General features: G+C 38.5%; 1 protein-coding gene across 1 annotated transcript; it reads right to left on the bottom strand.

Annotated features, from left to right (window-relative positions):
• Window positions 1-64,406: 64,406 nt before the first annotated feature.
• Window positions 64,407-114,909, bottom strand: RAD54B (RAD54 homolog B). The gene is made up of 14 exons (XM_088023116.1): window positions 114,536-114,909; window positions 110,663-110,766; window positions 99,975-100,172; window positions 97,952-98,233; window positions 94,654-94,816; window positions 88,983-89,208; window positions 88,512-88,719; window positions 85,910-86,049; window positions 83,422-83,712; window positions 77,870-78,045; window positions 70,754-71,015; window positions 69,174-69,240; window positions 68,788-68,979; window positions 64,407-64,649 (listed from the first exon to the last, which is right to left on the bottom strand). The coding sequence occupies exons 1-14, from the start codon at window positions 114,907-114,909 to the stop codon at window positions 64,432-64,434; spliced, it is 2,901 nt and encodes a 966-aa protein (XP_087879242.1). The 3' UTR covers window positions 64,407-64,431.
• Between the last annotated feature and the right edge of the window lie 29,270 nt (window positions 114,910-144,179).

Genomic DNA, 144,179 nt, shown 5'->3' with positions numbered 1-144,179 from the left:
TTGAGGTAAATATTTTGCTAAGTGATTTACACATATCATCTCGCTTACTTTTCCCAACATCCCTATCCCCATTTTACAAATCAGGAAACTGAGGCCTAGAGAGATTAAGTAACTTGCCCAGGATCACACAGCCCAGTGATGGAGCTATGATTTGTAGCAACTTGACATCAGAGCCAGAGCTCTCGCTCTTGGGAAGGGACATGACAGACACTGTCACAGAGCACGTGTGCAGAATCCTGGGACAGCAAGATGGAGGTGATAAACTATCCGGTGGGTCAGAGAACACCTCACAGGGAAAACTTCAAGTCTGAGTTTTAAAGTATGTGGGGGAAGTTGGCAGGGTGGAGTATGTATGTGTTCACATGCATGCTCTGCGCATGTGCACACTCCACTAAGTAAATGGGGGACAGAAACAGGAAGCATTCCAGATTTAAAAAAAAAATAGCAGATGCACAGGCTCAGAAGTATGGGCATTTGGGGGACCACAAGTAATTTGGGGTGACTGGAGAACGTGGAAAGTGTGGGAGGGATGAGAGATAGGGCCAGAAAGGGGTCAGGGGGTCCTCTGCAAATTCTGAGCTATGGAGGGACAACCCCAGTGCTCTGTTTAGTGCAACCTGAGGAGCCAAACTTTCAGCAGGAGCTCAGGTGATGAGAGGCAGAGAGAAAGCTCTCAAAGTACAGGAACAGACAAGGAGTGGCCAGCACTGTCGGCTTCAAAGGCCAATGGGTACGAAAGCCACAGCATGTCGGCGCACGTCCACCTTTTCCCATACAAGAGGCAAGAGGCACCCACCATTTTTGTGAGGGAGCAGCTCCATAAAATGGAGCTAAGAGGCTCACGAGGCCCATTGACTGTGCTCACAGAGGAAGGAGGGTGGCCTGGGATCCACTGGGACCACCCACAACACCCGGGGGGGGGGGGACAGGTCAACACACAGCACCACCCACTGGGACAGGCAAGGGCTTCCTGCCCAAACACCCACCTTCTCCTCCCCACTCCCTTCTTCACTCCTCCCCACCTCTTTGTCCTTGGTCTACGTGATTTTTCTGAGGATCCGGTAAACAGCAAATACAGTACGTACTCAGCCAGATTCTCATCTATACCCAATGCGAACATCACGGTTGGATGGGCAACAGATGTTTCCACCCATTAAAATTTGTATGAAAACTATAAACGTTCCTCTGACAAGCAAAATAAGTAGAAGCCTCCAAGACACTGTGAAGCCTTCCCCCTGGGGAATTCAGCAGGAGTGATGCATGACTTGGTGGCAACTGGGCTTGTGATTTTTCTTCCAAATTAAAGCACAGTCTGGGGTTGAGAAAAGCAAGCTCCTTGCAAATGACACATAGACCCAATATTCTTATCAATGTTTCCATAGTAGGGAATTCACACCTTGAGGTTAAGAAATTGCATAGCGAAGGTACCATCATCATAATTAATACCTTAAAGAATTTTATTAGGCATCAATCCATTTGTATGCTCAGGTATATAATTTAATGAGTGGCTTGGTTTCAAATTTTATATTCTGTTTTTTGTATCTTCAGATTGCCACTGATAAAAATGATTTATTTAGTCTTTCACTCAATAAATTTTGATGAAGGTCCTATTAGGTATTGGGCCAAGTGCTAGGCTCCAGGGTACACAAATGAAAGCAACACAATCCTTGTCCTCGATAAAGTCACAATCATTGAGCCCACATTTAATACTGAGGCTGCTGTTCACCAAGAATCCCAAACCCTGTCAGAACAGATGGGCAGGATCATAGGAAGACTTCAAATGGGGAGTCCCTGAACCTGAGAAATTCGGCATGGGTCCCCCCCTTCTTACTGCACTGAGATAGTCTCTGCCCTCCCCAAACAAACATATATAAAGTAAGGGGTAACGAGAAGAGAAAATTGCAGAAATATTCTCAAACAGAAATTGATATTTGGTGTTTGAAGATCTAACTCCATTTAGTTCCACACCCCATTCTTACATCAGATTCTCCAGGTATGCTTGTTAGTCCCCTCTAGCGTGCAAGAAGATGAGATACTTTGCTGGTTGCTTACAGGAAGAGACACAAGAAACCATCTTGACAGATGCCCTGCTGGGCTTCAGAGAGAACATAAATTTCATACAAGTTACCACACCGGCTCTATGTTCTCATGGAGACTGTTCATTGACAGCACTGGACACTACCTCAAACCACCTTAATGAAAAAAAAAATGGTGGTACACATTGTAAAGATACAAGGATCTTGAGGCCCTAAGGGACTTCTTTGCGGGATCAGAACCAGGAAATGGAAAGCTAGCAGAAGCCAAAACTCCCGTACTGTCTCCCTCCCTCTCTCCACGTGGCCTCTCCATATCTGCTTCTCACTACACATCTGTTTCTCTCTTTCCTCTCCACATACCAGCTTCGTCTTCTCATGCCATAGCTCTATGTCCCCTTGCTCCAGCCACAGGCTGAGACAGACGGTCGATCTCTTGAGTCCCAATTCTGCAGTGCCAGGAAAGACCGTTTGATTGGTTCAGCTTGGATGACACTGTCACCCGTGGCCCAATCCAGTGAGGCCTGGAAGGCAGGGCTAAGGAGCACGAGCCTGACTGCCACAGGAGAGGGGTAAGAGTGTCAAAGAAGGACATTCTCAAACGAAAGGGGCTGCTGCGAACTGCGCGATACTACAGAAAGTGTCTATAATCCTCTACTAGTCCCTGGCTATCCTGTCATCTCTCCACAAGAGACTTCTCTTGTGCCTTGTCCTGGGGCACGGGTTTATAGTGACCCAGGCTGATAATGTCTACATTCACTAAGTTTCTCCCCTCCCTTATTTTCTACCTCATGGCTTCTGCTCACCTCTAGCTACTACTGTTCTGTGTCTTCTCCTGACTGCCTGTCTCCATGTCTCTTGGCTTCTGTCCCACTTTACTGCCATCATCTCTCTGAGTGAATGGGATTTGCCCTCCCTGAAAGTATACTGGATTGGATCTCAACTGACATGTAGCTCTCTTTGGGTCAGTCGTCAACCCATCAGTCCATCAATCCCTGGTCCCATCAGAGTGGCCAGGGTAGTAGGGTTACAGGCTATAGAACAGAAACCAAAAATAAAGAACTGTCTGCTTCTGCTTTTCCCAGAAAGGAGCTCTGGGCCTGGCAGTTCTCCTCAAAAAATGTCACGAACTTCTAGCACTGAAATCATGAAAGACCTATCCTGTCTCCGAATACTCTCTGGACATAAAATGAGCTCCTTTGGCATTTCTTAGATATTTAATAAAATCAATCTTCTATTCAGTGTACTATTGTATCCTCAACTGGTATTTTAATAAGACTTCTCCTCAGATACCTACTTCTGAGAACCTAAAAGTGAAATAGGGTAAGTAATTGTTAGATTAAAGCAAAAAACTCTCACTGCAAAATCATGTAAGACTGCTACATAACTTCTCGGTGACTAAGGCCTCATGATCTTGGTGGTAAGATTGCAATTCTTCTTGTAAAATCCTCTGTAAACTGCTTATTTAAACAAGTACAGACAAGCAGTATTTCTCTCTCCTGCCCTGTACTGAGCAATATGAGCCAATTAATATTAAATGTTACAATGCCTCAATTCTTGTCATAAATTAGGGGGAAATACAACATGCAAACATGAAGTAAGAGGAAAGAATATATCACTGAGAACCAATTGGAAATTAAGAAAAAGACCCGTCATGTTGCATAAATGATCCTAAATATTTTGATCTCCTAGATACAAGCCCAGCTTCCAATTCATTTATAACCTAAAGCATCTAGTCACTGATGAGCGCATCTCTATACCAAAGAAGGGATGCCCTACCAACAGGAAGTTCTCTTATCTACCACTAGAGACAAATTCACATGCCAGCCCAGATGGGGCTTCTTACTAGGGAAAACTCCCTTAGGGTATGGTGAGTTTTAGTGACTGACAACCACAGCAGAGCAATCTCTCCTCTATGTCGGGTAAGCTTAAGATCTGCTTGGGGTGGAGGACGCCTGGGTGGTTCAGTCTGTTAAGTGTCTGCCTTCAGCTCAGGTCATGATCCCAGGGTCCTGGGATCGAGCCCCGCATCAGGCTCCTTGCTCAGCGGGGAGCCTGCTTTTCCCTCTCCCTCTCCCTCTCCCCCTGCTTGTGTTCCCTCTCTCGCTGTGTCTCTCTCTCCCTGTCAAATAAATAAAATTTTTAAAATCTTAAAAAAAAAAAAAAAGATTTGCTTGGGGTGGGGGGAGCTCATTTGCATCCCTGAAATGTAAAATACGATTTTAAATGGTAGCAGAGCACAAAATCAAGATCCAGCTTCATACACTCTTTCCATAAGGAGATCAGAATTACTCTCATGCTCAAGCCCTGAGGAAGGACTCGAGAATACTCAGACTCAGAAGGCAAGAGAAGTGACTTATCCAAGAACTACAGTCCTGTTTCTTGCAATGAACCCAAATCCAGTTTAGATATTCCCTCCCTGACATAGTTCCCTTCCTCTTGGTTGAGTATAAAACATCTTTTGCCGAGGAGTCCAATGTAATTTCCCTTAAGACAGTGGATCCAAAATTGAATAAATCCTCATTAACAAAATCCAAATGTAGCACATGATAGCCAGACAATCTGGACTAAAGGACAAAAAGACAAAATATAATATGTGAACGTAAGAAACCCAATGAGTGGAATTACCACAAACCTAAATATAGATTTCCTAGATAAATCCTTTAGAATGAAAAAAACCATTGGAAATACACTCATTAGACAGTGAGCCCCTCAATGGCAGTTATATATTGTGGTGTTAGAAACCACCTCAAAACTCTAGTGGCTTAAAACAACTATAATTTATAGCTCACTATACTTTGGGTCTTCAGCATGGGCTAGACTCAGATGGGTGATTCTTTTCTTGGCCTCATTTGGGCTTACTCATGTCACAACTATCAGCTGGCAATTCAGCCAGGACTAGATGATCCAAAATGGCCTCCCTCATATGACTGGAAGTTAGCGTTAGCTCTCAGCTGGGCTAATCTCTGTCCCCATGTGGTATGTCACTACCAAGGAGGCTGGCGCTGGCTTCTTCCCATAGCAGGAGCACAATTCCAAGAAAGCAAGACCAGAGGCTGCAAGACCTGGAATTCTCATAGCTGAGAACTCCCACAAATGTCTCTCTTGCCACATTCCACTGGAGAAAGTGAGGAACAAGATCAAGCCACATTCAAAATGGTGGAAAATAGAAATAAAGAAAGGAGAGGCAAAGTCACCTTGCCAAGGGAAGAGGACACAGAGATGGGAGGAATTTGTAGCTATTTATTACAGTTTGCACAAGAGGGACATATCTTGTGAGCTCTAGCCTCCCCAGCACCTAGTATAAAGTTTGGCATACATAGAAGATATTTCAAGTCTGCTGTTCGGTGAATACACAAGCCTTTGGGAATACAGCCCATCAGTTGCCAGCTAGGTGAAAGACAAATTTCAAAATGAAAACTGCCAGTACTTTTTTAAAAACTATGGTACTAACATCTTGATCAACTCTATTCTTAAGCTGTTATATTTCCCTTTTTTCTACTTCCATTGGCGTGAAAACTTGTTTCCTGCAAATAATTAAGCTTGGATAAGGCTAACTTTGACATCTCCTTGAAAAAAATGTGCTCGTTCTCCATATACCAGTTTCTAGCACCATCAGAATAACACGAATCCTTCTAGATATGATTATATAAACTGCTGGTAAATATAACTGATGTTCTGTTTCACAACATCTGGAAGCACGTATGAGCACAATCCATTACCAAAAGAATGCAGGCGTACTTGTAGCCCTTCACACTCGAAGTCTGTCTAGGAAAGGAACTCACAGACCCTTCTTCATCTACATGCCCTTCCCTTTTCTTGAAAGGCAATCCATGTTTACAGTTGAGTAGTTTTGTTTTTTGTTTTGTTTTGTTTTAGAGAGGGAGATAGAGTAGGGGAGGGGCAGAGGGAGAGGAAGAGGGAGAATCCCAAGCCGGCTCCATGCCCAGCAGGGAGCCCCATACGGGGCGCAGTCTCACCACCCTGAGATCATCTCCTGAGTTGAAACCAAGAGTCGATGCTTAACTGAGTCACCCAGGCACCCCTGCAGCTGAGTGGTTTTATCAGCCTGTTTCCCACCTCTAGGATCTTGGGGGTCCAACAGCCTTTTTTTTAAAGATTTTATTTATTTATTTGACAGAGAGAGAGACACAGCGAGAGAGGGAACACAAGCAGGGGGAGTGGGAGAGGGAGAAGCAGGCCTCCCGCTGAGCGGGGAGCCCGATGCGGGGCTTGATCCCAGGACCCCGGGACCATGACCTGAGCCGAAGGCAGACGCCTAACGACTGAGCCACCCAGGCGCCCCATCCAACAGCCTTTTCTTATTTCCATTCTGTCCCTTTCAGTCTGAGCCAACAGTACCTCTACAGGCATAAAATTATCAAGAACATTGTGAGTCTCCTGTATGTGTCACTGGGATTCACTCTGTTAGGCAAGAGGCTCATCCACAGATCTTTGCTAGATAATCCCATCTCTGTTTTTGCTTTCACTGAAATGGCTGAGGGACATTCCTCTTAAGCCTTTCGTGTGACTGAATACTCTGACTTTTTGATCTTTCTGAGGTATGAATAAAGGGTCATATAGCCACACCCTCAGCTTGTTCTTAAGAGCATGCTCTCCAAACAATCAATCTCTCAATCTTAGAACGCATTTGCAATCTGAATAGGATGAAAGTTTCCCTTTTAAAACATCTAGTCTTGGGGCTTTTCTGTTTAACCATTATCACTCTCTTCTTGCATTTTACTATCAGCAGCAAAAAGAAACTAGGCTGCACCTTCAACACTCTGCAGAAAAATCTCCTCAGCTAAATATCCAAGTTCATCATTTATAAGTTCTGCTTTCCACAGAAATGCAGGTCACGGGGGCGCCTGGGTGGCTCAGTCGTTAAGCGTCTGCCTTCGGCTCAGGTCATGGTCCCGGGGTCCTGGAATCGAGCCCCGCATCGGGCTCCCTGCTCAGCGGGAGGCCTGCTTCTCCCTCTCCCACTCCCTCTGCTTGTGTTCTCTCTCTCGCTGTGTCTCTCTCTGTCAAATCAATAAATAAAATCTTAAAAAAAAAAAAGAAAGAAAGAAATGCAGGTCACGGTCCTGCTAACCTCCCTGCTACTAGATAACAGGGATCCGCTTTCCTCCAGTTTCCAACAACGTGTTTTTCAGCCTCCCTCTGAATCCTCACCAGAAGTTTCTTTTAAGTCCAGATTACCATTAGCAGTCTGTTTACGACCATGCAGGTATTCTCTAAGATGATTCTTCTGAGCCCTCATCAGCAGAAACTTTAGCATCCATATTCCTACCATCAGTACGTCTAAGGCAATCCAGCCTCCTCAAAATTCTTCCCGCCTCTGCCCTCTGCTCAATTCCAAAGCTATTTCCACATTTTTAGGTATTGGTTCTAGCAGCACCAAAATCTTTACTAGTGTCCTCCTGCCGCTGTAATATTAACACAAATTAAGTGGCTTAAGACAACACAAGTTTATTATCTTCAGGTTCTATGGGTCAGATTTGGGGCACGGGTCTCAGGGGCTAAAGCTTAAATGCTCACAGGCCTTGTTCCTTCCTGGACATTCGTGGGGAGAATCTGTTTTCTTGCCCTTTGCAACTTCTGGAGGCTGCCCTGTTCCTCGGCCTGTGGTCCCCTTCTATTTTCAAAGCCGGCAACAGCAGCAGGTCGATTCTTTCTCGGAACCATCTCTCCAACACTCTTTCACCACTGTCTACCACAAAAACTTCCCTCTTGTCAAAGCCACTGTTACTTGGCCTTTGCCACAGCAACCAAACTAGTCCCCTAACTGATAACAATCTTCCTGCCAGTTTCAAGGTTTTGAGTAGTTATTTCCTGCCTTTTTCCAAGTGTTGCCCGGAAGGCAGAACAAGGTAACAGTCCACGGAGAAGAAATAATGAACAATGCCCTGTGTGATCGAAACGTACCTCACTTTATGTAAGAGTTAGCTGAAATCTTATTTATGGTTGTTATAAACTGAATCATGTTTTTGTTTTTTCTTTTAAAGATTTCATTTGTTTATTTGACAGAGACACAGCGAGAGCAGGAACACAAGCAGGGGGAGTGGGAGAAGGAGAAGCAGGCTCCTGGCTGAGCAGGGAGCCCGATGCGGGGCTCGATCCCGGGATCCTGGGATCATGAACTGAGCCGAAGGCAGACACTTAACGAAATGAGCCACCCAGGTACCCCTGAATCATGTTGTTGTTTTTTTTTTTTAAAGATTTTATTTATTTATTTGACGGAGAGAGACACAGTGAGAGAAGGAACACAAGCAGGGAGAGTGGCAGAGGGAGAAGCAGGCTTCCCGCCGAGCAAGGAGCCCGATGTGGGGCTCGATCCCAGGACCCTGGGATCATGACCTGAGCCGAAGGCAGACGCTTAACGACTGAGCCACCCAGGCGCCCCTGAATCATGTTTTAAATACACTAAGAGAACTTACTATAGAGAATCATTTATAAAGTGAAATGTTCTGTAAAGAGATTAAGCATTACCTAATACCTTGGGAAGCCAGATTTTTACATATTTTGTTTGGTTAAAGTGATGAAGGCTAGCTGAAGACAAAGCATCAGCTGACACCCTGCAACCTCCATCCCACCCCCCACCTACCACCCCTGAGTGGGACACGTGTGACCTTCTTCCAGGAATCTCCCAACTAAATGTTAATGCCTCGCTAGAGGGGAAAACAACCTTAACTTGACAATGGCAAGACCCCTGGTATCTTGTAGGTACCTTGTAGGCCGGGCCTCTTCAGCACATGAAAGTTCTTTTGAAACCTGCCTTTTCCTTACTTCCCTACCCACCGCTCCTGAAGACCCTGGGGCAGCAGCTCTTTCTGCCCGTGGGTCCTGTCCCACCCTGTGCTTTAATAAACTTCCATTTTGTACCAAAGATGTCTCAAGAATTCTTTCTTGGTTGTGGGCTCCGGACCTCACCCCACCGGACGTCACCTGTATTCCAAAACCACATCAAAAGTAGGACATACCATACCTACTTATAAGATATAAACATGTTGGGGGCACCTGGGTGGTTCAGTTGGTTAAATGTCCATCTGCCTCTTGACTTTGGCTCAGGTCATGATCTCAGAGTCGTGAGGTTGGGCTCTGCCCTGGGCGTGGAGCCTGCTTAAGATTCTCTCTTTCCCTCTCCCTCCGCCCCTCCACTCCACCCGCACTCTCTTTTTTTAAAAAAAAAAAATTATAAACATGTTACATAGCTACTCTTTCTTTTTGGATGCCTTATAAGGACACAGAGAAGATGCTTAGTGAATATTCACTGAACAAATAAATGCACCTTAAAGCCAACACTCCCTATAGCACAGAGCGTACCTTATCACTAAAATGTAGTTTCTGTCCCAGAATCAGTTTTTCTAGAGGCCACAGGCTTAAGGCCATTTTAAATTTTGTTTCAACAGTACTGACCCTTCTGAATCATAGCTTTCATTTATATGATTGTGTACGAAGTACTTTTTTAATATTTTATGACTGGAGCTGAAGAAAGCAAAGCAGTGTTCCTAGCCCCATTTTTCAGATGCTGAAACTAAGGCTCAAAGACCTCCTGGAGGTCACACACTAGTAAGTGACAAGGCTGGGGCTAAAATTTCAGGTCTCCTCACTTCTATATTAATATATATAAAGTTATTATTAAGTTATTACTAGGTTATTATATTATTATTATTCTAAGTCCCATCCCTTTCCTAAAGCTAAAATGTCACTCAGTGGCAGGTTACCAGAATAGAGGGAACCTCAGCCTTTGAGAATTTAACAGATTCTTATTTGTTTCTTTGGGTAGATGAGGGAAGGAAGTTTTCCTTAAAATTTAGCATCCAAGCAAACATAAAAGTCAAGGGAGAAGATGAACGTGGAGAGCTCTGTCAGCCATGAGCTCAGCCCAGTTGGCAGGGACAGCTAGGGTACCATGGCCCCTTGTGCCTGGATCAATAGAATGTCAGCTGATAAAATCTGAACATAGCATTACATAAATAGTAAATCTTTCCATCTTGAGAAAAGAAAAGGCTGGGGGCTTGCCATCTAATGTTCAACAAATGTGGGTTATTTGCCAAGAACAAGGAAGCCCTTAAAATCAACCATCCATGGAAATAGTCAAAAAAACCAAGAGATTAATCTATCCACCAAAACGTGTGATACAAGACGGCAGACTGAATGCCTTTACTGCCCCTCTTCCTAAAATCACATTGACATGACAGTGAAGAAGAAGAAAAGGGAATATATCACATAAAGGAAGCCTGTAGGTCAGAAATTTGATAGGTTTCTGAGCATAAAGGGCACAGATGAGATTGTACTAGCTGATAAAAGAGAGGAAGCAGCGACAGGCCAGAAGGCAAAGAAAGCTGTAGCTAAGGTTGGAGCCATTCTGGGGGCGCTCTGAGTTCAAGATCAGCAGGAATAGAGAATGGGAGTGGGGACTAGAACAGAAATCAGAATGATGAACTGAAGGCCTGTCCCTGGAATGACTGAGCGTAAGGTACACTCCCACCTTTACATTTGGAGAACAATGGTCAGCTGAGAAATTACTTCTTGGGGAAAAAAACAAAACAAACAAACAAAAAAAAAAAAAACAAGACACACTTAATAAAGACCGTGAATGATTTTTTAGGTAGGAACAAGCTTACTGGTTCTTTGTGGATGGTTCATGTGCTAGAACCTGCAATGGGCATGAATCATTTGCCTGTCCTGCATTTATTCCTCTTTCTTTTAGAACCCAGGTTTTGCTTCGGGGAACCACTCATCTTGCATTGCTGATAGTCAGTTGGCTCCTAGACCTTGGTTTTTGCCTACAGGAAAATCCCTGGAAGTGTTCTGGTTCCTGTGGGTGCCCGCTCCTGTCCTGCCCTGATCCTGGTTCTTTCCAGTTACCCTAGACTTTATACGCTACCCCATATCTTTCCTGTCGGTTTCCCTTGCATCCAAAGAACCGTGACTAATATATAAACCCAGAATCAAGCCCTTCTCAATTAGCATTTGCCTCCTCACCCACCCACCCTATAAGCAAGGCTGCCAGTCCACACACACTCGGCCAGACTGACCATGACACCTTCCGGTTAAGGGAGCGGCAGACCTCCACAACAGAGAAAAGCCAACAGCGCAAAATAGAAGGACACACCTAGAGGATCCAGTGTCTGACCCCAAAGAAACAGCTAACTAAGTGACAAGAAGACAACCTAAAACTGATTTTCATCAGTATACCCAGAGAGATTTAAGACAACTATGCCTAGAAAACCCAGAGCAGGGGCGCCTGGGTGGCTCCGTTGGTTAAGCTGTCCAACTCTTGGTTTCTGATCAGGTTGGGATCCCAGGGTTGTGATCTCAGGGTCATGAGACTGAGCGCCATGAGGGCTCCACACTCAGCACAGAGTGTCCTTGAGATTCTTTCTCTCTCTCTCTCCCTTGCCCCCCCACCGACTTTCGCAAATAAAGCGCGCGCTCTCTCTCTCAAATAAATCTTTAAAAAACAAATAACTTAGAGCAGACTTCTGTAATAAAGGAACAATAAAAAAATAACTAAATATTTTTAAGTTACTAGAGAGGCTACAAGAAAGAGTCACAGAGAGCTGGAATATAGAGCAAAAGTCAAAGAAATGGAAAATACAAGCAGAATGTTAAGCATCATATAGGGGACTTGTGCAGAGTTTCAGAAAGAGAACATAGTGTAAATACAGGAGAGGAAAATAAGAAATAAAAAACAGAAGAAAATTTCTCAGAGCTGAAGAAAGATATATGGCTTCAGATTACAATGGCTCAGCAAGTACAGAAGAGAGAAATAAAAAAGGCCCACACAAGGGTACATCACTGTGAAATTTCTGAACACTGAGGACAAAGAGAAGATCCTTTTGTCCTGAGACAAAAACAAATGAAGGCTAACTATAAAAGAATGAGAACCAGACCGGTGTCACATGCATCAGCAACAATAGATGGTAGAAAATAGTTCTCAAAGTTCTAAGGGAAATATTATTTTGAACCTAATATTCTGTACATAGCCAAACTCCCAATGAAATGTGAGGTAAAAATAATGACATTGTTTCCCATACAAGAACTCCAAAAAAAAAAAAAATGACCTCCCACACCAACTTTTTGGAAAATAAATTCTCTTCAAAGTAACCAGCAAATAAAGAAAAACAACAACAACAAAAGGAATCCAAGAGAAAAGGAAAACATGGGACACAGTAAATAGAGGACCCAACACAGTAGCTCATTAAAAAAAGAAAAGGTAACAGTTGTCAGTTGTGCAGCGGTAATCAGTCCCAGTTAAAATAAGAAATCAGAGAGCTCTGAGAATAAGCCTTCAAAAAGGAATGAATTCACATAAATATTCTGATTAAGCAGCCGGACAGTCTTGGTGATAACGTGAAGGTATGTGCTTCTTTTGTCCTCAGGAAAAAAAGACAAACAGAAATTCGGGGGCGGAGGGGGGAGCATGAAAGCAAGAAAGTCACAACCCACACATGAAGCTAACTAAACTGCAGCACGATTTTGAGTCGTTTTGAAGGTGAAAAGACAATCCATGTGATGCTGTTTGGAACAGTCTACTTTGTGAAGCTCGGTTTTGGGGACATATGATTCCATTTCCTCCCAATTGCGTGTCAATGTTCTACATGAAATAATATCTACATGAAGCATAATATTATAAACACCTTTTACTAGTGCCCCATTTTTATTGAAAAATAAAATAAAGATACAGGAAACCCACAAAACAACAGGAGAGCTTAACAAATTACCATGAGGAGAACATTCATCTAACCATCACCGGCTCAAGGAACAGAACTTTGTCACCCACCCCAGAAACTCCCCTATTCTTACCATCCCAATCTCAACCCTCCCTGCCATGATACATAATCATTTCCTTGGCTACTGATCATTTTATCACCAAACATGCATCCCTAAACGTTATACAGTTGATCTTGAACAATGCAGGGGTTAGTGGGGGCTGACCCTGTACAGGTGAAAATCCAAGTATAACTTTTTAAAAATATTTTATTTATTTGTGAGAGAGAGGAGCACAGGGAAAGAGACAAGCAGACTCTGTACCCAGCACAGAGCCCAACACGGGGCCCAATCCCACAACCCCAAGATTATGACCTTAGCTGAAACCAAGAGTTGGATACCCAACCAACTGAGCCACCCAGGTGCCCCAGAAAATCCAAATATAACTTTTGACTCCTCAAAAATATAATGACTAACACATACTTTCTATGTTATATGTATTATCTACTGTAATCTTACAATAAAGTAAGCTAGAGAAAAGTAAATGTTGTAAAGAAAGTAATAAGGGGGAGCCTGGGTGGCTGAGTTGGTTAAGCATCCGACTCTTGATTTCGGCTCAGGTCATGATCTCGGGGTTGTGGGATGGAGCCCCATCTCAGGCTCCACGCTCCATGGGGAGTCTGCTGGAGATTCTCTCTCTCTCCCTCTCCCTCTGCCCCTCCCCACCTCAAATGAATAAATAAATCTTAAAAAAAAAGTCATAAGGAAGAAGAATTACATTTACAGTATTATACTGTATTTATCCAAAAAAAAAAAAAATCTGCATATAGGTGGACCCGCAGAGTTCAAACCTGTGTTGTTCAAGGGTCCACTGTACAAGGCAGCAGCTGAAACTTCAGGCTCTGAGGCCAGAAAAATAAAGGTTTGAGTCCTGGCTGTGTGACCTAGGTCAGTGCCTGCAACCTCTGTTCCCAGCTTTCCCATCCGTAAAGTGGGCACAATAAGACGACTGCTTCCCAGGGTCATTGTGAGAAGGAAATTAATGCATGTAAAATGCTCAGTACATCTCCTGGAACACCATAAGCTACCTGCTATTATCCTCATTACATGGAGGGCAAGGCCCTCACATTACATTTCATGTCCCTGCAAAGGGCCTGGTAGTCACTCCTGGTAAAATCTTCATGAGCTGAATGAGCAGTAGCTTCTGGAGAGAAGAAAAAGGCAGGAGGCTGAGGAGGACCTAAGTAAAAACAGTCAACATGTTGCAAGGGAAGCAATTACGGAAAATAGCCCCAGCTAATATGAACCAGCTATGAAGACGTGCAATGTACCTACAGATTTCCTAACAATTAATCCCTTATGAAAGGTTTGGTTTGTTAAAGATACAGAAAAGGAGGATTCTGAGATTTTATTTAATTACCTTGATTTGGGTCCCAAGTCCTGGCAATATTCTTCTGGCAATCTCTACTCCGTGGGGCTTCAATTCAGGACCGGCAAGTAAAAGCACAGCCCTCGAGGATTTTTGTTCTTTCCCCAAAAGCCCAGCAGTAGCCTCTCCATTGTTAATTATTCTTAGGTTTTTAAAGAAGTGATTGTTTAAGGGATAATCCTCCTTGGCTCTGTAAGCAGTCCTTAGACAGTGGATGCAGAACCTGGCTGGTATCAGGAGCCAGGTCAGGAAGGAATCAGCCCTACAGCTGGGGAGACTCCCAGAAGGACCAACCTTTATGATTGCCTCTGGAAACCCAAAATTTTGACGGGCCCAGAAGAGACCACACAGGGCTTGAATTCCTGGGGACTCAAATTCTGATCCTAATTCAGGCACCCAGAGCATCTTCAGGGAACCTTCCTCCCTCCCTCCTTCCCTTCTTTCCTTCCTTCCTGCCCTCTTCTCTTCCCTCATTATCTGTTGCTCACCGAAAGCAACATGGTAAGTACCGGAAATACAGAGATGAATAAACACAGTTCTTTCTAGATTATATAGATACAGATATTAGAGCTATAGATGACAGCATTCTCCAATATGTGAAAAGCGAATGGTACAAAAGATCTTTTATGCTTTGCACTCAAATGATTAAATGACCCTCAATCAGAGGGAAAGGGAGGAAATCTTTCAGATCCCTTTCAAGCCTTCTGATTATATCAAGGAGAAAGTTTCCATTTGGTGCCAGCCTTAAACAAGCCTCTGCCATTTGCTAATATCCTTTTTTAACTAATGAAGAGCAGGCCTCCAGCTCACAGTTTTCTGCAGATAACAAGAGCTAAAAGTTTTAAATGTTTTATTCTTTATGCTAGCAGAAGACACGAGACTCTTGGCTCAGATACAAAAAACTTTATTACTCACCATGAAGCAAGCAGCCTGAGCATCAGCATATTCTGTGCTGGTTCCCCAAACTCCAGTTCCCCATAGGGCAACACGAAGAGGGCCAGTGAAAACCTGCTCAGAGAGAAGGTTGCACTACAGGATAGGAACCCAATGCTTAGAGAACCGGAATCTTTTCTAATGAGCAGTGAGGATGCCTATCCCTTGTTCTTTTTTTTTTTTTTAATTTTATTAATTTTTTGACAGAGGGATAGACAACATAAGAAGGCAGAGTGGCAGGCAGAGGGAGAGGGAGAAGCAGGCTCTCCGCTGAGCAGGGAGCCCGATGCGGGGCTCGATCTCAGGACCCTGGAACCATGACCTGAGCTGAAGGCAGACGCTTACCGACGGAGCCACCCAGGCGCCCCTACCTATCCCTTGTTCTGAAAGGAGACATCATTGCTATCTTCCAAGGCTGTTTGCTGTGCAAACAACTTTGAAAAGATAATACCAAAGAGGAGCCAGAATCCACTCACAAGACATGCAGAAACACAGAGACAGATGGAGAGTGGTCTCCCAACAGCTACCAGAAGATAAAAATAGAGACTCTGGAGCTAGACACACTTCCATTCAAATCCTAATGCCCCTCTTATTAGTTGTGTGACTTTGGACATGTTTCTTAATTTCTCTAAACTAGTTATAGTGACATTCACCATAAAGTTGTTGAAGATTAATATCTGTATAACACTGAGCAGCAGAGTGCTACTAAGAGCTCACTAAATGGCCAGCATCATTATTATTACTAGTCTCCATCTGTCCAAATTCCGTAAGTCTTTAAAGTCCAGCATGGTGGATTCCTTTGTGGATGCCCTCCAATGAGATTCCAAGTGCATCTCCCTATTCTACCTTCCTATTTCCCATCAACCACAGGAAGCTCAGCCCCCCTTCTCAAGTCACCAGCCTCTCCTCACTTCATTGTGTTCCAATGGGAGATGACTCTTGTTCTGTTGTTTAAGTCTTGTCATTTCACTGTACATATGTACGTCTTATCTTCCCAACTGGATTATTCTACTCCGGAGGGCAGGGATTCTGACTTCTACCTCTCAGTATCCCCCACAGCATACAGCTTGTCCATTATACCTAGTACACACTCTAGAAAACATTGACACGATGATTTTCCAGCCCAAGGAAACTGAGAAATATCACATTCTTGGGCAATTAGGCCCCTCTTCACTACACAGAAGCAGTGTATCTGGAAAAAAAAAAAACAAAAAACAAGACAGAGGCCCTTCTCAGCAGCACAGAGGGTGAAGCCTGGCCTGTCGCCTGAGATCTGCCAGCCCAGTTCTAGCACCACATACCCCCTCTGACTCCCAAACCTGGAACCAGACCCTCTCCGTGACTCATCTCCAGCACTTACAGGAGAGGCCTGTCAGGAACCCTGGGAGGAGTTGTTCCCTTGGCAAAGGGAAAGAAATCCTGGCTACAAGAAGGAATTGTCTGAAAAAAATCAGTTGATTCAAAGTCAAAAAAATGTTATCCCCTGAAAAGCCAACTTCCAGCCAATCTGTGGAATGAAAAACAAACCCCCTCTGATTAAACGCCATGCCCTGGGGTGGCAAAATACATGTACCTCTAACCCAGCTATAAACTGGCAAGCCAAAGTCATCTTCTGGGGGTATTTTAGTATTTAGTAACCACCAGACAGCTGATTAAACCCAGATGTGCACTGCAGTCTTCTCAGTCTGCAAAGAACAAACAGGCCTTCCCAGCCATGCCAACCCCCACTGGGCCAGGCCTCGGAGCTGCCACACTCAACCTACAGTAGGATCTGGGGCTCCGTGTCACGGGCTCTCATCCTGTCCCCTGAAAGCAATCACCACACCTAGCCAGGGGCATTTCTGAGAAGAGATGCCTCACTGCAAAATTCTGACAAATCACCTGTCACCTACCTGGAAAACACCCTCTCTTTTAAAAGTCAAAGTACTGAAAACTAATGGTAATAGATGCTGCAAAATGTATTGATAGGGAGAGCACTGGCCTGTGGTTTCCCACAAGAAGTGCTGCAGAGTTGGAGCATTCACCCTCCTCTCTTCTCTCCCTACAGCTCTGGTGGGTGCAGCAGAAGGAGGGCAGACGGGGAAGGGGAGCATGACACCTCTCCCTCTGCCCCCAAGTCATATACAAGGCCTCTCTACTCCCTTGTGAAACCAGAGTCATACCACTGGCTGTCCTAGTATGTGGGGGGGTGGGGGAGGGATAAAGGGTGCACACAAGCAAAATACAAGCAAATCAAGAGAGACCACATGGTGACCATTCCAACATGGAAGCCACAGATCCACTGTGGGAAGCTGAGGAAGAGGTGGGAGGCTCTGAGAGAGAAGAGCATGGGGCTCACTTCCCACAGCTGTTGGAGGCTCCTCATGGTGGATCAAAAAGCTCTCGAGTCAGACTTAGGGTCCCGTTCTAGCTCTACCACTTATAAGCTGAGTGACCTGGGTCAGGTTGCTTACCTCAGTCGGCTTCAAATCTCCTCCTCACATGAAATGGGAAAGGAATGTTAATATTTACTCACAAGACTGTTGTGAAGATCAAGCGCATGATGAGTGCTCAGTACAGAGCCTGGGACATGGTAATGGCTCAATAGAAGAGAGTGATTTTTAAATCTCCTTCAGCTGACTACACTACCAGATGGCTACCAAGTAAGCTTCTAGTGGCACAGAGTCCCCTTTCCCAGAGGTTATGTGAAAGGCACTATCTCTGCTCATCACCTGGGGCAGGGAGCAGGCACAGGGGATGGTGGTTCACTGGAAATCACAACCTAGCCAAGGACTGCCTGTGCCCATGGCTCTCTCCATCCCAATAAAGTCCTGTCCCTGCCGCCATTCCATACCCTCCACCACCACCTCCACCTAAGGAGCTTGGAACCTAGAATCTGGGGCTTCCCAGGTCTCTGTTGGAATCCCTCCATTTTTCAAAAAGCTTTTCTGTGAATGCTGCAAAAATATATTCTCTCTGGATTTTTTCAACCGGGGTCCTAATGGACCCACTGTCATGGAAGCTATAGGCTACACTGGATATCTTCCCAAAGCATCAATTTCACTGGATGGTATTAATGTAATACATTTTACTCCAAAAAGAAACATGGGCTTGTCATGGAATAGACATGGAAGGATGGGGTTGGTGTGCTGATGTGAGAAGTCTGGGCCAAGGTCACCTGAGTGTTGGTAAGGCAGATGGCACAGATGGCCCACCACACAGCCATGCTCCTACTCCAGAGCTACAGCTGAAGTTTCCAGATACCAACACAGCCTCCCTTGGAGAGAAAGCACTGGCCTGTGACCCAATCCTGGCCAAGGGGTCCTGGAGAAGCCTGCTGGGGGACGTGGGGGTCAAGGGGCTTTAGGGGAAAGTGTTTACTCTCCCCAGAAAAGAGATCCATGGGAAGAAATGCCTCTTCTTCATGCAGGTGACCCTCCACACCTAAAGCCTAAGGCGGCAGCAGCCATCTTCCAACCCAAAAGAGACAAGCTCACAAATGAGCCAATGGCCAAGGACCCCTGAGAAGATGGATGAAAGAGACCAGCTCATGGTTAGCCCCATCAAGCTCTCAATTAACCAGCCCTGGAATCACCAACTCCAGACATCTTGTTGTGTGAGATACTAAATGGCCTTACCATGTAAGCAGTTTTTTGTTGGGTCTTTCAATACTTGTAGCTGAGAGAGTCGGTATGGAAGTAACAATTTTAGATTCATTCTCCATGTCTCTAAGTTCAGGAGTCTTTCCCCAGTCTAGGAGACAGAAAAGCAACACACAGGGTTGCTTTAATGTTGATGCTCACTCCTGTTTATTGAGCTCTTGTATATTGAGCTCTTACTATTTGCCAGACCATGGGTTTCATCTCACTTACTTCTCCTAACAACTCCGTGAGATCAATCAGTGGTGCTATTACCCTCAATAGTTTACAAATGGGGATACTGAAGCACAGAGAGGTTAAGTAATTTGCCCAGGATCATTCAGCCAATTTGTGGCAGAGGCAGGCTTTGCACCCCCGGGGCATAACCCCAGAGCCCACGTTTCCACAACTCCTCTACACTGCCACTCAGCTCCTCAGAGAATTACAAGAGCCCTGGAAGGAAAAGCAGCTCCCCAAACATAAAAGCAGAAAGGAGTCTGTTAAACATTTCCCAGGGGGTTACTTTCCGAGAGTAAGTAAATACTCCTATGCCCTCTCTCGGCTTTAAGGAGGTGTCAGCGTTCCACAAACAGTCAAATTCATTGACCTCCACAGCCCTTGTGTCAAGCCATTGGAAATTCACCAGGTGCTGACAAATGCTATGGGAGTCCCCTGAAATTATACGCAAAATGTTGGGTGGCTTAAGGACATTTTTCTTGGGAGAAAGTCAACAGTTTTCAAAGGGCTCTGGTTATCCAAAAAGATTAAGAATCAGCCTCCTCATACCTGTGTTCATTGCAGCATTATTCACAATAGCCAAGATACAGAAACAACCTAAATGTCCTTCGATGGATGAATAGAAAAAGAAAATGTGATACACACACACAGAGGAATATTATTCAGCCATATAAAAGAAGGACCTCCTGTCATTTGCTACAACATGGATGAACTTGGAGGACATTATGCTAAGTGAAATGAGCCAGATAGAGAGATAAATAGGTTATGATATTACTTATATGTGTAATCCTAAAGAAACAAGCCAATTTCCTTGAAACAGAGAATAGAATGGCAGCTGCCAGGACCTGGAGAGAGGGGGAAATGGTATGATATAGATCAAAGGGTACAAACTTTCAGTTATAAGAAGAGTAAGTTCTGAGGATCTAATGAATGATGGTGACCATAATTCATAATACAGTATCATGTACTTCATAATTGCTGAGAGTAGATCTTAAGCATTCACACTACAAAAAGAGGGGGGAGTGGTTAACTATGCAAGGTGACGGATGTGTTAATTAAATTGACCTGGTAATTATTCCACAGTGTCTATATATATAATATATATATATATAAATATATTATATATATATATAAAATCATCATGTTGCACATTTTAAATATGTACAATTATAGTTGTCAATTACTCCTCAGTTAAAAAATTAAATTTTAAAAGAATCAGTGTCCTAAAGAAACATCAGATGCAGCCAGTCCTCACCAAATGTTTTAGCATTCAAAGGGAACTTAGATACCATCAAGACCAATGTCCTGATTGTACTGAGAAGGAAAACAAGGCCAAGAAGTAAACTGACTTGAGAAAGTCACTTGGTTCATTAGGACCAAGGCTGGGACCGGGACCCAGAGCTCACAGCACTAACCTCTCCAATGGTAGTCTGTTGCATTGCCTGAGATTCCACCATCAGAGTTCCCTTCTGAATTAAGAAGCCCTGATTCCACCTGTAAGCAAACAGAGGCTCCTGCCATATGCTCTGAGGTCCACTGAGCTTCCCCTTTCATACTGTCTTGTTATTGCCTATTTAACTGTCTGTCCTGCCCTAGCAATGGACCCTCTTATGAGCACCATCAGTGTGAAGAACAGGTGTTATTTGCTTGCCATTGTATCCCGGGGATCTAGCACATGGTGGGATCTTAATAAATACTCACGGTTTGAAAAAAATGACTGGATCCATGAATGTACGAATGATAATCACCTCCTTATAGAATGGTCTTCATAAGCCTACACAGGGCTTGGTATCACCAGCCACTTTCCTCCTCAGTGCTAGCCGAGACAAGGCTCACAGAGGAACAAGGATGGTTTGATGAGGAGGGGAGAAAACAAATCCACAATAGCATTTTAAAGAGGGCAGGCTGAGTCAAGAATCCCAATAGATGTGTTATGGTCCAGAAAACCTGACTCAGATCGAGAGATGCAAGTTCAAGGAAATGGAGGAGTCCCTGAGACCCTCACACAAACTGCTTGGCCCTTGATGCCAAGGAGACTCAGCAGTCCTGCCGAACCAGGGCCCAACCGTCCCGAGTAGCAGCAGGTGTTTTGAGCCAGGAACTTTGCAGTCATTGCTTGTGTCCTTCTTCTTCACCAAACACAACTTCTGAGCCATTAATTTTCTTTCAGCGTGCAGAGCTCATGCCAAGAACTTCCTTTAGCTTATGAGTCATGGTCTCTGAGCACAGAACATCTCCCGAGGGAAGCAAGGGTTGCAGAGCCCCAAGCCCCAAGGTGAGCTCTGCCCATGGGTGCACTGCCCCAAAAGCACCCTGGAAAGGCCCCATCAGAGATGCTGGGATAAATCGTTCAGGGTGCCATGGAAACCTCACTGGGTGGCCGGGGCTGAAAGAACTCAGAGCAGACAGGAAACCAGGCACTGACCTGGGCTGGGCAGCCTAATGTTTGTTCTCAGGAGCCCCAGGCTTGACAGGGTTATTGAAGTAACCAAATGAGAAAATGTATGTGATATTGTTCTGCAAGCTTTATGCACTGTTACTACTAGTTGCTATGGTTAAACAAAAATCAGACATCAGACCTACAAGACAGACATAATGTTCCCTGTCTCTCCTTTATGTTCCCTTTGAGTTCCATTCTCCAGGAAAGACTAATAAGGAGGGAGCATTCAGAATGTCTTAATTGTGAAATTGAATTCAACTGGATGTGCTGCAGGTGAAGGTGTCTCTTCACTTATGGGGGGCTTCACAGATCAGTACAAGGGACAGGAGAAGAAAGGGTGACATTCATGACCGGGGTTGGTATCCATAGAGACCTGCAAACCCAATGCAGAAATCGCAGCCTGTTAAATAAGCACATACTTACTGGGGGCGGGGGGGGGGGAATAATAATTAAATTAAATCATTTTAAAAAGCAGCACATACTTAGCAAGGTCGCCTTTATGTGGTGGAGCATGCCTACTTGAATCAATCAACAAATATTTATTGAGCACCTGCTATGTGCCAGAACGGCACTGGACACATGGTTTCCAGAAGCTCTCCAGAATCTTTTTCCCCTTAAAACTCTAACATGTTCCCCACCTAATGCCAGCACTGCACATTAATATGCTCATCACTCCTTTGACCTGGACGATGAGGGCAACCGAGACAGTTTGGGAATTTACTTCCAACTCAAATGCTATTGTTTTCCCAGTTTGCGATATATTTTTCTGCTCTTTACTTTCTATAGAATCTGTTCTCTTTTGCTTCTTCCCTTCCGTTTCTCACACAGCTAGATCACACACAAGGAGCTAAAATGCTGACAACAACTGCAAGATGCTTCTCTCCTGAGGGTCTCAGTTTCCCCACCTGAAAATTGGGTGTGTTGAAGAAGATATACTCGAAGAACCCTTCCAGTTCTATCCTTCTGAGATCCTGAGGTTCCAAGCAGGCAGGTCTTCCTTGTTCAATGAGGAAAGGAAGCTCAAGGCAGGGAGAAGCACCCAGGTCATGGGCAATGTCAAGATCAGGGACACTAAAATTGTTGAGTTGCTAAGTTGCTCTGCTTCATGCCCAGCATGTAACAGCCTGAATTGCAAGAGACACTGTGCACAATTCAGCCATGTCCAGAACAAGAGGGCAACTATTAGATTGGGAGGAAGGAAGGCTATTAAGTGATAAAAGGATTGAAGTTCTTTAGGTCGCTGTTTTTCATTAGGTCTTTACCAAGAAGGTTGACTTTGGCCTGAAACTGGGGCTAAGAGCCCTGGGATGGCAGCAAGGCAAGAAGGATGGCTTCTTATCCCTCTTTTGACTGGACATCAGCCAGGCTGCCAGGCAGGCAGCACGGATGCCTGGCCCCTTGGCAGGCATCTTCCGAAGATAGACTGTGGTAACCCAGAACACAACCCACCTCCAACACTTGTAGAACAGCACAGAAGATATTCCAAACTGGGGCGCCTGGGTGCCTCAGTCAGTAAAGCATCAGATTCTTGGTTTCTGCTCAGGTCGTGATCTCATGGGTCGTGGGATTGACCCTCGTCAGGCTCTGCACTCAGTGGAGAGTCCGCTTGAGATTCTCTCGCTCTGCCCCTCCCCCAACTTGTGCTCTCCCTCTCTCAAAAAAAGAAATAAATCTTTTTTTAAAAAGATTTTTTATTTATTTGATAGAGAGAGACACAGCGAGAGAGGGAACACAAGCAGAGGGAGTGGGAGAGGGAGAAGCAGGTTTCTCACGGAGCAGGGAGCCGGATGTGGGGCTCGATCCCAGGGCCCTGGGATCGTGACCTGAGCCGAAGGCAGACACTTAATGACTGAGCCACCCAGGCACCCCTCAAAAAAAGAAATAAATCTTAAAAAAAAATAAGAAAAAGAAAATATTCCAAACTGGTCATAGCCTTCTCCAACCTCACCAGTCCTTAGAATGCCACTCTGAGAAATGGATAAAGGTATAAAGAGAGAAGGGACAGAATGGCCCAGAATGATGAAGGTGATTTGCATTAAAGGGCAAACACTAAGTACCAAAGAAAATGACTCCTTCTTGGAGGAGGAAGCAGAAGAAAACCCAACCAACACAAGGTGGAGGTAGAGGGAAAAGCCCAAAAGAGAGAAAGAGAGCGCTCGCAAAAAAAAAAAAAAAAAAAAAAAGAGGGCTACCGCAGGAGGGGACAGCTGCTGTACTCGGTGCAATATGGAGATGTGACACTCAAGAAGGATTATTTTGCTGTGTATCATGACGTGTAATGTGTCTCTTCCAGGGATCTCAATAAAGACTCAAAAGGCTTTACAGGATTTTCTTGAAGTTGGAAATGTTTCTCTGAACGCTACCCTTTGCTAAGACTGTTGAAAAGGCATCCGGGTCACATTCTGGTGAACACGCTTTGGAAGAGCACTTTATGCCTGGAGGTGACCTCAGATCTGTTATCTGCTGGGTTCACAGACACTGCAGCAAGAAAAGGACCATGGGTTTGAAGTCAAAAGACACTGGTTTCAATTACTAATTGCATAAAGGAATTGTTTGGCCTCTCTGCTTCCTCATTTTGAAAATTAAAAAGATGATGATTTCTAAACTGATATAGTTTGTAGATGGTGGTCCTCCACCAGGAAGCCATGGAACCACCCTGAGCTTTTTGCAAACACACGTGTCCAAGGAAAGGAACAGAGCACCAACACACGGATGAGCTACAACGCGGATGAACCGCAGAAACATGAGGCTGAGTGAAAGGAGCCAGCCACAGAAGACCACATATTGGGTGATTCTGTCCGTATGAAAGGTCCAGAAAAGGCAAATCCATACAAATAGGGAGTCAACTAGTAGTTGCCTAGAGTTGGGAGGTGAGTGTGGGGAATAACGGGACAGGAATGAGATTTCTTTTTGGGGTGATGGCAAGGATTTAAACTAAGGTTGTGGTGAAGTCTGCACAACTAATACTAATAACCATTGAACTGTACAATTAAGATGGGTGGATTTTATGCCATGTAACTTATGTCTCAATAATGCTTTTTGGGGCGCCTGGGTGGCTCGGTCATTACGCGTCTGCCTTCAGCTCAGGTCAATGTCCCAGGGTCCTGGGATCGAGCCCCGCTTCAGGCTCCCTGCTCGGCGGGAAGCCTGCTTCTCCCTCTCCCACTCCTCCTGCTTGTGTTCCCTCTCGCTGTGTCTCTGTCAAATAAATAAAAACTTTTAAAAAAAATAATGCTTTTTAAAAGCACATATGCCCCTCATCACCCCCACTTCAACAGTCCTTATGGGGGAAAAAGGGAATGTGTATTCTGAAAGAACTTCCTCCAGGTGGTTCTTCTACCTACCTTCCCTACCTCCACATAGCAATCACTGACACAAGCCTTTGCCCCTCCCAGGGCCCGCATCACTGGCCATCCCCTAAGGAGCTGGTTGGAAATTCAGAATCAGAGGCCCCACTGCAGAAGCATGATTGTGGGCTTGAAACTGGTGAACATATTAAAGCCTGAGAAGCAACTGCAGTCCCTGCAAACAATCAGAGTCGTGCCCTTGCAAGGTCTTTTCTCTCGTCATGACTTCATCCTTTATGAATCTGACATTTGCTAAGAAAAGTCCTTTCTCTGAGAACATTCTTGCCTTTCAGAAACCAGGTAATGTGGGGGGTGGGGCGGGCAAAGACTCTTTTCAAATTAATGTAATTCATTATTGGTTATCAACAACACTAACCAATGTTGCCTGCCAGGCTCAAAGCCTTGACCAGCTGTTTGCCTGAGGTTGCCACCAAGAGTGAAATACCAGGCATCTGAGGAATGCAGATCCTCCCTTTCTGGATCTCCCTTTCTGGATGTATGTTAGGGAATCCAAATGCCCATTTGCTGTAGTGGAGAGTCCTTCCCACAATCTGTCGTGTTGGTAAGCTGCCCCACTGGTGTTTCTCTCAGTAATCCCACTTAGCACAAATATCAGATGGCTGGCATTGCGCACTGGAAAACAACCTGAACATGAGCAACATTTCCATATTTTGACGCTGCAAAGTGAATGATACAGCAGGGGCCTGGTTTCTAATTGCTCTGCTTCTGGCCTGGAGGACAAGCAGAAATTGCGTTTTGGAAGCTGCTTTGGGCTCTGTTAGTTGCAGAAGCTAAAGGCTGCCCCACCCCACAAAAGATATTGGCATGGAATGTTAACCTCAAATATCTACATAACAGAGACTTTTCCTTGCAATTTTTACTTTTTAAAAACATGAGAGACATTATTAGTTATGTTAGAGATTTTGACAATAGCTAAACAACAAAACTGTTTAGAAGGCATTCTGTTCTTTAGGCATGATCCTGTCATGTCAGGCAAGGCATTTAAAGAGTCCTGTGTCCTGCTCTGTTACTCAAGGTGGCAATCCAGCCCAAGGTTCACTCCTGCCTTTCTTTGGTCCCATGGGTGTCTTCATTTTGACCAGTTTTTTCCTCATCAACACTACCTCCAAAAGAGGAGTGGGAGACGGGAAAGGTTACCAAAACTGGGTTAGTTAAGTCTCTGTTCTTTTGGAGGTCTGGGGACAACAGTGGACATTTCTATTTTCCCTGTGATGCTCCTCAAGTCAGAGAAGTCAAAAATCACAAGAGAATTCAATATAAGATGACAGAAGAATTTTGAGCCAAATTTCTTAAAATATCAAACACTTTCGAAATTGATACAAAAGTACATTGACACTCTTTCCAATAGTGAGAAGCGTAAAGAATTTTCTAAATTCTGCCAAAGTGCAAAAAGCTTGTTTCATGTACTGCCTTACTTATGATTGATGTGGGAGGAGAAAGAAGAATGCACTCATGGCTTCTGTGGCTCTTGGGCCAAGGATGTAGAGAGGAAAGGTGAGGAGAGGGGGGACACAGTTTAGAGCTGGGGCAGGCTAACCATGTCTGACCATCTGTGGACATCGGATGAGGCTGCTCCAGGGATAGCAGCCAGAGAGCAGCTTGATGATTTAAGACCCCTGTGGTGTCTCCTGCACACCATGAAAAGGACATAGTGTGCCTCTCATGGCCCCAGTTTTACTTCCCAAGATTTGAAGAGATACACAATTGTACGATGATGTTGGATGAGTGAGAGTTCTAGCAGCCCAAACTCCCAGCCCTAAGAGCCATTTATTTTTTATTCTTTTAGCATTTTTATTCTTTTTTTATTTTTCAATTTCAGTGTAGTTAACATACAGTGTAATATTAGTTTCAGTTGTACAAGATAGTGATTCAACAATTCTATACATTACTCAGTGCTTATCATAAGTGTGCTCTTAATCTCCTTCACCTATTTGACCCATCACCTTACTCACCTCCCCTCTGGTAACCACTAGTTTGTTCTCTAAAGAGTCTGTTTATGGTTTGTCTCTTTTTTCTTTGTTTTGTTTCCTAAATTCCATTTATGAGTGAAATCTTATATTTGTCTTTCTCTGACTTATTTCGCTTAGCATTATGCCTTCTAGATTCATCCATGTTGTTGCAAATGGCAAGATTTCATTCTTTTTTATGGTTAATACTCCACATCTATCTAACTATCTATCCCACATCTTCTTTATCCATTCATCTATCAGTGGACACTTGGGCTGCTTCAATAGTTTGACTATTGTAAATAATGCTGCAATAAACATAGGGGTTCGTATATCTTTTTGAATTAGTGTTTTCATATTCTTCGGGTAAATATACAGTAGTGGAATTACTGGATCATATGAAACTCCATTTTTTATTTTTTGAGGAAATTTCATACTGTCTTCCACAGTGGCTGCACCAGTTTGCATTCCCACCAACAGTGCACAAGGGTTCCTTTTTCCCCACATCCTCACCAATACTTGTTGCTTCTTGTATTTTTTATTTTAGCCATTCTAACAGGTGTGAGGTGACATCTCATGGTGGTTTTGATTTAGATTTCTCTGATGATTAGTGATGATGAGCATTTTTTCATTTGTCTATCAGCCATCTGTATGTCTATCTTCTTTGGAGAAATGTCTGTTCATGTCTTCTGTCCTGTTTTTTTTAATTGGATTATTTGATTTTTTGTGTGGAGTTGTATAAGTTCTTTATATATTTTGGGTACTAACCCTGTATTGAATATGTCATTTGCAAATATCTTCTCCCATTCAGTAGGTTGTCTTTTAGTTTTATTGGTCATTTCCTTTGCTGTGCAGAAGCTTTTTATTTTGATGTAGTCCCAATAATTTATTTTTGCTTTTGTTTCCCTTGCCTTAGGAGGCTTATCCACCTAAGAGCCATTTCTAGCTGAGTCTGACTCTACCATCACCTACGTATCATTATGAACACAGTATTAAACCTATCAAAATTGATCCCAGAGGTCACAACAATTACCAAAAATTTAAAAATAACTACATCCAAACCAGGGCAGCCTTGGATAATGAAAAAAAAATGTTTAACTACATACCATCAAAACCACATACCATCATAAACTAGGTTTAGGTGATAGGTCCCACTTTAGGTTTATCTTCTTGTAAGAAAGATGGTACACTACCATCTGTACCTGTTTATTATTATATACTTGATAACTGAAACCCATAACTCTGAAGCAAGACAACAGCTTGGTAATTTATTTGTACATTGTCATTTCTCCAAGGTTAAGTAGGTTTGGTGGCACATAATGCAGCTGAAAAAATCGTGGGGAAACATCTGCTGTATTCTCCATGACGAAGGCAGGGGAAGAGTATATTGATCAGTGACTACACTGTTTGTATTGGAAATTTGATCCTTCCAACTTGGCCCAGAAACAGAGTTCAGATTCCAATTGGTCAGAACCAGACACACCTGAAACCTGGCTCTAACCAGAGGTAATATAGCTAGGGGCCACATCAGCAGCACTTGGCAACTGACAGAGCCTTTGGCAGGTCTTGAGAGCCTCCTCTGAGCAACTCAGAATAGAAATGAAGTATTTAACATATTGGAATGTGGAGAGAGATAATAAATTAAATGTCAGTATGATGGAGTAAGTAAAGGAACCTTACTGGGGAAAGTAGTTACTGATTATAACTAGAGACGTGGGGAGAAAACAAATTGCATTTAGCAGCATGAAGAGAAATGACTATATGTGTCAAGGTTAAAGAAAAATCTGTTTGATGTGGGGACTTGCACTGGAACCTAAAGGGGGGCTACTATCTGGGCAGGAAAGAGAGAAGAACATTATGAACTTAGAGTGGAGCATGAATGATCCCAGCTGAAAAAGAGAGTTAATGTTGGAAATAATGAGAAAGTGGCTATGCAAGTGGGACCAGACTGAGGAGGTTGGCTTTTTATCTTCTGGTTATGATGATATGAAAAATTTTATCTCGCAGGCCAACTTCATTTGATAGGGAACATCTGCCTGGAATGCTAGGTCAAGGATTCTAAGGCAGTGTTTGGGCTTTTGAGAGAGGAGCCATGATCAGGAGGTAGTGTCTGCCCTGGGAGTTGGATGTGATGCACAAGCTTCACATCTGCTGGCTTGGTCCTGTAAGGAGCACCATGAGAGGTTTGAAAGCAAAACTAACTCAATTAAACCAAGAGAGAGTGTTGATATCAACATGCCAATTACAAGAGAAAATTTGCCCCTAAAGTCTTAAATTTCAAACTTTGTGTTGAAAAAAGGATGCAATAATGATTATTATCTTGGATTTAACTTGTTTATTGATTCATTCAATAAGTATCTTTGTGTGCTTACCAGAAGCTTGGCACCAGGAATAAATGATAGGCAAGATGAATGTTTCTCAGATCCAGTAGTTCACAGTCTAGTAAGGGAGATAGACAAGTAAACCGATCTGAACTACAGAGGGGTAAACTGAGGATACCGTGCAATAGGTTGAAAATGGCCACCAAAAGATATCCATAACCCAATCCCTGGAACCTGTGAATGTTAACTTATATGACCAAAAAAAGCAGGGGCGTCTTTGTGGATATAATTAAGTTAAGGATCTTGAGATGGGGAAATTATATGGATTATCTGGGTGGGCCCTAAATGCAATCACACATATCCTTATAAAAGACAGGCAGAGGGAGATTTAACACACAGAGAAGAGGAGAAGACAACATGGCCACAGGGACAGAGACTGGAGTGAGCAGCCACAGGCCATAAGCCATGGGATGATGGCAGCAACCAGAAGCTGGAAGCTGGAAGAGGCAAGGAAGGGATTTTCCCTTTCTGAGGCAGCATGGCCCTGCCAACACTTTGATTTTGGCTCATTGATACTGACTTTGGACTTCTGGCCTCTAGAACTGTGAGAGAATAAATTTCTGTTGTTTTAATCCACAAAATTCATGATAATTTGTCAGGAGAGCCGTAACAAACTAATACAGATACCCTGGGAGCTCATGAGAGAGTGGCTCATCCAGGGTTCCTGGGTCAAGTTTGGGAGCTAATCTGGCTGATTTAGGCAAAGAAAAAGATTCCTTGAAAGGCTGGGGGGGGGGGGGCTTTTTAGGGGACTTATAAGATCTGAAAAGCTGGATGAAGAAGCTCATTAAATGGGAAGTACCTCCAAAGGCTTCAAACACCACATGGGAGGAACAATCCTTCCAAGAAGCAACTATCCCTGCCCCTGGAAATAGGAAATGATTTCTAAACAACTCTTTTGTCTCTGTGTCAGTCAGTCACAATCCAAAATTCCAGAAAATAGGATCTGATTGGATGAGACTTGGACTGCCAGGGGGTAGGAGAGAAATCTGCCCCCATTCAGCTTCCTCCATGAGAAGAGGAAGGGATCCCACAAATACTACACATTCGGGGAACTTTTCCCGAAATTCAGTAGGGGTTTTGGATATTAACAACCAGGAACAACAACAAATATTCATACCCGGAGACACCTAATTCACTCTTGGGAGGCTTTTGGGGAAAAGTGATATTCAAGCTGAAACCTAAAGAACCAGTAGAAGTTAGTCATTATGTTTGTAGAGCTAAATTATTTCTCTCCCCCCCACCACACACACACAGCCCAGATATGTTGATATCTCAGGTAACAGACATACTAAGCACTAAACAGCTCATCAGCACCCTCTCCAATTCTTACTTCTATTTCACTCCTGATTACAAAGGAATTTGGGAAGAAGAAAGGAAAACCTGGGACTCAAACCAAAGGACACCACGTCTGGACCTTCCGGACCTCACTATACCTGTGTCCTCAGGATGTTAGCTTGGATCCCCCATATATCACAGCACTGAGAGCAAACAACACCATTGCTGCTACAATGAAGTGTGTGTTACATTGCTTAGCAACCCCTCACTGTTTGTGTGACGAACTCTTTGCCTGGACACATATGAATAAAAGTTTGGCTCTCTGGAGAATGTAATTGAGTCACAATTCTACTTTTATGAGATCAGGAAAGAATAAAAACATTATTTGCCTACGTGGTTGCGCACAGCACAGCTCTAAGACCTTCAGGTGAGATGACTCAGAAGACCACAGGAAGGATAATGAGAATGAATGTGGATGACAAGTTTTAAGAACAGGCTAGAAATAAATTTGATTAACATCATCCTTCTAAGGAGGCAGAATAAATCCAATAGGGGGTTTCTGTCAGCCAGGCACCAGTGATCTGGGCACCAGGGTGGAGACGGTCAGTAGAGTCAATAAAATTTGTGTCAGACACAATCTCTTGCCATTGTTCTTAAATTGGGCCTTTATACCTAGAAGTTTCCTGGGAAGATGTAATACTCATGACCTATGGGTAAGATTAAAAGCGAATTTACTGAACATTTAGCTAAAGCATGTACAATTACTTACATACATCCTATATTGCTTTTGCTATAAATGAGCCTCTAAGCCAGCAGTTCCCATTTAGAGCACTCCCTTCACACCACAGGCTGCTCCTTGGCTTCTGGGTCTGTCTCAGCCTTGCCCTGGCACCTTGTTCCATCATCAAAAGAAGCAAAATCAAAGAAAGGGGTCAAATGACCATTGTGCCCCTTGGTGGTTGTGCACCATGAGCAGCTCTCCAAACCCCAGATTTCTTACCTATAAACTGGGCAAAATAACAGCAATTCATAGGGTTGTTCTGGCAACTTAATAAGATAATACAAATAAAACACTCATCACTGCCTGAAACAATAAATGGTAACTATCTCAGCTTGGAATCCTAGATATTCTGCTTATCGGCTGTTGACCTTATACAAACTACTTCATCTATTGAGCTTACCATTTCTCCTCTGTAAAATAGTGATAGCAATGCCTATCTTACAGAATCCCCCCCGACAGTATCAAAGGCGATGACATATATAAAAGAGCCGGCACAGAATAGTCAACTAATATTCCTTAATCTGTGGTAATAACTTTTCTGTTTCTACCCATTTGTTCCCTTTCATGTGGATTTAGCTAATGCTTAAATGGTTGGGGTTATCTTGCTCTTTCCTCCAAAAAAGATAAATTTCTCTAAGTTACTAAGACTTTTCTAAGCAACTTAAAGAGAAAGACCATTTCCTCTATAGCTTTGTGTCCCTGATTTCTGACACAAGGTAGATACACAATAAAATTAAAATTAAATTTAAAAAGAATTTTTCCTCTATCCCTGACTTCTTGCCTTACACCACCTCGCAACAGAAAGAACCCCCTATTCCACCTCACTTGTTTCTTGAGATTTTGTTTACTGGTTTTATGAGATCAGGGGTAGGCTCAGAAAGCACAATATTGGTAACAAACATTAAATTCTGAAAATCATAGATCATTTCTTCTCCCATGATTAGGATTAAGAAAAAAAATTTTTTTTATTTTTTTCTTTAAACTAGTTAACTATTTAAACCATTATGTGAAGCTGGTGGGATTGGTGGGGGAGGGGATTCATGTATCCCTAAAATATATAAGTTGATCCGTTAAAGTACGGAAAAAAAAATATAAGAAAGAACTTCAATTAGTACAGTAGTAAATGTATATAGTGAATAAAAAAATAAATTCCATTTAGTGGGGGTGCATACTCAAAAATTTGGTGGAGTTACAACTTACATAATCAAAAATCTTCAGATCATTGCCTTAAACTGTGTGTTTAATGTCATAGTTTGCCATTAATCTTTTATCCAAAACTTACCATGACATTTTAACTTCATTACTTTGGACATGTAATTAAAGTTACCCACATGAAAACTACATATACAGCATTAAAAGTTCCACTATTTTTATTACATTTACGGTGGGGAGAGAGGGAAAGGGAAGGGAAGGGGAAGGGAGGGGAGGGCAGGAGAGGGGAGGGGAGGGGAGGGGAGAGGAAGGGAAGGGGAGGGCAGGGGAGGGAAGGGACCAGAACAGAAAGGAAGGGAAGGGACCAGGGGATTAAAATTTTTTTTTTATCTTAAGAGAATAATTTAAGCACTTCATGCATCCTGCTAGCATTTCTAACTATAACCCAAGGGTTAGCCATTGTAGAACAATATACAAACAAAACCCAAGTTTTGTCAGCCAGGGTAGAACAATACACAAATACTTGGTCCAAACTGAGTCACCAGAGACCAGCTTTCTCCCACAGTAACACAAACCTCAATTGGTCCTGGCCAGATGTCTGATTTGCCACACTCTGCCTGCTGGCCTCTCCTGGACTCTAACCTGTTCATGGTTCTTGGCTCTTGGCTCCTGAAGTTGTTTGTAATGATCTGCCCTGTTGCCCTCTGCTGTCCATTCTTTAAAGTGGTGTTAAATCATGGGTGCCCAAGACTGTCCCAGGCTTATGTTGGACAGGAGGCCATTAATTCAAATTGCCTAAACAGAGCAGTTACATGAAACTCTCTTCTTAAAGGAATGTTTTTTTTGTTCAATATTAAATATTTTTAAAACTTCCTCCATTTCATTATTGAAGCTTCTCATTCCCCTGCCTAGCCATACAGGCACAAATTTCAGTGCAATATCTATTGTCTACAGATACTGCCTAGAGTGTGGTAGACACCCCCCACTCCTGTGGGCAATTCTTGCCCCAACATTCAGGGCTACCCAAGGCCTATTAAGTTGGTTTCTAGGCATACTCATCATCTGGGAAATATTCCTTGTTAGTTGAATAACCATTTATTAATAAAACAGGCCATTAATGAGTCAGCCCTAGTCTTAATTGTTTGGGCAAGTCGTGACTGACTAAGTCACTTCTCAGACTTGTGACCCCAGGGTTCAGTGCCAACATGGAATAATTGCTTTCTCTATTTTGTCACTTCAGGGCCAAAGGCTTAGCCAGCTGGAATATAAAATTAACTAGTAACAGAGACAAAATATAACATCATTTTTCAATATAAATAAAGTTGTTCATTTAAATGAAATTTCAAATTTTATGTTATTGTTCAAATGCTCCTATGACTCTTCAACACTTCACTGAGGCTTTTCTTAAGGATGTTTTTATGTTCCCCTACCCAACCTCTTACACTTGGATTCTCACTCTTCTAGAACATTTCCCCTTTCCTCTGACATCTTGAATCCCGAGACATCTGATCCACTCATCCAAACCTACCCAATCACCAAGGTCTAATTCACATCACACATCCCCCTGAAGCTTTCACTGATGTTTGCAGTACACATTGATCTTCCTATTTGTAACAGTCTCATGCACAGCCTGTCGTTTATGTCACTCAGTGTTGTTCTCCAATGATACAGGGAAATCTTGGAGGAACTGAATAATTATAAGCACATTTGCTTTCATCATACTATAAAACTCAACATTCAGTATCATACTGTTTATGAAGCTACATTCAATCAGCATATTTAAAACTTTGACCTTGAGGTTGCCTGTTTCTGTGATAATTACAGGAGATGTGTTCCTATGCAAAGAGCCTTGGTATGAAGGAAAGACATTGTTCCTAGAAACAAAGCATGCCAGATTATTGGGTTACTAACCTAAATCTCCCTATATATATATATATATATATTTTAAGTTTTTATTTTAATTCAGTTAGTTAATAAACAGTGTTACATTACTTTCAGGTGTACAATATAGTGATTTAACATTTCCATACATCACCCTGTGCTCTCACATTGCCCTCCATAATCCCCATCACTTATTTCACCCATCCCCCACCCACCTCCCCTTTGGTGACCATCAGTGTGTTCTCTATAGTTAAGAGTCTGTTTCTTGATTTGCCTCTGTCTCTCTCTATTTTTCCCTTTGCTTGTTTATTTCTTAAATTTCACATGAATGACACATATATTTGTCTTTGTTATTTCACTTAGCATTATCTCTAGCTCCATCCATGTTGTTGCAAATTGGCAAGATTTCATTTTTTACGACACTGAGTAATATTCCATTATATAGATCTAAATTATATATTACATATATATAATATATATCAGATATATATTATATCACATCTTCTTTATCCACTCATCCACTTGGGCTGCTTCCATATCTTGGCTATTGTAAATAAGGCTGCTATGAACTAAACATAGGGTGCATGTATTCCTTTGAATTAGTGTTCTTGTAATTCCTTGGGTAAATACCCTGTAGTGTGATTGCTGGATTATAAGGTAGTCCTATTTTTAACTTTTTGGGGAACCTCCATACTGTTTTCCACAGTGGCTGCACTAGTTTGCATCCCCTCCAACAGTACACGAGGCTTCCTTTTTCTCCACATTCTCGCCAACACCTGTTGTTTCTTGTATTATGTTTCTAGCCATTCTGACAGGTGTGAGGTGATATCTCATTGTAGTTTTTATTTGCATTTCTCTGATAAGTGATGATGAGAATCTTTTCACGTGTCTGTTGGCCATCTGTATATCTCCTTTGGAGAAATGTCTGTTCGTGTCTTCTGCCCATTTTTTCATTGGATATTTGTTTTTGGGGTGCTGAGTTGTATCAGTTCTTTATAAATTTTGGATACTAACCTTTTATTGGATATGCCATTTGCAAATATCTTATCCCATTCCATAGGTTGCTTTTTAGTTTTATTGTTTCCTTTGCTATGCAGAAGCTTTTTATTTTGATGTAGTCCTAACAGTTTTTGTTTTTGTTTCCCTTGCTTCAAGAGACCTATCTAGAAAAAACTTGCTATGGCCAATGTCAGAGAAATTACTGCCTGTGTTCTCTTCTAGGATTTTTATGGTTTCAGGTCCCACATTTAGGTCTTTAATCTATTTTGAATTTATTTTTGTGTTTGTTGTAAGAAAATGGTCCAGTTTCATTCTTCAGCATGTTGCTATCCAGTTTTCCCGATACCAACTGTTGAGGAGACTGTGTTTTTCCCATTGGATATTCCTTCCTGCTTTGTCAAAGATTAACTGACCATATAGTTGTGGGTTTATTTCTGGATTTTTTATTCCATTGCATTGATCTACATGCCTATTTTTGTGCCAATACCATACTGTTTTGATTATTGCAGCTTTGTAATAAAACTTGAAGTCTGGAATTGTGATGCCTCCAGCTTTGCTTTGCTTTTTCAAGATTGCTTTGGCTATTTAGGATCTTTTGTGGTTCCATACAAATTTTAGGATTGTTTGTTCTAGTTCTGTGAAAAATGCTTTCAGTATTTTGATAGGGATTGCACTAAATGTGTAGATTTGCCTTGGGTAATATAGACATTTTAACTGTATTTGTTCTTCCAACCCATGAGCATGGAATGTCTTTCCATTTCTTTGTGTTGTCTTCAATTTCTTTCATTAGTGTTTTATAATTTTCAGAGTATAGGTCTTTCACCCCTTTGGTTAGATTTATTCCTAGGCATCTTATTATTTTGGGTGCAATTGTAAATGGGACTGTTTTCTTAATTTCTCTTTCTGCTGCTTCATTATTGGTGTATAGAAATGCAACAGATTTCTGTACATTGATTTTTTATCCTGCAATTTACTGAATTCACTAAACCTCCCTAAAAATTAATAATAACCACAGTTTATTGAACTTTTTAGTTTTAAAAAAAAGTATGAAGGGTAATGTTATAATACCTGTCATGTTTATTTCAGACTGAATTTTAGAGAAATACAATGTTATGGGGTACTGGAAATTCTTTTTCTCCCCAGTCCCATTACTCTCCCTTCCAGGCCATTGGCAACTAATATTATAAATTTGCGTGTATCCTGACTACGTTATGTTCATTACACACACACACACACACACACACACACACACACACACACTGTGGTGCTCTGCTACATTAGCTGCCTCCAATGAGCCACACCTCCTAGAATTCACATCATTCAGTAGACACCCTCCCTAGAGGCTGAGCGGGTCTGTGAGTGATGGGCTGGACACTGGGCCAGTCCCATGCCTAAGCTTTAAGAATTCTTGTCTGCTTCTACTTTTGCACTCTGGAAACCCTGACCTGCCATGTAAGAAACACAGTATATGTGAGAGACCATACATAGAGTCCACATGTAAAGGCTACACGGGAATGAGAAGTCCCAAAACTACATGGAGAAAGAGAAAAATCCAGCTGTCCCAAGTGCCACTGACCCCAGCTCTAGATGACTGCCAGCCACTAAGTGACTAGTAAAACCAGCAGAAATGCCCAGCTGAGTTGAGCCCAGATTGCAGAATTTTAGGCCAAAAATACTTTTTCTTGATTTAAGCCATAAGTTTTAGGGTGGTCTGTTATGAAGCAATAGATAATCAAAACATATATATTCTTAAACAATACATGGTAATATTTTATGTGAGTTTTTTTAATTTAACATGAGTGTCATCAGTGTACATAAATAACATGGTATAATTTTTTTCTTAGTCAATACTATGCTTTTAGGTTTATTATTATTAAAACCATAAATCTAGTTCATTCATTTTAATTCCTGTATATTCCATTGTATGAGTAATACAACTTGTTTTAAAAATTGTGTTATTTCCAATTTTTCTCCACTGCAGAGAAGCAATAGACATTCTCATGAAGGTCTCTTGCTTATGTGAGAGAATTTCTCTAATTTAAATACCTTAATGTTATTAAAGATTTTTCATGCACCAATATTATGCCCATTTTACCAATGAGGAACTTGAGGTTCAGAGAATTTAAGTGACTGGCTTAAGGTCACACAGCAAATAAGTCACAGAACTAGGATTTAAATAGGTTTACTTGACTTTAGAGCCCACATATTCAACCTCTATACTGTTCTGTATACAAGTGTCCTACGGACCTATGTCTGCTGATTTTGTTTCTCCACCAAAATTATAAATCCTTTGAGGGTTTATAATTATAATTTATAACAATAAGAGCTTATTGTTATAACTTAATAGCTTAATAACCACTTACTATGCGCCAGATGTTGTACATAACATTTAAAATATTATTTAATTTCATTTAATCCTCACACAACCTGATGATTTCCATTTTATAAACTAGGCAACTGAAGCACAATGAATTTCAATAGCCTACCCAGAGTCATACGGATTGACAATGGCCAAGATAGGAACAAACCCAAGTTTTGCAAGACTTAAAGCTTACCAAGATGGATTAGGGAGGGTCTCAAAGAAATAGAATTCAAATGTACAAATACAAAAGTAGGTATGAAAGTGAATATTCCAAATAAAATAGAGACCACCACTGATTACTTGACTCTTAAGATATGCAAGTCCCTTTCTTCTGAGATAGATTTAGACAATTCCCCTGGAAAGCTTACATAGAAAATGCGTCCTGGTTGCTACTGGCTTTCCCTCACCATCTAGAACACTCTGCAACTCCCTTCACTCACAGGGGCTATGCACGGGAGGGGCTCTGAGGCTGAAGCAACATTAACTCATGGATTAAATCCTAGATCTGCCCTTCTCCAAAGCCCATCTTAGGCACCATTTTGGATTCATGTAGTCCAAAGGGCCTGGCATTGATCCTCAGTATGTATTAGGGAGCCATGCTCTCATATGCTGCCCATCTCAGTCATTCTTCCTCATCTTACACAATTAATTTTCTTCACAGTATCTATTATTACCTGCAATTATCTTACTTGTGTATTTGTGTGTTTATTGTCTGCTTATCCCACTAGAACATACAGCCCATAAGATGAGAGACCTTGTCTATATTTGTTCCACATTGTATCCTCAATATCTACAACAGTGCCTAGGCCTCATTTATAGCATCAATGAACATCTATTGAATAAATGAGTAAACAAATGCTAGCTGAATGAAGAAATTAAAATATTTTTGGATTAAGATAGCTCAAAGCTTAAAGTCATACAGAAAAAAATTTATAACGGAGTTTACAGTATTTGAAACGAGTTCATGTAATCTTCTTAAAAGCAAATTTATATTTTGCACAAATCATGCATTATATTAAGTTCATTTTCTTATGAAAATGTTAAATATGTAAATCCCAGGTACAATCCACGGTTCTTGAGCAAGAGTTATATCTCCTCTATAGTAGTTATAATAAGGTTGCAATAGAAAATAACAATATTCAAGAACTATCTTAATACGGTAATCAAAAAATTCACACCACATATACTGGGAATAAAATCTAAAAGAACTAACAGTAGCAGCTCCTTTTTCCAGTGGAGAAATGCAAATTTTGCCACTTCATGGATGATTTATTTTAACTTGGGAAAATATCAGGAAATCAAAAAAGAGAGAAATGTTTGTTTCTAAACTATGAATCATATAAGAGAATTGCAGCAAGTCTGTGTTTTATACATTTTCACACTGATCTACTTGAAAGACTATTTCATTTTTTAATCCCCATTTCACATCTAACATGATTAAAATTCAAAATAACAACTTTGTTTTCTTAAATTTCATAATTGTTATTGAGGAAAAAGTACAGACTACATAAAGTTATTGTCTGAGATAAATATTTGAGGTTAAGATGTCTTTTGTTTTCTGTTCTTCTATTAAGTATGGCAAAAAATATCCTCAAAATAACCATAATTAATGTTTCATTTGGGAATGGTTCACTTCCTTGTTGCCTTTCCAAACATCCCACAAACCTCTGTTTCTGGTTATTTTGGTTAACAAGATTTCCAAATCTTCTTCCAGTATTCTAATGAGTTTTAAAAGTACATTTTCAGTATCAATTTATTTACATTACTGCCAAATGTATGGGATTAATGGTATTGGGACAACTGACCAACCATCTAGAGAAAAGTAAGTTAGATACCTCACTCCTTGTACCAAAAGAAATGCCAGTGGAATCAGAAACTTAAATAGAAAAAAAAAAAAAGAAAGAAAAAGAAAACAAAAGAGAAACCACAAACATACAAGAAAAAAATATACGGAAGTTCTACTTCTTATAATAATAACTTAAGTAATACAACTGACTACACTGCTGAGAACAACAAGGCAAAATAATTTTAAACACACCCCTACCACAGGACCCAACTATTCCATGCCTAAATATTTGCCCTAGAGAAATAAAAGTATATGTCTACACAAAAGACTTTTACGTAAATATTCATAGCAGTTTTATTTGTAAGAGCCCGAAACTGGAAATAATCCAACGCCCATCAATAGGGGAATGGATAAACAAACTGTGGTTGTGTGTATGTGTGTGTATGTATAATGGAGTAGTGCTCAGTTTTAAAAAGTGAACTATTGATAGATGTAACAACACAGACAAATCTTAAGATAATTATGCTGAGTGAAAGAATCCAGGGAAAAAAAAGTAAATATGTCCATGCTTTCATTTATATAAAGTTCTTAAAAATGCAAACTAGTTTACAGTGACAGAAGGTAGATCAGTGGTTGTCTGAAGATGGGAGCTGGGATGAGGCAGAGGGTACGGAAGGAGGGATTAATAAGGGACACAAGGAAACCTTTGGGCGTGATAAATATGTTTATTATTTTGATTTTGGTAATGGTTTCAAGGTTATATACATATATCAAACTGTACATTTTACATATATGCAGTTTACTGTATATGGATTATACCTCAGTAATTACCTCAGCAGTATTTACAACAACGACTTCAACAATATTACCTCAACAAAGTCAGTCTACTTGAATGGTTTGGAGATAGTAAGGAGGCCATGAAGACTGACACAGCCAAGACCGGAAAAAGGAACTCCAGAAGGCGAGCCTGGTATTTGGGGTCATTTCTTCCATTGGGAAGCCCTATAAACGTTTACCTTAAAAAACAAGAAATACTGAAAATGAATGGACAAAGTATTCAACTTAAACGGTTAGAAAAAGAACAGACCAAGCCCAAAGAAACATAAAGAATAAGAAGTAAAATAAGAACAGAAATTAATGAATCAGAAAACAAGAAGTTAATAGCATAACCAACAAAACCAAATGTTGAGTTTTTTTTGTTTTTTTTTAAGACTAATAAAATAGACAAGGGGCGCCTGGGTGGCTCAGTCAGTTGGACATCCAACTCTTGGTTTCGGCTCAGGTCATGATCTCAGAGTCATGAGACTCCTTCACTTCAGGCTCCATGCTCAGTGGGGAGTCCACTTGAGGATTCTCTCTTTCCTTCTCCCTCTCCCCCTCCCCCTGCTTACATGCTCTCTGTCTCTAAAAGAAATAAATCTTTAAAAAAAAATAGACAGTGGCAAGATTCATTAGGAAAAAAAAGCAAACATACTAGGAATAAAAAAGGGGATACAACTACAGAGGAAGTAGATATTAAAAAGCATAAGAAATATATAACTTCTTTTTTTTTTAAAGATTTTATTCATTTATTTAACAGAGAGAAACACAGCGAGAGAGGAAACACAAGCAGGGGGAGTGGGAGAGGAAGAAGCAGGCCTCCCGCGGAGCAGGGAATCCGATGTGGGACTCGATCCCAGGACACTGGGATCATGATCTGAGCCGAAGGCAGACGCTCAACGACTGAGCCACCCAGGTGCCCCGAAATATATAACTTCTTAAAAAAAAGAAACATATAACTTCTTGCCAATTATTTGAAAATGATATATATTTGAAAATAAATTGTGGAAAAATATTACTTACCAAAAATATTACTGACTGAAGGAGAAATTTTCTAAACCTAAATAAACCAATAACCTTTAAAGAAAGTGTTTCAATGTTTTAAAAAATCTACCCCTCTTAAACACACACATGCACACACACGTGCCAGAAACACCAAACCTGAGTTTCACAGGCAAATTCTAGCAAATACTCAAAGAAGGCAATCTCAATCTTATGTTCCAGAGCATATAAAAGTAAGACAAATTCTACAGTTCATTTAATGAAGCTAATATAACCATTATACCAAAACCAAAGGAAAATTATAGACTAATCTCATTTATGAAGATAAATACAAAAGTCTTAAAAAAATGTCTCTTACAAACTGAGGGTTGTGGAAAGGGAGGGAGATGGGGGAATGGGCATTAAGGAGGGCACTGACTGTTATACACAACTAATGAATCGTTGAACACTACATCAAAAACTAATGTAGTACTATATGCTGGCTAATTGAATTTAAATTTAAAAAAATGTTTCTTAAAATCTGAATATGTACAGGAGCGCCTAGTTGGCTCTGTCGATTAAGTATCCACTCTTGGTTTTGGCTCAGGTTATGATCTCAGGGTGGTAAGATCAAGCCCTGTGTGGGGCTCCATGCTCAGCAGAGTCCACTTGAGATTCTCTCCCTCTCCCTCTGCCCCTCACCCCCCAAATAAATAAAAAATAAAATCTTTAAAATCTGAATATATAAAAAATTCCTCTTGACTAAACTGGGTTTATTCTAGAGATACAAACATGGTATAATATTAGAAAATTTATTAATGTAATTTACCCCATTAACAAAGCAAAGAAAGTTACGTGATTCTCTCAATAGTTGCAGAAAATGCATTTGCTACAACTGAAAATACATTCATCATTTTTTAATCGTATTAATAAGAATAGAAAAGAATGTCCTTAATCTGAGAATGGGAATCAACCAAATACCTACAGCAAATATCTTATTCAATGATAAATATTAGATCCATTCTCTTTAAAGTAGAAAAAGTAAAGGATGCCCACTATCACTGATTCTATCCAACACTGTACTGGAAGACCCTGCTAACAGTGAAAACAAGAAAAAAATGATATAAGAGTTACAAAAGAATAACAAAACTGTCATTACTCATGGATATAACAACACAGATAACCCCAGAGAATTATACACTATTAGAATTCAACAAGTTATTGGGATACAAGATCAATAGGCACCGATCAACTACTTTTCTATGCAACAGTAAAAAAACAAGTAGCAAACAGTAATTTCTTTTTTTTAAAATTGTATTATGTTATGTTAATTACCCATACATTACATCATTAGTTTTTGATGTAGTGTTGCATGATTCATTGTCTGCGTACAACACCCAGTGCTCCATTCAATACGTGCCCTCCTTAATACCTATCACCAGGCTAACCCATCCCCCCATACCCCTCCCCTCTAGAACCCTCAGTCTGTTCCTCAGAGTCCATAGTCTCTCATGGTTCATCTCCCCCTCCGATTTCCCCCCCTTCATTTTTCCCTTCCTACTATTTTTTTTTTAACATATAATGTATTATTTGCTTCAGAGGTACAGTCTGTGATTCATCATCAGTCTTACACAATTCACAGTGCTCACCATAGCACATACCCTCCCCAATGTCTATCACCCAGCCACCACATCCTTCCCACCCCCCACCACTCCAGCAACCCTCAGTTTGTTTCCTGAGATTAAGAATTCCTCATATCAGTGAGATCATATGATACATGTCTTTCTCTGATTGACTTATTTCGCTTACCATAACACCCTCTAGTTCCAACCACGCCGTTGCAAATGGCAAGATTTCGGGGTTTTTGATGGCTGCATAAAATTCCATTGTATATATATACCACTTCTTCTTTATCCATTCATCTGTTGATGGACATCTTGGCTCTTTCCATAGTTTGGCTATTGTGGACATTGCTGCTATAAACATTGGGGTGCACATCCCCCTTCGGATCACTACGTTTGTATCTTTGGGGTAAATACCCAGTAGTGCAATTGCTGGGTCATAGGGTAGCTCAATTTTCAACTTTTTGAGGAACCTCCATACTGTTATCCAGAGTAGTTGCACCAGCTTGCATTCCCACCAACAGTGTAGGAGGGTTCCCCTTTCTCTGCATCCTCGCCAACATCCGTCGTTTCCTCCCTTGTTAATTTTAGCATTCTGACTGGTGTGAGCTGGTATCTCACTGAGGTTTTGATTTGGATTTCCCTGATGCAGAGCGATGTTGAGCACTTTTTCATGTGTCTGTTGGCCATTTGGATGTCTTCTTTGGAAAAATGTCTGTTCATGTCTTCTGCCCATTTCTTGATTGGATTATTTGTTCTTTGGGTGTTGAGTTTGATAAGTTCTTTATAGATTTTGGATACTAGCCCTTTATCCAATATGTCATTTGCAAATATCTTCTCCCTTTCTGTCAGTTGTCTTTTGGTTTTGTTGACTGTTTCCTTTGCTGTGCAAAAGGTTTTTATCTTGATGAAGTCCCAATAGTTCATTTTTGCCCTTGCTTCCCTTGATTTTGGAGATGTTTCTAGGAAGAAGTTGCTGCAGCTGAGGTCGAAGAGGTTGCTGCCTGCGTTCTCCTCTAGGATTTTAATGGACTCCTGTCTCACATTTAGGTCTTTCATCCATTTTGCGTCTATTTTTGTGTGTGGTGTAAGGAAATGGTCCAGTTTCATTCTTCTGCATGTGGCTGTCCAATTTTCCCAACACCATTTGTTGAAGAGACTTTTTTTCCATTGGACATTCTTTCCTGCTTTGTCGAAGATTAGTTGACCACAGAGTTGAGGGTCCATTTCTGGGCGCTCTATTCTGTTCCATTGATCTATGTGTCTGTTTTTGTGCCAGTACCATACTGTCTTGATGATTAGAGCTTTGTAACAGAGCTTGAAGTCCGGAATTGTGATGCCACCAGCTTTGCTTTTCTTTTTCAACATTCCTCTGGCTATTCGGGGTCTTTTCTGGTTTCATACAAATTTTAAGATTATTTGTTCCATTTCTTTGAAAAATGTTGATGCTATTTTGATAGGGATTGCATTAAATGTGTAGATTGCTCTAGGTAGCATTGACATCTTCACAATATTTGTTCTTCCGATCCATGAGCATGGAACATTTTTCCATTTCTTTGTGTCTTCCTCAATTTCTTTCATGAGTATTTTATAGTTTTCTGAGTACAGATTCTTTGCCTCTTTGGTTAGATTTATTCCTAGGTATCTTATGGTTTTGGGTGCAGTTGTAAATGGGATCGACTCCTTAATTCCTCTCTCTTCTGTCTTGTTGTTGGTGTATAGGAATGCCACTGATTTCTGTGCATTGATTTTATATCCTGCCACTTTACTGAACTCCTGTATGAGTTCTAGCAGTTTTGGGGTGGAGTCTTTTGGGTTTTCCACATAAAGTATCATATCATCTGCAAAGAGTGAGAGCTTAACTTCTTCTTTGCCGATTCAGATGCCTTTTATTTCTTTTGCAAACAGTAATTTCTAACATCATGTCTTTCACAAACAATAAATACTACCTGGTGCCAAGGGCTAAATCTATAATTTATGTACAATATTTTTACAGAAGAAAAGTCACAAAGCATTATTGAAGGAGTAAATAAATGGAGAAGTATGTGATGTTTATAGATGGGGAGCCCCAATATCACCAAGACAGCAAGTCTCCCAAAATGAATCCTGAGAAGTTGGTGCAAAGGCAAAATACCAAGAATGTTCTTTGTTGCAACTTCACAATCTAATTCTCAAATTTATATGTAAATGCCAAAAGCCAAAAAATAGCCAATACATTTGGAAGAACACATTTGGACATTAAGCTATAGTGACTAATAACAGCATGGGACTGGAACAGGGATAGCCAAATATATAAATGAGAGGTAACAGAGAGCCTAGGAACAGAAACATAAATATAAAAATTTTATATTTGTCAAAGATAACACTAAAAAATCATGGGAAGAGAATCAACTGTCAATAAATGGTGCTGGAATAAATGGTGATCCATAAAGGAAAAAGGAAAAATCAGATCCCAATGAAACAACATGTATGAAAATAAATTTCAGGTAGATTAAATCCTTAAAAGTAAAAAGGAAAACACTAACATACAGAAAAATGTATTTATGAGTTTAGGGTAGGAAATAATTTTTTAACCAAAATACAAGAAGTAAAACATAAGGGAAGTCTAAATTTAAAAACCTTTGTGGGGCACCTGGGTGGCTCAGACGGTTAAGCGTCTGCCTTCGGCTTGGGTCATGATCCCAGGGTCCTGGGATTGAGTCCCGCATTGGGCTCCCTGCTCGGCGGGGAGTCTGCTTCTCCCTCTCCCTCTGCCTCTCCCCCTGTTTGTGCTCTCTCTGTCTCTCTCGCAAATGAATAAATAAAATCTTTAACAAATATATATTAAAAATAAATAAATAAATAAATAATAAAAATAATAAAAACCTCTGTACATCAAAAGATACTAGTAACAAAGTGAAAATACAAGTCACATGAAAGAAGATATTTGCCATTACAAAAGATTAGTATTCAGAATAAGTAAAGAATTCAGACCAAAAAAATTTTTAAAGGAGAAAGTCCAATCCAATTTTAAGTTTAAAATTTAAGTGGATTTGAAGTTTAAAGTGGATAATTCTCTGAGGAAAAAGTCTGAACAGTCAATAAAAATATAACACACTCAGTTCCACTTGTAGTTAAAGGAATACAAAATTAAATAACAATAAGAACAATTTCGCTCCCATATAGATTGACAAAAACCTCTCTGGAGAGTCATTTAACCATAAAAATGGACATATCTTATGGCTGAGTGATTCCACTTTGAGAGAAAGTCTTGTTAATGTGTACAAGGAGACATGGACAAAAATAAACTTGGGAGCATTGTTTATAATAGCAAGAAAAAAAAATTGGAAACCTAAATGTTCATCAGTAGGAGAAATAATGAATTGCGGTATATTCACACAATTGAATACTACTCAGCAATTAAAATGAAAAACCAGTGCTACTTGTGTCAGCATGTATAACTTTTTTTTAATATGTAGAGTAGAAAGATTAGGTTGATATAAAGTTATATAAAGTTTTATTATAAAACAACACTATAAAAACTTCATGGACAAATACATGTATGGTCAAAATACAAAAATATGTATGGGGATGGTCAGCACCAAATTCAGGATATTAATTCTTTCTGGGAAGAGGAATGAGGTCAGAAGAGGGTTTACCATATTTGTTAGGTTTTATTTCTTAATGAAAAGAGATTTAAACAAACACAGCAAGATGTTATGTCTGTGTAAAGTTGTATGAGATGTACAGACGTAGTTATTACAATGTTGTATTATATAATTTTTTGTATGTTTTAAAGTATTTCACAATTTTATAAAGAAAAAATTGTATACACAGATGCTGAATACTAGAAATAGTATTACATTTAAATCCCATTCTTTGTATTCATGGGAGAGGTCTCTCCAGTCCTAGTACCATCAAAGGTCTTTACACAGGAATCATTCACCAGCTCTGTGAGCTTGGAACCCAAATAAAAAGTCTCTGTTGACCAAGATTTTTGCTCATGGCCACAGGGCATGGCAGTGCTTCTCAAAATGGGGTTGATGGCACAGAACTCTAAAATTTCCAACCTCAGTCAGTGGTGAAGGAACACAATGTGGCAATGCTACAAGAAGGAGAAAATTGGATGCTGTTCTGGCTCCAGTGGAATTCATTCCAAGGGAGACACCAAAATCCTCTCTGAGAGGGAACGCAGCTGAGCCAATCTGATTATCAGAGCACTGAGAGTTCCCAGTAGAAACAAGTGAAGCTGAGTCCCAGCAGAAGAGCTCATCTCCAGCAGAGAACCACCACCCCCCAAATTTGAATTTGGTATTTTTCTAGAAACATCTTGCCAGAACTTGTTTGTTTCCATGTTTCCATGGATTTTATCCACATTATAAAGTACACTCTAAACATCAATTAAAATTGCATTTTTTTATTCACGGGAGGGAGAAGATACTGACACTAACCTGTACAGAAACTCCTAGAACACAAAATGACCCCATCAGCACTTTAAGCAAAGTAGAAGTTTTAAGCTTTTCTCTGGCATTTTATGGTGTGTCCAGCTAGCGGGATTACTAACAGTCAACGAGACAACAGAATTACAGCATCTTAGGGTATGGAAAAACTTACCTTCCTGCCCAGAGGAAATGAGTAAATGTTCATCCTAGATGTTAGGTATCTCAGAACCACTGACATTGTTTCACTCAAGATTTGAGACTTAGGCTAAAAAACACTAGGTGGAAAGATTACGTCATATGTCAACTCAAAAGAATAAAACATCACAACATGGTTTCAACTACTAAGATCTGGAGATGAAGATCAATGTGAGCTATTTTTAGAAAATCTGTATTTAAATAGCTGTAAACTTGGATTATAATTTATAACATGGTGGAGCTGAGCTGTTAGAAGATGTTCAAAGATTGAAGCAGAAAGATGTTCAAAGACTGACTGAAGCAGAAAGAAGGAGCAGGGAGAAGAAACTGTCTCAGCCAAGAAGAGATAACCAGACTTATTATTAAAAAATTAAGATTTAGTATAGAAAACAGAATCCAAGAAAATATACAACCATATAGTGGTTTTCTGGGGTGATAAAATATTCTTTTCAAATTTTTCTTAATACAGTGGTATCACTATTAAAATGGACTAAAGAGAGAATGAGTGACCAAAGAACAATGTCAATATCTCTATAAAGCTTTACAAGCTGAAACTAAAATTCTGAAACTAAAAGAGCAAAATATCAAGAACAAGTCAGTACAAATTTTAAGCCTAACGGGTGAAGTTTTCCCTTCCTATGTCAAGACTTATTACAAACTTACACTAATTAAGAGAATGTAATATTTCTTCAGGGTTAGGCTAACAAACTAATATAAAAGAATACAAAATGCAGAACTTATGCATGCAACTGTGGAAACTTGAACTGTGTGTGGTATTACATTCCAGTTGGAAGGGATGAATTTGTTCATAATTATTGGGACAATTAATTATGCAAGCAGAAAAAATACATACGGATTCCCATTCACATCACTTGCAAAAATAAATTCCAGATGAATTAAAGACTTAAGTAGTGAAACATAAAACTTAAAACTTTTAGAAGAAATTGTAAAACCTCTTTATGACTTCGGGGCAAGAAAGAATTTCTTCAATAAATGAGCAAATAAGCAAACAAAAAAAAATCACATACTCAAAAAGAAAATACACATTTGGCTACATTAAAATTTAAGAATTCTATATATAAAGAAATACAAATTGCTGGAAGAAGATACATTTGTAACTCATACAGCTGACAAAGGATTACTAACCATCTAAAATATTAAATATTATTAAATAAATATTAATTAAATCAGTATCAATAAAAATTAAATTTAATTGTTAATTAAAATAATTAATATTATTTATTAAAACAATTAAATCAATATTAATCAATAATAAATCAGTAAATATTTAAAGTCTTATCTATCAGTAACAGAAAAAAAACCAAGGAAATGGACAACATGACTGAACAGGCAATTTACAGAAGAGGAAATCCAAACATCCTACTTAACACAAGAAAATATACCTATCCTGCCTACACTGTTGGTGGGAATGCAAGCTGGTGCAGCCACTCTGGAAAACAGTATGGAGGTTCCTCAAAAAGTTGAAAATTGAGCTACCCTATGACCCAGCAATTCCATTACTGGGTATTTACCCCAAAGATACCAATGTAGTGACCTGAAGGGGCACGTGCACCCCAGTGTTTATAGCAGCAATGTCCACAGTAGCCAAACTATGGACAAAGCCAAGATGTCCATCAACAGATGAATGGATAAAGAAGATGTGATACACACACACACACACACACACACACACACACACACACACACACACACACACTGGAATATTATACAGCCATCAAAAAAAAAAAAAACACCACACAAAATCTTGCCATTTGCAACGACTGGATGGAACAAGAGGGTATTATGCTAAGCGAAATAAATCAATCAGAGAAAGAAAATAATCATATGATCTCACTGATATGAGGAATTTGAGAAACAAGACAGGATCATAGGAGAAGGGAGGGAAAAATGAAATAAGATGAAACCAGAGAGGGAGACAAACCATAAGAGACTCTTCATCTCAGGAAACAAACTGAGGGTTGCTGGAGTGGAGGTGGGTGGGAGGGATGGGGTGGCTGGGTGATGGACAATGGGGAGGATATGTGCTATGGTGAGTGCTGTGAATTGTGTAAGACTGATGAATCACAGACTTATATCCCTGAAACAAATAATACATTATATGTTAATTAAAAAAAAAAGAAAAAGAAAATATACCTATCCTGATTGGTAATCAGGAAAATTCAAAAATAAGAAAAAGATTTCAGTTAAAACCCATTACACTGGAAACTTCAAAGTCTATGCTATTAACTGAATGTTCATACCCCCAAAATTCATATGTTGAAATCCTAACCCCCATGTTAGGAGGTGGAGCCTTTGAGAGGTGATTAGATCATGAGGGTGGAGCCCTCGTAAATGGGATTAGTGCCCTTATCAAAGAGACCCCAGAGAGTTTTCTGCTCTCCACCCTGTGAGGATACAATGAGAAGTCAGTAGTCCACAACCCCAAAGAGGACATTCAACAGAAACTGACCATGCTGCACCCTGATCTCAGACTTCCAGCCTCCAGAACAGTGAGAAATAAATTTGTTGTTTAGGAGCCATCCAATCTATGGTACCTTGCTATGGCAGCCTGAACAGACTAAGATAGTCTCTCAGCACTAAGTGTTGGCCAGGATGTGGAACAAGAAAAGTTCTCAGACCTTGATGGGGTACACCTACTCCACAGAGCAATTTGGCAACACCTAATAAGATAAAGATACACAGCCAATCCACTTCCAACATATGCTAGTATTTTCAGTGCAGCAATGTATGTAATTGCAGAAGAATTGGCAACAATTCTAAAAGTTCGCCAATAGGAGAACAGATAAACAAATTGTGTTTTATGAACCCAATATTAATATGAAAGAACTAGAGATACATATGTCAGCCTGGGTAAATCCCTAGAACCTAATGCTGAGTGAAAAAAGACAATTTGTAAGCATATATATGCAGACATAGTCACACACATATATACATTTACTGATATTCTTACATACACATTCTCCACGAAATTAAAAAACAAGAGCAAACACACCTGAAACTAATGTAACCATAGTTAGTGTAACTACATTAGTGTGTCAACTATACTTCAATAGAAAATAATAAAGCAAGAGCAAACATTTCTATATAGTGTCGATATTACATAAATATGAAGCAAAAGCACATGAACATTTATTTAAAAAAAAAAACTTTGAATTTTGACTCAAAGAGAGAAGAGGAAGAATAGGATTGGGGATAAATACAAAGCAGCCTTCAACTCTATCTATGTTGTTTTATTTCTTTAAAAACAAATCTGTAACAAATATGGCAAAATGCTAAAATTGGAAAGGGATGGGTGGTGGATACAATTCAGCCAACAAACATTCACACTAGAATGTGTCAGGCAGTGTTGGGAGCTGAAGATACAACAGTGAATAGGACATCCAGTCTCCTCCCACACAAAGCTTACATTCTACCAGGGGAGAAAGATCCTATACAATGTAAAACAAATATTTATGTCAGACAGTAAGTGCTATCAAGAAAAACAAAGAAAAATAAAGAGGTATGGGGAGGGAGGGGGACATGCTACTTAAATAGCAAGGTTAGGAAGGCCTCTCTAAGGAGTGAGGACTGAGGAGAGATATGAACTGCTAAGGGAGCCAACATGTTCAGAGTTTTCTTCCACATAAAGAAAACAACACACTTCCTAAGAACAAAAAAGAAGACATGAATATCTAGAGAGACAGCCCATATTCCTGAACTGTAATACTGTAAGGATATCATTTTCCCCCAAAATCAATTGGCAAAATAATTTTAGCTCATCCAAAAAAATAATTGATATAGAATAATCAATGAAATATTGAGAAAGAAGAGTACTATAGGGAAAGTTGATCTTCTAAATACCAATAAACTTTGTAAATACATAGTAATTAAAAAGAAAATATAAGAAGTCCAGAAATAAACCTACAGGATATGGGTGACATAGCAAATCAATGGAGAAAGAATGGATTATTTAAGTGTTGTCACAACTGGCCAACTATTTGCTAAAACTTAGATTCCACACTCATTCCTCACACCAAAATTACATATGGCAGAACCTACAAAAATAAAAATAAGCATCTCTGAATCTAGGTGTTCAACCAAAAAACCTAGACTATCATAAGTTTTCAAACACTGTATGGAAAATGAATGAATAAATGAATGAAATAAGACATAGAGCACCTTGCTGAAGAAATGAAAGGAGTTCTCTTGTATTATATTATTTGCCTTATTCATTCATTTCTTCACTTCATTCACACATGTTGAGCACTTGCCTGGTGCCATAAACATCTTAGGGTATTGGAATGATTGAAGGCTCAACATGAAATGCCAGGTCGATCACATTTTTCCTGTCAAATGGCTCATTCCAGATCCAATTCATGCAGATCCTTTTTGCCTACAAGGTACTCACATCCTCTAAGCCTCAGTGTGTGTTTCTCCCATCAAAGGAGCCTAGATGTGGTCTACTGACTCAGTACTAATAAAAAGGTGGCTCTTCTAGGACTTCTTCCTCAGCAGCACTAGAATCAGAAACCAGGCTCTGAGATAGGTAAGTTTACAGGACAAAGTCACTCAGAGAGGAAGCAACACCCAGGTGAAAGCTTCGCCATCTGATCATGTGAACCTGGGCATCTGAGGATATTGAAGGGAGACAGCTCCTGCCCTGACCTGAGGCTGGCCTTCATTAAGGCTTAGAAACTTCAAATTTTTCCATTTCTCTTTGTGAGCACTTCTTCAGGCATCAATAGAAAAACCAAAACATTCATTTATCTTCTAGTACTTATGGAACAAACATTAATGTTTCCATGTTTTCAAAGCCATCTGAAAGTTGAAGAATTCCTAAATAATGTTTATGGAGGAAAACTGAAAAATCATTCTTGGAGGTCTCTCAACACACTCTCAACAAAACAACAAGGCTTTCATCCTGTGCGAAAGTCAGTTTATGAAACCTATCTTCATCTTACAACAAATCGTAAGTTAATAACTAAGGTGGTGTTACTGATTTCAATGGTCTATTCCATCAGTTTTTAAAAGGCTTGCTCATTTCTCATTTAATTAATAATTGAATACCACCCCTTCTTACCTCTTCTGCCCGCCCCCTTCTAACCCCTTGGGGGGGGGAATGAATGTAAAACTCTGGTAATACAAAATGTTCTGGAAAATAATCCTGTCAGTCATATTGATAGCTAGAATGATTTGCCAATTTTTATAGCTATCATAACAGCAGCCTGTGATTTGAAATCTTACAAAAAACAGGAAGCTCTGCGCTCTAAAGACGTGCCTGGAATTCCGAACGCAGTAAGGGACAATTGCTGTGATCTGTTGCTGCCACCAGCAGGTCATGCTCACAGAATGATATTTTCCCCTTTGTTTCATTCTCAACTCATCTATAGATATTTCTTGACCACCAAATGCTTTAAGAAGGACAAATAATTAGATAAAATAACAAATCTCGTCATGGATATCCTCAGTAACAATACTTTTTAAAAATCTATGATACATAGCCTTTTTTTTCTTTAGAAATAGCCCTAATCTTTTTCCTTGTCTTCAATTCCTACCTGTATTTTTCTATATAATTCTCGCTTTTTGAGATCATTTTTCTGGTAAATGTATCTTAATCTGAGAATAAGTGATCCTGCATGAAAGGTAGAGGCCCACAGTCCATCACACTGATTACTACAAGATATTCCTTAGATTTTCATTTAGCTTACAAGTTGAAGGCTGGCACATACAAGTGAGTTCTAAGGCCACACTGACCCAGGATGAGATCCAGCTTCTACCACTAACCAGCACCGTGCTCTTGGAAAGTATTTAACTTTTGTAGGACTATGTCCCCCCCCCATAAAATGGGGATAATATATATTCATCTTAGGATTGTCAAGAGGAATAAATAATGTATATAGAGCATTTAGCAAAATTTCTGGCCATAGTAAGCAATCAATAAATGATTTGTTATTATTATTATGAGAGAGTGCAAAAATTAAGTGACGTCCATACCACCAGAAGCCAAATCAATAGGGAACATCTGACTAGAATCTCTAGATTGCTGATTCCCAAGCCAGAGCTCTGACAGTACACTACAATAATACTGACTTAATATTAAGGTTCTAATCCCCTTGGGATAGGCACAAATGTACTGCAAGCATCATTTTTAAAAAGTGAAATCCTTCATAAGCCCAGAATTATACTAGGCGCTAGGTTCACTGGATGTCCCCCTAACACCTGACAACAGCTTTCTTCCCGATGGATGACAGAAGTGGTGTTTCCATGGTAATAGTTCTCATAAGAAGCAATTACACGTGATTTCTCTCTAAGCCCTGAAATTTCCTTCCTTTGTGGAGCTTCAGAGAAAAAAAAGCAGCTGTCCACTATTTGTTTCTCTCAGATGACACTATTAAATATATCTACGGTGGAGTGTAACCATGAGGGTTGTTCCCCAATGCAATTACTGGAAATGGTGTCTAGTCTAGGCCAAGACAGTAACCAAAGCCATTGAGTCTCCTTGCTTAACACTGATTGGAACCGATTCCTTGGATGTCTCGCTGAGGAGCTTCTGTGCAGCACAAGGCAGGACAATATGAATTCTCATCAAGCCTTGCTGCTAAAGATTTGTGAATTCAGGAGCTGGGGAAGGCCAGAAATGCCAAAGAAGGTTTACTCTGCTACGGAGAGAACCAGTGGAGGGTTTGCGCCTCAATGATAAGTCTCATGTAGGTATCTTTAAAACGTTTTCCTATAATTAGATTCTCATTATTTCTCCCTATTTGAAGAGTAACATTCTGGATTCGTTGTCTCATCAAATGTTAAGTTATTCCTATATCTGCAAATACGTTCTTTTTTTAAGATTTTACTTACTTGAGAGAGAGAGAGAGTTAGTGAGCAAGTGGGGGAGGGGCAGAGGAAGAAGGAAAGAGGGACGATCAAGCAGACTCCCTGCTGAGCACACAGCCCAACGCAGGACTCCCATCTCACGACCCATGAGATCATGATCTTGAAATCAAGAGTCGACGCTTAACCAAATGAGCCACCCAGGAGCCCCTGCAAATACTTTCTAACTGCAGATCTCCAAAGGATTTTCCACACTTTGGAGATTAGCTTACTGCATGGAAACTAAATATGGAGGTGAGTGAGTTCAAGGAATAGGGAGCGAATTAACAGGGTTTGCTTCTCAAACTAAGTTCATTAGACTAGAGAGTTTTATAAAGGGTCATGCATCCTTAGCAAGTGGTAGAAAACTCTGGCTATTGACCTCAATCCCGTCTCAGCACACAGGCAACAGAGCCTTCTTGGTTGCTCAGTATGTTTTTTTAAGGTTCTCATTCTCCACAGTTAATAGTAGGTCCTAGAGTATGGGAACAGATGAACATCAATGCTCTTTGGCATCTGGTCAACCCTCAATCATACAGCACTTTCTTAATTACCTTTTAAGAGTATAACCACACCTATGAATTTTATCTCCAGTAACAATGGCAATCTGTGTAAATGACCACAAAAGCCATTTTTCCAGCACCTTCACTACAGAAAGTCTTAGAACTCATCAAATGGCTTTTTCCTGTCCCACATGTCCCCTTGTTTCCATAGAAAATGTTAGTTACCATTGGCCACTCCTTCCTTCAAGCTCCCAACCAGTTGCTGAAAATCTATAGGCCAGACCCCAGGGCACCAGGACAGAAGCATGCTTAGCATTCAAGGAACAGCAAGGGGGACGGTGGGAAGGAAGTGTAGTTGGTGAGTGAGAGATGAGGTCCTAAAGGTAATGGGGCCAGAGTATGTCGGACTATAGGCCACTGTTAGGACTTTGACTTCTATTTTCAGAGAAGAATGATAAGGTTTAGAGAGAAAAGGTATAATTTTTTTTTCCTTTGGTGATAATGATTGAAAATGGATGCTCCAGTATTAACTCCCCATGTCTCCATCACCCTGGGTATTGTCACAGGGACTTCCACAGACACCACCTAGGACCACAGGATTAAGTCAAAGGTTCAGAGAGGCCCAGAGACTGTGCTTATAAATTAGCCTGTAAACTGGAATCTGAACAGGAGCTTTGGCATCAGACATGCTTCACACACCACCTCCTTCTTGCTTTCTTAGACTTGCCCATTCTCCTTCATTCCTTAATCTCATTTCCATGGACTTCTCATCAACTATGACAGGGAGCACAATAGGGGCTGCTCTGCGGGATGAGCAAAATTCCTTAGTCTAGCTGAAATGCCAGAGCCCCAGGCCCCTTCTCACAGCCTATGGACCCTGGTGTCCCTGTGAGCTGTCTTAACCTAACTCTGAGTAGAAGAGAGCATAAAGGTCAGGAAGAAAGAAAAACATGGCACCCACAGCAGCCTTAGCGCTACCTTTCTTGCTAGCGCCTGAATTAGAGACTGATTTCCAAAGTCAATCCAGGAGGAAAGGGTGGATACATCTCCCTCCTGACCATGTTTAATGAGGCTTTATGAAGAAAACACGAAGCTTCTCCTTAATGGTTTCCCCCTATGGTAGAGGATCTGAATGAATAAAGGGAGAAAGATGAAAGCAACTGGTTTCATATAATAAAGCTAGCATATAATAAAGCTAGCAATGTCTGCTTGGGCAGTGATTGAATTTTAAAATATGAACAGGATCCAGAAGATAAAGGTTAATGTGACACCCTATTGTGATGGTTATTGCTAACAGTGGAAAACAGTCGTTACTGTGTTAACATTTCCAAGTGCTGGTACAAGCCACAGGCTATTAGTATTACTGCTGCTCTCGTTATGACAGATTAAATAGCAATCATATAAATAATCACACTCTGTCCAAAACTTGAAAATAAATTCAACAATGCCTAAAAAAAAAAAAAAATCTTAGCTTATATGTACATCAAGATTTTTTTACAAAGTCCTCTTATAAGCTACTTTTCCACACTTTATTGGATACCCCATTTCCCATCCTCCCCAGTTACTTACTGAATGGCTCTACATCTGTTGATGTTCATTAAGATTGTGCAGACTGCCCATGATTAAGGGGCTGTGCTTCTTCCCCATCATTCCAGTGAAGAGAGCCCTATTAATGTATCCCACAGCCTCCCCTTGCCCCTTCACTCACCAGAGCCCTTGGGAGAAGGAGTGACTTATCTGATTGGTACATTTGTCAGGAACAACTCCACCTTGGCACGTGACTAGTTCTAGCCAATGCGACAGAAGTGAAAGTGGGTGTGCAGTTAAGGACAGGCCCTTAAGCAAAGGCTTGCCTATCTCCTTCTTGTCTGCTGAAATGCAGAGAGGATTGCTAGAGCCAGTCTGGACCGCAAGATGGAAGCTGCACAGTAAGAGCAGAGGAGCAGCAAAAAAGCTGGGAGTTTAGGTTGCTGACGACTACAGTTACCACACCAGCTTGGACTGCCAACCCAGACTTTTACTTAAGAAATAAAGCTATGCCAGGGCACTTGGGTGGTTTAGTCAGTTAAGTGTCAGGTGTCAGACTTCTTGTTTCGGCTCGGGTCATGATCTCAGGGTTGTTGAGATCGTGCCCCACACTGGGCTCCATGCTCTTAGCAGAGTCTGCTTGAGATTCTCTCTCTCCCTCTACTTCTGCCCCTCCCCCTGGCTTGGGCTCGATAGATCGATCAATCAATCAATCAATCAGAAAGCAAGCAAGCAAGCTATACCTCATTTCAGCCCCTGCTATTTTGGACTCTCTGACAATCACAACCACAGAATGGCAACGGAGAGTCCAGGAGTGCAGGGACAGAGGGAGGAACAGCCAAAAAAAAGGACACTCTGGACAGATAAGTCCAAATGAAAGACTGAAGTAATTAAAGGTGAACAGAAAGTAGATTAATTAGGGGGGGAACAATCTTACAAGTCTTGATCTATAGTCATACACTAAGATTTGTATTCATGTACTCATATAATGCATCCTCATTAGTAAGCATAAATATATTAAATGAGTTAATATTTGTGAAGCACTTAGAAAAGTCCCTGGCACAGTAAATGTTCTGGAATAAGATAGTGCTGGTGGCAAGCAACACTGTCAATATACTAAATGTCACCGAATTGTTCATTTTAAAGTGATTAATTTTATGTTATGTGAGTTTCACCTCAATAAATTATGTTTTAATAGGAAATGTTATGTGAATTTTGCTTCAATAAAAGAAATGCAAACAAAAAGGGAAATACCTTCACCTTCTTCCTTCTCAGAAGGAGCTTTAAGCCTGCTTATAGAAAGCACAAGCTCTATTCTGTGCCTCCACATCATAAAACTTATCCAGGGAAAGCATTTCCTCATGGGCTAGACAGAGCTCTCAGTATTAAGCCCACTTGGGTAACAGACCTCAAGCCAGTCCCTCAATTATCATCAACAGTGAAAGGGATTTTTGGCCTCCATATCTACTCTTTATTTCCCAACCTTAGCAAGGTATAAAGACTGAAGGACCCCAAAGCTGATGGCTCCCAGTAACTGAGGTTGCCCACACCCCCTTGGTTCCTGTCTCACAAGACCACAGGTATCCCAGGGGCACAGTGACATTTGGAAGCCTTGCCTAAGTCATGAAGTTTCTGCTCTGCTCTTCCAATACATGCTTTCTTGGTACCTGTGCTGTATGGTTTCCCAAAGAGAAATAAACCTAAAAATGGATGCAGCCTTTTACGTCTTACAAATTTGATTGACGGGGCGCCTGTGAAGTTCAGTTGGTTAAACGTCTGCCTTCGGCTCAGGTCACGATCCCAGAGTCCTGGGATGGAGTGGGCTCCTTGCTCAGCAAGGAGCCTGCTTCTCCCTCTGCCTGCAGCTTCCCCTGCTTGTGCTCTCTCTCTCTGTCTCTCTGACAAATAAATAAAATCTTTATAAAGAAATGTGGTTGTTAATCTAAGCAGAATGGGTGGCACAATCAAATCAACTGAAACAATTATATCATTTCTATTGTTCTGAGGCAGTATAAACACCAATATGTACCAAATATTTCTAACCAGATAAAAATGAAGATAACAAACATGAGGGATAACATGCTGAAAAGGGCTTCTACTACCACCCCCTGCTATGTCCCTACTTGTAACATTTTACATATTTAAAACTACTCAGGGGGCGCCTGGGTGACTCACTTGATTTAAGTATCTGACTCTTGATTTTGGTTCAGGTTATGATCTCAGGGTCAGGGAATAGAGCCCTGCATCAGGCTCTGTGCTCAGTGCGGAGCTGGCTCGTCCCTCTCCCTCTGCTCCTCTCCCCACTCTCTCTCTCTCCCCCTCTCTCAAATAAATAAATAAATAAATTAATTAAATAAATAAAATCTTAAAAGAAAACTACTCAGATAATGTCTTCGGTATTTTGCTGACATTTTCTCAAAATAAATAAATAAATAAATAAAAGAATTGTTTGTTTTTGTCTTTGTTGGATTTTCATTTCTTTGTACTCAAAAGGGGATTTACAGGTTTTTTTAGTAATCTAAAAAAAATTTGTTATAAAGATTAAATTACACCTAACACTTCAGGTTTTCAAGTAAGTGTAACAAACTCCAATGAACCATTCTATGTCAGTAAGGATTCTTCTTTCACAGTTTTTTCTTTTTTAACCATGAAAGCTATATTCTGAATTGGTATTGATTTTGTAGACAACAAAGGATCTCAGGGATGGAAGTTTGTAATGGCTTGAAGCAACAGGCCAGCTATAGAAGAATGCCACAGGAAACTAGTCTAAACCAAAAAAACCTGTACCGTACAAGGTAAAAAGAAAATAATATCCCTTTGTTGAGTCCTTCAACAAGAGTAGCCATGTCTACAAACCCCTCTAGGACACAGTATCTTAATTTGGGACCAACTCAGAGAAACAGTGCCATCTGCTGATTATACATACTATTTTCTACAAGTCACAGAATTTCAATCTTGCCAATATATTACAATATTAATTGCCCAGGCAATGTGACGTACCCAGGACTGCCCCATTCAGAGAACGACGGCAGGGTTTTTTGACTTGCTCTATTATCACACACCCTGTTAAATGGACAAACAGGCTGTTGGGAAGTTGAATTCTGCTGATGCGGAGCTGTTTGTATTTTAATTCATCGGCGGTGATTTGATCCTAATGAGAGTGTGATTAAAATGTATTCATATTGTCATTTAAAGCAAGAACATTTTCACATGAAGATGTGTCAAAGGTGTGCCTGTGTAATTAGAAATGACTTAAATATGACTCAAACCATACCCATTGCACAGAGAGCTTTTGTCAGCTCATGCAGCGGTTAGAAATCATGGAAGCAAAAAAAAAAAAAAAAATCATGGAAGCAAAAACAGAAGTCTATTGCTGCCAGAGGGCAAGAAGAACTGCTGGCTCTGCTTTCATCAGGATCCAGCATGGCTCCATGCTCAGCTTAATAAATACCTTGAAACTGAGATCTAAGAGCAAGGAACCTGATCATGGCAGTTAAGGAAGAAAAAGAAGTAAAATATCTCATTCATTCATTCTATTTAAAAGTAGCTGTTTTAGGGGCGTCTGGGTGGCTCAGTCTGTTAAGCATCCTGGGATCAAGTCCTGCATCAGGCTCCCTGCTCAGTGGGGAATCTGCTTCTCTCTCTCCCTCAGTCCCTCCCCCTGCTTGTGTTCTCTCTCAAATAAATAAATAAAATCTTAAAAATAATAATAAAAATAAAAGTAGCTGTTTTGTAAAAAAAAAATACACAAAACAGTAATTTTATGACAGTTCAAAAAATTAGTAAAGTCAGGGATAAGGGAGGTAAGTGTTCCTTTTATAAATAAATAGCAGGGCTTTAAGTTTATATTGCTTTTATTTGTAAATCAATTTGAGTTTGAATATGCAAATTGAAAATACAGGTAGCCCAGAGAGATTACATCCTTGAGTTTTTATCACATAATAAATCACTTCTAAATTCTCCCTAAAAAAAAAAAAAAAAAAGTAGCTGTTTTGTGCCAGAGACCATACAAGGTAATGTGATCCTAGGATGAGTAAAATAAATCCCAAAGAATTCGGCCTAGTGGAAGGAGGAGCCAGGTAAATAATTAACAGACCCTATGTTAAGTGCTCTATCACAGAGCTATGGGCAGGGAGCACAGAGAAGAGGAAAAGAAGGAAATTCTTATAAATTAAGCATCTGCCACAGAAAAGGTACTTTATATATGAAACCCAGATGTTAACTGGGTGCCCCTTAACATCTAAATTAAGTAAGTTGGAACCCCCCACAAACTCTGGCCTGTCAAAGTCCAAAGCCCTCCTCAATTCCCAAGGGCTTACCACCATCCGTGCTTCTCAGGGTCTGGGCTCCCATGTCACACTTGCTGCCTTTGTCCCTAGTCACAAGGATTCACTCACAAAACTGCCTCCTCCCATTTCAGCAAGATTACATGGTGGGAAAGAGATGAAGGGAGGGCTGCTTCCAGCACTCTGTAGCAAACAACTACACGGAAAACAATTGTTATTCAAATATCCTCCAGTTCTGTCCCTGGGAGCTTTTCTTATCTAACCCAGTCCCAGCTTCCCTCTGTATTCTTATTTTCTTTCTCGTCACCCTTCCTCAGATTGCCTTTAAAATTCCACATTTTTCTCCCTCATTACACTTTGATAGCAACCAATTCCCAAGGCTCACTCTCTTTTTTAATAAGTTTTAAGAAGGTGTCTTTCCAAAAAAAGACTAAGAGGAATTCTGACATAAGCAGTCAAGTAATATTTCTCTACCTCTCTAACCATACAGTATTTCACTTAGGTCTAAACAACTACCCTTGGACATACCATTGAACAGATGAGAAAACTCAGCTCATCTAAGATAATACTAACCCTGTCTCATAGGTTGCTAATGCACGCAAAGCTCTTCGCATTTAGAACACAGCAATAAGCACGTAATAAATGCTAGCCATCATTATATTTATCCTTACAATATTTAGTTGCTTTATCTCTTTTCTATCTACACTTACTACCTAAGTAATATCACCCAGTCTCATGACTTTGTTAAATACCATCTATATACTGACAAAAATTCCAAATTTATCATTAGCTTTGACCAATGCTTCTGAACCCAATTCATCTATGAAACTGCTTATTTGGCATCTCCCCTGGCCTATCAAATGTGACATAATCAAAAGGGAACTTCAGATCTTCCCCTATAAATCTCTTAATCTTCCCATCTCAGTAATTGGCAATACCATCCCTCCTTTGGCTCAGGCCAAAAATATTGGGAGTCATTCTTGATTTCTTTTTCTTATACCTTGGATTCAATCCATTCAGAAATCTTGTTGGCTCTGCCTTCAAAAATAGCAAGAACCCAACCATTCCTTCACACTTCACTGCTGCCACCAGGTCTAAATCACCATCTGTCTCTTAACAAGATTATTGCAATAATCTCATAACTCATATCCTTGCTCCCACTCCATGTTCTACCATTTTGTTTCATCACAGCAATTCAGATCATGTCTTTCATCAGCTTAAATCCCAGTGGTTTTCCATCTCCCTCAGAGTCAAAGCTAGAGCTCTCAAGTCCATCTTCTGTGCCCTCTAACATCTGCATTGCCCCACCACTATCACCTCTTTGATCTCATTTCTTACTACTCTTCTCCACAACAGCCTCTGGCTGCTTCTCAAACATGTCACAACACTCCTTCATCTATCTCAAGGCCTATGCCCCTGAGGTTCCTTCTGTCTGGAACATTTTTCCAAGAGAATGTCACGGTTCTCAACCCCTCACTTTTTTCAGGTCTCTGCATAAATCGACCCCATATAAATAGCAATCCACAGACCCACTTTGTTTAATATCTCTCCCTTATTCTACTTACTTTTCTTCACAGCACTTCTCATCATGTGCTGTATTACATGTGTATTGTTCTCTGTGTGTAGGATGAAAGCGCCCGGGCAGAGACTGCCTGTTTTATTCATTGCTGTATGCACAACCTGTAGGACAATGTCCTAGATGTGATAGCTACTCAATAAATATTTGTGGAATGACAAATGAATATAATCCATTTAATCAAAATTAAAGAAGGCAAGAGTTTCAATAAGGAAGTGTTCACCCAGTATCTAATGTGAAAAAAAGCCGAGATACAGACTGAAGAGTTCACTGCATTTATCAATTTGGAAGTCACTGCGATAGAGGCCTTGAGTGCTGGGGGAGGGGGGTCAACAGCTTTGGGTTGACAATGACTGAGAAGAAGGAAAGGAAGACATCAAGAAGAGAACTCTCTTCTGGAAATGGATAGTAGTGATGATTGCACAACACTGTGAATGTACAAGTGGTAATTCTTTCCGCCATGTCTTATTTTTTAAATGTGGCATAAAGCAAAACTTACACTATTTTTTTTTAAGATTTTATTTATTTATTTGACAGAGAGACACAGTGAGAGAGGGAACACAAGGAGGGGGAGTGGGAGAGGGAGAAGCAGGCTTCCTGCCAAGCAGGGAGCAGACGCGGGGCTCGATCCCAGGACCCTGGGATCATGACTTGAGCCGAAGGCACACGCTTAATGACTGAGCCACCCAGGCACCCCAACTTACACTATTTTTTAAACTTTCATATTATCAGCTCATCCAATTAAATGATTATTCAGCCCGCAAGTATTTACAATTGAACGCCACCAACTATTATTATTAAAATGCTTTTCTTCAGTGATACTCCAGGGATACAATCTTAGGTCAGCTTCCCTGGAAAATACTCAGAAGCAGACCTTCTTGCAGGGAATTTGTTGGGAAGTGCTATTTGGAACAACATCTTTGAGAGAATGAGGGAAGCACGACTTAACAGAGAGAACAGCTGCCCCCCAAATAAAGCTGCAGCAAAGGCCTCAGTTGAAGAGCCCTGGAGTTGGGCCTTTCCATCCTGCATCAACAAAGCTCTGGATTCAGCTACTCCGGGGAGGGTGCGAACCTTGGGTGAGGCAGCTCTTTTCAGCTCAGGGCTATACTTAGGTAGGGATTTGGCTAGGAGTGGTGGCAGATAGCCAGGGAAATGAATAATTTGGAAATCCAGACAGCCCGCTCTAGCATCCTCTACAATTTTAGATAAACAATAAAGTTACTAGTCCCTATTATTGTATTTTTTTAAGGATTTCACACCTGAGAATAATACCACAGATACTGAAACAAGTTTTATATGTAAAGCCTCATAGATGAGGCCTATACATAGGGCCAAGAAACACCATTTTTGCTTATTATTAGCTGAGTACTTCCTCACTGACAAATTTGGTCCCAGACTGCGTGTTCATGAGTCCTAGATGTATAACTGCCCAGGTATGGCACTAGAAATCTGAAGAGCTCAGATGTTTTGATATATAATTGAGTCTTTATTCAAGACCTCAAGATAATATTCAGTCTAGAAGAAATTGTCCCAAATGGAAGCAGAAGCTGATTATAGAAGCCCCAACTGGAGACTGAGTAACTTCTTTCTCTTTGTAGGCTTCAGCTTTCTAAAGCTTACTTTGTACATTAAAACTTTCCTTTTATGTCAGAAATTATTACAGACAACCCTTGACATGATGGTAGCCAAAACTTTCCTTATTCAGAGTGCAAACAATGTCTGGTGGACATAGATTTATAGACTCCTTGTCAGTCCCCATGAGTCTGAGGTCCCAGATTACAAACTGGTGTCCCATGTCCCACTGTCCTTCCTCTCCTGCCCCAATCTGCTGATCATTCTCTTACACTGCCCTGCAGCAACCATTACACTCAGCATCTTCAGCCTCTGCAGTCCCAGTCTGATTCCCTTTCTCCCTTGCGCTCTAGTTGAAACTGATCTCACACATCTAGGTCTAATATTCCTCCGTAGATTAGATTTCCCAAAGACAGGGACTAGGTATTTTACCTTTTTATATTCCTTATGAAAATTCCTTAATGGGTATTTAATAAAAGTGCATTAATTATGGAATACTAATAAATAATTATATGATGATAGAATTACGTCTTTAATGTTTCAACATTGAAGAACACATACAAAAAATGAAACTCAAGTTTTGACTGTATCAAAACTATGATACATTTTGCAACAAAACATTATAATTTAAATAATTCTATTAATTTTCAAAAATTACATTTAATTACTATGTTAACTTTTTTAAAGGGGGGCAAGGGAATGTCATGAAGTAATCTTTCCTTATATAGCGGTACTTTGATTGGTTATATTCTGAAAAAAGAATGAGACATTTTCTCTGATTCTTTCAAGAAAAGGATCTGTAAGATTTAAATGATCTCCAGAAAAATGTTTCCATTGCTTCAGCTGTGACATGGAGAGAGGTTTCAGAGAGTTAGACTTCTGGTGATGTGGACCAAGCTGACAATTTCTAGAGTTAGGGAATTTTTCCAGTGAACCACCTGTAATAAGTAAAACAATGAGAAAATCCTTAGGCCAATCAATACCTTACTATAAACAATACTTTTTTTATTTTATCACATAATGAGGTTATATAATTTATTACATTTTGGTCTCTGACTTCAAGGAACTTGTGGTCTAGTGAGAGATACATTAAACAAATAATCATCCACACAGATATATTATGGGTCCACAATCCCTTATCTAAAACCTTTTGGGATGGATATGTTCCCCAATTCAGAATATAATTGGAACAATCTGGGACAGCACTCCATAATCAAACTTATTAATATTCTGCAGCAAATCATATGAATAGTCATGAAATGGGTTTTTTTTTCATGAATACCGATAAATTCACAACGATTTAGGTAAGGTTTTTGTCACCAAATAAATCTGTTGCAAATTTATGAAGAAAAAAACAACTTTCGGTCTTTCAATCTTTCTAGATTTCAAAATTGAAGACAAGGGACTATGAGTTGTATTACAAATATTGGTAAGGGCACAGAATTAAGATACACGGAACTCAGCACATATAACAAGAAAAGCTGACTTGTTTTATTAAGATCTGAAGGATGAGAAGGCAAGAACCAGATGGGGAAAGGAGGTAAAGCATTTCAAGAGAAGGACCTACAAAGGCTATGAAAGTGAAGGGACTCTGGTACGGTCAAGGAACTGACAGGAGCCCAACGCAACTAGAGCTTAGAGAGCAAAGATGAAATTCAGTAATGCAGGCTGAAGTGTGCATTCAAAGGCTGGCTAATGCAAAACACCGTGAGCAAATCACGAATGGCAGAGGCTAGCAGTTATTCACTAAATCCCTATCTCTTTCCTCCAGGGCACTTAACCACATTTCCCAGCCTCCCTTACAGTTAGATGCAACCACTGAGTCTGGTCTATGGAATGTGGATAGACAAGCTCTGTGTCACTTCTGGGTCTGGCCTAGAAAAATCTCCCACACCACATGGTTTTCTACCTTTTCTCTTCTCTCACCTGCTGGCTGGGAGATGCAGGGATCCCAGCAGGGAACTCTAAGGCCTGAGGGGATGGTAGAACCCAAAGTGGAAGAACTCTGGATGACCAAATCACTTTAGAGAAGGCTGTGCACTATGTGACTGTTATGTGCCCTACTACATGAGAAATATACTTCTACTGTGGTAGGCCACTGTGCTTTTTGAGTTTCCTGTTACAGCACTTAACCCTACCTTAACTAACCACTTTAAAGATTTTAGTCTCTATCCTTAAGAGCAATGGAAGCTCTTGAAAGGGTTTTTTGGAACATTTTACTTATGGGAAATTTCAAATATATAAAAGTTAACAAGATAGAAATGAAGAACCTACAGGTTATTATATGCCCCACCTTCAGGAACTATCAACTAATAGCCAATTTTGTTTTATTTAGACTCTGCTTTCTCTACTTCCATATTATTATGAAATAAATATGCAGTACATATCAACTGTACATATTTCACTTTGCATTTCTATAAGATAGACTTCTTTTGAAATTTTATCACACTTAAAAAAACTGTCTTTCCTTAATATCTAAATCATGTCAATGTGCAAAATCATTGATCTTAAGAGATGATATTACTTTAAGAATCTAGAAGATAGTAGGATAATACCTTCAAAGTACTGACAAAACAAAAAATACCCTATTGACTAGAATTGTACGCCTAGCAAAGCCAGCATTTGAGAGAGAGAAAAAGCAAATACACTTTGAAAAATCAAAGATTGAGAGTGAATGACTAGTAGGCCTTTGTTGGAAAAAAACATGAAAAGACAGAAGTGAATCAAAGTATGTCATTAATTACAATAAACGTAAACAGAATAAATGCTCTGGTTAAAACATAAGACTGGAAAAAAGAAAGCCCATCTTTATGCTATTAACAAGAGAAATAACTAAAACATAAGGACACAGACATACTTAAGGCAAAAGAAGGGGAAAAGATACACCAGACAAATACCATAAAGAAAGCCAGTGTAATATATAAAGTTAAGATAAATGAAAGCAAAAGGTATTAAGGATAAAGAAATAACTACCTATTAATAAAATAAACCATAATAAAAAAATTCACAAAGAAAATACAAAATATACAGAGCAAATATTTAGAGATTAACAAGAAACTGATAAATCCACCGTCATATTTTAAGATTTTAACATAAAGGGTTAAAGAAGGGTTTTTACCATATACATTTTATGAATAGTTGAACCACATAAATATATTAGCAATTTATAAGTTAAAATAGTAAATTTTTAAATTTATAAAATAAGAGGGGCGCCAGAGTGGCTCAGTCGTTAAGCATCTGCCTTCGGCTCAGGTCACGATCCCAGGGTCCTGGGATGGTGCCCCGCATCGGGCTCCCTGCTCAGTGGAAGGCCTACTTCTCCTATTTCTCCCTCTCCCACTCCCTCTGCTTGCGTTCCTGCTCTCTCTTTCTTTCTTGCAAATAAATAAATAAAATCTTTTAAAAAATTTATAAAATAAGAAAAAAATGATTTGGTATCAGAAAATTTGACTAATATGGCATAACCTTAAGTAATTGAGAGAATACACATGGTTTTCATGCACAACAGAAACACTTATGGGGTGCCTAGGTGGCTCAGTCAGTTAAACATTTGACTCTTGATTTCAGCTTAGGTCATGATCTCACAGTCGTGAGAGGGCTCCTCTCTCAGCATGGAGTCTCCTTGAGAATCTCTCCCTGTCCCCCTGCCCTTTCTCGCCCCTGCACTCGCTCTCTCTCTCTAAAATAAATAAAATCTTAAAAAAAAAAAAAACATTTACAAGTGACCACATACCATGTCTCTATAGTTACCATATTTCTGACTACTCTGAAGTAGCTAGAACACAATAACAAAAACTAAAATACATTTAAAACATACTTTTAAGTAATGCATGAGTCAAAGAAGAAATCATAATGGAAAATACAAAATATTTAGAACTGCATATCAAAGTTATGAGATTCAACTTAGAGGAAAATGTACAGCCTTAAATACCCACTGTAGAAAAGAAGACTGAAAATCACCAAGCTAAGCATTCAAGTTGAAAAATAAGAAAAAGTACTTTAGAATAAATACAAGGAAAAGTGAAAAGAAAATAAGAGCAATAATTATTAAAATAGAAAAAGCATATGAGAATCAAATGTTGACTTATATAAAATATAAATTCTTCCACATCAGTCTTGTCCAGTCTACCTTCTTAAACCTTTTAAGATTTTATTTATTTATCTGAGAGAGACAGAGAGAGAGCGCATGAGCAGAGAGGAAGAAGCAGACCCCTTGCTGAGCAGGAAGCCTGACACAGAGCTCAATCCCAGAACCCTGGGACCATGACCTGAGCTGAAGGTAGATGCTTAACCCACTGAGTCACCCAGGCACCCCCTTCTTAAACCTTTTCAACGCAATTTACCAAGTGACTTCCAACTACTGGTCACTACTTGCTCAAATCCTCCTCCTGATCCACTTCCTATCTGAACATTATCCACTCTGGAGGGTTGATGTTCTCAGCCTCACTTGACACCAGGAGTTTGTCAAGTACTGAGAAGTTCCATGCTAACTGCCTCAGAAAAGATGATCCCATTATGGATGAGTTCTACACAGAAAAAACACACAGTAGGATTATTCGGTGAAGTGAAATAGAAATAAAGATTAAAAACAATTTTGTAATTCCAAAGTCAATATACCAGGTTTTGAAAGATTTTTTTTTAAGATTTTATTTGTTTATTTGACAGAAAGAGACAACAGCGAGAGAGGTAACACAAGTGGAGGGGCGGGGGAGGGAGAAGCAGGCTTCCCGCTGAGCAGGAAGCCCAATGTGGGGCTCAATCCCAGGATCCTAGGATCATGACCTGAGCCGAAGGCAGACACTTAATGACTGAGCCACCCAGGCGCCCCCTATTGAAAGATTTTCCTAAACAAGTAAAATTGTTCACAACTAATTCAGAAGAAGCTAAATTAAGAGAACTAATAAGGTTCTACTTAATATTTTCTCAAATACCCACCTGGCAGGTGCCCTATGACCTGAGGAAAAAAAATGAACAAATGCAAATGGTAAATTTGTAGTTACTCTGTATTTAAATGTTTCCAATCGCTAAAGAGAAACAAATTAACTTTACCATCATAACAATTATAATTCAACTAACCTTTGTCTCTCGTACATTCACAGTCAAGCAGGTCATGAGTAACACAATGTGAACTTTCATGTAACGTGAACAAATTTTTTAGCTCCTCTACTGAAAACTGGATATGTTCAGATGTCTTGGTTAGGTCTACGACTGCCTCAGAAAGATCTTGCTTACTGATCTGTCTTTGATAAATCTTTTCTTCTATTGTACCTAAAGAGAAAACATTGACTCCATTTCCTTCAGATCTTTAAGTCTGTTATTTTTTTAGGGTAAAACATGTTTATTAGCATACTAGTTAACAAAATAATAATACTCCTGATATCAAAGCACAGAATAAGCAAAAAAAATTTTTTTGATTATTCACAGAGACTAAATTTTTTTTCACACTGAAGGGTTATTATTACCTGTGGTTAGGAGCCTGTAAATATGTACAGGATGTTTCTGACCATCTCTCCATACTCTAGACATTGCCTATAGGAAATAAATGAGAATTCAGAGAATACAGTAGGAACCAATAACCCTGTCCACATAAGCAATATGCATTAATGTGCTTAAGATCAGGAATTCCAGATTTTACTTATAGCTTCAGAAAACAAAGCCCAGGCATACCCAAGCATTCCCCACCTCCTATTTTTTTCCTGGGATAAAGAAAGGGATGGATGAACACTCACTGTCATACTGTAAAATAGTTACAGGGGTGTCACACGACAGTGAGAGGGTCTATCTGCAGCAAAGAATAGGACAGCAAGTTTGGACAGCAAGAATGCAAAGAACCAAGCATAGCGTGGGCATGGAGGGTTTCCTCCCAGGCCAAGGAGCTGATGACTTAATCCTAAGGAATCCTTAGGATACCTAATCAGTTCAAGCTATAGGTAAATTCCTGTGGTTTCACAATTTAATCAGTGATAGTGTAGAGAGCTGGTGTTTAAACCCCACACATTCTAATGAAAAGTCTTACTTTCAACCAGCTCCTGGGAGATAAACTCTAAGCCCCTGTAATATTCTGCCTGATAACAGCATCTTAGTTTACCTGAGGCCTTGGACCACAGAAGATAGTTTTTGCTAACAATGTGATTGAGGTGGGGGGCTTGGGACAGTTTGACCTGTGGAGGGGTTGGAGACTGAGCAACTTAGGTCAGTCACACTGGACTCTGACCTCCAACAAAATCTCCAGACACCAAGACTTGGGCGAACTTCTCCGGATGGTAATACTTCAATAGGTGTTGTCACTCATCAATGCTGGCAGAATTAAGTATTGTCCGTACAACTTCAGTGGATGAGGGCAACTGGAAGCTTGTGCCTTGTCTCTCCTGAACTCTCCATGTGCCTTTTACCTTTAGTGATTTTAGTCAGTATCCTTTCACTGCAATAAACCATAACTATGAGGATAGCTGTTTTTCTTAGTTCTGTGAGTCTTTCTAGTAATCACTGAACCTGAGGGTTGTCTTCGGGTCCCCCAACAGAGACATCAAATGAGGAGCAAATCTGTAGGAAGAAATCTGAAAGTACATGACGACGATGGACTGTATTCTGAAGAAAACGAAAAGCTGTTTCTGAAATATTTTCCTACATCAGCTAACTTAACATCTTTACTATACCCTGCATAAACACTGATAATAGCATCTCCAACACTTTATTGTCTTTCCCTGGTAGTCATGAGCATCCCAAAGGCCCAACTGTGCAGTAAAGTACACACTAGAGATACACAGGTTTGGGTCTAAATCCTGGCTCTGCCTCTTATAAAACTATGTGGCCCACAACAAGCTTCCATCTCCTCATCTGTAAAATAGGGCTAATAAGATCCACACTTTTAGGACTCTGGTAAAGATTAAATAGATGTAAAGCACTTAGCAGAGTGCATAAAAGAAAGTAAGGCCTTACTATGCAGCAGTTATTAGACATCACTTCATCCTCATACCCCCAGCAGGCATAGGATCCCCAGTGTGCATTCTATACTGTTTATTTAATGTATAAATAGTCATACCTGGATATCAGTGGCTGGATTCCAATCAATGTCATAGAGAATTAAGTGAGATCCTCCAATAAGGTTAAGTCCCACACCACCAGCTTTTGAACTTAACAAAAAAATAAAATCAGAAGAGTATTTACTATTGAAGCAATCAACAATTTGCTGTCTTTGAGAGATCGGTGTTTGTCCATCAAGTCTTGTATAAGTATATCCATGACGCTTGCATACTTCTTGTAGAATATTCAAGGTTTGTGTGTAGTTGGATACTAACACCACCCTGGCAATCAAAAAGAAAGTCTTTATATACAATTTTGAAGCAATATTAGATTTTTTTAACTGAAAGAAAATACTACAGTGATACTATCAGTGATGTTTATAGAACATGCAGTGGTGACCTTGTACAATTAAAACACAGGTTCTCCTTCAAATTCAATTTTTAAATCACCATCTAAGAGATTTCCAGCTTTAAGACAGTGGAAGGAATAAGGACCTTTCTGCTTTCTTCACCTCTCTGAAACCACCCTAAAAACAGCAGAACTGAGAAAGAGACATAACTCTGCCTTTGATAAAACAAAGAGATAATTATATGTGAAAACAGAGAGTAATGGAATGGTGACCTGCTTAGGGAGTATAGAAAGTGTAAAACCCAAGGGCCCAAAGAGGAAGACTCTAATAAAAAAACAAGTACAAGTTTATTCAAGTCAGAGAATCATAAGACACATCAGAAGGAAGGAGTTTAGGCTGCCCCTATTATAAGAGCACTGATAAACAGAACCCATACTCTACTCCCATGTAACCAGCTGACTGTTCTTTCTCAACTAGGGTGTTTATAATCTGGAGAAAGTAAACCAAAGAAAACTGAGACCAGGGGACTCTCAAATGAACATCCACATACTGGAGGGTAAGAGCCCAGTTCCCTTTTACTACAAACTCCGAAAACACCCATAGCCTGCCATCCCTCTCACATCCCAACCCCAAAAAGATAGTATTGGAAGATTCATCTCTGGGATGATTTAAATGACCCCAGAGAAAAGGTCCAGCCAGCTCCCTGCCTAATTACCCACTGAGGGCCACCAGTCAACTAGACCTGCCCTGATACACGGAGTGTTCAATTAATGTTTTACTGCATCACTCTTAAATATGAATGGACACCAAGGATCACCACCTGTTTGAGGTAAGGCTCCAAGATGAAAAATAGAAACCAAAACAAATAAACAAAAAAGAAGAAACCTGTATAAAGCAGAGCAATGGAGGAAAGAGGAAACAACTTTAAGAAAATAATTAATATCCTCAAGTAAGAAATGGCATTCACAAGAAGAGGAGGCAATAAAAAAGAACAATCAAGAATAAGAAAATATCTCAGAAATTTTAAATGACAACCAAAATAAAAAAAAAATTAAGATTTTATTTGTTTATTTGACAGAGAGAGACACAGCGAGAGAGGGAACACAAGCAGGGGGAGTGGGAGAGTGAGAAGTAGGCTTCCCGCGGAGTAAGGAGCCTGATGCAGGGCTCGATCCCAGGACCCTGGGACCACAACCAAAGCTGAAGGCAGATGCTTAATGAGTGAGCCACCCAGGCACCTCCCCCACAAAAAAATAAAAATTTAACAGGAGAGCTGGAACATAATAACAAGAGAGTATACCAGGAAATAGATGAAGAAAAGAAAAAGTGATGGGGCACATGGTTGGCTCAGTCAATTACATGTCTGTCTTTGGCTCAGGTCATGATCTCAGAGTCCTGAGACTGAGCACCCTGCTGGACTCCCTGCTCAGCAGAGAGTCTGCTTCTCCCTCCCCTTCTGCTCGTGCTCTCCCTCTCTCTCTCAAATAAATAAATAAAATCTTTAAAAAAAAAAAAGTGATGACCATTAGGAGAGAAAAGATAAAAGAATTAGAGAATCAGTCAATGAGGTTCAATATCTGACTGATAAAAATTCCAAAGAAAACAAAAGAAATTATTTTGAGAGAAAGAGAGAATATTTCCCAGACATGAAGTCTTCAGACTGAAAGGACCTACTAAAGTTCCCAGCTCAATAAATGAAAAATGATCCATATTAAGGCACATCCCCCCCCCCCAACGCCTTTAAAAACTTTCTGCTAATTAAGCTCAGCAGAGCTCTCCTCTACTTTCTTTCTAGATGGGATGCTGCCTGATTCATGAATAAAGCCAATTAGATCTTCAAACTTACTTGTTTGAATTTTGTTTTTTAACAGTAGGTTGGCGTGGGTGCCTGGGAGGCTCAGTCAGTTGAGCATCCAGCTCCTGATCTCAGTTCAAGTCTCGATCTCAGGGTCACGAGTTCAAGTCTCACATTGGGCTCCACATTGAGCAAGGAGCCTACTTTAAAAAAATAAATAATAACAGTAGGTTGGCAATTTAGGCTGGGCTCAGCTAGAAGGTTCCTCTGCTAGTTGTGGCTAGGCTGACTCAGGTATCTGCAGTGAGCTGCCTGGTCAACTGGCGACTGGCTGACCTTCTCACCAGGCTAGCCAAGGCTTATTCACATGGTGACTGAAAGGTTCCAGGAAACCAAGGGAGGACAAGCCCCAATGTACAAAGGAACTTTGCAAGTTCCTTTTTGTGCTACATTTGCCAACACTGCATGGTCCAATGCAAGTCATATGGCTGAGCTCAGAGTCACAGCGGGAAATCACTCAAAATTATCTAGCAAAGGAACATGGATACATGGAGGAAAAGAACTTAGACCATTTTTGCAATCTACCACAACTCCTATACCATTATTTCAATCATTTTTCCTTCCCTTTCTCTTCTATTACTGTTACAGAAGGCAGTTAGTTAGGCTTTAACAGGATGCCTGGAGGCCAGCAAAGGGGTGGGGTGGGGGGATCCATCAAGACCTGTTACCAGGAAAGCCAGTAACCTGGAAGCATTCCACAAAAAAAGCCACAAGAAGCCAGATCAAATTAGACAGGCCCAAGACAAAGAAGGTCCAAGACCCTGACCAGGTAAGGGAGAAAAGGTACAAAACACAATATTCCCAAAGAAATCCCCTCTCCAAATGATAAATGTTCCACCTCTCAGATAACAACTGTCAATAAAAGGTAGAAATCCAAACTTCTCCCTTGAGCTCTCCCACTTTCACATCTCCAGAGTGGACTCTCACTTTAAAAAACTCTTCACCTGAGATAACAGGAGAGGAAGAAAAGGGGAGTATGTCAGAGGGGGAGACGAACCATGAGAGATGATGGACTCTGAAAAACAAACTGAGGGTTCTAGAGGGGAGGGGGGTGGGGGGATGGGTTAGCCTGGTGATGGGTATTGAGGAGGGCACGTTCTGCATGGAGCACTGGGTGTTGTGAACAAACAATGAATCATGGAACACTGCACCAAAAACTTATGATGTAATATATGGTGATTAACATAACAATAAAAAAAACCTCTTCACCTGCACTGTTCAACCACTGTGTCTAGTCTGTCCTTGAATTCTTTTCTTATGACAAGACTGAGAGAGCCTCCAGTCCCAGGGTGGGCAAGATGGAGGTCTCAGGGCCTGGAGGTCTCCCCAGTTCACCTGGCAACAATAGGGATAAATAACACTATCTAAACACAGTTTTTCTGATACATCTTCACTAGGAATCTCAGACAATTCTCTTTTGGAGATCTAGAGCACCCCCCCCCCACATTAGTACATACCACTTTGAAACAAGGCTATTATTTTTATGTTCATTAGACTCTCCCCTAAAGCAACTGAAATCTGTAGTCAAGGCAGTCAGGTAGAGTGCAAGGTGCACCCAGCACGAGTTTCCATCCAAGTGATGCATGGGGGCTGGAATGCAGCATAAACTCTGGTTCGCCAAGCCATGAAGCCTACTGCATGAATGCAACAACCAGAAGGGAAAATAAATGGTTTCAAATTTGAAGTTTCCTTTTTAAAAATTCCATAAAAGGGTAACCTGGTAGACAAGTCAAGAGTTCTCAGATATGCCTCCACCTAGTTCTAAGACATCTTAACCTGCACAAAAACACTGTATGTGCTAGAAAAGTTCTTCCTGAAGACTTAACTGTCTGGTGCAAGTTAATGGTAACACAGCAATTTCAGTAAAGGCTTAATACTATCCCTGAAACCAAACACTGTCACTTTTAGCTACATATCTTTAAAGGCTTAGAATGCTTGTGCATAGGCAACCCAGCCCTGGAAAGCCTGGCCTCTACACCCAATTGGCCATACGAAAAAAGGGCCACAACTCAACACCTAAAAAGCAGCCCAATTAGAAAATGGCAAAGGACTTGAATAAACATTTCTCCAGTGAAAATATACAAATGGCCAGCAAGTAGATGAAAAGATGACCAACATCACTCATCATCAGGGAAATGAAAATTTAAACCATAATAAGATACCATCTCACACCCATTAGGAACATGATAATGTTGGTGAGAATGTGGAGAAATTAGAAACCTTGTGCACCGTTGATGGGAATGTAAAGTGGTGTGGCTGCTATGAAAAGCAGTATGGTGGTTCCTCAAGAAATTTTACAAAGATTGCCAAATAAGCCAACCATTCCACTTCTGGGTATATATCCAAAAGAACTGAAAGCAGGGTCTTTTTTTTTTTTTAAGTAGGCTCTACACCCAGTATGGAGCCCAGCGCAGGGCTCGAACTCATGACCCTGAGATCAAGACCTGAGCTGAGATCAAGAGTCGGATGCTTAACCAACTGAGCCACCCATGAGCCCCTGAAAGCAGGGTCTTGAAGAGATATTTGTACACCCATGTTCATAGCAGCATTATTCACAATAGCCAAAAGGTGGAAGCAACCCAAGTGCCCATCAACAGATGAATGGATAAATAAAATGTGGAAAAGATATACAATGGAAAATTATTCAGCCTTAAAAAGGAAAGAAATTCTGATACATGCTACAACATGGATGAAGCTTGAGGACATTAAGCTAAGTGAAATAAGCCAGTCACAAAAAGACAATATACTGTATGATTCCACTTTTATGAGGTACCTGGAACAGTCAAATTCACAGAGACAGAAAGTAGAAGGGTGGTTGTCAGGAGCTGAGGGGGAGGCAGGAATGGGGGGTTGTTATATACTGGGTACAGTTTGTTTTGCAAGATGAAAAGAGTTCTGGAGATTGGATGCACAACAATGTGAATGAACATACCACTACTGAACAATAGGCTTAGAAATAGTTAAGATGGTAAATTTATGTTCTGTGCATTTTACAATTGTAAAAAGGGTGTTGGGGAGGCAGGGGTGTAGATCTCTTCAAATAATGTAAAGCAACAGAACAAACACCCATCCTATGGCACTGATGGAAGTGCCGCTGCTTCTCTCACCGAACAAGGCAGGATACAGTTTTCCTAGGGACCCACAAGCAGTCAAAATGACCCTATCCCAACTCTAAATTATGCTTTTCCTCATCATTCCTTTCTCCCCACCACAAGAGGGAAACCTTTCCCTACAGCATTTCAAGGATAAATTTTCACACGTTTATATCTTTTCTCATTTCCTCTAAAACTGTTCACTCATAATTCCTTGTCCAATAACCATCACCTATCTCCTTCTCCTCAGAGAAGAGGACCCTGAAGTCATGACCCAAGCCGAAATCAAGAGCCTGCCGCTTAATCAACTGAGCCACCCAGGCGCCCCCACAATCTGCATATACATATTACACATATGAAATATTATCTAATAAAACATTTTAATCAAACTGTATTAAACACTTCATAGAAAGTTTCCTTATTTTAATTCCTTCACTGTTATGAAAAATAATCCTAAAAATATGCACAAGTCAAATGATATTATAAATGCTCCAAAGAGGTTATGCAAGATCCCTTGACAGTTAAATGTAATTACTATTTTGCAATCTTTACTATGTATTTTTGCCTTAATTCACAAACACCGTTTGATACAGAGATAATTAAGACACAGTCCCTGTACTATAAGCATGGATATATAAGAGAACTAATGACCATAATATAATGTGAGAAGAGCTCCATGAGAGGCAGTTACAGGATACAAAGGGGGTACAAAAAGGGGCACCTAACTCAATCTGAGGCCAGGGTCTTCCAAAAGAAGAAAGCATCTGGGCTGTCTTAATGAACAGAAAAAGCTGGCCAGATGAATGAGAAGCGAAGGTCGTGGAGGCATAGGCACCTGCAACATGTAAAAGCAAACAGTGAGAAGCAGAGTGAGCGACGGTCCTGCAGGTAGTTTGGTATGACTGGACCACATGGTAAGTGTGAAGGAGTGGTGGGAGATGAGCCCAGAAAATGAGGCATTAGCCAGATCGTGAAAAGTCTTGCCAAATGTGCTAAAGATTTTAGAAATTCCTGGAAGACAATTAGGAGTCTTTGAAGGATTTTTAAGGAGAGTGGTATGTTCACATTTGTATTTTAGAAATTTAGGGCAATGTTGATATGTAATAAGGTTGAAAATAAGAGGGAAGTAGTTTATAAGAGACCATCATAACCCGAATCATTAATTACAAGAGTCAAAACAAAAGCCTTGGTACCAGAAAGGAGGTGGATTTCAAGATTAAGAAATAACTATCAATAGAATTTAGTGACTGACAATGTTGGGTAAGTGAAGGAGAAAAGTGAGTCTAGTATAACTAGATTTTTGCTTGGATTTGTTGCCACTTATCAAGACGAGGAATGATGAAAAAGGGTCAGGTTTGCAATGGCAAATGAAGTTGTTAAGGATATCTGCAGCTTAAAGTCTGACATGACATCAAGAGAGATTTAGATGTCCAATAAACAGTAAGAAATGAGGACGTGGGAATGCGAAGGCAGGGTTGGACCAGAGATACAGACTTGGAATCAATACTGTATGTGTGAGAGTTGAAATGATGAGGAGTAAAGGTAACCAAGGAAGGGTGTTTGGAGCAAGAAGGCTACAGAGAACCCTAAAGAAGGGTCAACATTTGAGGGACTGGAAAAAAAAAAGAGGATTCTGAAAGAGATTAAGGAACAAATTAGGTGTTAAATATCAAAAGACATCTCTGGAGTTTTGTGAATATTATGTATTTACTTTAGATTTAGTTTTTCTTAAATAAAGATCATGACCCCAAAGAAGGAGGGAAGAGAGGAAGGAAGGCCATAGTCTAAGCCAAAATTCCATGAGCACTGACAAGCAAGTTTATTAAATTGACCTCTTACTTTTCAGTAGGACGAAGTTCATGAATAACTGCTAAGAGCTTCAACAGCACCTGTAGTTTTCCAGACTCTTCCTCAGTAAACATGAGAGGGTTGTAATCAGCAGGGAACACATCTACCAAGCCTTCATATAGACTCCTTTCTTCATTTCCATCCCAAGTTGAGCTGTATTCTTTTTCCTATTCAAAAGGATGACTGTTAACACTGGTTCGTGTCTGTTAATTAGGAGGGGGGGAAATGCTAAAATTATGGGCAGGGGGAGTGAAGATTAATAGCTACCTGAAAAGAAGACCAAGCTATTATGTAAATCTTTATAAGTTACTGATTTGGTCATTTTTGAAAAAGGTCACGTGCATCCTACTGAGTTAATTACAGAGCAGTTCTGCTGTACCCTAGTGCAGGCAATCTTCACCCTGCAAGGGCAGCACTGCTGCCCATGTGTTCCTTGGGAAGAGGAAGGGGGATAGCAGAGAAATAAAAGAGGAAACTAGGGTGCAAATAGTGATACAACATTTGTTCTCTCCAAAACCTGAGATTTCTCATCCGTAAGGCCTCTTTTTCTCTCTTTTCTCCTTCCCTCTATTACTTTTCTTTCCTGATTTGTGGGCTTCTCATAGCACCTCCTAAGTCATACTCAGAATCAAGCCTAAGAGTTTACTCAATCTTGGGCGCCTGGGTGGCTCAGTTGGTTAAGCAACTGCCTTCGGCTCAGGTCATGATCCTGGAGTCCCAGGATCGAGTCCCGCATCAGGCTCCCTGCTCAGCAGGGAGTCTGCTTCTCCCTCTGACCCTCCCCCCTCTCATGTGCTCTCTCTCTCTCATTCTCGCTCTCTCAAATAAATAAATAAAATCTTTAAAAAAAAAAAAGAGTTTACTCAATCTTAACAATTTCTTCTGCCTTAGGAACAATTCTGCCTAAGTTAACAGAGAAATATATTCTTATACTATTTTTGTTTATATTACCAACAGTTTTTTAGAATAATTTTATTCCAAAGTGATTATCAGCACCTCTGAAGTTTCTCCTCCAAAAGTGCCTAGCTGACATGTGAATACTTAACCAGAAATACACTTATTAATAACTACATCACTTTTTAGATTAAACTTCTGAGACTGGCTGGTCTCCTCCCTCTCTTCCACATTTACTGGATTGATCACTGTTCCTGAAACTTTGTTCAACCTACTCCACCTGCCTGGAAAGCTTCCTCATTTTCCTATCCAATTATCTCAATCCTATAAATACTTAAGGACCCAATGCAAATTCTACCTGATTATTTATAAACCCTTTTTGGGGAGAGGTGGCAGACACTGACTCTTAAACTTTATGGGTACAAAGTACATTTCAGTTTTGACCTTATTTGAGAAGTTAACTATATACTTTATTATACTTCCCTATGTTTTCATGTGTGTTGTATTCCCTCTTTAATAATTCCAGGAACAGGGGTGCCTGGGTGGCTCAGTCGGTTAAGCATCGGACTCTTGATTTTGGCTCAGGTCCTGATCTCAGAGTCCTGGGATCAAGCCCCACCTCAGGCTCCACATTCAGCAGGGAATCTTCTTGGATTATCTCTCTCCCTTTACCAACCCCCCCCAGCCCCGCTCACACACAGGCTCTTTCTCTCTTTCAAATAAATAAATCAATCTTTTAAAAAAAATAATTCCAGGAACACCTTAAGGGCAGTGACCCTTGAAGTGTAAGATGCTGGGCACAAAGTACTAATTTTAATTTGGCTTATTCCTAAAATACAGCAATAGTTGGGTAAAGTCACTTGATTAAAAATACCTGGAACCCTAAGATATTAATATTACTGGGATATACAAGGGGAAAGAGACGGATGCTGGCTGCTTCAGATTAGGTCTGCTAAAATGCCAACACCCTGGAGAGGTCACGAAAGGACCACAGACAGACCCAGGATCTAGTCCACAAATTTTCATGTTCAGAAACTGAATATGGTTAAGCTCTAGAAAAATGAGCCATACTAAGTATCAAATTAAGAGACTAAGTCAGAATATAAATTTATTCTCAAAGGAGACCCACCTATTTAAACCAATTGGTCTATGCATTCTGTCATATGAAACCAAAAGGCAAGCCAAATCATTACCAGAAAGTTGTCTTACGAATATTAAATCAAAATACAAGGGAGATGGTGATCTTATGGCCTAAGTTCTTAGCCAGGAACATGTAACCAGAATCCCCTGGGGAATCACTTTTTCCAAATCCTCATACTTGGGTCCTACTCTCTTTTTTTTTTTTTTTTAAGATTTTATTTATTTATTTGAGAGAGAGAGAATGAGAGATAGAGAGCACGAGAGGGAAGAGGGTCAGAGGGAGACAGTCGCTTAACCATCTGAGCCACCCAGGCACCCCTACTCTCAGATTCTCAATCAGTGCATATGGGTTGAGGCCTGGACAAATGTAGTTTTTTTGTTTGTTTGTTTTTTAAAGATTTTACTTATTTATTTGACAGAGACAGACACAGCAAGAGAGGGAACACAAGCAGGGGGAGTGGGAAAGGGAGAAGCAGGCCTCCCGCCAAGCAGAGCCCGATGCTAGGCTCGATCCCAGGACCCCCGGATCACGACCTGAGCCGAAGGCAAACGCTCAACAACTGAGCCACCCAGGCGCCCCAAGGACAAATGTAGTTTTAAAAGCTTTCCAGATTATAATGCATAAGACCCCTAATTAAGAATCAACTAATAGGGGCACCTGGGTGGCTCAGTCGTTAAGCATCTGCCTTCGGCTCAGGTCATGGTCCCAGGGTCCTGGGATCGAGCCCCACATCAGGCTCCCTGCTCGGCGGGAAGCCTGCTTCTCCCTCTCCCACTCCCCCTGCTTGTGTTCCCTCTCTCGTTGTGTCTCTCTCTGTCAAATATATAAAATCTTAAAAAAAAAAAAAAGAATCAACTAATAGATAATATCTTTATGCTAGGACAGTCTGATGTATCACCTCCATCACAGGGATTTACCAGTTAGCCCTCTCAGATCAGCTAGTCACGGCACTCATTCTTCTGACTCTCTGTAGTCAAAATGCTTTCATTATCAATTAATCCTTTTTTTGGTTATATTACACTCACATTTCCTGAAAAGAAACCCATCACCCTGACTGAACTTGGGGGAAAAAAACTAGTTTCAACAGGAATATATTTACAAAAACATGGCTTAAACTTAATGCTTTATACACGTGGAATGCTCGTTTCAGGCATTTTCTAGCGATCTTCATTTGCTATGATGTTAGAGGAAAGGCTTTACCAAACAAGTCTCAGATTGTAAATTATGTACCCTCTTTGAAGCTTGTAGTATCCTATGCCTATTACTGGTTAACTGGTGCATTCTGGGCTGCCTTTTAAGGAAGAATTGGGGCTTCTATTTTTGCTGGGCATCATGCCCAAAGGGTTTAATTTTTATCACTGTATATAAAATCTGCTTCTTAAAAAGGTGATTAATAAATTGTTATCATCCTACCTACTTAAAAGTTACAGACTTCTCCTATGATAAACTATGTAAATATAACTCATTTAGGATAAACTTGAAGAATTCTGGTAGAACACTCCATTTTTAAGTATATAACTATTGACCTCAAGCATAATGCAGCACCCACAGGTTTTCTTTCATTTTGTTTGCAAATTATGCTTTTACTTTTTAAAGAAAAAATAAAAGAATAAAAGTTGTTTATTTAATAAAATGTTAAGCATGCGCTGGGGATAAGAGAGTATTAAGAGTTACTGTGTAACTTCTATGGCCAGGCATTCTGCTAGGTTCTTTCCATACCATTTCATCAAGTTGCCACAATAACATCCGGAAGCTATTATTGTCTCTGCTTTAGAAATAAGAAAAATAAAGGCTCACAGATGTAACTTGACCATGATTAAATTTGTCGTTAAAGAACTGGTAAATAGTAGAATGGGGACTAATACCCAGTTCTAACTCCAAAACAGAAAACTCTCACTGAACTCCAAACTGCCTTATGTCTGTTAACTATCCAAATGGTTCGTTCAACTATACAACCATTAAAAATCACACTTGGAGAAGATACCTAATTTGAGAAAACGTTCATGATTTATTTAGTGAAAAAAGTAGATTTTAAAATAGTAAGCATAGGGGCACCCGGGGTAGCTCAGTCGGTTAAGCGGCTGCCTTTGGCTCAGGTCATGATCCCAGGGTCCTGGGATCGAGCCCCACAATGGGCTCCTTGCTCAGCGGGGAGCCTGCTTCTCCCCTGCCTGCCATTCCCCCCTGCTTGTGCTTGCTCTGTCAATCTCTCTCTCTCTCTCTTTCTCTCTGTGTCAAATAAATAAATAAATCTTTAAAATAGTAAGCACAGCATTATTAAAATTAAGTTTCTCGGGGCGCCTGGGTGGCTCAGTTGGTTAAGCGACTGCCTTTGGCTCCGGTCATGATCCTGGAGTCCCAGGATCGAGTCCCACATCGGACTCCCTGCTCAGCAGGGAGTCTGCTTCTCCCTCTGACCCTACCCCCTCTCATGTGTGCTCTCTCTCTCTCATGCTCTCTCTCTCAAATAAATAAAATCTTTTAAAAAATAATAATAATAATAAAATAAATAAATAAAATTAAGTTTCTGTAGACCAAGATTATATATGCGTATCTTTGAGCCCCTGTTCCCTCAACAAAAAGTGGGGATAGTAAAAACAATACTTATTCCATAGAGTTTTATAAAGAATAAACAATACTAGAAAAGCCTTTAGTGTTTAGTACATAAGTCCTTATTAAGTATTGGCTAAGATTATTAATACCAAAATATGGGTTTTTTTTCTGGCTAGAGAGCTTTATTTCTTTATAATAAATTCTTAAAGTGTTGCCAGGCCATAAGACATAAAATTTTAAGGCTTTGATATAATTGCAAACCTTCTTTCAGTTGTACCAATTTATATTCTAACCAGCAGATGACTTTAATTTTCTTCTGATTTTCTGAATTTTATAAATTTCATACGAATTGAATGTATCATGTATTACTTTTATAATGGGAAAAATTAAATTTTCAATGATAAATTTTATATTTGTCTGCACCAAACAAAACTGACTGGCTATATAAAATAGGGAGAGAAAACAGCAAAGTATTAGACGAGAGGGGCACCGGGGTGGCTCAGTCGTTAAACGTCTGCCTTCGGCTCAGGTCATGATCCCAGGGTCCTGGTATCGAGCCCCGCATCGGGCTCCTTGCTCAGCAGGAAGCCTGCTTCTCTCTCTCCCACTCCCCCTGCTTGTGTTCCCTCTCTCGCTGTCTCTCTCTCACTGTCAAATAAATAAATAAAATCTTAAAAAAAAAAGTATTAGACGAGATACCAAAGGGCATGGGGCAAATTCTAGAAGGCAGTGCCTCACATCCATTTCACCCCTACTTTAGTCCTATGAATATGGACAGTCTCTCAACAAAGGGAAGACTGGATAAGTTGTACAGATGAAATATATCGGAGAGGCCATAAAGCTTTTGGAAAACCCACAAATGCAACTCCTGGGATTGGCCCAATCTGCCCTCTTAGATTCACATGACACAGAACCCTTAGCTCATATCCTTGACACAGTCTCACATACTACTTACCTTTATAGAGTTGAACAACAGGCAGGGGTGGTTGCACAGTTTTTTCAGAGCTCCTATACATATTAGATGAGGACTACTTCCCAACAACCCTTGAAGGCAGAACCTGACAGCCTGAGAATTCAACAGCTTTCGATAAAGCTCAACCTGTAGCGGTCCTGGTCGGCAAAAGACTACATTCTCTATTTTAGGTGGAAGATATTTATTTATGACTTCTTGGGTTCTTCTAAGGATAAAGAGTCCAGTGAGGCAAGTAAGTTCAGCTGCTCTTTTCTCTCCTAACTCCTTTTCTTCCTATGGAAAAATCGCAAACTTAAAGGTGTTATAAACAAAGAATACTTGTAACTAAAAAGGAATATTAAACACCTTATAATAATAAACCATTTACTAATTATGTCCCTTCAGATTTTTTTTTTTTTACAGAATAAATGCAATATGAGTTTGGGATAGAAAAACCAACCACCATCTCTTTAAAGTTTCAGCATAATCATTTAATTAAATGAACCAGTCTCCTAATCCTTGTTTGGCTACTGGCACATTGAGAGCCATCAGAAATCAACAATCTACAAACTAAATTATTCTAAAAGTAAGCTTTTATGTGAAGACTATCATGGTACATAAGTCTTAAAATCATCAACAAAGAACTAATTCAGCAAATTCTTGGAAGCAAATATTTTGACAAGTTATTGATCCTAAAATTAAACCCACAAGAAATTACTAACACAAGGCACAGCTAATTCTTTCAAAATCATTACACATTGTTCATTAGAAATGCTAGTTTCCAATTTGTCTGTTTCCTTTGGTTTGTTTCTAAATTTTTACCACAATACCTTAAATCAAAATACCATATGAGTGAAATATATGTTTAAATTCTCTTTTGAGTATACATAACTTCACAGTGAAGATTAAAATAAAATCCCTTATGTATATATTCATTTCTATATAAATCATAAAAAATTCCCACATGATGTAATGAGTAGCATAAATAAAAATTTAAATTTAATTCTTTGTGAAGTACCTAGTGAAGTACCTACTTATGTTTTTTTTAATGTGATATTTCCTAAAATAAAGAATGCAGGAAGAGTTGAAGACTGATGAATCACTAAACTCTACCTCTGAAACTAATGATACATTATATGTTAATTAATTGAATTTAAATTAAAAAAATTAAAAATAAATAAAAATAAATATTGGAAAAATAAATAAAAATTTTAAAAAATTAAAATCATAAAAAATTCCCCTATTTTAAAACTATTTTCAACTTTTATTACAAAAACATAGGTTCACTGAAAACAAATAGGTTCATTGAGGAAAAGCAAGAAAATATAGTTATTTAAAATTAAGAAAATTAAAACCTACTTTAATCAACCAGAAACAACCACTGCTATCATGACTTTATATCTATCTTCCAAGTCTTTTTTCTTTATGTCAATCTGTAAATGTATTTGACATTTTATTTTTATTTTCCTGTTTGTAACAAAAACAGACCTCTACAGTTGAAGCTTCATGGGAACAAGGCACCTGTCAGTTTGGCTCTTCACTGTATTCCCTAAGATCTAACACTCTGAATTTGGCCCACTACAGGTGTTTAACATATATATGTGTTAGGTAAATAAATGAATGTGATTTTACTTTTAAATAATGTACGATGGATATTTTCCATGCTATTAAATATATTCATGTAATTATTTTGTATAGTTCCTGGTTCATGGGAAATGCTCAATAAATATTTGCTATCATTTTATTAATTCTGAGACTTTTTTTTTTACACTTTAACTTCTCTGATATAGATTGTTTTTTATAAGCGATGCCTTCTTATAATTGATAGCACGTTTTCCTTAGTGGTTCATAAAATAGTGATGCATATAATTGATATTATTTTAGATTCCATGAAATACATTGTGTATACAACATGCAGACTCTGCTTTAACCATTTTCCTATCTTTAGAAATGTCTGTTTCCAATTTGTTTCCTTATACTTTTCTATCCTTACAGCTAAATCTTTAAGCACATCTATGATTATTTCTCTATAATAAATTCCTAAAAGTGGTATTGCCACACCACAAAATATATACAATTTTAAGGCTTTTGATACATGCTGCCCAACTAGTCTCCAGTTGTACCAACTTACATTCTAACCAGTAGAGGACAGTACTCTCATCTATACTTGCTATTCCTATGTATATTGAGCCAACTAAAACACCAATAGAAGAGTATAAAAGTTATTTTATGGTTATTTTGGTTTACTTTTTTCAATACCAGTAAAATGAATATTTTTATGTTTACTGTCATTTATAATTCTTTGTGAAGTACCTACTTATGATTTTTTTAATGTGATATTTCTAAAATAAAGAATGCAGAAAGAGTTGAAGGATTGTGGGAAAATAAAGAATTCACTAATTTAATTTTTCCTGAATTAAATAATGCCCAAGTTGTGGATGACTTTCCTGGGCATACTGCTTTTTTTAACTTTTATACAAGTAAATTATACCTCAGAAGCAGAAGGCTGTCTTGATATAATGATGGGTTCTTCATATATTTTTCTGTAAGATGACAAAGAGCCTAATATTCCTGGATTTACAAAATCAATTAATGCAAAAAATTCTTGAAGATCATTCTGAACTGGAGTACCTAAACAAAGAAAAAAGTGATAAAAAGGTCAAGTTTGTGTTTTACAGTCACAGGGGTTTGCAGAACATTGTACTCTCTTCCCTAAGAAAACTAAAATAAAGGCTTTAGAACTGAGAAAGAGCAGCCAAACCCAGCTGAACAAAAAATATTAAGAATCAAATAAATTTTTAACTCTGGTTTTAACTGTGTACTAAATTCAGCATAGTGGCTGCATACAGGCTCTGGAGTCTGACTAGCCTGGGATCAAATTCCACCTGTATCATTTACTCTGAGTGACCCTGAGCAAGTTACATTACATACCTCAGTTGATTTCTATAAAATGCAGCTCCTAGAGTTTGAGGATCAAATTGGTTAATCCATATATAAGAACAGTGCCTAAAGCACAATAAATGTTCCATAACTGTTAGTGATTCTTAATATTATTATAACTGTGATTCTGGACAAGTTTCTTAAGCTCTTTAAGTTAAATTCAGAATTTTTTCACTTATAAAAGTGGGAAGATAACAGTTTCCCAGTGGTATTACAGTGAAAAGCAGAGACTCTGTAGGCACACTATAGCACAGTGCCTAACATTTAGTAAACACTCAGTGAATGGCACCTATTACCTTTCAAAGTTTTCAGATCAGACTGAGATCTTCACTAATCCTAAAGGTTGACACAAATGGATTAATATACCCTGCATATATTACATACTCAATAACTTTTGCTAACTAATTTTCAAAGAAACATTAGCATGTTTCAATGATTACATCAAAAGAACATGTAAATCAGCACAGTCCAACAGTATACTTTCAGATGACATTCAAATAACAGAATAGAAAAAGTTGTCCAAATATATAAATAAGAGATAATATAAGAGCTATATATAAGAGGTAAATAAAAATGCACTTTCTCATTAACATAGACAACATAAATTTTACAATGCCAGGGAATTTAATGATTGCTTCCCACAAAATTAAATGGGTCAACTCCTGGACCAATGCTTATTAATTTTTTTAACACATCTAGTCAGTTCTAAATTTTTGGACCAATAGTAGAAAGAATTAGAGAAAATATATTTATGTTGGTATGTATTTTGTTAATAAGCCTTTAAATGAATTTCCCTGACGATGACTAATAAAGATACGCAGAATGAAAAGGGCAAGAAAGAAAGGGGAAACAAAGGTATAAGGATCCTTATGGCTGGCTTCCAGACATTTACCCAACCCCAGCTAACTAATCCAAGCCACTCATGATAGTCCGATCCCATTTGCCAATAATAGATGCAGGGAAGGATTTGTGTCTTAGACTGGGTTCTCCAGGAGCAGAGCCTAAGACAGGGATTTGGCTATACAACATTTATGGAGGGAAAGCTCTCAGGAGAAAGAGAATAATGGAATCAGAGAATAGCAGGGGAAGAAACTAAGCAAGGATGGCCTCCTTGAGCCTGAGATAAATTATAGCAAGGCTCAGAACATAAATTGTACCATAAAGTTGGTACTGAAATTACCCTAAGGCAAGGGCTCTGGCATTTTCCACTTACCTCTATATGAGTCAACCATTGACCAAGTTACAGGGGAGAGTGGAAGCTCTCATTCAAACAACGATAATTCTCCAGAAATTGGAAGGGCCACACAAGACCAAAGTGAGTTGTGGGAGGAAAGCTACATTGAGCTACTCAGGCCTGATTCTAGTCTAGGCTAAAAAGAAGCGAGTAGAAAAAGATTCTTGTATTTACATATAGGCCATCCCACCTTTCCAGTCTGGGCCAGCAAGTTCGGCCAGCAATAAATTATGTGCATTCAGCAGATACATATAAAAACAAGGGATATGAGTGCCTGGGTTGCTCAGTCGTTAAGCGTCTGCCTTCGGCTCAGGTCACAATCCCAGGGTCCTGGGATGGAGCCCAGCATTGGGCTCCCTGCTCCGCGGGAAGCTTCTCCCTCTCTCACTTCCCCTGCTTGTGTTCCCTCTCTCAATGTGTCTCTCTCTGTCAAATGAATAAATAAAATCTTAAAAAAAAAAAAAGGAATACTTATATTAAGCATTTACCATGTGTCAGGTAGTCTTCCAAAAACTTTATGTGAATTAACTCCTTTGACCTTCACAATAATTCTATGAAGTAAATGGTATTATAATCCTTATTTCATAGATAAGGAAACTGAGGCAAAGAGAAGTTAAATAACTTGCCCAAAGCTATACATATCACCCTCAGGAACCAAGCAGAGGCAGTCCACACCCATCTCCTAGATTCTTTACCATGATACCACTGTATTTATTTTTCAAATACTTCAAAATCTAAGTTGCAGAAAATTACATAGGGATTTGAAAATTCAGAATCCTACCAAAACTCAATTACCATAGGTTTTTTTAGTATGCATTCCATCCAGCACCACCAATTCTTTGGATGCCAAGCATATTACAAATCTTGTATGGTAAGTAGGCAAAAATTCTATCATATCATCCCCAAAGTAAATACTGACCAGTTAGAATTACTCTTTTCTCACAAGAGAGGCTAATTAGGGCTGTAGTTGTCTTAATGGCACTGTTCTTCAAACGATGCCCCTCATCACAGATTAGAAGATCAAATTTTACATTCTTAATTTGATCCAAAGAACGAAGTAACATTTCATAACTGATGATAAGAACAGAATAAAATGGAGATTTGGTGAATTCTTCTACTTTATGGTCCTAAAAAAAAAAAAAAGATAGTATCTAACAAATCATGGACTAAAACTACAAAATCAAATTCAAGCAGCATATTCTTGACAGACATTAATTAGAATGTTAACTAAAAGCCAAATTGTAAGCCAAGATGCTATTTTTATGCAAGGAAGTTGGAGAGTTATATGCACTTGAAAAACTACCCTACAAACAGTGAAAACTGCAGTGTTGATTTGAAAAGCAAAGAGATTTAGAAAATGACCAAAGATGAACTGTTATAAGTCTCCTACCTGATCAACAGGAAATATCTTGATTCTTTCACTTCCTAGCCATTTTTGAAATTCCTTCTTCCAATTATTCACCAAGCTTCCAGGTGTGACAATAAGCGTCTTCTTTATTACTGGCTTGCCTCCATAGGGTCCCTGACACTGTAGAGTCCAGATGAGTGAAATACATTGCAGCGTTTTCCCTAAACCCATTTCATCAGCAAGAATAGCTCCACATCTTCCATTCACTCTGTTAGAAATAATTATATTTCTTTTAGTCACAATAGGAAAATATTTTATGCCCCTAATACCGTCATTTATTAGTCAAGAACCAAAAGCTGATATTTTGTAATTAGGACAAACTCTACCCCCCCCAAACCCTATATCTAGATTTTCATGCAGCTCATTTACAATAATCTCTCTTTTGAATCTTTGATAATTATATTCATTATATATTTACTGTCAACTAAATTACTAAAACAAATCTGAAATTCGACAGTTAAATCTAAATCATGTTACTATCATATGTATATATTTAGAGACTAGAAATGTATCCCAATTTTATAACTAGATTTGAATAATTTAACTATAACTGTGCTTCTCATCACTAACAGTTGAGCAATTTTTATCAGGTTCAGCATTAGACATCTAAACAGTTTAAACTACATTGCAATCTTAACCAGAAAGATCTGTTGAGCTATATTTATGATTCTCTGGCAGTAAATGAAGTCCTCAATTATCGTGCTCTCTGCACTGTAAGAAAAAAAAAAAACTAAATATTGATCTAATATATGTAACTTGGTAATAGTCTTATCCTACAGACCCACTCACTTAATGCAATTTAAAATTAAATATTATAAAGAATATTATTAATAAGGGGCATGTTTATATCACTTTGTAGCTATTAAAGCTCTTCAATATATATATATGTTTATATATATATATTTTAAAGATTTTATTTATTTATTTGAGAAAGAGAGGGAGACGTGGACTCCCCACTGAGCAGGGAACCCAATGCAGGGCTCGATCCCAGGACCCCGGGACCATGACCTGAGCCGAAGGCAGATGCTTTACCAACTGAGCCACCCAGGCGCCCCTATTTATATATCTTTTAAAAAGTTACAAAGTCCAAAGGAATTAAGGATAGTACCAAAAGTAAGTACAGTGTTCTTTCTCTGACTTACTTCACTTAGCATAATACTCTAGTCCCATCCATGTCATAGCAAATGGCAAGATTTCATTCTTTTTTATGGCTGAGTAGTGTATTCCATTGTGTATATATACATCTTCTTTATCCATTCATCAGTCGATGGACACTTGGGCTGTTTCCATAATTTGGCTATTGTAGATAATGCTGCCATAAACATTGGGGTGCAGGTATGCCTTTGAATGAGTATTTTTGTATTCTTTGGGCAAATATTTGCTGCATCATAAGGTAGTTCTATTTTTAACTTTTTGAGGAACCTCCATACTGTTTCCCAGAGTGGCTGCACCAGTTTGCATTCCCACCAACAGTGTAAGAGGGTTCCTATTTCTCCATATCCTCGCCAACATCTGTTGTTTCTTGCATTACTGATTTTAGCCATGCTGACAGGTGTGAGGTGGATATCTCATTATAGTTTTGATTTGTATTTCCCTAATGATGAGTTATGTTGATTTCACTCATATGTGGAATTTAAGAAACAAAACAAACAAGCATAGGGAAAAAAGAGAAAGGCAAACTAAGAAACAGACTCTTTACTACAGCAAAGAAATGGATGGTTACCAGAGGGGAGGTGGGCGGGGTGATGGGTTAAATAGGTGATAGGTATTGAGGAGGGCAATAAAGACCTTTTTTTTAGATTTTTTTTTTAAAGATTTTATTTATTTATTGACAGAGAGAAAGACAGTGACAGAAGGAACACAAGCAGGGGGAGTGGGAAAGGGAGAAGCAAGCTTCCCGCGGAGCAGGGAACCTGATGTGGGGCTCAATCCCAGGACCCTGGGATCATGACCTGAGCTGAAGGCAGATGCTTAACCATCTGAGCCACCCAGGCACCAGAGGAGGGCATTTATGATGAGCACCGGGTGTTGTATAGAAGGGTTGAATGACTCAACTGTACACCTGAAACTTAATATTACACTGTATGTTAACCGGAATTTAAATTAAAAAAAATAAGTACAGTTTTATTATAGTTTAATTTTCTTATTAGTAAAAATAATAACCAAAACTCAACTATATGTTTTCCATTTCAAAGTACAGAAAAAATAGAGGGGAGGCGGGTGGGAGGATGGGTTAGCCTGGTGATGGGTATTAAAGAGGGCACGTTCTGCATGGAGCACTGGGTGTTATGCACAAACAATGAATCATGGAACACTACATCAAAAACTAATGATGTGATGTATGGTGATTAACATAACAATAAAAATTTTTAAAAAATAAAAATAAGTAAGAAAAAAAATCACAAACATGAATTACAGCCATTATTATCAATTTTTTAAAGATTTTATTATTTATTTGTCAGTGAGAGAGAGAGCACAAGCAGGGGGAGCGGCAGGAGCCTGACACGGAGCTCGATCCCAGGACTCTGGGATCATGACCCGAGCCAAAGGCAGATGCTTAACCGACTAAACCATCCAGATGCTTCTATTATCATTTTTTTAAAAGACTTTATGGGCACCTGGGTGGCTCAGTCATTAAGCGTCTGCCTTTGGCTCGGGTCATGATCCCAGGGTCCTGGGATAGAGCCCCACATAAGGCTCCTTGCTCGGCAGGAAGGCTGCTTCTCCCTCTCCCACTCCCCCTGCTTGTGTTCCCTTTCTCACTATGTCTCTCTCTGTCAAATAAATAAATAAAATCTTAAAAAAAAAAAAAAAAAGTTTTTTTTTTTTTTAAGTAATCTCTACACCCAACACGGGGCTCAAACTCACAACCATGAGATCAAGAGATGCATGCTCTACCAACTAAGCCAGCCAGTCAGGCACCCCCACTATTATCATTTTAGACCAACAACTTGACAATGCAAGACCAAATGTCAACTGAGATATAGTGAGTGGCAGAGAGAAAAGTGATCCATCCTTCCACAGTGGAAGGAAGGAAGCAGGAAGGCTTCATTGAAAAGATGGCCCTTTTCAAAGGTGAAGAGGAATTCATTACATGAATCAAGGAGTTCAACATAGTTGGAGCTTGAACTGAATTCCAAGCAAAGAAACGCAAAAGCTATGAACCTGGCAAGATAGGGAGAGACTAAAGATGGCATACTTTATCCTTGAAAGTTCAGACTGTATCTTGCAGGTGTCTCCCAAACATCAGTCCTTCATGACTACCATCACGATTTTGCTATATGTGATACCATATGTGTTATATTATGTTTATTTTTAAGTTGGCTCCCTTTTTTACTTATATTTGAAAATTCAAGCATAATTTATCCATGAGACCAAAAACTTAATATGCTACTTTTTTCCAACAATTCACTAACTAAAGATGCTACTATTGGAATTTAAAAACAAGGTGTGGGGCTCCTGACTGGTTCAGTCAGTGGAGTGTGCAACTCTTGATCTCAGGGTTGTGAGTTCAAGTCCCACATTAGGTATAGAGATTACTTAGAGGTACCTGGGTGGCTCAGTCAGGTTAAGCATCCAACTCTTGGTTTCGGGTCAGGTCATGATCTCAGGGTCATGAGATGGAGCCCCACGTTGGGCTCCACGATCAGCAGAGAACTCTCTCTCTGGCCCTCCCCCCCACACACTTGTGCTCTCTCTCTCTCTAAAATAATAAATAAATCTTTTTTAAAAGAGAAATTGCTTAAAAATAAAATCCTTAAAATTTTTTAAATAAAGCAAAATAAAATAAAAAACAAGGCTTGTCCATGTCCACCTAAAATGATCCCACATAACACCAGTGGAGTGCATATTACAGATCAGGAAACACTGCTCTAAGTTCTGAGAGTCTGAAACATTTTAAGCAAGGAAATGCCATGTTCAGAACTGTTTTTCAGAAAAATCAAGCCGGCGGCAATAAGCAGAATGAATTTGAGGAAGATCAGAAGCAGATACACAAGCTAGGTGCCGCTGCAAAAATCCAGACAAAATATAATTGTATGACATCAGGTACCAGCACTGCTGCAGTGGGGTGCCAGAAAAGATCTAGAATCAAAGAATATTTAGGAGTTCAAAAGTTCAGGTTTGATTACATTGAAAAGTGAAAGAAAGTAAAGATGCTTTCCCCGCCAAATGAGACAAGATCTCCAAAAAGAAGAGCATATTTTTTTAAAAAGATTTTATTTATTTATTTGACAGAGAGAGACACAGCGAGAGAGGGAACACAAGCAGGGGGAGTGGGAGAGGAAGAAGCAGGCTTCCCGCTGCGCAGGGAGCCCAATGTAGGGCTCGATCCCAGGACCCTGGGATCATGACCTGAGCCGAAGGCAGACGCCTAAACACTGAGCCACCCAGGCGCCCCAAGAAGATCATATTTTGAGAAAGAACATGAGTCTGGAAAGTTTCTGGGATGTAGTAATCCCTTAACCTGTCATCATTCAAAGGGTTCTCAGAGTTTGGGGGAATTTACATTCTCAACTTCCTATTAAATGATCAATTTAAAAATCAAGGGCCTATGCATTAAAAACAAAACAAAACAAAAAGAACTAGAAGGAAATATAACAAGATGTTAGCAGGTTCCTTTGATTCTTTTTTACTTCGTCTGGCTTTTGTGTGTCTGTGTGTATCCTCTAAAGTATCTTCAAGAGCGGATACTACAATTCTTTATCAGAAAACTCTATTTAAAAGGGTGTGGGGGAGGGGTGCCTGGGGGGCTCAGTCATTTAAGCGTCTGCCTTTGGCTCAGGTCATGATCCCAGGGTCCTGGGATTGAGTCTCCCCAAGCTTGCTTCTCCCCCTGCTTGTGCGCGCACGCACGCGCGCTCTCTCTCTCTCTCTGTCAAATAAATAAAATCTGAAAAAAAATAAATAAAAAAACAGGAGTGGGGGAGACTTTTTTTTTTTTAAGTAGAGGTAAGATAAGAAGAAAACGTTTTTTTCCATAAGCAGAATTAAAGGCTACTTCCATTTTGCCCCCATAACCCTTTCTCATACTAGTAAGCTCTTATTGTACCACATTAAGGTTGACTATATGTCCCTATTTCCTCAAATACTTTAAAAAATGTGCCTGGGTGGCTCAGTTGGTTAAGCGACTGCCTTTGGCTCAGGTCATGATCCTGGAGTCCCGGGATCGAGTCCCACATCGGGCTTCCCTGCTCAGCGGGGAGTCTGCTTCTCCCTCTGACCCTCTTCCCTCTCGTGCTCTCTATCTCTCATTCTCTCTCTCTCTCAAATAAATAAATAAAATCTTAAATAAAAAATGCTTAAGGGTAGGGACCATGGTCCTGACTCCTATATGCCCAGCTCCTAGCAGGATGTCTGGCACATGGCATCCTCAAAAATCACTTTTAGAATAAATGCACACATTAAGTATCATTCATGAAGTACTGAGATTCATCATATCAGGCTTTTTCTAGAAAACCATTACAGGTTAAATCAAAACTCAGATTAGACTAAGGACACCCGGCTGGCTCAGTCAGTAGAGCATGCAACTCTTGATCTCAGGGTTGAGTTCAAGCTCCATGATGGATGTACAGATTACTTAAAAAAACAATAAAATCTTTAAAAACAAAACAAAACAGTCAGATTAGACTAAACAAATTGTTTATTTTCCTACCTCATTCCCATTACACATTCATAAAGGAATACAATTCCTTCTTTCTGATGTGGTCGGAGATGATACACAAGATGAGGATCTATCACCACATCCACAACAGGAAAGCGGTTCTTACTGAACATCCACTGCTGATTACTGTCAGGTCGTGACATTACAAGAGAATCTTAAGAAAAAGATGGAAGTTTAACTATTAATGTATTGCAATTTTACTTTGTCAGCAACTACATTATCTTGCTTTAATTACTCATAGCCTATAACTATCTGCCATCATTTGTGGCAAAAAAAAGTTGATGTTTAGTAAAACTAATACTAAGCCAGAACAGAAAATTAAAAAATAATCTCATGCCTTACTACTGTGAGATTTCAAAGAGCTTTTTCCAAACTTCATTTGCCCCAAAATATTTCAAAGCCAATGAAATTCACTATTGTTTAGTAAAGAATTCAGTAAGCCACAACATTTAATAATTCAGTATTCAGAGCAAAGAGAACTTATCTCCAACTGAAAGTACAGGTTGGAATTTTTCCAAGTTGCACTTGCTAATGCTCACAGCTTCTTATTTTGGAAAGGCACCCTAAATTTAACATAAAGGCTCCCATTATCTTCACTTCTATACACACAAGGACTACTACTTCTATTAATCAGAAGATTGAGAAAGGATGACAAGTTTTCCATTGACTTCACCATCATTATTTATTTAAAGTTAATTATTATGTTCATGAATGTCAAATTCATGAAATCTCTGCAAAGCAGCAAAAAAAAGTAACCATAGAATAATAATGTAATTCTGCAGAAATATACTAATACAATTTAAAAGATTAAAATATCACCAAAAAATACAAAATCAAATATAACTGGAAAGCAGTTCTCAATTAATAAATCTAAAGTCAGATAGATAATAAACTCATCAAAATTATTTTGGGGCTATACTTATACATCTATATAATGGTTAAAAAATGAAGTAGATTTTTAAAATAAAACAAAAAGGAAAAAGAGAAGGACAGAAGTGAGAAGAGAAGATAAAGAAAACAGGTTCCAGGAGATTAAATTAATATCCACCAATGCAGAAATACACAGTCACAGGAATGACAGTTTGGTCATGTTTACCATTAGCAGTCACCCAGAGGAAAGTTTTCTATGGATCTTCCTAGGTTTCTGATCAACTAAAAGGAACTCCCATCTTTTAGGTCAGTTCCTGGCAGGTAGAGGATTAGGGAGTGAAAATGGAAAATTCAGCCCCCAGCCTCTATATTCCAGTAGCAAAGCAAGAGTATATTCCTTGTGTTTTCCTAACCAAGAAATGGCCCCATTTTTTTTTTCTCTTTTGAAAAGCACAAAGGGGAAAAAAGAGAAGACAGAGGTGAGGAGAATTCACTACTCAAGAACAAAGCATCCATCTTCAAGAAAGATAAAACTTAAACCACCAATCGATAATTGAACACCAGGAGGCGCCTGGGTGGCTCAGTCGTTAAGCATCTGCCTTCCGCTCAGGTCATGGTCCCAGGGTCCTGGGATCGAGCCCCGCATCGAGCTCCCTGCGCAGAGGGAGTCCTGCTTCCCCCTCTGCCACTTCCCCTGCCTGTGTTCCCTCTCTCGCTGTGTCTCTCTCTCTCACTGTCAAATAAATAAATAAAATCTTTAAAAAAATAGTAATAATAATGGGACACCAGTTCAAATTTTAAAATGCCTATCTTCACAATAATGAAGCACATCACTTAGTGCTTATAAAATCTTTCATGTTTTCATTTTAAGTCTACACCCTAATTCTACCCTTGGCAAGATAAATAAATGAGTATCATCAACTATTTACCACTTACACAAAGGGTTCTTATGTTATATGCATACATACATGTACACATATATATACAATCACGATAAAATTTTCATTCAGTCAACAAGTATTATACACAGCATTTGCAGCACTCTATGTCTTTTTGGCAGTGATTAGAACCCACATTTTAGACTTGAGGAGACAAAGCCATGAATGAGGTAAGGGACTACCCCAAGATGTCAAAGAACCAGTTAGTTCAGTGGCAAAATCGGGACTCTAACTCAGATCTTTGGATAAGCACATTATTCTTTTGGTTCCCCATATCCCTCTATTATGTAATAGGAAGGCAAAGAGAAAGAAGAATAAAGGAGAAGGAAGCCTGTTAAAAGAGATGGCAGGACAGATAAAATATTTGGATAAAAAATAAAAAAGCAGAAGCAAAAGCTTCCACTCTCTTTCAATTAAGTCTCAGATAAGCTCACAGAGAGATAGGAATTTTTTTTTTATTATGTTCAGTTAGCTAACATCCTTAGTTTTTAATGTAGTGTTCAATGATTCATTAGTTGTGTATAACACCCAGTAGAGCTAGGAATTTTAATTTGGGGTTTTTATCCCAAATTTGTCAATAATTATTTTAATTTCAGCAATTTCAGTTCATCTTTCTGGCCTCAGTTTTCTTCAAATGCGAAGACACTGAACTAAATGATCTCAAAGGCCCCTTTATTTCAAAAATCCTATTTCCATAATACTTGCAAAAAATAATTATGTTGCTTTATGTACTTTTTATTTTACTAATATGAAAGCAGCCTACTCTATACCCCAACTTTGACATCCACTGCCCTATAATTCAATTTACTTGTCTGCCTCCTCACCAAAAGAGAAGATCTTTGATAACAGTTTACCGCTAGGCCCAATGCAAAAAAAGGCACCGAAGAAATCCCTGCTTGCATAAACAATCAAAACAACCAAACAAAAACAAACAAAAAAAAAACAGGCAAGGGTTTATTTTTTAATATGATTTTTAAATTAGATTCATAAATGTGAAAATTAATTCATTAAATTGAATTCTCATGAGTAAAATTTAAATTCTTTACCTGATATCCCACCATTCAACATTTTAATATACTAATGTATGCGATCAAGACATACAGTCGTCAAAAGAGAAGTATAAACACAATCCTGACTCATGAATTGACTAATATTTCTTTTTGCTGAAGATGTCAGATATTACTCAAAAGCATTATGTATGTATATGTGAATGTGTGTGTATACATCTCCAATCTGTGTATTTTTCCTTCAACACAAAATATGACATTTTCATTACTATATTCTTACAATTATACATTTATCTATAAAACAATTCCCAAACTATATTATACAACTTCAACATTATTCCTTATTTCAGTTGTATACCCGAATAATATATACTTTCATCTGAAAACTTTAAACAAAGCTTAAACTTTAAATTCACATGCCAGATATCTTTTGACAGTAAAAACAGAATATTCAAATTATTTTTTACAACTTACTTGGTACATGTGGGTCATGACGTGGTTTACAATCTTGGAAACCATTCGGTCTATTTTCCTTTGAACTTGGTTTACAAACACTTTTGAAGGGGTTAAAGAAACACTTCTTGGCAGCTTCAGAAGAACTTGAGATAGCAGGGCTTCCTCCTCCAAGCTGAAAACATCTGCCACTGTTGAAATCATCTGGAGAGATTATACCCATGACTTCTACTTCTTTTCCACCAATCATCACTCTGTGGCCCTCTTCAAGCTTTTCAAGCTCTTTGAATTTATATGCAATGCCTTTAAATTGAGAAGGGAGAATGTGAATTTAATTTACTGATAAGATGACTTAATCAGTGATACCATAGTCACCTTCCCGTAACTGTACAGAATGAAAACTGTGCTTTGAATGCAAATAGCCTTGTATAACCCATTAACCAGAATGAAAACATAATTTATCATTTTGTCTAAAAAAAAAAACCTAAAAAATCAGAAGGAATAAATAATAAAGCTATAAAAATTAGCCAAACTCTAGAGAAAGCAAGGCCTTTTTTAATTATTGAAAATATAGCTAGGGGTGCTGGCTGGCTCAGTAGGTAGAGCATGCGACTTTTTTTTTTTTTTTTTTGAGAGAGAGAGATGGGGAGGAGAGGGAAAAAGAGAGAGAGAGAGAATCTTAAGCAGGCTTGCCCAGCAAGGAGCCCAATGTGGCACAGTCCCACAACCCTGAGATCATGACGTGAGCCAAAACTAAGGGTCAGAGACTTAACCGACTGAGCCACCTAGGCACCCCTCAATGTTTTTATAATAAAAAAATTGTTGCAGATAATTCAGTTCAGCCTCAACTCTTACTCTTGTCACTGACCTTCACATACTACATTCCTGAAATGCTGAACCAGTACTTTTCTCTCCTTTTGTGCCTTTGTATATACTATTCCCTCTTATGTATGCCCCTTTCTCATACCCTATAAAACTATTTATCCTTCAAATACTACGTTAAACAATTAACTCCTATGAAGCTTTGCCCAGCCTCCTAGGCAGACCTAAATGGTCCTTCTATCTCCCACTGCAGGGAGTACAAATTCTCAATGAAACAATTATCTTACTGCCTCCTAATTATCAATTACATTGCCCTATCCCCATTAAACTAGAAATTATATCCATTTTTGAATGTTTACTACTAGCATAGTGCTTGGCACTTAACAGTTACATATGATAAAGTATGATATTATTAAATGAATGAATGAACATATAGAACGGATTTTATAGGGGCGCCTGGGTGGCTCAGTCGGTAAGCATCTGACTTCGGCTCAGGTCATGATCCTGGGGTCCTGGGATCAAGCCCTGCATTGGGCTCCCTGCTCAGCGGGAAGCCTGCTTCTCCCTCTCCCACTCCCCCTGCTTGTGTTCCCTCTCTCACTGTGTCTGTCAAATAAATAAAATCTTAAAAAAAAAAAAAAAAAAAGAACGGATTTTATAGTAACGGGCCATATTCAAAATGAACAGTAAGAGACAATGTCAAAAAACATGGTTGGTGTTAAGCATTCTGAATTTGTGAGCTAACTTGTATTAGTACAAATCATCCTGGCAACATTTTATAATAGAATTAACGATGACCTCCAGTTTAGATGTATTAATCTAGATCATACTTAGCATGTTTTTTTTTTTCAAAATTTTATTGGGTATCATTGAAATTAGATAATATTCCACTCCTGAAATCAACATCTTTATAACTCTAATCATTTAGCATTGGACTGGGCGGGGGGCAGTACACTAAGACAAACTGCTTAATCTCAGAAAAATACCAAAATAACTGTATATAACTATTTCATTTTAGAGAAAATGAATCCATGGGATGGGATTTGCTTCACTGAGCTAGTATTCATAAGACTGTTATTAGACTATTATGAGATAATTTAGACATGCAAGTCAAAGAGCATCTTAATCTAACCCTTTATAAAATCCAATCATTTAAATTATGTAACCTCAGATATATACTAATTTTAGGCCAAATCATAAACATCAGGTAATATCACAATACCTCTTCCAATGTCTTTGCCTTCCAAATCCTTTAATATAAGTGACTTTCCCTTTACAATGAGAACAGCATCACCTTCCCACTTTTTGTGTTTTTTCTTTGAAGCCTTACACCAAACAACACTGAAATATTTAACTTGGCTATCAGGTTCTTCCTCTTCTTGTCCCTTAGGCACTGTTATTTCTTTAGGGGCTGAGTGAACTAGAATTAAAAAATAAATAAATAAAATAAAAATCACATTATTAGAGAGAGTCAACTTTTAGTAAGGTCATTTGAACAAAAATAAAAGCATACGAAAATTAGATGGTACTAAGAATTATGAAAGAATATTTGATCATACCCCAGTTAGTATTTTATAAATTAAGAAATTCAAATGTCAGGTCTAGGATGACCATGAGAGCAATGAATATAAATTCCTTATTATCTCAAAGTTATATAAACTCAGTTTAAGTAGAATAATGTAATTACTGCAAACATTTTAAAACTCTAGGAACTAAAGGTAAATTTTCAACAACCATCAAAAACATATCTACTTCAAATTTTGAATTTTGGTCTTTTCCTGGGGCTGGTGATATGTGGCCCAGTCCTCTCTTGTGAAGCTGGGCAGCAGCAGCAAGTCACAGCTCCCTGTCTGCCATGAAACCATGAGGGTAAACAACCAAGACACTCATAACCATCGTTTTTCACTCTCACTATTCAATAAATTACACAAGATAGTCAACACTTAATTACAAAATAGGGTTTGTATCAGATGATTTTGCCCAATTGTAGGCTAATGTAAATGTTCTGAGCATGTTGAAGTTTGGCTGAGCTAAGCTATAATGTTCGGTAGGCTAGGTGTATAAATGCATTTTTGACCTACAATATTTTCAGCTTATGATGGGTTTATTGGGACATAACCCCACAAGACAAAGAAGATCTGTACTCCAATCTGGCTTCCAGTCCAGTCCTCCCCCAAAACTACCCTCGTTAAAGGCCATTAAGGAGCTCCTTGTCAGTAAATTTTTAGTCTTGATCAGAGTTCTCAAAAGCATTGTACAATGTTGACCACTTACTCCTTGAAATATTGAACCCTTTTTTTACAACTTTCCTAATACATTTCAATTTTTCCTTTTACTTCTTTGGTTGCTTCTTCTTAAACATCTTTGCCATCTCATCAGACCTGAATTCTAGACCTTCTCACTGTGCCCTTCTCCTTAAATTAGTTCATCCACTCCCATGGATTTAATACCACCCCTGCATAAACCTGTATTTTTTTTCTCTAGCCCAGATCATGACTCTAAATCTGTGTATCGGTACATAATTGCCCCTCAGACCAGTTTACATGAATGTCTCATAAACATCTCTATTCACCATGCCCACTTGTCTTCTCTCCAAAAATTGCTCCTTCTTCAGTTTTCTCATTTCTCAGTAAGAGTACCACCACCCTCATTCAAGCCAAAAAAGTTGGAAATCATCCTTGACATCCTTTACTCTCAGTTCCACAGCCAATCAACCACAGATCCAGGGGATTTTAGCCCCCATATGGCTCTCAAAGCTCTGTACTATTTGCCTTCTCCATACCCTCCCCTCTTCAAATCACCATCTCTGATCTGAACTACCGTACTACTACAGGATCTTCCCAAGGCCTACTGAGATCTTCTTTTGCCACCTCTACTCCCTAAACCCATTTTCCATATTTACTATATGTATCTATTTTTAAATGTAAATCTGATTATGTATCCTTCTTAAAATCCCTTAGTCTTAATGGTCTTTAAGAAAACATACTACGTCTAGCCAAAGGGCTTTCTACCTCTTCCTCTAACATGCTATTCTAAATTAACTTCTATTCACCCTGCCATAGTTTTTTTTTTTTTTAAGATTTTATTTATTTGACAGAAAGTGAGACAGCACAAGCAGGGGAAGCAGCAGGCAGAGGGAGAGGGAGAAGCAGGCTCCCCGCTGAACAGAGAGCCCGATGCAGGGCTCGATCCCAGGACCCTGGGATCATGACCTGAGCTGAAGGCAGCCGCTTAACCGACTGAGCAACCCAGGCGCCCCCCTGCCATACAGTTTAAATTTCCCTTACTGCCAAGCTAGATCTTGCCTTATTATTTCAGCATTATCTCAGTAATTAATTATGTGACAAATGATTTAACGTCAGCCTTCCCCACTAAACTAGTCCTGAGAGGAAGGTGCTTTGATTCTGTTCATCACCAGATGCCCAGAACAATAGGTACTTTTCAAAACTGCCATTTTGATTCAAAGTACATCTGACTTTATGCTTACAAAAATACTGAAACAGAATTATCTTAAAATTAATTTTCATGAGAAAGTAGCTTTAGAAATTAACTTTGAACTCATCTCCATCATTGCCCATTTTTATTTTCATTTTTATGAACTGTTACCTTCAGGATTATTTTCCATGTAAACTTTTTAACAAAGATTTGATTCTTCAGTCACTTTTTTATGAATATTTTACTTATTATAGCTTTTGCCAACATGAGTTTTTAAAACCATAATTTCTACCAAATGCAGTTTTGCTAAGTCAAATTTTGAATACCTAAATATTAACAAAATTGTATTACTCCATCAGTTTCTAGTCAAGAAAATTTATCAGTTTTCAGGTAATTGGTAGTTATCATTTGTTGATTATTTTTGCTTTACCAACCTTGAGTTTCCCAGATAAAGTTTTGAAGGTTTTTAGGATTAACAAAAAGAAGGGATGCTCAATCAGTTTTTGAACTCTAAAAAATTTTGTGGTGTGCAATTTTAGCCAACTTTAGTTTTGTCTTTGCATTATTTCTACCAATAGTAGTCAATGTGCATTGAATGATAATACCATTTTGCTCTTTAAAATTTGTTCCTATCTTTTATTACATTATCCAAGAAGAAAATGTGATTGCTCAAGATTGCTGTAAAACAAGGGTAAAAAGTATGTCTTCATCAAAACAGCTGGAAAAACATCCAGTCAAATACCCTGTTACATTCCCAAAGACTAAAGAGTTGACTTGTTATGTCCAGGACCCTCCTCGTGCCAAGAAAAAATAAACAGAAGACAATAAACTGAGAATTCAGAAATTACTTATAATTAACTTTGAAATACCATAGATGGGTTAGCCTGGTGAAGGGTATTAAAGAGAGCACGTTCTGCATGGAGCACTGGGTGTTATACACAAACAATGAATCATGGAACACTACATCAAAACTAATGATGTAATGTACAGTGATTAACATAACATAAAAAAAAAGAAATACCATAGATTCTCAGATATAACCTTTCTTCTGTAGAACAGCAGGAGGAGGAGAAGAGCATGAACTAATCCACCTGGGTTTGAATCTTGAGTTTTCCCACTTACAAGCTAAGTGACCCTGGATAAGTTACTTACCACTCTATGCCAGTTTATGAATCTGTAAATGAATGTAATACTAATACCCACCTCACAGATTTGTTGTGGGCATTAGATTAGCTATTATTTGTAAAACCCTTAGAACAGTACTTGACATGTAATAAATACTCCCTAAATGTTAACTACCATCATCATCATCATCATCATCTTGTCTTGGTTCCTTTCCCATTTAGTCCCATTCTAAATGTAAGCCATTAAGGCAGTGAAGAGAAAATTCCAGGGGCACGTGGGTGGCTCAGTTGGTTAAGCGACTGCCTTCAGCTCAGGTCACGATCCCAGAGTCCTGGGATCAAGTCCTGCATCGGGCTCCCTGCTCATCGGGAAGCCTGCTTCTCCCTCTGACCCTCTCCCTTGTCATGCTGTTTCTCTCTCTCTCTCAAATAAATAAATAAAATCTTTAAAAAAAAAGAGAAAATTCCAAAGAGTAGAATAAAGATACTGGAAATTAAACATATAAGGAGCAAAACCCTCCTATATCTAGACTACCTGTAACATATAAAATTTTGACTAATTTGCTACATTCTAGACTAACCGCCCCTAACAACAATTCCACTCCAACTATAATTTTTATTTCTAAATGGTTCTATTTCCCCTTGACCCTGTAAGGTACTTCACAAATCAATACCAAAAAAATAGTCTGTATAAACAAGAGATTTGAATGCCCATAAGCAAGATTCACAAGTAAGAATGTTCAAAATCATACTTTGATAAAAGAGGAAGGGAGAGATGACGCCATTTTAATATTGATAGTGGATACGATCATCTTAATGATTCCGAAGCATAGTTAGTCTACAGTTGGATGGCTTAATTATACATTCCACATAGCCAAGTCTTTAATATTTTTTCTTTCAAAAATTCTAAATACATTGTTTTCAAAAGAACAAATGACATTTAAAATAGCTCATCTAATCAAATTCAACAAAGACTGTAAATACTCTCCCAAGTTATATTTTAAAATTACTAAAGCCTACCAGTTTTAATATACATTAACATAAAAATACAATGTAAATTTAAGGTTTGAAACATAGTTTTTATTACACTAAAAAATTTACAACCATTAATATACAAATTCCTCTGAACCAGTAATCATCCATAGTTTTATCTTTTTTTTTTAAGATTTTATTTATTTGAGATAGAGAGCACCTGCTTGCATGCACACACATGAGCGGGAAAAGGGGGAGAGGAAGGAGAGAGAATCTCAAGCAGACTCCACGCTGAGCACAGACCCCAACCTGGCTTGATCTCAGTACCCTGAGACCATGACCTGAGCCGAAACCAAGACTGACACTTAACTAACTGAGCCACCCAGGCGCCCCCATATCTTTCTTAATGAGAGATTTAATGTCATCTAAGTATCATTATGAATAAAATAAACATAGAAGATCTTTCTTTGCATTATTTTCAGAATACTTTATAAGCATGGCAGGGACTATACATTTCATCACATTTCTCAGTACCTCTTGTCAAAGCATATATGCAGTAAAGGCTAAAATAGAAAAAAAAAATCAATAAAACTACAATATTTCCAGATCTCAAAACTAACTGCTCAACATTTTATTTTTTTTATTTTCTGCTCAGCATTTTAAACTCATCTAAAAATCAGAAAAGTTATTCATTAATTTCAATTCTGACATTCCAATCGTTGAGCATGCACAGGTTTATTTAAAAAAAAAATACACTGTTAAAGTGTAAAATGGTACAATCACTTTGGGGAAATGCCTGGCAGTTTCTTAAAAACTTAAACATATAGCTCTTCCCTAATCCAGCATTATGTCCACAACAAATTTATACAAGAATACTCAGAATCTTTATACATAATAGCCATAATCTGGAAATAGCCCAGAAGTCCGTCAAAAAATAATGGATACATAGACTGAGGTATATTTATACAAGGGAATACCACTCAACAACAGAAAGCAATGAACTACTATAAGAGGATGAACAAACATGGGTATTAAAAACATTAAGATAGGTAAAAGAAACAAAGGGTATATACTGTAGGATTCCAATTATATAGAGCTCTAGAACAAGCAAAACTTATCTATGACTTTTTAAAAATTAGAACAATGGTTGTCTGAGGAGCCAAGGGATTGATCAGGAAGGGGCAGGAGAGAACTTTCTGGGATAATAATAACATTCTAAATCTTGATAGGGATTTAAGGTACACAGGTAGAGTCACCTGTCAAAACTCATTATTTAAGATTTGTACATTTCACATTTTCAAATCTTACCCAAAACACACACGCACACACACACACACACACACACACACACATAAATATTGAATTCCAGTTGATAATACTTATGCTGAAGTGTTTAGGCATAAAATATTCTAAATAATTCTCCAACTTGTTTTAAATAACCATTTTATTTTTAAAAATGAATTGATGGATAGATGGATGGATGGATACATGATAAAGCAAATATAGCAAAACAACTGCAGAATTTAGGTGGTAGGCACATGAAAGTTTACTGTAAAATGTTTTTAACTTTTTCTATGTGAAGAGTTTCTTAATCTTTTTAAGATAAATTTACACATAATTTTAAAACATGAAAGATGTACTAACAAAGTATAGTCTAATGATATTATCTATTTTAGTTTAAATTGGGGGGGCTAACTTGGGTGATATTATTTTACTTATTTATTTGGCTTTTCACTACTTAAAAAGCAACTGAAAACTAAAAAAAATACAAATTCAAATTATAGCTACTACCTTTAATCAATTTGATATATAAAAATATACTGAACCAATTTCTCAAAATCACATGCAAAGATTTAGCATGACTGTTAACATTTAATTAGGTTGTAGGTCTTAAGAATTTACTTTTTTGTATTTGTTAAGTATTACAACCATATTTCATCTCATTATTTTTAAATATTTACTATCAAATTCATCATCAAATACTAAATTGATTTTAAGAATTTGTGAATCTTAACATTTGAAAAAATATATTATGATATTTAGACATGGTACATTTAGTATCTACTATAAACACAATTATTTAAATAAATCTATTTCAATTGTGCCTCATCAAAAAATTTTACTTCAGTGGTACTGAATTCTTTGTCTTATGGCACATAAAGAGTACACATAGCAGTACAATGTATCACCCTGTATTTAAAAGAATACGTATTAACAAAGCATTTTACCACCATCATCTACAGTATATATTAAATACAATTTATCACACTATAAATTATTTAAACATGTCTATTGAAAATTTGACATTACTCTAAAAGAAGGCACATGGAAAAGTAATTCATAGTCTAAACATTTTCACATAAGATGCAATAGGATAGAAATCTTTCAAAATGAAATAACACCAAGTTTATGTCTCATACAAAAAAACAAAGTACTTATTTTGAATATTTTAAGAAATCTAATGGCATGTTTAAAAATTTTTTTTAAAGATTTTATTTATCAGAGAGAGAGCATAAGTAAGCAGAGAAGCAGGCAGTGGGAGAGGGAGAAGCAGACTCCCGCTGAGCAGGGAGCCCCAGTGTGGCACTCGATCCCAGGACCCAGGGATCATGACCTGAGCCAAAAGCAGACGCTTAACCGATTGAGGCACTCAGGCGCCCCTCTAATGGCATTTTTAGAAATGAAAGAGCTTCATTAACTTTTTCAGGATGCCATTGTAAATTATACCTAATTTAAAAGAAAATCAAGTTGTAAAAATAACAATGTTATTTAAGATCACAAAGATAAGAAAAGATAGGAAGGTGGCAAAAATAACCTATCCACTACCCAATTACTAATATACTAGATAAAATATTTTGAATAGCTTATTTTTCAAATTTAATATTCTTTTACAGAATCAAGTCTACATTTTAAAAACAAAATCACTCTTCCCTACGTTTTCTGGCATTGCATTTCATAGGTAAAGATCATGGCATTTAAATTTTGGCAAATTAAAATTAAACAAGATTGACTCAGAAAAATGGCGGCAGTAAACTCCCTGAAATGAGTACAATTCTGGTATTTAAACATATGTAAAAATAAAATTTTTTATTCTACTCAGTCCCTAAATGCTAAGGAGTCTGTCACCTGGTGCAGCCAAAGAAACAACAATCTTGAACAATACTGGAGGAAAATATGATGGTAGACTACTATGTTTACTCTATTTTATGGACAGGAAAAAAACTTTCAAGGGCAATTTTGTATGTACATTTTTACCTTCCACACTGATTTTAGGACCTAACCACACACACAAAAATATGTGTTGCACTTTCTTTGAACATAGAAGTCTCCTAGAAACATCTCATGGAATTAATGTTCCACAGAACAGAGCTTGGAAAACTGATGTAGGTGCACAAAGTCAACATTCAAATTGAACATTCACATCAATTCTGAGGAGCAGCATGCTGAGATTATAATATGAATTCCATTACATATGGTAATTTGCTTTCATTAATTCCATAAAGTTAAAACTGACTAGTTTAAAGATGTATTACTAGAGTTATATTGTAAAAACATTAAATTAGAATTGTAAGATTCTAATCTGTTGAGTCCAGTGTTTAGGCTCAAAGAAAAGTCATAACATAAAGATGAAAACTACCAAAGAGAGACATTATATTACATATTCAAGGCATTTTTATAATAAAATATTTAACTCTAATAGCAAATATAAAATGCCAATGAAATTAATCAATCAACAAGCTAAAAGAGTACCAGGAAAGTCCATTTTATTTTTATTCTATTTCAATAGCCATAACCTAAATTCTGGATTTAATTTCCTCTAACTAAATGCCCACCCCATAAATGCTATTATAACACTGAGAGCTTTAATTTACATCCCTCTAATCAAAAGCCTTCAATGACTTCCCATTGTACATTCAACTGTGATTATTTAAAAACAGCATTCACTGTAATCCATAATGTGGCACCAATCAACTTCCAAACTGATGTCCCTCAATTCACCTTCAACCATTTCTGTTTTCAACACATTTTTTCTGGGACTCTAGTATGATTTAGGCACCTAGCTACATTCCAAATACTCTGTTCTAATGGTTTTCGAACATTAGCTTGCATCAGAATCTCTAGAGGGTTTATTAGAACAGATTGCTGGGCTACACCTCCAGAGTTTCTGATTAAAAACAAATGGATTTACATTTTTCACAAATTCTCAAGTGATGCAGATGTTACTGTTCAGCTCTACTCTTGGTAAACCATTACTCCACTCCAAAGGCCACAAACTGGAAGCCCACTGGCTGAATGAGGCCCACTCACATGGGTGTAGTGTTTTTAAAACATTTTGAATTATTTGCAAACATTTTTAAGCTGAAAAGTTTCACATAAAAATGAAGACTTCTGGCTTATTCCGGCATGTAAAAATTCTGCTGGAGCTAAATAGTAGCTACTCATTTAATCCTAGTCCAGGTAACCAAGCCCTAACTGGCCCTCTCTACACCCACTTAAAATCACCCGGCCTACCCCTGTATTTGTGCTTGTACACCCTCATTCACTCCCATTCTCTATGCCTTTTTCCATGTTGCTCACTCTGACCTACACAGTCTTTTCCACTATACTAAAATTCTGAAATTCTACTTACTCCGTTCTAAAGCTTGGTTTAAAAATCCTTCCTCAACAAAGCATAGCAAAAATGGAATATATATATTAAAGATTTAACTTAATTTTTTTTTAAGATTTTTTTATTTGACAGAGAGAAAGACAGCCAGAGAGGGAACACAAGCAGGGGGAGTGGGCAGAGGGAGAAGCAGGCTTCCCGCAGAGCAGGGAGCCCAATGTGGGGCTCGATCCCAGGACCCTGGGATCATGACCTGAGCCGAAAGCAGATGCTTAACGACTGAGCCACCCAGGCGCCCCAGATTTAACTTAAATTTAATGTGTGCTTTAAGAATTGAGATTTTATTTCTGCAAATACTAAAACAGTATTTACAAAACTATTATAGAATAAATCATAACTATTTTTTGCTATTTCTATGTAGAATTTTGTTCATTTAAAACTTTACTGTGATTTTTACTGTAAATTAAATCTTTTTTCAGAATAAGACATTAAAAATGAATGAAGACATTAAATCTTATAGCCAAAATATATTAACTGTTCCAAAAGAACATCTTATTTTGCTGGACAAAAAAGGGAAGAAGTTTGGGGGTAACTGATATAAGTCCCCTGGTTTTGCAACCTATGAATCTTTAAAAGCAATTGTAATGAAATAAACACTTCCATAATTTTTTCATAAGGAAGACATTTTAGTGGATTTTTACTTCTATGGAATAGCAGGGGGGGAAACTACAAAGAAACAAAAACTGAGTGCTGGTCCTTGCTCTGCCATAAACAGCTTTGTTACATCAAGTCACTAAGTTCTCCCTGGACCTGTTTCATTACCTCTAAATTGAAGAGATGGAAAAAAGTGATTTCTAAGTATCTTCCATCTCTAAAATCCTATCACTTCTTCAAAAACAGGAGAGCATAATAATCAATGTCATATAGGCAAGCTTCTGTTAATCAGGCTAGTATTGCTTCTAAATTAGACTGACTTAAAAACCTTGAACTACAGCTTTCAAAGCTCTAATTTAAAATGTCGAAGACTCAACTTTGAAAGAATACATATGTTTGTATATCTATTTATGCATGTTCTAATTTAATGATCAAAATAAGAAATCTTTTGTAAGGCCAACAACTAAACCTCTTAGAAAAAAATTGAAGACAAAATATATAACCATGCCAACCAATCAATAAGTTTTAATATATCTCAAAAGAAAATTAAATAACTAGAAAATCATGTCAAAAAAGATTTTTTCACAATTGAGATGAACAACACTTTTAAGAGTATGTATTCTCTTTCAGGATATTCTCAAATGAAAGTAATTTGGCCAAAATTAAAATTATCAAATTGCAAGACTGAAAAAAAAAATTAGAGACTATTATATTCAGGCAGATCATGCCGTAAGCGAACTGCTTTCAGTTTCTCCACTTCAATTTTTGCTCTTAGCAGCTCTTCCTCTAGCTGCTGCCTTCTTTTCAATCCATCCCTCTTCTCCTGAACATACAATCCAAAATTTTTTTGATTTTCTAAAATTATCTGATGCTCCTCTTTCAACATTTGCAGAATCTGAGGATCATACCCTAATTGTGACCTAAAGTGTTCTCCATGCTCATGCCGAAAAAAATCATCTCTCCTTGGGATAGAAGATGGAGACGATGTCATTCTCATATCAACAGAGGAAAGTGACGGCGACAAAGATCTTTCCATAACATGTACTAATTCATGGTCTTCTCTTTGTTCTAAAATATCACTCTGTTGAGAATTTAAAACCAGTGGAGGAGGGGGCTTTATGTCTTCTTCTTGCTTCACCTCTACTGTAATAGCAACTGGATGGTGATCCAACATTACCTGTAGTGAACTCGTACCAGCCTGTGCTTCCTCATCCAAGTTTGCACTACAGCACACAAAAAAGCATTATAAAATGTAAATCAAATGAAGACAAGAGTATATTTATAGCATAATTTCATATTTAGTATACATCAAAGTGTCAGGCTTTAGAGCTACAAAGAAAATTGTGAAACAAAAAAAATTAATCCTTGGAATAACCAATTAAAGTGACTACATTTAAAATTTCAAAAATATATACATATAGCTCTCACACATTCTTAACTTTAAAATTGAGTTCTTAAAAGGACAAAAAATCACAAATATTACCCAAGGCCAATGAGGTAAATAAAAAGAAAAGCCTTTGTTTGCTTTCAAAGAGACAGCACATGTTCCTACAAACCTAACGTTCTTAAATGGTATAGAGGGCCATTTACTGTACTTGGGCCTTGCTATCCCCACACCTTAGCCCTAAATCCCCTGCTTCTGCTCTCCTGGACTGATTAAAAATCTAAAAATCACCAAGGTCCATGACTCCTAGGATAGTGGAAAGTTATCTATGGGAGGTATTGATTTCTACATCTGTCCAAGAAAAGAAAAAGAAAAGTCCAAGTTTTTGTATGGCTTTGGGTATGCCCAATAATCAGGGTATTATCTTAACAATACAATTTCAGATACCATGGTGTTTATCCTTTACCTATCCTAAATTACTTGATTCCATAGCCCTTTCAGTCTTTCAACCATCAATCAGGTAAAGTTCACAGGGAAAGGGCTCAAATCCACCATTGTATCCCCAGCACCTAGCATAATACTGTACTTGGAACCTAGTAGGTGCTCATCCCATGTTGAATGACTGAAAAAGTGTTTTTTTTAATGAAGTATTTTTAACTGGTTTATATACTATATATTGAAAGTCTGTTAAATTTACATGTAATTTCCATAAAATATGCACTTCTATGAGAGAAAACTAGTTTCAACATAATTTAAACTTTGACATAACATTATTGGTTATGACATAAACACAATGTATCTTAAAATTCTACTTTTTTAAAAAACCAATTTTATGAATAACATGAAGCTACTAATTAAGAATATATAATCTTGTTTCTTGAGGGTTTTTTAAAATTTATGCTTCTGCCTAACTTAAAAATAAGTTATAGAGGGGAAAGAGATTACTGAAACAGTAATGAAAAAATGCTATACTTAACATTAAAGAATATTTTACAAATGATAAATAAGTAACACAGTTAAAAATACATTCATCCTACACAGATGATTAAAATGCTGGAACAAGTTCAAGCAGAACATAAGGAAAAAAATTAAAGCTCCCCGTATATCACTTACTATTGGCATTAAATTGCCAGAAATATCAGATATTTAAGAGATACAAATAAGATAATAAGATATAGTATGTTATGAAAAATCTATTTGTAGATTACATAAATTCCTTAATTTTCATTCTTTTTGTTATCTTATGCTTTTCAAAAGAAAAACAAAACAATATCGATACAATATCAATGTAATTCAAAGTAGTAAGGCTTCCCTTTATTAACATCCCTAGATGTTTTCCTAGAAAGGAAAAAGGTTAAAACTACAAATGAAAATGAAAGTTTTAAAAATCCACATAATTACTATCCAAATTAGTATGTATAATGGAGTATAAGACTCACTATTAGACATAGACATTATACTCTCATGTAAATTTTAAAATGCCTTTTATCTGAAATATCCCATTCCATTTTTGTTGAAACATTACAAGTAGGCATAACAAAGTAAAAAAAAAAAAAAGAATGTTTTAGAGAAGGTCAGAAAAAAGGATAAATGGAAGGACTTCTAAAATTTATGAATTTTGAAGATCAAATAGACTGCAAAAACACAAAATATAATCTCATACTAGAGAGAGGTAAAAATGAAGAAATATATCAATACACTATAGAGGTAGCCTTACAAAATAGGTATATATCTTTAAATATATTAAATATAAGCAGTAATATTTTACTTAGTAAAAATGGAGTTTAGTGAGATTAACAGGCATATTTATATAGCATAATTAAGATTATAAACTTCTGAGAATTAAGATTCAAGATGATGTCACTCAAGTAAGTAATAAGCACATTAAATATGTAAATAAATGAAAATGCTAATACAGAGAAAATGGCAATGTGGACACTAACACAAATAAGCACTTAAATGGCTTATTTCTAACATTCTTCCCTTTAAAGTAGGAAAAGCTGTTCTTGCTTAAACAGTAGGTTTTGTAATGTATAAATTAAATAACTCATTTTATCAGAGCAATGTTGTTATCCCAAAAGACTGATTGTGAATATGGTTACAGTCAAAATGTAAATAGATACTTGTGTATTATTTCTTCTACTATACTCACTGTATTTTTAAGATATACAACTAATTAAAACTACAGGTTCTATGTATAGTCTTCAAATTATAAAAACCTAGACTTAATACCCAAAAGGTAGTTTTATACCTGTAATGCAAAAACCAGTTTTCTCTATGGTTTGGGGGGACAAATTTTTAACGAGTAGTACTCTATAAAAGTCCTACTGTGGAGTTCTTTGGATACCCAGCAAATTAAGATTAATCATTTCTCATCACAGAGAACATTTTAAGCACTAATGAATTAATACACTGCATCCAAGTTCCAGATTCCCACTGGTGATTTTTTTTTACTATGTTATCTACTAGAAGTAAGTAGTATATGGTAAGAAGCTGGTCTCAAAAAAATTGCCCTAGTAAATTATAAAAATAAGTAAGTTTGGCTTATAATAAGTTTTTCACCCATTTGTCTCCTAACTTCAAAAGGACTTCATAGGTGATCAATAATTTTCTTATATAATGACTTTTCCACCAAGAAGAAAGCATTGTAAATCTTTGTTTGAAATGTTCCTCAACTAACAAGTTTACAACTTGTTTAAATAACCCTAAATGGTTCAGAAAAAGAATGCAGCTGCCATTTTTATCTTTTGCCAGGGGTTAAAATTTGAATTAGAAGTTTTGAAGATTCCCATGCAAGTAGCTATGTAGAGCATAAATTTAACCAAAATAACTTTCTATCCCTATAAGAACTTAGTTGCTTATTCATATATTAAAAGTCATAGTTTCATATCTTTGCAAAATAGTATGGGAGTGCTTACCCCTTTCCTCTTTGACTCAAGATCAAAGTGAAACTAGACCATTAATGAATAAAAAAAACATTTTATTAAGTAATCTGAATCCCTAATTAGGAATTAAATCCCTTTCCTTGTATTTATCTTTTTTATTTTGAATATGTTAGAAAATAATTTAAACTGTCTTAATATATACAATCATGACATTAATAAATTTACTAAATTATTTATTTTAGGTTTTTAGCTCAATTAATATTCACTAAAGTGTAGACAGTAACAATTCATTAAAAAACAAGGGTTCCATTTCTCCTGAAACTGCTAACTTTACATAAAATTGAAAATTCCAATGAAATATAATCTTAAATAAGAAAAAGATATCTCTCAGAAGCTAATTAGCAATTTAAATTTAAAGCTTAAAAAGTTTATTATGAGATTATGTTACAAATTTCATCCCATTTATTCCTCCCTAACCTTTACTTTTAAAAACTACAGAGAGAGGGAAGGGGGAAGGGAAGACAATAAAAAGTGGCTTAAATCAAATGCAGCAAAAAAATTCCTTATAGCTTCACATTTCTTTTTTAAGAAAGCAAAACAAAGACACTATTCATTGCTCCCGTAGTGGGGATGCTTACTATGCATATCTCTATCACAACTAAGCCAGAGCCCAATAGATAGGAGGCGCCATAATTTTCCACAAGAAAATAAAATAAAGCTTACCTTTGTATGTGGTTCCTGTCTCTTACCAGGCAAAAACTGGAAATCTGGGGAATCATCTCCATAACTTTCTTGGTTGGCTCAGAAATATTGCCTTTAAAATCTGATTGGGTCTCTTTTTGCTGCAATAGCTCCTGTTTGGCATATTCTTTGAGCCTTTTGTAAAGGGTGCGTAGGCCCTGGGCTGTTCGAGGAGGGCGATCTACTCCAATTGCATTATAGTTTACTGCTATGATATCCCAACATCTATTCTTTTCCACTATTACTGAATGTTTATTAGTGTGTTCTTCGAGAATTTTAACATATGGCTTCACAAGCTTTAGCAAATCAAGCTTTTCAGATAAGGTAAAATTGGAAGATCTAGCCTTTCCTACCATTGTTCTTTTCAAATTAAGTAGGCAGTTTCTGAAACCACCATGCAGCAGCCTTCAGCTCTGCTCAGCTCTTTTCACAAACAGAAAAAGATCAGGCTTAACTAGGCTAGCCTCATTTAGGCCCACGCCTACAGGGGAGGGTTTATTAAAATTCCTCCAGCTTAAGCTGACGCAGGTTCAGGAAATCTGCTTAAGCCAAGCCTGACCTACATAAAGCTTCTCACTGAAGAAGACAGGAAGGCACAAGCAAAACACACTTGTGTATAAAGAGAACAGCTCGAGATAGGCTTTAATACACAAAGGTCTAGAGATAAACATGGAACACAGCTAAAAATTCGCTAATTTAGTGAGAATATCGAATTTCCACACATGTATGCCTAGCTGATAGACTGAAACTGCATTGCAGTATCACTTTAATAACAACAAAAGAGGAACTGTTTTGTACTATTTGTTTACAAATCCAGTAGACAGGAAAATGAAAAACTAAAGATATGAGTGATGAATGTAACGATTCCTAACAGAGCCCCTAATCACTGTTTTCTGAGCTGCTGTTCTCCCTTACCAAATCTGCATAATGCTGGTCCTGCTGTCAATCAGCAACTGCATATCCTCTAGCTAGTTAGGTTACACCCACCCAGACTCAGACTTCACAGTAAAGCTAAGCTTCTCCTTCATTTTACAGTCTACAGTAGCCACATTTTTTTCAGTTACTTAGGCAAAACTTTTTGTTCCGAAAATCAGATAAAAATTATGTTTTTAAAGGAAGCGATTATTCTAGCTATAATGTATGTGAATATGCTAGCCTGCTTTATCATGTGTAAAAAACACCATTCACAGTGAGAACAGAATAATCATGGCTTAAGACTGCACACAACAAAATGGCATTTGCTTTTATTAAATTGTAGGATTTTTATTTTGCTATATTCATACAATTTGGACTATTTAAAAACGAGACACCAGACTCAAAATGGAGTCACTTATGCTAAGCCCCACGTCACCTGAGAATTATAGTTTTGGTTCTCCCAAAAACGGAATCTTAAGCCAGTCAATCAAGAGCTATGTGATCAGCACGAGTGAGGTAATCTGCCCAAAAGACTCCTTCCATCTCCTAAAGGAAAGTGAACACAACCAATCCACTTTTTGCCAGGGTAATTTCCTTGTTCTCACTCACTTCTGCCTATGAAAGTCATTCATTTTGTACAGCTCCTTAGAGCTCCTTTCTACCTGTTAAATGGGATGCTGCCCAATTCCTAAATCACTGAATAAAGCCAATAAGATCACAATTTACTCAGATGAATTTTGTTTTTTAACAAAACTTAACAGCTAGTCTAGCCATTTGCAACGCCACCAGTTTGCAAACTTAGAATGTATTTTCTAATCCCTGTCTGAAAACATAATAAATGTATGCATAAGTGTATGTAACAATGTAACATAAACAACGTAAAAAAAAAAGCCTACTTTCTTCTCATATACAAGTGTAGGTAGGGCAGGCCACCACAAAAATGGGCCACTTTGGCACGAAGATTACTTTGAGTTCAAAGCAATCAAAATCCAGCAGATTCAGGAAAATTCGCTCTTAACCTCCGCTCTCAACTGCCTAAATTTTACATTGGAAAGGAGCCTGTAGCAGGAAAAAAACTAATAGCGATTGCTCCTTAAGAAACATATCTACTGTATCTCTGTAACAGGGCAATCTTTGTTTTCTGTACATATACCCTCACCTTCCTGCTAAAGGTCTTCCTCCCCTTTGTATCCCAATACCCCTAAACCCCCTCCTTAGCTCAGGATGTCATATAAGCCTCAAGTTCCCTGTCTTTAGAATCTCATGTCTGTGTGGATTTCCCATATGTACAAAACTAAATTTGATTTTCTCCTGTTAATCTGTCCCATGTCAATTTAATTCTTAGTCCAGCTAAAAATACCTTGAAGGGCAAGGATATTTCTTCCTCCCTAACATAGTCTTTAAGCAGTTTTATTGCTCAGTAAATTGCAGAAAATAAAAATGCCAATGATGGAGATACAAACTGAAAACTGACCCACCCCAACAACCTGACCAAAGTTACTCAAAGGAAAGCAAGAACAAAGGATATTATACCATCTTAGACAATACTTTGTTATTTTTGGAATAAATAACTAGTATTGTATTAAAAATGAAATACTAGGGGCACGTGGGTGGCTCAGGCATTAAGCGTCTACCTTCGGCTCAGGTCATGATCCCAGGGTCCTGGGATCAAGCCCTGCATCGGGCTCAATGCTCCGCGGGAAGCCTGCTTCTCCCTCTCCCACTCCCCCTGCTTGTGTTCCTGCTCTCTCTATCCCTCTCTGTCAAACAAATAAAATCTTTTTAAAAAATGAACTACTAATAAAAATATGAAAAACCATTAAATCTCACTAATTATCAAAAAGTGTATACTAAAAATGATTTTCATCCACAAAGATTGGCAAAATTCTTAAAGACTGAAAATGTCAAGTGGATGAAGGTGCAGGGCAAAGAGTTCTCTTTGGGAGTGTAAAACAGCATTTTGGTTTGCAGTCTGAGAGTATTAATATTTTATGTGTAAAACCTTCTAAAACTGCAGTAATTTTACTTCTCAGAATCTAAATTAAAAAAAATATTTTTTAAAAAAGGAAGAATAAAGCATTCTATGAAGTTGCATAGTATTGAAAGCAATCTAAGAGCACATCAGGTGGGGACAATAAAAATCACTAGAATATGCCCATACTATGGGTCTACTCTAGGCAGCACTAAAATAATAGAGGTAGATTTCTATGTATTGACAGAACAAGCTCCAAAACATATGGCAGATGAAATAAGCAAGTAAAAGAAAAATACATACAAATGTAATTCCATTATGTTTACCAGAAACACCCAAAGCTAAATATTTCTGTAGGTACAGAAAAAATATACATAGATACAAAATGTAGGTAGGTACATACATATGTATGAAAATGCACTACCAAGGGGCACCTGGGTGGCTCAGTCGTTAAGCACCTGCCTTCAGCTCAGATCATGATCCCAGGGTCCTGGTACAGAGCCCCACATCAGGCTCCCTGCTCCGCGGGAAGCCTGTTCTCCCTCTCCCAACCCCTCTGCTTGTGTTCCCTCTCTTGCTGTGTCTCTCTCTGTCAAATAAATAAAATCTTAAAAAAAAAAAACAAAGAAAATGCACTACCAAAATATCTAGAACTCCATTATCCTAATACAGTAGTGTTAAGAAAAGAAAACAACAGGCCCTAAACAGCGTCACTTAGACCAAGTTCCCAAACTGGGGCTTAATACCCAAACTAATTGCAGTTTCAACTTCCCCCAAAAATGTGGCCTTAACTGGTCAGTCAGGAAATTTTTCTTTCCACAAGCGCCAGGGAGTCTGTCATCTGGATCCTCTCTCTCCCGGGTCCTCTCTCCCAAAAGAAATATGAGGTACTCTGCATAAGACCCGGTCCCCTAGAACTAGAAAACAGCCTTGTCAATCCTTATCTTTTGCTAATAACTTTCTTGCCCCACCCTCCTATAAAAACCTTCCATTTTATACAACGCTTGGGAGTGCCTCTCTCAACTTGCTACAAGAGGTGGTGCCCAATCCATGAATTCTTTAATAAAACCAATTAGGGTGCCTGGGTGGCTCAGTTAGTTAAGCAACTGCCTTCGGCTGAGGTCATGATCCTGGAGTCCTGGAATCAAATCCCACATCGGGCTCCCTGCTCAGTAGGGAGTCTGCTTCTCCCTCTGACCCTCCTCCCTCTCATGCTCTCTGTCTCTCATTCTCTCTCTCGCAAATAAATAAAATCTTAAAAAAAAAAATTAAACCATTTAGATCTTCAAACTTACTTGGCCAAATTTTGTTCTTTAGCAGAATCCATGAGCCATGTATGGCTATTGAGCATTTTATGTGTGGTTAATGGAACTGAGGAGCTAAATTTTAAATTTTATTGAATTTACAATTAAGCAAATAATAACTGCCTATAGAATATGACATAACACACCAAACATCAACTGATTCAATGATTCAATATTTTTTAAAATACAAGTACTTTTCTTCAGATGCAAATGAGTTGTACAATATAAGAGATAAACTTCCCCATGAATATTTGGGTCACATTTTATTTCAAAGGATTTCCAAATTTACAAAGAAATGCTATCAATTCATGGCCAAATATTCATGGCATAGATATTTTTTGTTACCTTCTACATCTGTTGAAAAATTTTAGTGAGACACAGAAAAAAAAATTCTACAGCAGAATATAATTAGGTTAAAAAGTCTGATTTATTGAAATTTTAAAACAAAAAGCGAATATTTTGGGGCGTCTGCCTGGCTCAGTCAATAGAACATGCGACTCTTGATCTTGGGGTTGCAAGCTCGAGCCACAAGTTGGGTACGTTTAGTTTAAAAAATAAATAGGGGTGCCTGGGTAGCTCAGCTGGTTAAACGAATGACCTTGATCTCAGCTGAGGTCCTGATCTCAGGGTCATGAGTTCATTCAAGCCCCATGCTGGGCTCCACACCCAGTACTTTTTAAAATAATTAATTAATTAATTAATTAAAATGTGGATTTATGCAATTTAGTTTTTTGTTTTTGTTTTTTTTTTTAAAGAAACGAGGGGCACCTAGGTGGCTCAGTCAGTTAAGCGTCTGCCTTTGGCTTAGGTCATGATCCTGGGGTCCTGGTATCGAGCCCCACGTCGGGCTCCCGGCTTTGGCAGGGAGCCTGCTTCTCCCTCTCCTCCCCACTCATGCTCTCTCTCGCTATCTCTAATAAATAAATAAAATCTAAAAAAAAAAAGAAAGAAAGAAACTAATGTTTTACTTAATACTTTGTTCCACATACATTATGAAAATATTTTACTCAACTTTTGGAAGTAGACTCTATGAAAGCTATCTTGAATATCATTGTCAAAGCCATATGGAATATGTATGCAAATGCTATGATCACTGCCAGTTTACTGAACTGGTAAGAAATAGAACACAGGGGCGCCTGGGTGGCTCAGTCAGTAAGCATCTGCCGTCGGCTCATGTCGAATGGGTCCTGGGATTGAGCCCCACATCGGGCTCCCTGCTCAGTGGGAAGCCAGCTTCTCCCTCTCCCACTCCCCCTACTTGTGCTCCTGCTCTCGCTCTCTGTCAAGTAAATAAATAAAATCTTTTAAAAAAAAGAAAGAAATAGAACACAATTCATTTAATGATGTGTTTTTTGTTTTTCACCAGCGCTCACTAGTTAAGTCATGGAAAGTTTTATAAAGAATTATTGTACTGTTAACTCCAATATTTTTTTGAAAGAAAAGGAATGCTTGCCAAACATTCAATAATCAAAGACAAAAAAATGGTAATATAATTTACATTTTCTAATCAATATCACACTGTCATATGAATGAGCTAAATTTGAAGCTTTGAGGAAAAGTATATTTGTAACCTGATTAGATAGATAAGAGAATATACATTTAAAGTGAAAATTTTCACGATGCAAATCAGTAAGTGACCGTATACATTTTCTAACTTGAATCAATAAAAAATTTTAATTGTAATTAAGAGTGATATTCAAATTGCATGCAAAAGCTACAAGAAAATTTTGAAAAATACTTTGTTGATATTCATAAATTTAGAGCTGCTTTTTAATCTATACAATGATCATTTGACTTCAATGTTAATAATACAGATTTGACATAGTACATTTACTTAACTTGGATAGACATACTTTTGAAACACATATGGTTTGCTTCCAAGTCAAACTGATTGTTCTAAAACAGATGAACTAGTTTTGTAGATGAAGATACGAATATAAACAAAATTTTTAAAACTCCAGATAATGAATAACTTTGAGCTACGTTTAGGACTTGGTATACAGGGGCACCTGGGTGGCTCAGTTGGTTAAGTGACTGCCTTCAGCTCAGGTCATGATCCTGGAGTCCCAAGATCGAGTCCTGCGTTGGGCTTCCTGCTCAGCAGGGAGTCTGCTTCTCCCTCTCTCATGCTCTCTCTCTTTCTCTCTCTCTCTCTCTCAAATAAAATAAAATCTTTAAAAAAAAAACGAAGAACTTGGGTATACAAATCTATTTTTTCAATTGTATTATCAAATCTAAATACTGGTCAGGAATTCACAGAAAATTCAACATTCAAACTGAGATGTAAATGTAAAATACACACCAGCTTTCTAATACTTAGTACAAATAATAACTTTTATATTAATTACACGTTGAAATGATATACATAGAGTTAAATAAAATGCATTTACAAAAATTAATTCCATCTCCTTCTTTTTACTTTTTCTTAATGTGGCTACTAGAAACTTTTACAATCTACATACGTGATTTATACTTCTTTTGGACGACAGTGGTCTAGAAGGATATGCACCAAATTATTGACAGTAACTAGTACTGGAAGGAGATTGACTTGGAAAAGAACAGTAAAAAACTATTAATTTAACTGTATTATTATAAAAGGTTTAAAAACATACTCATGGATTACTTACATAACCAAAATCAAATTGTAAATAATTCTTACAAACTAAGAAAAACAATGCTATAGAATAATGGATGTAGAATACAAAACAAAATTTAAAGGGACGCCTGGGTGGCTCAGTCATTAACCACTGTCTGCCTTTGGCTCAGGTCATGAGCCCAGGTCCTGGGATAGAGCCTCGCATCAGGGGGCTCCCTGCTCAGCGGGAAGCCTGCTTCTTCCTCTCCCCCACTTGTGTTCCCTCTCTCGCTGTGTCTCTCTCTGTCAAATAAATAAAATCTTTAAAAAAAAATTTAAAGAATAAAAGTACATCCAATAATATAAAGAACTCAACCTCACAAGTAATTAGGGAGATAGAAATTAAAAGATCACAGTAGTTTTTACTGATTCAAATGGCAAGAGTTTAAAAAGCTTAAGAAAAAGTTAAAAAGGTTTAATAGCATGTGTTAAAGAAGGTGGGGAAATAAATTCCCTCATACAGTAATGATTTTTGGAAGGCAATTTGGCAGACCATATTAAAATGTAATGCAAACACTTATGATCTGACAAATATTTGCCTGTGTTCATAAAACCACATGTACAATGATACACACTGCAAGATTGTTTTTAACAAAAATCCTAAATAAACTATGATATATTCATACCACTGTATAGTCTGCAGCAATTAAAAGAATGAGGTACATCTACAAATTCTAAAATTAAAACAAAAATCTCCAAAGCATACTAGTGAAAATTGCAAAGAATCCTCAGCACAGAACAAAACAAAAAGGCAACCTACTGAATGGGAGTAGATATTTCCAAATCATACATCTGATAAGGGGTTAATATCCAAAATATATAAAAGAACTTACATAACACCAAAAAAAAACAAATAATCCAATTTATTTTTTTTAAAGATTTTATTTATTTGACAGAGAGAGACACAGCGAGAGAGGGAACACAAGCAAGGGGAGTGGGAGAGGGAGAAGCAGGTTTCCCGCCAAGCTGGGAGCCCGATGCGGGGCTTGATCCCAGGACCCTGGGATCATGACCTGAGCTGAAGGCAGACACTTAACGACTGAGCCACCCAGGCACCCCAACAAATAATCCAATTTAAAAATCATTTCTCCAAAGTAGACATATAGATGGCCAACAGACACATGAAAAGATGTTCAACATCCCTAATCATCAGGGAGATGCAAATCAAAACCATAATGAGGTACCATCTCACAGCAGTCAGAATGGCTGGTATCAGAAAGACAAGAAATAACAAGTGTTGGCAAGGATGTAGAGGAAAAAACCCTCATGCACTGTTGGTGGGAATGATAAATTGGTACAACCACTGTGGAAAACAGTATAGAGGTTCCTCAAAAAATTAAAAATAGAAATACCATATGATACAGTAACTCCATAAGAAATTTACCCAAAGAAAACAAAAACACTAATTCAAAAAGATATATGCAACCCTATGTTTATTGCAGCATTATTTACAATAGCCAGGATATGGAAGCAACCTAAGTGTCCATCGATAGACAAATGGATAAAGATGTGTGTACACACACATACACACACACACAATAGACTATCACCCACCCATGAAAAAGAACAAGATCTTGTCATTTGCAACAACATAAATGGACACAAAGGGTATTATCTTAAGTGAAATATGTCAGAGAAAGACAAATACCATATGATTTCACTCATGTGGAATCTAAAAATCAAGAAAACAGAAACAGACTCACAAATACAGAAATACAGAGAACTGGTGGTTGCCCAAGGGGAGGGGAGTAGGGGAATGGGCAAAACAGATGAAGGGGATGAAGAGGTACAAACTTCCAGTTATAAAACAAATAAGTCACAGAGATAAAAAGTACAGCATTGCAAATATAGTCAATAATATTGTAATAATGCTGTACGGTGACAGATGGTGACTACATTTTATCATGGTTAACACTGAGTAATGTATAAACTGTCAAATAACTATGCTGTACACCTGAAACTTAACATTGTATGTCAACTACACTACTCCAATAATAAACATTTCTTTATTTCATTTTTAAAAAGTAAGATAGACTGGGGCGCCTGGCTGGCTCAGTCAGTAGATCATGTGACTCTTGATCTAGGGGTTGAGAGATCAAGCCCCACGTTGGTCATAGAGCCTACTAAAAAATAATAATAATAATTAATTAATTTTATTTTTTTTTAAGATTTTATTTGAGAGAGAGAATGAGAGATAGAGAGCACGAAACAGAAGAGGGTCAGAGGGAGAAGCAGACTCCCTGCTCAGCAGGGAGCCCAATGTGGGACTTGATCCCGGGACTCCAGGATCATGACCTGAGCCGAAGGCAGTCACTTAACCAACTGAGCCACCCAGGCGCCCCAATAATTAATTAATTTTAAAAGAAGTTAGATAAACTGATACATGAATAGTGGATATATAATAAAGCAAATACAGTAAAATTCTCATTGTAGAATCCTGGTGATCTTTCAACTTTTCTTCATGTTTAAAAATTATTAAATGTCCAAAATTATCCTTAAAAATAAAAATAGTTAATATATTTTAACTCTTTAGCCATTAAAAATGTAGGAAGTATAAATTTCTAAAACAGAATTTAGATAATTACATCTACTAAATTTAATAGTAAGAAATAACTGTGGAGGGGCGCCTGGGTGGCTCAGTTGGTTAAGCGACTGCCTTCGGCTCAGGTCATGATCCCAGGGTCCTGGGATCGAGTCCCACATTGGGCTCCCTGCTCGGCGGGAAGCCTGCTTCTCCCTCTCCCACTCCCCCTGCTTGTGTTCCCTCTATCTCTGTCTCTCTCTCTCTCTGTCAATTAAATAAATAAAATCTTAAAAAAAAAAAAAAAGAAGTAACTGTGGAGTAGGGGTGATTTTTTCCATGAATTTTTTTCAGGCAAAAAGAGCACTGTGACTACTGAAATTATTTCTAGATCTTAGGACAGTCCAAAAAAAAGGTAAGAATTTATTCCTTCTTAATCTGCCTTGGCCCAAATTCTCTGGCAAACAGAACTTGAAACAATGATTAGAATGCTGGTGGCTTTATTTGGGAGTTGCTTACACAGGGCATCAACGGTTTTTAAGAAAGGGAAACTGAGGTAAGGAACTATGTAAAGCAAAGTGCTGGCTACCACTTTACAACAAGCTATGAAAAGATACAGGAGGTCACCTGGCAAATGCATCTACTTGGTACTCTCCTTGGATAATCGCCTAATAGTCTATAAAAACAAAACAAAACAAAACAAAAACAAAAAAACCTCTGAGTAGTCTACAGGGGAAAAAGAGGAATAGATCTGGAAGATTCTCTCCTGTCTCCTATTTCCCACTAGTCAATGTTCATCCCACTAACAATAAACTTCACTGCACTTCCAGACTGTGTCACCCAGCCTCCACAAATATGCAGGGTGCTACCCCTAAGTCCTGTGATATGGTGTTTCATCCAAGACCGTAAATTGCAGGAAGAACAGACCCTCCCAGACTATGCCTCATCAGACTGACTGGATGGTAGCCACAAGGAATAGGGCCCTGCTGCTCTGGTTAAGCAACAGATCAGCCTACAGAGAGAGAACAGAGCAGTCTACAAGGCAGGGGGTATCAAGAGAATCTGAGGAGGCACCTAAGATTATGTTTAATATTTCACAATGCAACATGTGAGGAAGATGAAACAAAAAAATTTGCCACATAAAATAGAGTTAAAAACTAGAGTGAATCCAAACCCTAAGAGTCATTCTACTGTAGCATTTGTATCTCATACTTCATTGCTGTGCTTTGGCGATGACATTCTGTGATATTAAGCACTTGAGACAATCAAAAACTAGATTTCAGGAATCTTAGTAATCCTTACAGAACTGAAGGAGTCTGAGTAAAAAAAAAACCTCAGTCCTCCTCTTGTATTAATCCTTTCTCTCACACAACCACCATACTCACAATACTTCTGACACAAGATGTGGGGAGGTTTTCCCACACCTATCCTAAAATATAACTCAATTCTAACACGATCTACCTGGAGATAGCATCAGATCCCATAGGTTAAGGGCTCAGTCCCATAAGATGGGGCCCCTCCCTTCAGACGCCAATTGCAAGTTGTTACCTGGGCTTCTGACCAAGAGGCTATAAATCTGAGGTTCCCACAACCCCAGGAATTCAAGTAATTTGCTAGAGCTGCTCAGAGAACTCAGGACAACAGTTTACTATTTACCAGCTTATAAAAGCATATGACAAATGATACAGATGAATATCCAAATGGAAGAGATATATAGAGCAGGTACATGGGAAGGGGCACATAGCTTCCATGCCCTCTCCAGGTAGCCAGTCTCCCAGCATCTCCACATGTTCACCAACCCAGAAGCTCTCCAAACTCATGCTATTTAAAGAGCCTTCCTCATGTCAGCCATGATCTATCATTTAACTCTACTCCCAACCTTCCTCCCCTTTCTGAAGGATGGGAGTGAGGCTGAAAACTGCAAGCCTGTAATCATGATTTGGTCTTCCTGGCAAACAGCCCCCATCCAAGAGCCCACCAAGAATCACCTCATTAGGGGGCGCCTGGGTGGCTCAGTTGGTTAAGCGACTGCCTTCAGCTCAGGTCATGATCCTGGAGTCCCGGGATTGAGTCCCGCATCGGGCTCCCTGCTCAGCAGTGAGTCTGCTTCTCCCTCGGGCCCCCCCCCCCTCATGCTCTCTCTATCTCATTCTCTCTCTCAAATAAATAAATAAAATCTTTAAAAAAAAAAAAGAATCACCTCATTTGAATAAAAGAAACTACTATAGCCCAGGAAATTCCAAAGGATTTAGTAGGAACCTTATGTCAAGAACCAGGGTCAAAGACCAAATACTAGAACAAAAAAATTCTCCAAGTACTGTTATCACTGAGGAAATTAGAAGGGTTGTAGGAGCTCTATGTCAGGAACCGGGGTCAGAGACCAATAAATGTATTTTATATTATCTCACAGAGTCAAATTATAAAATTTACTACAACCATGCTACATTAATGTCAGACCTACTCTATACAATCTAGATTTACATACATCTTCATAGAATAGCTCCCTGTTTGGCCAAGTCTTGTTCTTGGGGTAAAAATATTTTGAACAAGGGGCACCTGGATGGCTCAGTAGGTAGAGCATACAACTCTTGTTTCAGGGTTGTAAGTTCAATGCTTAACCAACTGAGTCACCCAGGCACCCCATATTTTGTTTTTAAATTAGGATTCAAAGAAGAGGCAAGTATGAACACAATCCATTCCCCCAAAAGTAGAAGCTGAACATCATTATTATTTCAATTACTCTACATCAGCCCTCCCAAAAGCATAAAGCAGATTCCCAGATTAAAGCTCTGCTCAAACAGGAATACTCCTATTTTACACCCAAGTGTAAAATTCAAGTAACGGAGGACGTTTAGACCAAATTTAACATGCTTAATATGCTAGGCAATGAAGAAACTTTCCAAAAGACCTTAGTAAATACATCCCAAAGGGCGCCTGTGTGGCTCAGTTGGTTAAGCGACTGCCTTCGGCTCAGGTCATGATCCTGGAGTCCCGGGATCGAGTTCTACATCGGGCTCCCTGCTCGGCGGGGAGTCTGCTTCTCCCTCTGACCCTCCTCCCTCTCATGCTCTCTCTCATTCTCTCTCTCGCAAATAAATAAAATCTTAAAAAAAAAAATACATCCCACAAAGTTTATACACCAATAGTTTATAGCCTTGGGAGGAAGGACAGCAAGAGTTTTATTAGACTATTTGAGAAACTCAGTAAAGCTCCTTAGAAAAATGCACATGTCTCCCTCTGTTTTAACTGCCTCCCTATTTACCTAGTTGGTGAGAAAAAGATTCCTGTTCTAGAGTTAAGAGGATGGCCAAATACACAACACCTGATACTGGACAGGTTTAAATCAACAGCAGTCACATATACTCACAGCGTTGGGGAGGAAGACTGCCACACTCATGCAGGGCCACAGAGGGATTGCCCTACAGAACACAGTGAACCACTAGGAGCTGTGGGAAGCAGGCTTTGCAGTACCAAGAGGGTGAGGTTTCCCCCAGCTCCTAGAAGAGGATGTGACTGGCTTGTTTAAATAAGCTGTAGCTGGCAGGGAAATGAAAGCTGTTTTTCACAGATAAGCAGAAACTGCACCTGATCTATTTAATAATAAGGGAGGGTTGTTTAGCTAGGGAATCTTATCCTCAGGAACAGAGCAGGGAAGAGAACTTGTAGTTAGGCCATTCAAGACCCTCCTGATTTTATCAGATATCAAGGAGCATGTAATACTGAGATTTAATTTTTGGCATTACAAAACACCTTCCTCTACAGACAGATAGACAGACACACACACACACACACCCTCTAGAATCCATATTAAGAACCACTTCTCAATATGTATATTTGATTGTTGCCTTTTCCCATGCATGCCCTGTCTTACAAAAGAGTAGGCAATGCTTGATACTCAGGAGAGATTTTGGTAACTCAATCTCCTACAGATGGTCCTGGATAATATCTAGTAGTTTCAAATGTGCTTCAAGACGAATCAGCAAAAAATAATGAATAAACGGGGAGAAGGAAAAGCTCTTGCTTACAGCAGAATGCCAACTAAAAAATACAGATGGAATTAGAAAATCTCAACAATCATGATTTAAGCAAGAATCAATGAAAGCTAAAACTACTAAGTGAGCATTTGATTAAATACAAAATATTAACATAGTTTCAAAGGATCTCCCCACAGATACTTATTAAGTACAAAGGCAAAAATATCTTTATACCGAAGAAACTTGGCAGATACTTATTTATTTAAATAATCAAACTTAAGGGGCACGTGGGTGGCTCAGTCGTTAAGCGTCTGCCTTCAGCTCAGGTCATGATCCCAGGGTCCTGGGATCGAGCCCCGCATCGAGCTCCCTGCTCCACGAAAAGCCTGCTTCTCCCTCTCTCACTCCCCCTGCTTGCATTCCCTCTCTTGCTGTTGTCTCTGTCAAATAAATAAAATCTTTTAAAAAAAATCAAAATTAATATCACCAATGGAATAAATTGACATCATATGCCCCCTAACGTTACACCAAGAATTATTTTTGTGATATTCCTGCCAAAAATGTATACCTGAATCTATTCATAAGGAAACATCACACAAACCCAGACTGCGAAATATTCTATAAATGATTGGCCAAGGGGCACCTGGGTGGCTCAGTCGGTTTAGAGTCTGCCTTTGGCTCAGGACATGATCCAGGGGTCCTGGTATCAAGCCCTGAGTGGGGCTCCCTGCTCAGCTGCTCAGCAGGGAGTCTGCTTCTCCCTCTTCCTCTGCCCCTTCCTCCTGCTCATGTGCTCTCTCTTCTTGACCTCTCTCTCAAATAAATAAATAAATAAATAATTGGCCTGTACATTAAAATTCTGCACAACAGAGAAGCAAAGACTAAGAAATTGTTCCAGGGGTGCTGGGTGGCTCAGTCAGTTAAGCATCTGTCTTTAGCTCAGGTCATGATGCAGGGTCCTGGGATGGAGCCCCTCGTCGGGCTCCCTGCTCAGCGGGGAGCCTGCTTCTCCTTCTCCCTCTGCCTGCAGCTCCCTTGCTTATGCTCTCTGTCAAATGAATAAATAAAATCTTAAAAAGTAAATAAATAAAAATAAAAAATTGTTCCAGATTAAGAGAGACTAAAAGGACATGACAACTAAATACAACACATAAGCCTTAACTAGCAAGAAAAAATGTTTTCTCATTTTTTAAATTCATTTTTGATATGAAGGACATCATTGGGACAAGAGGAGAAAGTTGAATATGATCTGTGGGTCAGAGGGTAGTACTGTATCAAAGTTAACTTCCTGATTCTGATGGTTGCACTGTTTTACTTTATTATATAGAAGCCTGCCCTTGTTTTAGGAAATACAGACTGAAGAATTTATAGAATGATGAGCCATCATGTCAGCAGCTTATTCTCAATTGGTTCAGAAAAATTACACATGAATGCAGTAAAATTTGTGGAAGTTCTTTGTATTATTCTTCAATTTTTCTGTTTGAAACATTCTCAAAATATAACATTAAAAAGTTTAACTTAAAAGGCACAACAGGTTCAGCTGGTTAAGCGTCCAACTCTTGGTTTTGGCTCAGGTCATGATCTCAGGGTTGTGACATTGAGACCCAAGCTCAGCGGGAGTCTGCCTGAGATTCTGTCTCCCTCTTCCACTGCCCCTCCCCCTGCTCATACATGCGCACACTAAAATAAATAAATAATTCTTTTTTTAAAAGGCACAACAAAGTAACATTTTTTGACAATTACAGATTATCAAATACCAAAAAGTGTAAGTATATACTCATATATAGATTCAGCATCACAATAAATAATACACACATTGCTCATACATTGCTGGTGGATGGATAAACTTCTAACCTCTGCAGAGGGCAATTCATCATTAACCATCAAAATGATATATGCACATACCTTGAAACCAGTACCCTACTTCAAGGTATTTATCCTATGGATATATTCTCACATATGTATATAATATATAGACATTAATTGTAGCTTTGCTTGTAACAACAAAAGATCCCAAATAACATAAATATCCTTTAATAAAGCACTAGTTAAGTATATTTGGCATATGCATAATGATGAAATATTAGTTTTTAAAAACCATAAGGTAGTTCTTTGGGGCACCTGAGTGGCTCAGTCAATTGAGTGGCAGACTCCTGATTTCAGCTCAGGTCATGATCTCAGGGTTCTGGGATGGAGCCCCATGTCTGGCTCTGCACTCACCAGGGGGTCTGCTTGAGGATACTCTTCCCTCTGCCCCCTCCCACCCCACTAGTGCACACGTGCTCTCTCTCTAAAATAAACAAATCTTTAAAAAAAGAAAGCATAAGGTAGTTCTAAATGTACTGACAAAAAGATTTTTAAGATATACTGTTACAGTAAAAAATGCAATGTATAGGGGCGCCTGGGTGGCTCAGTCGGTTAAGTATCTGCCTTCGGCTCAGGTCATGATCCTGGAGTCTTGGGATAGAGTCCCATATCGGGACTCAGGGGAGCCTGCTTCCCCCTCTGCCTGCCGCTCCCCCTGCTTGTGTGCTCTCTCTCCCTCTCTCTCTCTGACAAATAAAATCTTTTAAAAAATTAAAATTAAAAAAAATGCAATGTATAGAACAGTGCAGCTAGTAAACAATCATTTGTATGGGGAGAATATATATACACAAATATATTTCCAAATGTATAGAACATCTCAAAAAAGATACCCCCAAATTGATTAACTGGTTTGCCTCTGAAGAAGAGAACTAGATGGCTAGGGATCAGGGGAGCCTTTTTACTGTATTCTTCATGCCTTCTAAACCATGTGATGCATTATTTTTTTTTTAAGTCATAGGGACTACGTATTATCATTCTATTCATACGAAATATCCAAAACAGGCAAATCCATAGAGACAGAAAGCAGACTGGCAGTTGCCAGGGACTTGTAGCAAGTGAGGAATAGAGGGCTGAGTGCTTAATTGATCCAGGGTTTCCTTTTAGCATGATGAAGCTGGAATTAGATAGTGATGACTATTGCACAACATTGTAAATATGCTAAATGCCACTGAACTGTACACTTTAAAATAAAGTTGTGAATTTTGTTATTCATATTTTATCACAATAAAAAAATTAAACATTTATAAACTAAATATAAATGAAACCAATAAAATTCAAAATCACATAAATTTAATATGATAGTGATGTCTTTCTGAAATTAAACTGTTATTCACAACATTAATATGGTAGCCACCGATTTGGCGCAGCTTTTTTTTTTTTTAAAGATTTTGTTTATTTATTTGACAAAGACACAGTGAGAGAGGGAACAAAACCAGGGGGAGTGGGAGTGGGAGTGGGAGAAGCAAGCTTCCTGAGGAGGAACCCGATGCGGGCCTCGAATCCAGGACCCTGGGATCATGACCTGAGGCGAAGGCAGACCCTTAACGACTGGGCCACCCAGGCTCCGACGCAGGTTTCTTTCAACAAGCTTTTTCTTCAAGAGGACATACAATGGATCAATTGTTTGGCCATCTTCTTTTTTTTAAGATTTTTTTTTAACTTTTTGAGATAGAGGTAACGAGAAAGAGCATGAGCAGGGAGGAGAGGGAGAAGCAGACTCCCCACTAAGCAGAGAGCTCGACGTGGGGCTCAATTCCAGGACCCTGGGATCATGACCCAAATTTAACCAACTGAGCCCCAGCTTAACCGACAGGCGTGCCAACTGTTTGACCATCTTAAGTTAATATATAAAACCTGCATTGATAGGAGTATACCACTAACACATCCTGTTCACCTCTGTTCTCATTTGAAGACATGAAAACTTAAAATTATAAGGTGGCCATGCAAAAGATCCAGCATATGCTTATATGCATTTATTCATATCAGCTAAAAGAAAACACAAAATTCTAAGCTTCTCCAAGAATTTATAAACCCCTGAGAAGACACCTAACCATTTCCAAGGACTTTAGACCCAACTAAAAACACTTATCTAATATCCACACAGGAGAGAGATTTTATCACTCCCTTTTTATATCCTTAATCTTCCCCTCTTCACAATCTCATTCCTTACTACTTTTAAAAAAACAATAATAGGGCGCCTGGCTGGCTCAGTCAGTACAGCGTGCAGCTCTTGATCTCAGGGTTGTGGATTCAAGCCCCATGTTGGGTGCAGAGATTACTTAAAAAAATAAAATCTTAAAAAACAACAACAAAAAAAACCTCTCTGGCCCCTATTCCTTCCCTTCACAACCAAATTTATTTTTACATACTTCATTTACTTATATTCAGTGACTCCATTTGCCTGTTTCCACTCACTAGCTACCTATTACAATATGACTTTTGTTCCATTTCTTTAAACTGTTCTCTCAAATATTACCAAACCCTGAAAACTATAATATTCCAGTAGCCTCTTCTTGACTACTTGACTTCTCTGAAGCATTTCAGAGCCAAAGGACTTACCCAAGGGACTTACCCATAAATTTTCCAAGATCCTTTCATTCAATCGTAAAATGTTTTTGAATTCATACTATTTGATTTAAAACTTTTAACAAGAGAAGTTCCTGCCTTTGTATTCACACTTTAGTCAGGTAAATAAATAAAATATAAAACAAGAACAGTGTGGTTGAACAGTTTGAGAGAGAATGAGAAGGAATCAGAAAGAATGAAACAATTTCTTTCTGTTTCTAAAGAAAATATTGTTTTGAATATTAGGAGGTCTAGGGCTTCCTGTATTATTTCTGAGGACTGCCATAACAAAGTACCCAAAACTAGGTGGCTTAAAACAACAGAATTTATTCTCTCAAAATCTGGAGGCCAGAAGTTCAAAATCAAGGTGTCAGCAAAGCCTTTCTCTCTCTGAAGATTCCAGGGGAGAATTCTTCCTTGCCTCTTTCTAGCTTCTGGTAGTTGCCAACAATCCTTGGTGCCCCTGGGCTTGCAGCTGTATTACTCCAGTCTCTGCCTCCATCATTATGTGGCCTTTTCTCCTCATAAGGACACCAACCATTAGACTTAGGACCCACCCTAACACAGTATGACCTTATCTTAAGTTGATTACAACTGCAAAGATCCTATTTCCAAATAAGGTCGCATTCACAGGTACCAGAGGTTTGAACTTAAAATTCAACCTATTATATTTCCCCTTTAATTTTCTCAAGCCAAGGCAAAGAGTAGAGGCTGTAGACAAGCCCCCCCCCCAAAAAAAATTTTTTTTTTAAAAGACAGAAGAGGGCCCTTATAGCACAACCTCCAAAAAAGGTATATACCCTGAGCCATGGATGAAGTCATTAGCGGTAAATCTGATGTGAAATGTTGAGATCTGGGAGCAAACAGTCAAGAAGAATTCTTGAGATGTGTTTGGTGCAAAAAGGTGGTTTTATTAGAGTCCAGGGACAGGACCCGTGGGCAGAAGGAGCTGCAAGGGGGTTGTGAGGAAAAGCTGATTATATACTTTCAAGTTGGGAGGAGTTTAGGGATAGTGTAATCTCTAAAGAATTTGGAAGCAAGCTTTCCAGAACCTTGAAGGGCTAGCTATTGTTAGGAAGTCATTTACTACTGTCTAGTAAAACCTTAGTCATGAGACCCTTCAGATGTATATCGGTGGGCCCTATGCCTGGAGGATGATTGTTATATATCTTATATAACTGATATATATCTCGGGGGAGGGGGGGTTAAGAAAGGAAGTTTCCAAAGGGATTTTTATATGTTAAAGACTTACAGGATCCTGGAGGTGGGGCTAATGTCAAGCTAAGGTTGCCTTTTGCCCTTAGCAAAGTATTAACATTGAGGCAGTTGAGTTCCTTGAGGAAGGTCACTCTGCCAGTCCCAAATACTTGTCAATGGGCTATTAAACTGTCTAAGGAAGTTTAATTTTTTTTTCTTCTGCCTTTGTTCTCTACATCAGACCTACACTTTCATTCTCACACAAGGACTATTATCTGCAAAGGTACAGGGTTATAAAGAGACCTGAAGCACCCAGTTAAGTTCAGTGGAGTGAAAATATACTCATTAGGGCACTTTCAGTTGAGAAAGAAACCAAACTTAAACCAGCTTATGCAAAAATTATATTACTGATGAAGCAGATATTAAATACTACATATTATTAAGAAATTTTAAGAAATAGGGGCGCCTGGGTGGCTCAGTTGGTTAAGCGACTGCCTTAGGCTCGGGTCATGATCCTGGAGTCCCAGGATCGAGTCCCACATCGGGCTCCCTGCTCAGCAGGGAGTCTGCTTCTCCCTCTGACCCTCTTCCCTCTCGTGCTTTCTATCTCATTCTCTCTCTCTCTCTCAAATAAATAAATAAAATCTTTAAAAAAAAAAAAGAAATTTTAAGAAATAAATGCTGAAGTATTTAGGGATGATATAGCATAACATCTGCAACTTATTTTCAAATGATCCAGAAAAAAACTGGACATATGGGGGGGGAGACAAAATGTTAACAACTGTAGTATTTAGGATGATAATTATTCTTTCAACTTCTCTACATGTAGGAAATTTTTCAAAAATAAAAAAGATGATGGGGGAGGGGCGCCTGGGTGGTTCAGATGGTTAAGCGTCTGCCTTCGGCTCAGGTCATGATCCCAGGGTCCTGGGATCGAGCCCCATATTGGGCTCCTGGCTCAGCGGGGAGCCTGCTTCTCCCTCTTCCTCTCCCTCTGCCTCTCCCCCTGCTCATGGTCTCTCTCTATTTCTGTGTCTCAAATGAATGAATAAAATCTTAAAAAAAAAAGAGATGATAGGGGAAAATGAGGACATATTTTAACTGGGACAAACAGGCTTCCATCCCACTTCAAGGTGGATTCGATCTAGGATTAAAAAGATATGAAAAGGTGAGAAAAAAAAAGATGTGAAAAGGTGAATTATACTACATGGATCTCTCATCTCCATACTTTTCTACATAAAACATCCCTCTCCAGTAATCCACCACAGAAAGCAAGATGTTTCTCACAATGTTCTTTTCCCCAATTAACCTCTCTCTGAATGAGAGGCAGGAGGGTGTCAGGAGGTTGGCAAAGGTTCCCCAGTCCAGTAAATGTACTAAATCAGAGAAGGGATTAAGGGATTAAGAGTTGAGTAAATTAACTCCCTCTTCAATTTATCTTAACTCTTAACTCCCTTCTCATATTTAGCAGGTTCAAGAGTGAGAAACTATAGTAAAACAAAAATAAAGCAGCAAATCAGTAACACAGAATGTATTATAGTCTAAATATCATTCTCTAGTGAAGAGATTAGCTACCATAATAGAAAAAGAGGCATAGATGGATCATTATCTGCCACAGGCTTGGCAGTAGGGAAAAAAACCTGGGAAAACAGGATATTCACTTAACAAAGATGGAAGAAAAATAAGAGGAAGGGAGACAAGGAGAAAAGAAATGAGAGAGCAAATCAATGAGACAGAGCAGCAGCTAAACTGCCATACCCAGAGCTGTCTTTAGGGATCTCAGATCCCTACAACCAGCTCCAAAAGTGCTTCTCAATTTTGTCTTGACACCAGTCACAGCTTTTGAAAAATTGTAAGGAACACATAAATGAAACTATGAATCCTAGTCAGTTGGGAAAATACAGAATTCCTTTCTCCCCCAACAAGAAATGAACCTATTCATAGGTAAAACTTACTAGTCCTCACAAACCTCAACTTCCTTCAAAAGGTTAAGTGCTGAAGGAATCTCACTGATTTGCACAGGTATCTTAAGGATGACAATCACTCTTGTATAGAACAGTTGATGGAAATCTCTCCCTGAATCTGTTTATTCAACCAAAAAATGAATGTCATTTGGAAAAATGTAGTCTTATGTTATCTTTCAGAAGGCCAAATAAATAACCCTATTTATTGTTTTAATTACTTCTAAATAGTAATCTCTGACAGATAAAGAAACAATCATTATTTTAACTCAATTCAACAATGCAAGAAGGGAGCATCTGTTAAAACCTTGGTTCTCCTTCAATTATGTACCTTCATAATACAAATCTAACTGATCTGCAGCTACTCCATGAACTATTATTAACAATTTTACTCATTTCAACTTCACCTCTCCAACTTAGTACTGTTAACATGGTTTTTATTTTTTATTTTTTTTAAATAGGCTCCATGACCAATGTAGGGCCTGAACTCATGACCCTGAGATTAAGAGTCATATGGTCTACTAACCGAGCCAGCAAGGTGCCCCAACATGGTTTTTATAATTTTTTTAATCAAATCTTTAAACAGAATTTGTTTTGGTACTTGAGGAACAGACCATACTTGACCAACAAGTTCACAATGAACAGTCTTAGATACCTACTATAAAGTACAAGATTTGAATTACGTGGCTATTAATCCAATCACTAAAGAAATTATGACCAAAAAAATCTGAATTGCCAACAATCTAGGGGTATTACAACACTTTTCAAATATAACATTCATTCTTGAAATAGTCAATTTAAATAATACTATACTACAACTGGTGAAGTGTAAACCTAATCAATAAAAAGCAGTCTTACCTGTATGAGGTGGATCTAACGTTGCCATTACAGATGCTTCAGAACAGTGTTTTCCACTGTAATTATGCCCATGATTAATTTCTCTAGCACTTCCCTCAGTAGGCAGATTTGAACTGCATATTCTGGGATTATTTTGTAACTGGAGGAAGGTGTTCTTACTTGCAACAACCTAAAAGAAGGAAATATTTATTTTATGCAGAAATTAATCTCCCATATTTTTACATAACAGATTCCTAATTTAAAATATAAACTACCAGTTTCTCTATATCTTAATAGGGAATAGATATTTTAAAATAAATTTAAAATCCAATTTTTACTATTAAACTAGTTTTAATTGTTATAAAAGCTGAAAGACACAACAGAGTAAAAATTATGCCAATAATTATAGTGTATGTTAAACAACATATCAGAAGAGTTTTTAAACATGTCATAACATGCCATTCTCAGAATCAATTGCTCTTTTTTGTCAAGTTTCTCAATATTAAAATCAATACTTAAATATTCTCCATTTTTTATGTGGGATAGTGGTACTGTCACTGCATTGTTTACAGAGACAAATATTAAACTATTTACAAATGAAAAGATATTTCTGGGATTGGCATCAAAACAATGAGTACATTGCACCAAAAATAATGAGATTCCTAGGAATAAACCTAACCAAAGAGGTGAAAGACCTGTACTCTGAGAACTATGAAACAGTGATGAAAGAAACTGAAGACAACACAAAGAAATGGAAAGACATCCCATGCTCATGGATTGGAAGAACAAATATTGTTAAAATGTCTACTACTCAAAGCAATCTACACATTTAATACAATCCCTATCAAAATATTGACAGCATTTTTCACAGAACTAGAATGACACTAAGATTTGTATGGAACTACAGAAGATCCCAAGTAGCCAAAGCAATCTTGAAAAAAAGAAAAGCAAAGCTGGCATCACAATTCCAGACTTCAGGTTATATTACAAGGTTGTAGTGATCAAAACAGTACCGTACTGGCACAAAAACAGACACACAGATCAATGGAACAGAATAGAAAATCCAGACATAAACCCATAACTCTATGGTCAATTAATCTTCAACAAAGCAGGAAGGATTTTCCAATGGGAAAAAGACAGTCTCTTCAACAAATGGTATTGGGAAAACTAGACAGCAACATGCAGAAGAATGAAACTGGGCCACTTTCTTACACCATACACAAAAATTCAAAATGGAAGGATGCCTGCTGGCTCAGTCAGTAAAGTGTCTGACTCCTGATTTCAGCTTAGGTCATAATCTCAGGGTTGTAAGACTGAGCCCCCCATTGGGCTCCACACTGGGCATGGAGCCTGCTTAAGATTCTCTCTCCCTCCCTCTACCACTCCCCCTCCAGAAATGGATTAAAGACCTAAATGTGAAACCTGAAACCATGAAAATCCTAGAAGATAGCACAAGCAGTAATTTCTCTGACATCGGTCATAGGAACTTTTTTTCTAGATAGGTCCCCTGAGGCAAGGGAAACAGAAGCAAAAATAAATTGGGACTAAATAAAAAAAAAAAGCTTCTCCACAGCAAAGGAAACAAACAACAAAACTAAAAGGCAACCTACAGAATGGGAGAAGATATTTGCAAATGACATATCCAATAAAGGGTTAGTATCCAAAATATGTTAAAAAACTTATACAACACCCCCCAAAAATGGGCAAAAGGCATGAACAGACATTTCTCCAAGGAAGACGTCCAGATGGCCAACAGACACATGAAAAAGATGCTCATAATCACTCATCATCAGGGAAATGCAAATCAAAATTACAATGAGCTATCACCTCACACCTGTCAGAATGGCCAGAATCAACAACATAAGAAACAACAGATGTTGGCGAGGATGTGGAGAAAAAGGAACCCTCTTGCATTACTGGTGGGAATGCAAACTGGTGCAGCCACTTGAAAACAGTATGCAGGTTCCTCAAAAAGTTAAAAATAGGGGCACCAGGGTAGCTCAGTCAGTTAAATGACTGCCTTCAGGACAGGTCATGATCCCAGGGGTCTAGAATCAAGCCCTGCATCGGGCTCCTTCCTCAGCGGAGAATCTGCTTCTCCCTTTCTCTCTCCCTCTGCCTTTCCCTGCCTCTTGAGTCTATTCAAATATCTTGGGGGCACCTGGGTGACTCAGTTAAGCACCCGATTCTTGATCTCAGCTCAGGTTTTGATCTCATGTTCATGAGTTCAAGCTCCATATTGGGCTCCACACTGGGTGTAGAGCCTACTTTTAAAAAATTAATTAACTGGGCGCCTGGGTGGCTCAATCGGTTAAGCGACTGCCTTCGGCTCAGGTCATGATTCTGGAGTCCCGGGATTGAGTCCCGCATCGGGCTCCCTGCTCAGCAGTGAGTCTGCTTCTCCCTCGCACCCTCCCCCCTTTCATGCTCTCTCTCTATCTCATTCTCTCTCTCAAATAAATAAATAAAATCTTTAAAAAAAAAAAAGAGAGAATCACATGCTCTACTGACTGAGCCATCCAGGCACCCCACAAAACAAATCCGTTTTTTTTAAAAATAAAATACAGTGGTGCTTGGGTGACTCAGTTGGTTAAGCATCCGACTCTTGGTTTCAGCTCAGGTCATGATCTCAGGGTCATGAGATCAAGTTCCATGTCTGGGAGTGGAGTCTGCTTAAAGATTCTCTCTGCCCTTCACCCCTCCCTCTCTAAAAAACAAATTAATTAATAAAATAAAATACAGGAGTAACTCTTCATGACCTTCTTAGATATAATACCAAAATCATAAGTACCAACACCAAAAAAATTAGATAAATCGGATTTAATCAAATTTAAAACTTCTGTGCTGCAAATGATACTACCAAGAAAGTGAATAACCAACAGAATGGGAGAAAATATTTGCAAATAATATATCTGATAAGGGACGTGTATCTAGAATATATTTTTTTAAATGACACTCTTGGGGTGCCTGGTTGGCTCAGGTAAGGGAGTATGGGACTCATGATCTCAGGATTGTGAATTCAAGCCCCATGTTAGGTGTAGGGATTAATAAAAAATAAAAATTAAATTAAATTAAAATTAAATTTAAAAAAATCTTAAAAAAAACCTCTTACAACTCTATAACAAAAATCAAATAATACAATTTTACAAAGGTCAAAGGATCTGGGGGCAACTGGGTGGCTCAGTCAGTTAAACATCCAACTCTTGATTTCGGCTCAGGTCATGATCTCAGGGTCCTGGGATCGAGCCCCATGTTGGACTCTGTGCTCAGCATGGAGTCTGCTGGAAAGTCTCTCTCTCTCTCCCTCTGCCCCTTCCCCCTCTCTAAAATAAACAAAATCTTTTAAAAAACACACATAAAGGTCAAATGATCTGAATAGTCCAAAGAAGATACACAAATGGCCAATAAGCACATGTGAAGATGCTTAAGAATATTAGCCACCAGTGACATACAAATCAAAACCACAAATGAGATACTACTTCAACCACTAGTATGGCTACAATCAAAAATATAATAATAAATGTTGACAAGGATGTGGAGAAATTGAAACCCTCACACATTGATGGTGGGAACAAAAATACTGCAGCCACCTTGGAAGAGTCTGGCAGTTCATTAATGAAAGGTTAAACACAGAGTTATCATATGATCCAGCAATTCCATACCTAGGAATGTACCTAAGAAAAATGAAAACACATGTCTACACAAAAACTTGCACACAAATGTTCACAAGCATTATTAATAACTCATAATTTGAAAAGTGGAAATAATCCAAATGCCTGTCAACTGATGGATTAATAAAATGTGGTATATTAATATATTATACAGTAGGGTAGGCAGAATAATGCTTCCCAAAGATGTCTATACTAATCCCCAGAATCTGTGAATATGTTACAAGGCAAAAGAATTTTGTAGATGTGATTAAGATGTGCTTAAAGTAATCTCTCCTGAAATGGAGAGATTGTCCTGGCTTACCCAGGTCAACCCAATCTAATCAAATCATTCCCAGTTTGAGAGAACCAGAAACATAGTAACATGGCAACTGAAACTGTCATTGCTGGCTTTGAAAATCAAAGAGGGGCAAAAAAAATGCAGGTGGCCTATCGAACCTAGAAAAGGAAAAGGAAACAGATTCTCCCCTAAAACCTCCAGAAATAAATGCAGCCCTGCCAACACCTTTTGCAAATATCTTCTCCCATTCCACAGGCTGCCTTTTAGTTTGTTTCCTTTGCTGTGCAGAAGCTTTTCATCTTCACAAAGTCCCAATGTTCATTTTTGCTTTTATTTCCCTTGCTTCTGGGCATGTGTCTAGTAAGAAGTTGCTACGGCAAAAGTCAAAGGTTGCTGCCCATGTTCTTCTCTAGGATTTTGATGAATTCCTGTCTCACATTTAGGTCTTTAATCCATCTTGAATTTATTTTTGTGTATGATGTAAGAAAGTGGTCCAGTTTTCCCAATACCATTTGTGAAAGCGTCTTTTTTCCAATGGATATTCTTTCCTGCTTTGTGGAAGATTAGTTGACCATAGAGTTGTGGGTCCATTTCTGGGTTCTCTATTCTGTTCCACTGATTTGAGTCTGTTTTTGTGCCAGTACCATACTGTCTTGATGATTACAGCTTTGTAATACAGTTTGAGGTCCAGAATTGTGATGCCTACCAACTCTGGTTTTCTTTTTCAACGTTACTTTGGCTATTCAGGGTCTTTTCTAGGTCCATACAAATTTTAGAACTGTTTGTTCTAACTCTGTGAAAAATGATGGTGCTATTTTGATAGGAATTGCACTGAATGTATAGGTAGAATAGACATTTTAACAGTATTTGTTCCTCCAATCCATAAGTATGGAATATTTTTCCATTTCTTTGTGTCTTCAATTTCTTTCAAAAGTGTGCTATAGTTTTCAGAGATCTTTTACCTCTTCGATTAGGTTTATTCCTAGGTATCTTATGGTTTTTGGTGCAACTGTAAATGGGATCGATTCCTTGATTTCTCTTTCTGCTACTTCATTATTGGTGTATAGAAATGCAACAGATTTCTGTACATTGATTTTATATTCTGCAACTTTGCTGAATTCATGTATCAGTTCTAGCAATTTTTCATGGAGTCTCTCAGGTTTTCTATGGCAACACCTTGATCTTAGCCCAGTGAAACCTGTTTTGGACTTCTGACCTACAGAAGTATAATAGATTTGTGTTCTTTTAAGCCACTAAACTTGTGGTAACTTGTTATAGCAGCAATAGAAAACTAATAAATTTGGCAATAGAAAGAAATAAATTATTGATACATGGGTGAGCCTTGAATACATTATGCTAACTGGAAAAAGCCAGTCACAAAAAGCTACAAGTATGATGAATGTATGATTCTATTTATATGAAATGTCCCTAATAGGCAAATCTACACAGACAGAAAAAAACATTAGTGGTTGCGAAGCGCTGAGAGATTTGGAAAAAAATGGAGAACAACTGGTTAATATATATGAAGTTTCTTTCTGGAGTGATGAAAATGTTCTAAAATGGATCTTGGTGATCATTGCAAAACTGTGAATATAATATATGATTTGTATGGTATGTGATTTGTATCTAATTAAAGCTGCTTTTAAAAAAAGAAACCTTGGGACGCCAGGGTGGTTCAGTCAGTAAAGTACCTGCCTTCGGCTCAGGTCATGATCCTAGGGTCCTGGGATCGAGCCCCGCATCAAGCTATCTTGCTCAGCAGGGAGCCTGCTTCTCCCTCTGCCTGCAGCTCCCCAGGCTTGTGTGCATGCACACTCTCTCTCTGACAAATAAATAAATAAAATCTTCAAAAAAAAATAAGGGGCACCTGGGTGGCTCAGTCATTATGAGTCTGCCTTCGGCTCAGGTCCTGATCCCAGGGTCCTGGGATCAAGCCCCGCATCGGGCTTCCTGCTCTGCGGGAAGCCTGCTTCTCCCTCTCCCACTCCCCCTGCTTGTGTTCCCTCTCTAGCTGTCTGTCCCTGTCAAATAAATAAATAAAATCTTTTAATAAATAAATAAAACAATCCATTAAAAACCAGGCAAAGAACTTGGATATTTCTCCAAAGAAGATACGCAAAGAGCCAATAATCACATGAAAGGATGCTCAGCATCACTATTCATAAGAGAAATGCAAATCAAAACCACAATGAAAAACCAATCACACCTACTAGGATATCTACAATCAAAACAAAACAAAATAGAAAATAACAAGTGTTGCTGAGGACATGGAAAAACTGGAACCCTCACACACTGGGAGGGAATGTAAAACAGTGGGAATGTAAAACAGTGCAGCAGCAGTTGTCAAAAACATTTTGGTAGTTCTTCAAGAAGTTAAACATAAATTACCATATGACCCGGCAATTCCAGTCCTAGAAAAATGAACACAGGGACTCAAATAGAAACTTGCATGCCTATGTTCATAGTAGCATTATTCACAACAGCCAAAAAGTGAAAACAACCCAAGTATCCATCAAAAAAGTGAATGGATAAACAAACTGTGTATACATACAAATGAATGTTATTCAACCATACAAAGTCATTAAGTTCTGACACATGCTACAACACACATGACCCTTGAAAATATTATGCTAAGTGAAATAAGCCAGAAACAAAAGGGCAAATATTGTCTGATTCCACTTATACAAGGTAACTAGAAGTCAAATTTATGAAGACAGAAAGTACAGTAGTAGTTACAAGGGAGTGGGTGAAGGAGGGAATAGGGAATTACTGCTTAATGGTGGTTATAGAGTTTGGGGTAATGAAAGTTTCCAACTGAAAACAGTGGTGATCGTTGCACAACAGTGTGAGTATAATTAAAGTCACTTATTTTGCAAACTTAAAAATGGTAAAATAGCAAATTTTGTTATATATATTTTACCACAATAAAAAAGGAAAAAAATCTGGTGACAGATGGTGACTACACTTAATATCATAAGCATGACATACCGTATGTAATTGTCAGATCACTGTGTTGTACACCAGAAATTAATATAACATTGTATGTCAACTACAACAATCAAAAAGGAAAAGGAAAAAGAATTTGCAGACTTTAATCCCCATACCATGAATGGATCAGAAATCCACATTTCCCGCGTAAATGTAAATGTGGATTGCCCATTTTATACACCTTTATATACTATCTATATAAATAAGACCTTTGGTCTTAGACATAAGACCAAAAACAATCCTTTCTCTTAGTAGTAAAAAATCAAGACTGCTTTAGGGGCACCTGGCTAGCTCAGTTGGTAGAGCATGCAACTCTTCAACTCCAGAGTTCATGAATTCAAGCCTCACATTGGACAGTCCACTTAAAAAAAAAAAAAAAAAAAAATAGGAGTGAGGTACTGCTTTAAGCATTTATTTTTTACAGATAAAAATGTAAGGAAACGGGGGCAACCTGGCTGGCTCAGTCAGTGGATCATGCGACTCTTGATCTTGGGGTTGTGAGTTCGAGCCCCACACTGGGTGTAGAGATTACTTAAAAAAAAAATAAAATCTTTAAAAAAAAAAAAAGAAAGGAAATGTCCAGAATTGTGATACAGATTATTACTTACATGTTTACTACTTAAATCACCTTATCTGAAGTTTCTTTTTTAAGATTTCATTTTTTTAAATGTTTTATTTAAATTCAATTTAGTTAACATATACTGTATTATTACTTTTTTTTTTTTAAGATTTTATTTATTTGACAGAGAGAGACACAGCGAGAGAGGGAACACAAGCAGGGGGAGTGGGAGAGGGAGAAGCAGGCTTCCCGCCGAGCAGAGAGCCTGATGCAGGGCTCGATCCTGGGATCATGACCTGAGCCGAAGGCAGACCCTTGATGACTGAGCACCCAGGTGCCCCTGTATTATTACTTTCAAGGGTAGAATTTAGTGATTCATCAGAT

This window comes from Eumetopias jubatus, unplaced genomic scaffold (genome assembly GCF_037043125.1).
Source record: "Eumetopias jubatus isolate StellerSeaLion01/CBP00866 unplaced genomic scaffold, mEumJub1_p1.0 scaffold_4, whole genome shotgun sequence".
Lineage (NCBI taxonomy): Eukaryota > Metazoa > Chordata > Mammalia > Carnivora > Otariidae > Eumetopias > Eumetopias jubatus.
Note: the sequence above shows the minus strand (reverse complement) of the source record. Positions and strands in the feature narration are given on the sequence as shown.

Excerpts from the sequence above, each read along its gene's own strand:
- RAD54B (XM_088023116.1), bottom strand. The coding sequence starts at position 114,909 with ATGGTAGGAAAGGCTAGATCTTCCAATTTTACCTTATCTGAAAAGCTT. Across the intron at positions 94,817-97,951 it reads TCATGACCCACATGTACCAA|ATTCTCTTGTAATGTCACGA; the intron begins GTAAGTTGTAAA and ends CTTTTTCTTAAG. Across the intron at positions 86,050-88,511 it reads GAAAAGAGTAATTCTAACTG|GTACTCCAGTTCAGAATGAT; the intron begins GTCAGTATTTAC and ends TTCTTTGTTTAG.